General features: G+C 35.6%; 8 protein-coding genes and 1 pseudogene across 8 annotated transcripts in view; 4 read left to right on the top strand and 5 right to left on the bottom strand.

Annotated features, from left to right (window-relative positions):
• Positions 1 to 13,119: 13,119 nt before the first annotated feature.
• LOC113762914 lies at positions 13,120 to 14,061 on the top strand. Its single transcript, XM_027306548.1, has one exon. It carries the CDS (start codon positions 13,277 to 13,279, stop codon positions 13,952 to 13,954), a length of 678 nt encoding a protein of 225 aa, XP_027162349.1. The 5' UTR covers positions 13,120 to 13,276; the 3' UTR covers positions 13,955 to 14,061.
• Positions 14,062 to 14,349: 288 nt separating this feature from the next.
• Positions 14,350 to 19,237, bottom strand: LOC113763256 (alpha-crystallin domain-containing protein 22.3). The gene is made up of 4 exons (XM_027307012.1): positions 19,015 to 19,237; positions 16,239 to 16,642; positions 14,979 to 15,288; positions 14,350 to 14,630 (listed from the first exon to the last, which is right to left on the bottom strand). Exons 1-3 carry the CDS (start codon positions 19,029 to 19,031, stop codon positions 15,026 to 15,028), a joined length of 684 nt encoding a protein of 227 aa, XP_027162813.1. The 5' UTR covers positions 19,032 to 19,237; the 3' UTR covers positions 14,350 to 14,630; positions 14,979 to 15,025.
• Positions 19,238 to 21,287: 2,050 nt separating this feature from the next.
• On the top strand, positions 21,288 to 22,832 carry LOC113760216 (increased DNA methylation 2). Its single transcript, XM_027302780.1, is given in 3 exon segments — positions 21,288 to 22,239; positions 22,590 to 22,666; positions 22,668 to 22,832. Coding segments are annotated over 3 exon segments (1,194 nt in total).
• A 7,992-nt stretch (positions 22,833 to 30,824) lies between these two features.
• LOC113760215 (zinc finger BED domain-containing protein RICESLEEPER 2-like) lies at positions 30,825 to 34,442 on the bottom strand. The gene is made up of 2 exons (XM_027302779.1): positions 34,182 to 34,442; positions 30,825 to 32,426 (listed from the first exon to the last, which is right to left on the bottom strand). The coding sequence occupies exons 1-2, from the start codon at positions 34,440 to 34,442 to the stop codon at positions 30,825 to 30,827; spliced, it is 1,863 nt and encodes a 620-aa protein (XP_027158580.1).
• A 2,868-nt stretch (positions 34,443 to 37,310) lies between these two features.
• Positions 37,311 to 38,032, bottom strand: LOC113760214 (annotated as a pseudogene).
• Positions 38,033 to 46,132: 8,100 nt separating this feature from the next.
• Positions 46,133 to 49,452, bottom strand: LOC113761593 (nuclear transcription factor Y subunit C-3-like). Its single transcript, XM_027304661.1, has 2 exons — positions 49,145 to 49,452; positions 46,133 to 47,433 (listed from the first exon to the last, which is right to left on the bottom strand). The coding sequence occupies exon 2, from the start codon at positions 47,404 to 47,406 to the stop codon at positions 46,624 to 46,626; it is 783 nt and encodes a 260-aa protein (XP_027160462.1). The 5' UTR covers positions 47,407 to 47,433; positions 49,145 to 49,452; the 3' UTR covers positions 46,133 to 46,623.
• A 1,503-nt stretch (positions 49,453 to 50,955) lies between these two features.
• LOC113764160 (cation/calcium exchanger 5) lies at positions 50,956 to 59,296 on the bottom strand. The gene is made up of 2 exons (XM_027308236.1): positions 58,209 to 59,296; positions 50,956 to 52,133 (listed from the first exon to the last, which is right to left on the bottom strand). The coding sequence occupies exons 1-2, from the start codon at positions 59,145 to 59,147 to the stop codon at positions 51,369 to 51,371; spliced, it is 1,704 nt and encodes a 567-aa protein (XP_027164037.1). The 5' UTR covers positions 59,148 to 59,296; the 3' UTR covers positions 50,956 to 51,368.
• A 14,280-nt stretch (positions 59,297 to 73,576) lies between these two features.
• Positions 73,577 to 76,159, top strand: LOC113760684 (subtilisin-like protease SBT1.4). Its single transcript, XM_027303362.1, has one exon. The coding sequence runs from the start codon at positions 73,593 to 73,595 to the stop codon at positions 76,020 to 76,022; it is 2,430 nt and encodes an 809-aa protein (XP_027159163.1). The 5' UTR covers positions 73,577 to 73,592; the 3' UTR covers positions 76,023 to 76,159.
• Positions 76,160 to 120,112: 43,953 nt separating this feature from the next.
• LOC113760213 (subtilisin-like protease SBT1.4) overlaps positions 120,113 to 121,896 on the top strand; it is a 2,434-nt gene continuing 650 nt past the window's right edge. The window contains exon 1 of the mRNA XM_027302778.1: positions 120,113 to 121,896. This exon is cut by the window's right edge and continues 650 nt beyond it. Within this exon, the coding sequence (XP_027158579.1) occupies positions 120,198 to 121,896 (1,699 nt within the window). The 5' untranslated portion in view covers positions 120,113 to 120,197.

Here is a 121,896-nt window from a genome sequence, read left to right as displayed (position 1 = left end):
AGTCAACAAAGCATCTCCCCAATAGGAGATTGACAAATTGTTTGTGTCATCATCGACCTAACCATGTCTAACAAAAGTCATATTCCTCCTTCCAGCAACACCATTTTGTTACAGAGTACAAGGAATGGTTAATTGCCTATTTATTCCTTTTTCATCACATAGATCTTTAAATTGATCTGACAGATATTCACATCCATGATCTGTTCTCAATGCTTTAATTGTTTGGTCTAATTGATTCTCAACCAAATTCAAATACTGTCTGACGCAATCTAATGCTTCTGACTTATGAAAAATCAAATAAATATGATCAAAACGAGTAAAATCATCAATAAAAGTGATGAAATAATAGACTCCATGTTTTGCCTTGACGTTCATTGAATCACATATATCAAAATGGACTAATTGCAGTGGAAGTTCTGTTCTAGTTCCTTTACCAAATGATTTTCTTGTTGCTTTTTCGGCCAAACAATACGTACATATTGACAAGTTTACTTTTGAGATATCACCCAAAAGTCCATCTTTGGCTAGCATATTCATTCTTTCTTGTCCAATATGGCTAAGTCTAGCATGCTATGTATTTGCATCCACATTATGGCTATCAGAAGATGCAATCAAAGAAAAGCAGTGGTCATAATTTAGATTTTCTTGTACCACATCTAGCACAAGAAAGTTATCCAAAAGGTGCACGAAACCAACATATTGAGTACCAAGATATATATTTACATCATGACCATGAAAACTCATGCAAAAACCCAAATGCATAAGGACAGTAACTGAAATCAAGTTTCGCCGAATATCTGGTGCGTACAACACATCATGTAGGAATAAGATTTGACCATTTGTCAAAAATAATTTACAAGTGCCAATGCCCTTAACTGCAACTTTGGCATTATTTCTTACGTATACCCATTTTGTGTTTGATGGGATTCGGCGATACTCGACAAAAGGTCCTCTGTCTCTAGCTACATGGTCTGTGGCTCCTGAGTCTAGAATCCAAGGAGGATTCGTTTCAGCGAGCATTACAGTGCTAGAAACAAAACTATAGTTAAGAGGAGAATTGAGCAATACCTTTTTAGGCTCAGTGCATTCACGAGCATTGTGACCTAATTTGTCACAATTATAACAAGATTGATTGCTCTTGCCATTTTTCTTACCACCGCGCTTACTTCTCTTACGGTTGCCAGTTTGAGTTTTCTTATATTTTGGGATAGCCTTCTTGGACGACTTCCTTTTCTTGTTACGTTTGGAGTCAGACGACTTACTTTTGTTTGACTCAGCAACATAAGCCTGTCTAAAAGATCTAGCTGCCTCTAGGCGCTCATCTTCCAACTCAACATGATGCCTTGCATCTTCAAATGCTTTGATGCTAATGTTGTGGGTCATGTTGACTTTCATATGCTCCCAACTCTGGGGAAGCGATCTAATGACAGCTTGTACTTGTTGCTCATTAGTCAACATATGTCCAGCAGATTTCAACTCAGTAATCATGTTTGATATTTCTCTCAGATGTTGCTTCATTGAGTGATGTTGTTTTTTCACATAAATGTCAAACTTGATTGTAAGCTGTCTGACTTTAGTACATGAAGTCACTCCAAACTTTGCCTTCAAAGCGGTCCACAATTCATGAGCTGTTGGATACTTTTCATACTCAACCATCAGATCATCTTGCATACTGCTCAGCAGCGTGATGCGAGCATTACTATTTTTCCTTTTCCAGGCTTGATAAGCCTCTAGATTCTGCTGATGGTGAGGAGTATCCCCATACTCTGGTTCACTCATGGTATGATGGAGAGCCTCCAAATATTCTTGCTCTTCAAGAGTATACTGAACCCTTCGATGCCAAACATCGAAATTGTCTCCGTTCAGTTTCTCTCATTTGTTTAATTCAGCCACAATATTTTTTGTCGCAATAGCCATTTCTTAATCAAGCTACACATAGACAAAGGCGCAAAAAAGAAAAATAAGTAGCACTGAAAACATATTATTCATTTGCAGCCAATATTACTGAAATAATATTTACTAGAGGTAATTAGTACAAGATCGAAAGTTCGCATAGCGTCCAATCATCTCTTGTAAACTAAAACTTCTAAAGTAGTATTATTCCAATATTCATGCTAATTTTGGGTGGGAATTTTAACTCGACCAACCCATGCCTCCCACTTGAATAAAACATATATAGCAATGACATAAAATGCATACATCGACATACATTTAGTATGCATCAATATTCATGAAAATAAATAATGCAAAAAAATGCTTTTTCTTAAATGATAGCATGATTCAACATTTATTCTCAATTATTCATAAACAAAATTGAACTAGGCATTCCTAATTAAAACATTCCAAATAGAATGTACACATGATTTAAATATAAATCATACCAAGGAAAAATTAGGGACTTAAATTCAAGCCTTTATTCCAATTTTCTTTAATTTCATGAATATGCAAAAAAAAAATTTTGAAAGATTTTCAAGTGGTAACAAATAGTTCAAATTATCATATATTCCAAGAGAGCAAAACATAAAAAAAAAATTGGCGCAAGAATCACATTTTTCTGATTCATAGATGATTTTCTGCGAATTTCCAAAAAAAAAACTCATTTTGTTGCATTTTTCTGGTTTTTATCAGCTAGTGCAGCCCCAGCCACACAACATGGTGTGTGTCTTCACGTGCCTGTCATCTTCTGCATTAGTTCACATAAGTCGATGAAGACAGCTATAGGCTATGCGACTAGGGACTCTAGAACTCAGATTTCTCATTGTTTGAGCATACGTTTTGCACACATGATATAACATTGGAAAGCTCTTTCAGAGTACTACATAAATATGTAATAAAACATATTCAATTCTGCACACACAATTCACAAAAATTCTTCGAAAACAGCTCCATAATACATATGTAAACTTCAAAAAACTCAACAACAAGAGAGAATTAAACCATGAAATTTTGCAGGTATATTCTGACCCACATGAGGAACATATTCCATGAATTTCATGGCCTGAAATTATGTGTGCCAAAATCAGCCATTAAAACTCATGCTCTAAGATTTAACCAAAAAAACAGCGCAAAACACTTCTCAGAGCATGGCTAAGCATAAATTCAACCTTAGAAGCTCTGATACCAATATTGGAAATCAAAGACAAGAGCAAATTTTTCTGAGCCAGTGAATTTTACCTCGCTCCGAAGCTTTGGTCGTAGTGAATTTTTCTGAGCCAATATTACAACTGAATCACATGCTCTTAGTCGGGTGTGAATCGCAGTGGAAATCACACACTTGCCACCACCCAAATCCTAGGCTGTATTTGTTCTTCTTTTAGAGGAGGAGAAAACTGAAAGAAAGACTAGAAAGCTCTCTGTTCTTCTAGCTTCTTCTATCGGTTCTTATAGAGACATTTGTCAGTCTCTATTATTTCTTGAAACAGTGGGACGGTGGGGCAGTGGAACAAGTTTACCCATTCTCCCCTTTTCCTTCCCTTTTGTTTTGTTTGAAAGTATTGTTTTGTTTTTACTTTCAAGTAGAAACCAGGTCGGACAACCCATCATGGGCACCCACCCATTTCTCTCACAGATTCACAACTTTTCAAAATCTGAAATATGTCTTTCCAGGATGAAAGAATCATGTAACTCACAAAGGATTATGTTTCAAACATGACTTTTCCTTGTTGATGATCATCAGTCATTTCCAAGAAATGTGCAGCATAGTATAAAGGAGAAATATTAGGTGCTATAAAACTGATTTTTCAACCATAAGAAAATTTTACCACTAATTAAAATACTTTAGCAACTCTAGGAAGATTATCTATACAGACAATTGGATTATTTCCACTACTACTCTATATTGCTAATCTCTTTATATGTCTACTTCTTGGGACCATAGGAACCTGAAAGAATTTGATCATCATAATGAAGTTTTAACTCATTTAGAATTAAATCCACAAGTATATTGACATGAATTATTAGACATCATTTAAGTTTCAAAAATCACCTTATATAAGTGAAATGTTTCTTCTCCAACTTGTATTATCAAATCACTTGCTACTTTGGCCTTGATCAACCTGTGATGACCAGATGGAGAATAATCAACTAACACAGTCAATTATGATAAATAAGTAGCAATATTGTACAATTTACCAGCTTTTTGTTTCTTTTTTTCCAAAGATTCTTCTACAATACTTGACTTAACAGGAAAAATTACGAAACGATTATACTTTTCAACCAATTTTGATCCACAAGATATAATTTCTTTCTTTAAACTTTTAATTCACATAGAAGCCATCCGAGAACTGAGGATGAAAAATTATACTAACTAGTTATTTCTTGAAGAACATAGCATCTAGGCACACTGTCTGATCCTTTAATAAAAAGCAAAAGGAATGCTCACGAACCACAAGTAAAGTTTCTTAGCAGAAGGTCACTTTCATACCCTGTTCCAATGATTGTGTATCATCTAACAATGAATTAGACCTGTTAAATTATGTTGTAGCATTCTTCAATGTTTTTACTGATTGAATTTCAAGATCCTATTGTCAATGCGGATAAATATTAGCCTCACATTAAAGCATAGTTAATTTTATATTAACAACTAAATTAGTTGGAGCATGATTGAAAAATTTGATGAAGGCAGTATTTCTCTACAGGTCCCCATGTTACATCAGGTAATGGAATAGAACTAGTCTCTTCATAGATATACCTGGACTGAAAATGATGGAAAAAGGTCCGCAATTTCCACAGCCAGTTGGATTGATGAGGCTAGTAGAGCAAATAGCTTTACGTTTATTGATTCCTGTTATCCAAATAGCAAAAAATAACCACATCCCTTAATTGCCTTTTAGTCAGCATCTATTATAATATTTAGCATTTATGCAGAAAGATTTGGGTTAATAAAATTGATCTTTCTGCTAATATCCCATAAGTTATTTTATTAGAAATACACCTAAATTCATATAGTTTGTACTAAACTTTAGTTTCTAGTAAAATGATTTCCATTTTTGGAATAACACTTACATTTTATTATGTTTCAATGATGGGATTGCGAGTGGATTTAAAATATAATTTTCCAATCAGTATATTTAATCATGGGACATAGGGAGGACATAACCAGGATCATTTACATGGCAGACGCAAGCAAAGTACAATGAAAAGGAAAACCTACAGACTTCACATTCCTAAGCCTTCTTGCCATTGAACTTTTTATCACAACTATTGCAAGAAGATTTGTATTTACTTTCACGGCCATACTTGGGGTGCTTATGACTGCTAACTTGAATAGTGCTATCAAATTTCAAGCTACTATTCTTGCCAAGTCTAGGAATGCATTTAGGATGAAAAGACTGATCACACTCTCGACAATGATATATCCAAGTCTTCGAATATAGTTCATCTTCGCAAACCTCACAATAAAGTTTATCTGGATGATCACTGAAACGGCAGATACATCAAGAGAAGAGGTGTTTGTCCCATCTATGCTTGACTAAACATGGTAAAGTAGTACCGCGTCCATATAAAGAGAAACCACAACGACAGCTATAGTAATGAGTCATCTTTGTACTTATCTCTTCTCTGCAGGCATCGCAATGCAAAGATGAGTTTTTTCAATAACTTGAATCGGACAAAATGTGTTGTTAATGAAGTTTGTAAACCATATCGCCACAAGATTAAAAGATGGTCCATTTAAGATGAATTTGGAGATGACGCTCTTCACAGCTGAAGAAAAAGCCATTACCTATAGTATCACACCACGGGCAACAAAAATACTCCAGCTCATTTTTAAATTTTTTTCAGAGTAAAATCATAATAACCTAGATGGTGCAATTTCTGAGGCATATTGGCATAGGTTAAGTGCAGCACGTACTTACATTGGGCACAAGTGTGGTATGGAGTTGAAATTGGTTCAATGTATCTATCGAATAGCATTTTCTGGTCAGTATCTTTTTCATTCTCCATTGACAGAGTTGAAAAAAGAATTAGCGGGTACTCATGACTAAAATAGTGAATCTCTGGCAACAATTTTAAATCATCTTGTACTATTTTCTCCATCAAAGGTTTGATCGCTTTAGTGAACATATTATTGTAGGAAAGTCTTAGCTTATTAGGATCAGCTTCATCATCTCTATGATCATAATGTATGCCACTCCTAAATCCTAATAAATATTAGTCAATGCAGAAAAGAAGTCTAATGAATATCATAAAATGTCACTGAAGGAAATTAAAATGTAGTAATTCAATACATAGATCAAAAGATGGATCCTTAGGCAATAGACATGGGCGAAGTATCTACAACGATCACAAAAATAAGTTTATTCGATTGGTTTCAATACTTCGCTGCAAAATTCATACTCAAAATCATAGCTTCGAAATTCAATTGGAAGCTCGTAAGCTAGGTTGAGGGGCTGATCATGGTCATGAGACTCACATCCTTTGGTAGTCGGTAATGAAGCGCAATCTTTGTGTATCCAAAATAAGTAGTTTTACATGTAAGACAGGGTATTAATGCTACTAAATAGAACAAACATCAAGAGATCCCAAGCATAGCACCTGCTTGACTCATTTTTTTTGACAAGTGTCAACGGATGTTGGTGAAAATCGTGTCTGATCATTCGTCGATTTTAAACTTTCAGAGCATATTCTATGTTATATACAGATTACATTTAGGACAATTGTAATTGAAATCCGAGAAATCTTTCCAACAAGCATCATATCGATGCTGAGATTGAGCCAAAGTGATGAATTTAAGTAGATGGACTGAGTGCATTAGATGCAGAATCTCCTGAGGCAACTTTGCACATACCTCGTGGAGACAGGCGCAATCACAATGGTTACAAAAGTAGGTCAAAAATGAAATTAATTTTTGACACATATTACAATTATAACTAGGCAATTTTTTTTTCTTCTTCAAATGTTCCCTCAGTCTTGAACACAAGTTGATGCTTATGGCTGAAATGTTTCACCTCCATTCCTCTTTTGCCTTATCATGTACGTCTTCTGAATTTATTCAAACTTTCTACAAAGCTTTGATGAATATGAAATTGAAAGTTCAGGGTTAACCAGTTGAACTTATAACTATGTAGATAATACTCCAATATTTAACCAGTAGTGAAGGGCATATTCCTTGCTTGCTCTTAAAATTAACTAGTTTAATTCATCATGTTAAATCCCTTTTTCATTCTTTAACAATATATTTGTTTGTATTAAAGATTTTGTTGTTCACAATATTTGATTCAGTTGATCCTTTTTCCATTTAATAGTATTGATCATGTACTCCAAAGTGTAGATTCTTTTTTTTTTAATTTAAAAGAATGTCCCCTCTTTTCCCAGTTGTTATGCAATTGTTTTTTGGCACTATATTTTGAGTAAAGTAAAGCGGATTTATGAGTCCAATGTTCTATTTCACTAGTTTAAGAAAATAGCGAATTATATCTTACTATAGATGCGGATCATTTTTGCAACAATTTAGACATCTGACATGAGCAAATTATCTGTTCATCTACATCTATAGGAAAAGGTATTGCAAGTTTTATATGCATGACATAATAAAATTATACTAATTACTAATTATCAATAATATTTTATTGTCAAAAAAATAAAGTATATTTCACTATCATTAAATGGTGATAGCTTACTAGTTCTTGTAATTGTCATATCTAATATTCTCCCATGCCAACCGCAATAGTAACATATTATTGTAACATTCAAAATTGTAGTCTGTGGAGTGGGATGGTCATATTTTCATCATTACTAATAAAGTTGAACAACTTTCATGAATATGCACAGTTAATACACATAACAAAGGCTTGATGCATAGCATAGATTGCCTTGGATTAGGTGATTTAATTACAAAATAGTGTTCCTCACTCGCATTAATTGGCACCATTTTTTATTGAACATAGTACCTTCCTCTATCTTTACTATCAATTTTATCCATGCCTAATCCTCTTTTCCTTTTCTTCAAGATATCATTATCATTATTGTTTGAATTGTGACCCTACTTTAAGTGGAATCAATAAGCCCACAAGGAAAAAGGAAACGAAATGTCTCAATTCCTCCATTAGGATAGGCAGTGAGACTGATTCTTGGACATTTGTTACTTTTGATAAAAACAGAATTGGCTTATAATTTTTCTCCAGATTGGACTAAGAATACCAGTGAATGCTCATGGTCGAAATGTTTCATGAATGTCTTAATCTATTTGAAAACACTGCCTATTTTCTTCTGGAATAGACAACACATTAGTTGTTACATGTATATCTTTTATATTCAACTTGTCAAACTATTTACATTGCACATGAAAATCCTAAAGCTCATCAATAATTATTCAAGAAAGTAAAGAGTAAACAAAAGGAGAAAATAGGCAAAGATTATATGGATAGAAATACAAGTAAATTGCAATCTCTAACTGATACAATTAGTTTCGTTACTCGGATCGATCGTCTAGACTAAACATTCAAATAACTTTCCAGCAAATTGTGTTAAACTTTGAGAAGAAATGATCAATTAAGATGAACCAATAAATTCCTATCAATAATGAAACTATCTTATTAGGCATGGCTTTTATAGCTCCATTATTGTAGTTAGCACATATATGTAAATGGAGAACAAACTATTTATAGTGGTCTTTGAGTGTTCAAGCTAAGGTGCAAGCTACTGTGTCCACTTCACATTATGGCACATAGTCCTCCTGTGTATCCTAAATCTGCTTTCTCACCCAAGTATTCTTGTTGTCTATGAAGGATTCTTTTCTTATGTGGCCTAGCAGGAATATTGCTACAAGCCCATTTATAGTGTTGTGAAAATTTACAAGTTCTACATTCATAAGCCTTATAACCGCTCAAATTCATAACACAATGAGCACATCTGGATTTATATTTACCTTCTTAAACAAATTTCAGAAGGTGTTGGCAATTGTCAACTCGAAAAGTGTAACCAAACTTAATATGATGGTCCTTGCCCAATTGAGGAATGCAAAAAAAATGAAATGATTAATCACAATCGCGACAATGATACAACCAATGCTTAGGATGCATCTTTTCCTCGCATATCTCACAATATAATTTTGCTGGATGGTCAGTGAAAAGTGGAAACCTCAAGTTTAGTTGGTATTTGTCCCATCTATGATTGATGGCTCAAGGCAGAATAGCGCATTGATAATGCAGATAGAAATTGGAGCAAAGCCTATCACAGTGGTACATTAAGCCAGAAATATGTTTCCCACAAGCATTGCACAACATGTATGGATCCCTTTTGTGTAAAACTCTTTTCTAATCCAGAAGATACTTTTATGAGCTTAATGTGCAATAGTTGTTGGCAAAATAACACACCTGAGATCAAGTTGGAAGTGACAAGCTTTGTATTCATGGAAAAATCCGTTGCTTCTTGCATGACAAATTCTGCAATAGAAGTACCCATAATCTTGTTTGAGTTTTCTCAACAAAAGATTATGCTCTGGGTGACTCTGGTGCTACAATTCTGTTGGCAGATGGGCATAATTCACATGAAGCAAGTATTTGTACTTAGAGCAATAGTAATATGAAGAGGAGATTGGCTCAACACACTCATCATATAGTATTTCTTTGTTGGTCTTTTCTTGGTTAATTTGTATATTTTGTAGAAGAATTGGTGGATGCTCATGGGTTGAATGCTCTCTCTTCCAATGGTTGTATCTCAATTAGCCTTTTTTTCTTCAGGAGAGGTCTTATCACATCCATAGATATATCACTCTATGGTAGTTTGATCATATCATGCTTAATACTTCTATCAGTTCAGAGAAAAAATTAGCAAGTGTTAAAAATACTTAAAGTGATCAACTTTCACATGAAATTCATCAAAACTATGAATTCAAGAATCACATGTATATGGAATGATGAAAGACATGTAGATAATTTAAACTGTGAATGTTAAAGATGCTAAATTAAAAACTAGATCTTACATACATAGAAGATTCGTTGCCATTACTAGTAATAGTGCGTGTCTTCCAATGGCATTTGACATGGATAAAGAAGTGACATGGTCCATAATAGTAAATCCACATCAATGGCTCGAAAGCCTTGCAGTAGATATCACATTGGAGGTTGTAATGATGAAATTCTACCGAAAAACAAAATGCCAAGGAGAGGAGGTGATCATGAAGTTCGGTATCCTTGGTAGCAGGTAAGAAGGCACAAATATTGTGGATCCAAAATGAACAAATAGTACAAACATAAGAGGAAAAATTGGATCCTTCTACATCACAAATATTGCAATAGAATTCTGTTTTTCTCGGCACAAACATTAAGGGATACGGGTGATCATCGTGTTTGAATATGCCCTCTTTCAAAATACGCAAAGTACATTCAATACATATCTCGAATATACAAGGTAAGAACTTGTAAATATAACATTCATCGGACATATAACCATGACAATTGCTACAATATCTTGATGGTTCCATTAGTTTTCGATGACCTTTATATACAAGGGAAAGACGGTGCTCAAACTGCATGGGATGTGCAACTTGCGGAGGCAATTTTGCACACTTTCTATGGAGGAAGATATCACACTCACTGCAGAAATATGTAGGTAACTCAAACACTCCCTTTCTGCATGCAAAACAACTTCGTAGTGATTTTTCGCTATCTTTCCTCTGATTCTTCATATTGTCATCTTTGAGTATCAGCAGATGCTCATGGCTATGAAGCAAATCTTTAGTTTCCATCTTTGTATCTGATAAGATAAATTATAATAATACCTTTGGGATTTCTCTAGATGCCTTGAAATTTTTCTAGAGACAGATAAGAGAGGTACTTAAATATAGTAAGTTGGTTCATGATTTTAAGCATATTATATTTCAATGAGGAAAACTCCTTTCTTAAGTATACTATTTTGCTTCCATAGATCTTCATTTTCTAGTCTTTTTCTTTACACCATCTTCTGGTCTTCAATGTTTTATGGTTTTGATAATACTTTTGGCTCACGACCTTTAATAAAAATTAGTATTTGTACTGCCTTATTAGTATAAACTATATGGAACTCCTCCTTTTGCCTGGATTATAAAAATATCCAAGACATGAACCAAGGTTGCATCTAGCCACGAACTAGCCTTGATGATTAAGGTTGAGATATTCCAACTTGAAAACTGTAAATGAACAAAATTTAACTAAAATTCTATTAAAAGACTAGACCACGAACGTGCCCTTAGGTTTTACATATGTAAGATATCTAGTTGCCATGATAATTGTTAGATGCCAGACACTGTTGAATTTTTAGACTTTTCATACAATAGAATAATTAGTCAAGCTGACTTTTATTTTCAGTTTCTTTCCATACAACAAAATTTTCATGAATTATTGGCCTAGTCAAAATGTGGATTGAAAACTACCTAGCCATAATAGCCAATTGGAAATAGACATCATTTAAAAGAAGCCCATTAAAAAAAATAAAGCAAAGTTTTCATTGTCACGCCCCGAGCCCACATGCCTATAAAGCAATCAAAGTCTTAGCAGCCAAATCCAACTATTTGGGTTCCATTCTCGCTAGCCAAAAAAAGATATCCCAAGTTAGACTTGAGTTTTTAGACCTTTTATACAACAGAATAATTAGTCAACTAATTTTTAATTTCAGTTTCTTTCCATACAACAAAATTTTCATGAATTATTGGCCTAGTCAAAACGTAGATTGAAAACTACATAGCCATAATAGCCAACAGGCAATAGACGTCATTTAAAAGAAACCCGTTAAAAAATAAATCAAAGTTTTTATTGTCACGCAGGCTCGCAAGCCCATGATCCAACCAAAGTCTCAACAGCCAAGTTCAACTATTTAGGCTCTATCCTCTCTAGCCCAAAATGGATATTCCAAGTTAGATTTGAATGTTTAGGCTCTATATAAATAGAGGTTTATAACATATCACTATTCCGATGTGTGACGGGGAATCACATTCACCCTTCCTTTTTTTGGCTTTGTTTGGATGCAAATCCCAATCCAAGACAGTTGAATCTTTAGACTTTTCATACAACAGAATAATTAGTGAAGCCAACTTTTATTTTCAATTTCTTTCCCTACAGCAAAATTTTCATGAATTATTGGCATGGTCAGTATGTGGATTGAAAACTGCATAGCCATAATAGCCAATAGGCAATAGACACAATTTAAAAGAAGCCCATTAAAAAAATAAATAAAGCAAAGTTTTCATTGTCACACCCAGAGCCCATGACACAATCAAAGTCTCAGCAGTTAAGTCCAACTATTTAGGCTCCATGCTCATTAGTCCAAAATGGAACCAAAGTTTCAATAGTCAAGTCCAACTATTTGAACTTTGTTCTTACTAGTCCAAAATGAATATCCCAAGTTGGACTTGAGCGCCTAGATTCTAATTAAGTATTGGTTTACAACACTTCACTATTTTGATGTGGGACAGGGTATCACATTCATAATCCGCAGGAAAGAGTTTTTTTCCTTAGTTTATGACTTCATTTTCCTTAGTTTGTATTTGTTCAAAACCAAATCAAATGGAGGTACTTTACGCTGAGCAGAGGTGGAAAATAACAATGAAAAATTTAAATATGATTTATTCATACTATCCATGAACATAAACGTAAACGAATACTACAATTTAACAAGTGAAATCTAAAGATAATTATACTTGAACCAAGATGTTCAAGCAAAAACAGTACTTGTGCTTATTCCATTAGTAATTGAACAATCCAAATTTAAATACAATGATATCATAACGAATTTTCTATCATACTCTCTATACCACTTTCTGCCATAGAAAAAGAGTATATTGCTATATAACGAATCTTCTGTCCTCTTCTTATGCCGCTCTCTATCACAAGGAGGGAGTGTACGTCTATCTTTCCTTCGCAGTTACACTCGCTTTGTTCGTGAAAGAATTTCATTGCTTCAACAATTCTGAAAGTGGCTTGGCAACGTTAAGCGTATTCGGCCAAGTAAAAGCCCCATGTATATCAGTATGAAATTAGCATTTCTTTTTAAATTAATCTCTGGACTGGACTAATGAAATCCACTGCCAAGCCAATACAAGGCATTCATTTAAGTGATCTTGGCTTTGGCCCAAGAGAAACGAGGTCCATGTATTAAACCCTACTGCTGATTTTGGTCCACCTCCAACATTTCACAAAATGTAAATCAAAATTTTCAAAATCCACAAGTCTGAGAAAAGCATAAACCTGCAACGGTCTCTTTTATTTTCTCTGGTATCTCTCTCCACCTTTTGCTTCGAACATAGATCCTGTTACCTTCTCATCTCAAAGCCTTCTTTTCAGTCTCCCAATTCTATTGCAATATGGAAATTTTTCTACCCCAAAGCCTCGGTTCAACGAACCCCTGTCCAATTTTTGTCCCCAGTAGCCATTTTTTACTCGATCAATACACATTTGTCTCACATTCTCCTTGCCATTGTCGCTCATTTTCCCAAGAAACCCGGATCCAGAAATCGATTATATGTGCAAGAAACAAGAAAAGGCAGCATTTGTCTGCAAGATCAAGAAAGTTGGTGATTGAATCAGCCTATCTGATTGCATCAAGACTCAAGATTTTACCAGAGCCGTTGGATTATTTGATCAGGGAATTTGGGATTGGCGGTGCAAATGGAGGTGGTGGGTTTCGGGCCTTCTGGAAAGGGTCCGGATGGGGAGGTTTTGATGGGTGGGGAAGGGGAAGAGGAAGGAGGAAGAAAAGGAGTTTGGAATTCTTGGCCATTTTGGTAATTTCAGGTATTGGGTTTTGGTTGGTTTTGGGCAAACAATTGGATGCTGATCTTTTCTTGGGGTTTTTGGGTTTGGTATTGTTTGGACTTTCAGTGGATGGTTGGAGGAATGGGATCAAGGATTGGGCTTTGGGCTTTTGTTGCTGTGCTTTTCTGGTAGGTTTGGTTTTGAGGAGAGAAGATTTTCCAGGAGGGGCCAAGAGTTTTGGGACTATGATTCTGAGTAAAAGAAGAAGAAAAGGAAGAGTTTTCTGAGGATGGGAGCTGTGCAGTTTAGAGCTTTTATTTTGTGGAAATTTTGTTTTGATGAGATGTAGTTTTAGTGGAATATGAGAGTTCCAATTTGAGAAAACTATGTGTTATTTGGATTGTATTTTTCTGAATTTTTTATACAAAAATTATTATAACGATTTGATGTATATGCAGTAAAAAGGTGATTGGAAATTTTATGTTCATTGAAAACGTAACAACTTTTCTTTGAAAGATTGCTTTTCATTCTTTCTTCTTCTTTTCCCTATGACAACTCGTTTTCTTTCATTTTGTTCCTTTTTTTTTCCTCAATTCAAGTGTACCTTTTAGATTATTCATTCTGCAATGGTGTAAAGTGGCAGAAAGCATGGTGGAGAAAGCAATTACCAGATTGTGCTAACTGCAAGAACATAGATAGGTCTGGACTAGTTTATATCTAAAAGATAATCTACAAATGAGAGGGTCTAAAGTACAATGGTAGTTAACAATGTTTTAAGAAGCTAAAGTACAACAGCATTTAACAATGTTTCAAGAAGCTAAGAGGCTTTGCTGTCTAATGTAGAGTATTTAAAATGTAGAACAACAAAAACAGATGTGAGCTTGCAGTAATCAATTGCCTGTTTATAACCTTAATCGCTTCTATCAACCATGTTGTTATCCATCAGTAAAGCAGGTTCATTTTCTTGCAAAGTGAAAAAGGTAAAATGAAACGGAAAGTTGTCAAGAGACAGAACAATAATCGGTGTTTCAGAAAAAGAATCCAGAACTCTAGTCCTCAAGGCAGAAAGATGGAGGCTAATGACAGATCCCAAACAATTAGAATACAGAGGTGAAGATATCACGGACAACTACAAATCTGCAGGATCGAATTCAGAGAAAAAAAAAAGCCACGAGGGCTCACTCTTAATGAACTTGAGCTGCAAACAGTACGACTTAGATGATTGAAAAGCATTAAAACACGCCCATTAACTAAATCGTAGTTCAAGAACAAAAGATGCTAAGAAGCTTAGAACAACATAAATTAATCGAACCTGAGATGCCAAACTAGATAGTACGTTGGCCAAGATTTGGAAGGATTCATATCACTCTTCGTCCTTTTGATGGCCTTTTCTTAACAGTTGCTTCAAAAATTCCATCAGATCCAAAGACACCTTTAATTGGTTTCTCATAATCAATTGGCCCTGGTAGCTGGAACGAGATGGAAAATTCCCCGGGTGGAGATAGATTTTGTGTTTGCATCTCAAAAACCATGGAGTCCCTCCGAACCATTTTTCCTCCAGTTGATGTCAGTCCTGTTATTGTTATTTCCCCATCATGTTGAACATCACATGTGAAATTTTCTGCATCCCAGTGACAAACATACACAAATTACCAATAGAGCAAAAATATTCTAAATTAGTCAAACAGACAGCTCATAAACTAAAGCAAAATATTCTTAAGATTTTCCAGTTACCAAGGCTGGAATTCTTTTCATGTCAGCACAAGCATATCCTTCAAATTATAAACTGGTACCACTTTGATGTCCAGGACATAATGGCATTAGCTATTTCAGTCTTTGCAACAACTAGTCAAATTCAGAAATTCAATTCAAAAAAAGGGTGGAAAGCTGCTAGCAGCAGCTCAAGAACTAACACAGACCATACAACCGGTAGACAATTTCTAGCTAGGAACTGGTCAGAGTAAAGTTCTACCGACTGAATATTCAAAGATTAAAAAAATAAAAAAAGAAGAGAAAAAGGCACAGTGTTTGAATGATAATGATTAAATGAGGACAAAGCAAAAACATAGTATTATGGTGATTTCTGGAGAATAGGTAACTTAATAGATGTGATCTTAAAATATAAGGAAGTACATTATAAATAATAAATAATGGAATCGCACTCTGCCAAAGTAGCATGGCTGTAAGATAAAGTAAATCAAACCAACAATGCCGTAAAAGTCAAACTACAAACTCAATTGAATGATGCCAGTTATTAATGAACATGAAACGATGAATAGCTGTTCATTGTTTGGATAACCTGATAAACAAATAATAATTTGATCCATGCCAAATATTGGTTTGAGAGAAACAATCACTTGCATATGAATAAATATGTTACTATTTTAAGTTTCCTGTGTAGCAAATGAATCTAGATGATTAACATTCCCCAAAAAAAAAAAAAACTCAATGGAGCGCAACATTCTCTAAGACTTTCATCTCTGAGAAAATATAATGAACATATAATGACAAAGACATGATTAATGCAACTTTAATGAACATATAACGACAAAGTCCAATAATGCAACTTACTTTCATCTCTAACAACACCAGGGAGGGAAACACGAAATAAATATTCATCCTCAGATTCACCAATGTCCACTGATCCTATGGCTGGTCCAACTTTTCCCATTGCAGCACTTCCAGTAAGTGCCACTCCACTTTTAGTGGCAGTTATGATGTTATTCCACTCTTCATTGGTTGGAAGGGAAGAAAGAAATACCATAGCAGGAAGTTCTCCAAAGGAAGGGCCAGGATTGATTTCAACTGATGATGAAGAATCATCACTTTTGGTGGTTGAAGTAGCATTCATATTTGGAGGAGGTCCAGATGGAGCTAAACATTGAAGGGGGAGGACATCAAGAACAGGCTGTACAGGATCCGATGGCCTAGAGCCATTATTTTCACTAAAATGACTCCAAGGTGGGTAACAAGCTCTGAAGTCCACTGATTGGAAACAAGTTAGATTCCATGAGAATAGAAACACTATATACGAAAATCTTGTCCTGTACAAGCATTTTAGTCTACTATAAAAAGTAAAAAAAATTTGAAACAAAACAAGCATGCTAACGCACATGAATATATTGCAGGCTTTTCTCTAGTAGGATCATACTTAACTAGTCAGTGCACAACGTTAACAAGCAGCATTGAACATCATTACATAGCCTATTAGAGCAAAACCACCATAAAGCACTATCCTGAGGTTGAAAGAATTTAATTCCTTCTTTGTGTTAGTCACAAAGCCATGTAGATGCGATACTACTAAATTAAAGAAAACTTACGCTGCTATTTATGCTTATAGAGTCTTTGAACAAAATACGTATTACTAATGTAAATGGGAGCCCCAAAGCACTTGGAATTTGTTATTCTGTTGGAAGAACTATATTTTCTTCAGCGTGATTTCATTCGAATCTCTGTTTCTCTAGGCTAGCAGATATCATGAATGTATTGCGTTTCACCACCTTAGCAACACAACAGCATTCTTTAACTGAAATAACCAAGAAGCACTCCCAAAAAAATAAAAATAAAAATAAAAACTCTTGATAGCAGCCAGGATCATTACTTTTTTCCTATTTGAGCCTCAAGTCTTGCTTCTTTCTATGAATTGAATCATAGCAACTAACCCTGACAGCAACCAGTTACCATAAATATTGAATCATACAGCACTAAAATGGCTACAAACTAATTTCGATTAGAAAATACTAAATTCATTATGACTACACTTCTCTGGTACATTGCAGAATGAAAGAAGAATATGAAGAAAACCAGATGCAACACAAGGCACTAAGTGTGTGCGTGTGTGTGTGTGTGTGTGTGTGAGAGAGAGAGAGAGAGAGAGAGAAGCATCACTGCCCTAAAACTCTCCTTCCCTCTCTCTAATGGCTCATCCTTGTTGAAAATGTAAAAAGTAATGACTAACTAAAATAGAAACATTGAATTTACTGGTAGAAAAGGGAAAGGCAAAGAAGTCAAACAGAGAACTCCTTGTCCCACACTTTCACAGCAGAACCAGAACAAAATGTCTATCATAGGCAAATATCAACACTGATGAAGGAAACAGTCTCAATCTTCCTATGCATTTTCGTCTAAAATGTTTTTCTGTTCGTTTCCTATTTTGATTTTCCTTCTGCTCACCATGGCTGCTGCCACTTTATGTACAACCATGTTTTCAGACTGAAAATGTATAAATTGCTATAGTCTTCAATCAGAAGACATTTCTGTGTGAATTAAGAAAAGCATTGCATATGCAAGCTTAAGAAAGAATAGATGTGTATATACATGTAACGAAAGCTGCAAACAAGTTAATCTATGTAAAACCCCAACATAAGCTTAGACATGAACGGTGAACTTGGGACAAGCTTTATCTCCTAGTAATCCTTCAAGAGAACAATATGGGTATCCTATTCCCAGCAGCATACGCAGTTATATACATGCTGTGGCCCTATCCATAATAGAAGACTTGTGAATAATCATTATTAGACTGGGATTACAAACCAACGAGACAATTGAGATGAGTTATTTTTCTTTGAGCATCTTATATCTGCACAAATACCAGGCATCCTACATCTGATACAAAGCCAAAATTCAGGAAAACTGGATTTTCTAAAAAACAGGTTATTCTGCAAAGTTAAATAAACCCCCAATTTTCCTCACAGGATTAATGATTTTATGTACTACAAAAGAATAAGAGTTACATGCTAGCTTGAAGGAAAATGCTAAAGGAAAGGAAGATATTCATTTGCAGATATTCTTCTGTGGTGAATTACAAGCCTAATTAGACAGACCATGATGACTCTGCAATACATCTTGACCCTTGACAGATGAACTCATGCCTAAATGCCAAAAGCTGATGTCATTTATAGTCAAGCTGCAATAGTAGAACAATCATATTGCTTGAGACGCCAGATAGTTTCTTGAAGTAAACTCTAGAATGAAGGGTATAGCATTAAAAAAATAAATAAATGAATAGACATAACCAAATAAAATAAGAAGACACCACTCACAAAATAAGCCACAGACTTGATCATTGCATAATCTGTGATTGAATAAAAATTGAATCTTTAACAATAATGTTCCAGTACAATAATAGAGGAAAAACAACATATGTAATGGGCTGCAAAACCAAGCATACACAAATGAAAATGTTAACATATGGACACAAATAAGCTCATTCAAACATGATAAAGTAAATAGAATGAGAACCCAGATAAATTAATCCTCTAATCTTGTCATCAATCTTAAGAGTAACCAAGATATACAGACACAAAGAGGAAATATCCGGGCGGAATGAAAGGGTGAAGACAAGTACCTATTATTTGAAGCCATCAAAGTCTGAGAGCTAAAAACAGGAATTGGGACAAGGATTCTTGTTCTGGTCCTTCTGGACTTGGAGAGGTGGAGAGAGAAGAGGGCAGATTTTGTTCAGAAGTACTACTAGACTACTAGTAGACAGAATCTTGCAGAAGTACAGTGTCTGCAGGCAATGAACTGATGGATGTGATATGTATATACAAGGAAAGAACTTCAAAAAGGAGCGGTAAACTCGTCATGATTGTCAATTAATGCTACCCTAAACATCAAGATCCATTTAAATGGATCCTACTAATATACCTAAATTACACATAAGTAATAGTAACGGTCGCACTTGTTAAGAAAAGCGTACAACCTCTGTTGATTATAAGAATATTAAAAGATGTATAAATGCAAGATGATCAATTATGAAAAGTGTATAAATTTAAAGAAAATTAATAATTATTAGTCTATATATATATATACACGATAGGTTGTAAGAAGTATATGTATATTAACGAATGTCGATTGGCACATGTTACAAAATTTCAATATATAAATTTACATGCTTGTAATTTTTGGATTCTTTCCTAAATTAATTACACTTTTTCAGAAAATGACATCTAAGACCTCTTTTAATGACTGTCATTGGACAAATAGGCACCAATAGCCAAATCGAAAAATCAATAAGTTTTTAGATTAAATTAGGAGTAATAGGCCCAAAAAAGCAGAGCTTCTGCATTTTCATTACCAACCAATTCCCTAATTGGCACAAACTTCACAGTAGCACATGGGACAGTGATAAATTCTTTGGTGCTCATTACCGCTACTTGGGATGGCAACACATGGCTGTAACCCAAAGCTGAAACTGAAGGCCCAATGCCATTTTGCTAAAATCCCAACAAAATAAATTCAGTTGCCTGTCGTGGCAGTGCAACGCACTGCATGGTCAACGTCTCAGCAGTTTTTTTTTATTTTAATTTTTTGTAGAAATCAATGTCTCAGACTCTCAGCAGTGGAATCTGAGCTGAACACAAAAGCCAGAATGTATTTTGTATTTGTCAATTACTACTACTTACCATCTTCCTTCCTTTTACCATGCGCTCTTTCCTGTTTTCTCAAAGCTGATGAGCCATCTTTGAGGTACGCATTACTGATTGTATCCTTTTTTTTTTTTGCAGTTAAGTCGGTGGTTAGATACTTAGATTAATCAAGTGATTATACATTGCTTTTTAGCTTGTTAAGTGTTTTTTTTAATCTATACTCTTTATATGGTATTCATATGTCCTTGTTACCATAAAAGCTGCCCAAAAGAGAGAATTAATGCCTCTTAGTTGTGGAGAGTTGAAAGTTGAATGTTTTGTTTTGCTTTTGATTGAAACTCTAAGTTCAAAAGGCTGTGCTGTTTGGAAACTTGATGCTCTAGTGTCTTCTTTGGTACGTGTGGATACTTGAAAACATAAAAGAGTAATTTTAAGGAGTTAATGGAAAAAATTCTGCATTGACTAGTTGAACTAAATTGGGGAACATATAGGTAATTTTTCTCTTCGGTTGTGTATCAAATATTTGGAGAATGAGAACTTAGCAGTTCGAAGTTTCCATTCAAAGGAAAAGTGAACATTCTTTTATAATGGACTATATTTGGTTTAAGACAGAGGGAGTATCCGCATTTGTGTTCACAGATTGCTACTGTAGTTTTCTCTGTGTAGTAAAATATATGTATATCGTCCCCATGAATCAGTGCTGCAGAGTATCAAACTTACTTACCAACAGACAGGTGACATCTTTTGATTTACTTTGCTCAAAAGTTAGAACTTTAAAGCAGACAATTGCTAATCTTCTTAGTCCACCTAAAACTTCTTGATTCAACATAAACCAGGGTGAATTTCTCTTTTACTAATCTGGAAATTTCGATTTGGGGTGACAATATGTGAGGATACAAGCATATTACAAATGTAAAGGGTAATTCCCATGCTCTAATTCTAGATGCTAGATTCTCTGGAAAGTCTCAAGCTTTATATTTTCACATATCTGGTGAAATGACCAGTTGTACATTATGGATAAGTTCTTTCTAGGTCCTCTAAGCTTTCCAGAGTAACTAATGTGCTTTGATCTCAAACATAATATATCTTATAATTAAATTTTGCAGGCCCCGATGCTTATATCTGTTTAAGCTGAATAGTTCAGTGGAAGGTTTACTGCAGTCTGTGCAATGCACAAATGCAGTGAGATCTAGAGTAGAGAAGTTGCTTTAAGAAAGAGCCTCCTGTTGCGGTTGAACCGGGACTAGATATGGATAATCTATCTACTGATCTGATACCAACGGCAGATCAGTATTTCCTCTTGTACTTTATCATAGGGATTTACTTTGCACCTGATCTCAAGGAAGAAAAAATCCGCAAGCCTGTATTACAAAGATATGTTGAAGGTCTTCCACCATACATTTCCAATCAATTGGCTGGTTCATTTATGAGTATGGTAGAAATGGAAAGGGTGTACTACTGTGTAGTAAGAAAGGCAAGTAGATCTGTCATCATGAAACCCCCAATGTTGCGCCTGTTCTTTCAAGGAAATCTTCCTCCCCCGGTTGAAGACCCCAGCTTGGCTTACCCACAATTTGATGATCTCTTCCCTCCTAAGTTGCATCCCCGTACACAAAGTGGAAACCAGTATGATATGGTTCAGAATATTGTTTTCATCAACGAGCCAGACATCTCATACATAAAGCCAGAGGATATTGACAGGTTTAAGAGGCTGACAGGACTAGAAGAGTTCCATCTGGACGGAGAGAGTGCAATGTTGCACAATGCTGTAGGGGGTGAGATGGTATATGATCTGGTAGAGCAAGAAGAAGATCAGTCTGAAGATTTTCTACACTCTGGTTCTGCGCAAAATTTTAGTGCTGTACCATATCCTGGTACACCAACTGAACATAATATGCCATCTAATGGTACGCTACCTTTAGGCAATAACTTTGCTAATCCTCTAATGGATGGTGCCACAATTCCATCACCCACAAAAACTAGTTCTGCAGATGACTATGAGCCAAGAAAGATATTCCTTCCTTCTTTTCCATCAAGGGAGGTTTGGAGTAACATCATTGCAGCCACTAAGAATGGATTTTCTGTGACTGGGAGTGCAGCAAGGGGACAAGTAGGGCCTGTTATAGGACTCATAGATATCGGCAAGAGCGATGATTCGTACCTATTCCGAGTGTCACTTCCTGGAGTGAAGAGGGATGAAAGTAAGTTGTACAATTTACTGGAAAATCCCACGTTATGACTTGCTTGATATGTTCAACATTTTGTTTCAATGCAGACAACCATTCCATGGACTTTATACAGACACTTCAAGACTTAATGTAGGATACATGCTAATATACAGATATCAAGGGGTAGTTATCTGTCATATCAGTATCCACCATCTGTTTTATATATGTTTGGCCTTGATTGCTTCCTTTAACAGCTGTGCTGGTTCTTTTCTTTATTTTCTTATCAGTCAAGGAGGTTAATTAATTTCTGTCTCAATACCATTTATTTGTTTATTTAGTTTTTTGGTAAGAAAATTTTCACTTTCACTATCTCATGCCTGCAGGAGAGTTCAGCTGTGAAGTGGAGAATGACGGTAAAGTGTTAATCAAAGGAGTTGCAACAACTGGTGAGAAAACAGTCCACAAAATACTCTCAAGTGTTTGAGATGCAATCTCAGAATCTTTGTCCTTCAGGAAATTTCTCCATCTCTTTCAATCTCCCTGGTCCAGTTGACCCTCGTCAATTTTCTGGTAATTTTGGTACTGATGGGATCCTTGAGGGAATTGCAATGAAAACTGGAAAATGATGACAATAGCACGAAAAAGCTCACTCATTGGCTTTGCCATTTTCCGTGAGTGTGCATCTCTGAGATATCCTTGCCTTGTACATGTGATAGAAAATGTGACTTTTGGACATAAAAATTCCTGTTAATTGTTGCCCAATTCGTTGCATAGTTTGTACTCAGGATGATATCATCCCTCACCTTTGTTCTTTTTTTTTTTTTTTTAGAGAAATTTAGCAGAGTTTTGAGTTTGTTTAGGTTCTTGATTCTTTTGAGGTCTAATGGGTTGAATATGAAATAGCTGCTAATGCAAGCCAAATTGAGCTCTTTTCTTGTTCCAAGTCTTTTTTATTGCGAATTCTCCATTTATTTTTCAGCTTGCATTAGCTGTTGTCAAAAATCAATCAAAAGACTCAAGTGAGTCTTTGCTAGGCAATCAGCACTTTGCATGGCGGACTGAATCTAAATTTCAAGCAGGAGGCTCAGCATTATTGATCTCACCTGTTTTTCAGCAGGTGACAACTCTATGCTAGGGATTGCTAGCAGGCTTGATGGACCCATATAGAACTTGGTGGGGAACCCCTTCGTCTAGTGACTAAATGGACTCAAGAAAAGGCCACATATTATCAAAGTTATTTGTCATTAGATGGTTATTGTGCAGCCAATGGGGGTAGTGTCACGTGGGATCCTCAGTGCCACTTTTATATTTATATCAACTGTCCTGTTTATTTAACTTGTTATGTGCTATTTATTTAAATTCCTTCTACCATCACGTGATAAGTAGAATTGGCATTGGATTTGATATCCAGTAGTAGCATAGAGGATCCCAACTAGCGTAGTATATATACTTGTAAATGCTATATAGTTCACAAGCTGCTCAGAGATGAAGTCAATTTTGGAAAATTGACCTTCAGTGCTAAGGTTATACTCTTTTAGGAAACTTTGAACTATATGCAAAGGTTACGTATTTCTAGCCATATCAATCACATTATTCTGTACTTAGACCTTGTTTGTTAATCCAATTCATAAATTTAATGAATTTAGATTTAAATATGTTTTGATAACTAAAAATTGAACATCTGAATTAATTAAGTGGCACTGAATTTTTTAGATAAAACTTGCTCCCAAAAATAAGTAATAAACTATTCACTTATCACTGAATGTGATATATACTCAAATGTATTTGATTCAATATTCAACAATTCAATAATTTAATAGATTCAGACTTTAGATTTCAGATTTCATATTTCAATTGTCAGATTTCAGTTTTATCAAACGCACCCTTAGACAGTGATTAACTAATTTACTATATCCTACAAAGGATTTATGCTCTTAACTAATCACTAGTTACGTCTATAGCAATTAAAAGAAAGATACTAATACACACTATTTCCTGAAAAAGTATTTACCCTCTTAGCTAGCCATAAGTTAAATATGTTGACATTAAGAGAAAGGTAATCACTGATAGCCGAACATCTGAATACCTTCAATTTATGGTTCATGAGTTCCATTAGGCCAAGAATGGAAAGGAGATTAACCAAACTAGTCAACTGAATAGCTTTTCCAACCTGGTTTAAAAACTATGCTTTTTTTTTTTTCTGGTACTTCAAAAAAGAAAAAAATATAACCTATTATATCGTCCAAAGCAAACTTGCGATACATAGTCCAAGTGAATCAATACTTAATTAAGGTTGGTATATTTTTACATTTTTAACAGAACTCACACCTTTGGTGTTAAAAGTTTCTGTTGCTCAATATATTGTCTAATATATCTTTCTTCTTTTAGACATTTACAACCCACCTCCCATTTTTCCTCTTACCCGCTTTCCTTTCTTTCTATCAATGATCTAACATAAACCTGTGACACTCACATAATATTTTAAAAAATGATAACGATAAGTCGCACAAAATTTTCTCACCCTTTGTTCTTCTAATTAATTTGGTATTCTTTGTCTTTTTAAAATTTATTTTCATTATTTTTTTCTACAATATGCATGCCTAACCCACTACTTCTATCCCTATTTTTTTTAGGAACTCTCTCATCTGCTGCATCTTATGTTTCTCTTCTTCTTTTTTTCATGATTGTTGGCAGTTGAACCATCTTCCTATTCCTTTTCGGTGTTTAATCAATGCTTTGGATTTTTTTTTTTTTTTTTTTGCAGTCGATTCTACGTAATCTGGTTGAATATTTACATCTCCTGAGCATTCAGCTATTGTTCATTATTGATCCCAACTCAATCATAGTAACTTATAACTTTATAATTTATATGCGATACAAATATTTTTTTTTATTGATATAGTTATCACATTGCCTCTTATGCAAGGGTGTAATTCATATCATAATTTTCCTACCATTGTACATCTCTTATTGAATCGTTGCATATAAAATTTTTTTTTCGAAATAAGTTTTTACCTTCTTGCCTAAGTTTAAAGATTTGTTAATTTATTATACTTTCTTCGTCGATTTCCAAAAGAAATACCAATGCATTTCTAAAACCCTTCCCAAACAATTTTCTTCCGATTCAAAGTTGAAATTCACAAGAAAGTTAAAATACTTTACTTGAATCTAATTAATATCTCCAAACTAAAAGCTCCATGTCGGTATTATATATATAAATATCTGTAGCAAGTAAGAAAAGAAAACTTAATTTTGGGACAAAAACTTTCTCATGAACTTGCAATGAGATAATTATGGTAACCGTGCAGCCAATGCAGTATATACTTCATAAGCTGCTTAAAAATGACGTCTAACTTTGGAAATTTGGCCTACAATGCAAAAAGGTTATACCCATTTAGCAAACGTTTATATACTTATAGCCACGAATCATATTCTATACTTAGATAATAATTAACAAGTGTAGGTTTCACGACATACTGTGTAAGTAATTAATTGTGTGAAGATGTGATTGCATCTCCATCATTAACTGTTCAAAACGATTGAGGCCTAAGTGTTGATATCTCAAATCCCTGAATGGCATATTAGCATTTCCTAGCTGGTTTAAAAACTTTGCTCAAAGCAATTTTGTATGTAAAATTTGGACACGTGGCCCGAAAGGTTGTCAGTAAAATCGTTCGGACCAATTTAGTGCAAAATGCACAAGATGTAACTTTGTATGCATATGATGTAACTCACACTCAATAACATGTAACTATAGAATAAAATTTTACAAACCCCACATATAGTGTGAAAAACTATGTACAAGATGCAATCTGAATTTTACATTTTTTTTTGGCCAAATCTTGACCATGAACCTTTAGGAACGGTTGCATCTTGTACAGGCACACAATATCAGAGTTAGCCCAGAACAAATTTCTCTTTCTCCAAGTACCAGTTAAAATAGAAACAAATCAAATCACCAAATAATAATGCCAGCAGTGATAATAAAATGCAAGAAAAATAAAAAACACAGGACACCAAAATTTTTACGTGCAAGACCCAAATTAGGAAAAATCACGGGATCTAGTCCAGTCAAAAAATCTCCACTATCACAATAGTGGGAATACACAGGTCTATTCGAAATATTCGGATGACAATAATAGCACCAATATCAACCAAGCAAATCTGCTATAAAATCACCCCCAAAAATTACAGCTGTCAAAGAAGTGGGTTTGGAAAGGTGTTACCAAACGAAGAGGAAATTCGAAATCTGAACCGGTAAATGAGTAGAGTCTGACGAGAGGATCGCGTGGGTAAAGTTTCATCTCAATCGAGTTTCGATTCACCCTTCAATCAAGACCTTGAAATTTCTCTCTCACTAGCTCTTTCTCTCTCTTCGTATTTCTCTCAAAAGTGGCGGCTGACTTTTTGTTCTCTCGCTGCTTTTCTTGTGCGGCGACTTCTCATATTTTAAGTTTGAGAAACTCTCAAGCTTTGTATACTTGCACAGATGGGTTGGCCTACAAATGGGCTGGCCCACACCCAACAATCTCCCTCTCCATCTCATTTGGGGGGTTCCGCCAACCCTGCTTCTTGTCTGCAAAATAAAAGTTTCTCATTAAGCAATGCCTTGGTAAACATGTCAGCACCATTATCATTTGTATACACCTTCTCAAGTGTCAATAATTTGGAATCAAATACTTCCCGAATCCAATGATATCTCACATCAATATGTCTGGATCGAGAGTGAAATGTAGAGTTCTTACACAAATGAATAGCACTCTGACTGTCACAATAAAGACTATACTTCTCTTGTTTCATAGCCAACTCCTGAAGGAATTTCTGCAACCAAAGAGTTTCCTTGCATGCTTCAGTGGTTGCAATGTACTCTGCCTCCGTACTAGAAAGGGCGCTACACTTCTGTAACTTACTTTACCATGACACTGCTCCCCCTGCAAAGATCATCAAGTACCCAGATGTGGACTTCCTATTATCAAGATCACCTGCCATATCTGCATCAGTGTATCCATCTAGTATAGTTTTACCATTGCCGAAACATAGACATAATCTAGAAGTTCCCTTGAGATACCTGAGAACCCACTTGACAGCATTCCAATACTCCTTACTAGGATTAGAGAGATACCGACTGACTATTCCAACTGCATGAGCAATATCTGGTATGGTGCAAATCATAGCATACATCAAGCTACTAACAGCCGAAGCATAAGGAACCTTCTTCATGTCTTCTTTATCTTTCTCACTTGTAAGACACTATTTGATATTCAATTTAAAGTGACCTGCAAGTGGAGTTGAGACTTCCTTAGCATTGCTCATGTTAAACCTGTTGAGCACTTTCTCAATATATTTTTCTTGAGACAACCAGAGCTTCCCATTTTGCCTGTCACGTGAGATTTTCATCCCTAGTATCTGTCTAGTCGGGTCTAAATCTTTCATTGCAAAGGATTTACTTAACTCATTTTTCAACCTATCAATTTTTATAGTATTACGGCTAACAATCAACATGTCATCAACATATAGCAAGAGAATAACAAAATCACCATCTGAAAAATTTTTCACATAAACACAGTGATCAGATGTAGTCCTGTGGTACTCATGGTCTGTCATGAAGGAGTCAAACTTCTTATATCACTGTCTCGGTACTTGTTTCAACCCATACAAACTCTTTTTGAGACGGCATACAAGATTTTTCTTACCACTTTCTTTGAACCCCTCCGGTTACTCCATGTAGATCTCCTCTTTCAAGTCGTCATGCAGGAAGGCTGTCTTCACATCAAGTTGTTCGATCTCTAAACTCAAATTGGCTCAATACCAAGAACAACTCGAATTGATGACATTTTTACCACAGGAGAGAAGATTTCTTCAAAATCTACACCCTTCTTTTGACTAAATCCCTTCACAACCAATTTTGCTTTGTACTTTGGTTGTGAGCTGTGCTCCTGAGCCTTCAACCTGTAGACCCATTTATTCTTCAGAGCTCTCTTACCCTTAGGCAGTTTCACTAAGTCATAAGTATGATTCTCATGCAGGGACACCATCTCCTCTTGCATGGCTTGCAATCAATCTTCTTTGTTCTCATGCTCTAAAGCCTCACTGTAGGATTCTGGCTCTCCTCCATCTGTTAACAACAAATATTCATGAGGATTATATCTGTTAGAAGGTTTCCTCTCTCTGGTAGATCTCCTAATCTCATCTTGTGGTGGCGGTGGTGGAGTAGGTGGTGCTTCATGCTCAGGTTCATCAGTAGTAGGATTATCACCATCATTAACATCCTCTCTCTGCTCTATCTCAACTCCCCATTGATTAAAATCAACAGGTACTAGAATTGGATCTGAATCTGAATTTGAACTAGCAGGAATGTCATCTGAGAATTTTGAATTATCACCTTTATCAATGTCTTCAATGGTTTGATCTTCAAAGAAGACAACATCTCTACTCCTGATCACCTTCTTCTTGATAGGATCATACAACCTATAACCAAAATCTTCATGTCCATAACCCAAGAAAATGCATTGTTTTGATTTTACATCAAATTTTGACCTCTCATCCTTGGGAATATGAACAAATGTCCGGCAACCAAAAACTCTCAAATGCTTAAAGGACACATCTTTTCCCGTTCATACTCTCTCTGGGATATCACCATCTAGAGGAACTGATGAAGAAATATTTATCAAATCAGCTGCAGTCCTCATTGCCTCACCCCAAAAGGGTTTTGGTAGTTTAGCATTAGAGAGCATACATCTGACCCGCTCAGTGATAGGCATGTTCATCCTCTCTGCTACTCCATTCTCTTGAGGAGTTTTTGGTACAGTTTTCTCCAATCTGATTCCATGGGACTTGCAATAGATTTCAAATGGTCCTCTGTACTCACCACCATTATCAGCACGAATACACTTTAACCACTTGCCAGTCTCTCTTTCAACTTTGCTGTGAAAATCTTTAAATACATCCAAAACCTGATCTTTGGATTTCAAAGCAAAACACCAAACCTTTCTAGCAAAATCATCAATAAAAGTTACAAAATAAATAGCACCACCAAGAGACTTATCTTTCATATAGCAAATATTAGTGTGCACCAATTCTAATGGATTCAATTTTCTAGATGGAAGAAAATTTTTGAATGCAACTCTGTGTTGTTTCCCATAAATGCAGTCAACACAAGATTTAAGTGCATTATCTTTAACTTCAGGTAGAAACTGTTTGCGAACAAGTGTCTGAATCCCTTTTTCACCCATGTGCCCAAGTCGCCTATACCACAGGTCAATTGATGAATCACGAACTGCATTGACTTCTCCCTTCCCCAACTTGGCTTGCATCAAGTAGAGGGTACTCTGTTTCTTTCCTCTAGCAACAACGAGATTTCCTTTGCTGAGTTTTCATTTGCTTCCACCTTGCAAGTTATGGTAACCCTCATCGTCAAATTTTCCTGTAGAGATAAGATTAAGGCGAATATCAGGGACATGTCGAGCATTTTTTAATATCAGCTGGCACCCGGTATTAGTGGTGGGCACGGGTCGGGTACCCGCCCCGAACGTCAAATGGCTGACCCGACCCTAACATGTCGGGTCACTACTTTTTTGACCCTAATCCGCTCCGCTTGCTCTCGGGTACCCGATCTTCGGATACCCGAAAAATAGGGGCGGGTCATAGGGTACCCGCCCCTATTAAAGAATGCAAATTCCTGTATGAATGCAAAGACAAAGACAATAGCAAAAACAAACAAATTTGCAATTTCATCTTAGAAGATGAACCTGCCGTACGTCCAGCCCAAGACAGAGACAAAGACAATAGCAGTATTCAAACTATTTAGTTCCACACCAAGCCATAAAGTTAGAAATACAACACCAAGCCATAAAGTTAGAAATACAACAAAATTTCCCAATTCCAGCTACAATCACCTTAACCTTCTACAACACATTAAGGAGTACAATCTTCAAGAATCATCAATCTTCAATATTCATAATAGAATGCTCCTCTGTCAAACCTAAAAAAAAAATTTCAAAAAATAAAAACAACCAAGAAACATATTAGCACAAGTTGAAGCTCAAATGAATAAGAAAATTTTGAATGCAATGATAACAAGATATGAATAGTATTACCCGATTCCATTTCCTCAAGCTCAGTTATACTTTCTTTCAAATCAATTGGTTGAATACCCTTGCGAAGCCAATCTTGTCCACAAATTATAGCCTCCACCATTCTTGGAGTTAAAGAGCTTCGGAAAGAATCCAACACACGGCCTCCCGTACTAAAAGCAGACTCCGAGGCAACAGTAGACACTGGAATAACTAATACATCTCTAGCAATTACAACAAGAACTTGGAACCTATGAGCATTATTTTTCCACCAATCCAATATATGAAAGTTTGGACAGTGAAAATCTTCCTTCATTTCCATCAAATAGATGTCCAATTCCGTTTTATTGTGAGTGCTATCCAATGTATCAGCTTTTTGAGAATACTTTGCATGCATGTAATCTGATGCCCCTTTAACTGTAATTGTATCAACATCCATTTTATCCATTTCCCTAAACTGATTTTGACTTATCACTTCCCTATAAGGTGATTTTTCAGCAGAATAAAAGTCAAATAGAGAATGTAACACCTTTTCCACCTTAACTTTTAAAATTTCAGCATTCTTAGGATCATATCCTCATCAATAGCCCATTGAACATAACTTAGTTTATGCCGGGGATCAAGAACAACAGCAATCAGAATCAATATGTTAATCCTTTCAACATTACCCCAATATTTGTCATATTTTTTCTTCATATTTCCAGCCATAGTTGACAAACCAAAGTCATCACTTTCTTGAAATGAATTAAGAAGACCACCAATGCCAAAAATTTCATTCATATATACATTTCCTGTCACATAACGTGAACCCGACATTTTCACAGTAGAATCATAAAAAATTTGAAGAAAAGGCAACAAATCTTTTGCATACTCCCAATCCATCTCAGTTGGCACACCCCTCATCTTAGAACTCTTACGAGTATCATTCTCACTTTGGGGAGTCAACTCTTCGACATATTTGCTATCCACAGTTTCTAGCAACTCAAATGCCTTTTGAAATTTTAGAGCAGCCTCTAACATTAAAAATGTGGAATTCCACCTAGTTTCAACATCAAGGCATACAAGGTTTTTACTTTCGATTCTTTCTTTTTCTATGCAAGATTTGAATCTTTGAGCTCTAGCAGGTGAAGACCTAACATATCTCACAGCTGATCGAATCCTAACAATAGAGTCTTCCAAGTCTTTCAATCCCTCCCTAACCGTCAAATTCAAAACATGGGCAGCACATCTCATATGCAAGTATTCTCCATTTAAGACAATACATTTCCAATTAATAAGCCTTCTTCTCAAATATTGCAAACAAGTGTCATTTGAGCTAGCATTGTCTACCGTAACAGTCAAAACTTTACTAATTTTCCAATCAAGCAAGCATTTTTCTACTGTCCGACCAATAACTTCACCCGCATGACTTGTAATAGGACAGAAACTTAAAATCTTTTTGTGCAATTTCCATTTATCATCAATGAAGTGAGCTGTCAAACACAAATAATTCAGATTTTGAATGGATGTCCAAGCATCAGTGGTGAGACAAATGCGGGAGGATAAAGTTTCAAAGTATGCTTTCAAACTTTTCTTCTCATCTAAAAAAAGCTTATGGCAGTCTGTAGTTATAGTTCTACGTGATGGCATTTCAAACCGTGGCTGCATAACTAGACAAAAATCCAGAAATCCCTCCCTTTCCACAAATTTAAAAGGCAGTTCATCTATAATCACCATCCTAGCCAACATTCTCCTACATGCTTCTTGATCAAACATATGGGTTGTTAATGCTTTTCCCCCTCCCTCTTTTGGTTTAAACTCCAGCGTCTTTTGCCTCTTATCCGTGCTATTATACGGATATTTTTTACACCTATGAAGGTGATTACTCAAAGAAGTAGTACCATTTTTGCTTGCACAAGCAATCAGTTGTTCACAATATTTACAAGTAGCTTTCTTGTCTTTTGTTTCCGTACCTGTAACAACTACGTAATGCTCCCAAACCCAAGACCTATTACTCTTGCTAGACACTTTTGTCTCGGATGTTGGAAGAGGTGGTACTTGACATGTATCAGTTTCAGAGGCTTTAGCAACAATTTTTGGATCTGATGATGAATGATCAACACTTGGGCTTGTAGCTGTTGTAGCTGTATTATCCCCTGTACTTGACATCTGAAAAATTCAAGCAAAGCAAGCAGAAGTCAAAGTCTCAAATAATGGCTTGAGAAGCTAAAGCAAGATTGGTCAATGCCATGCATCCACCCCTGATTCTTGAACTAAAATTGCAAGCCCATTTTTTCAAAGCAAATTAAAAGCAATCCAATCAAATCCCAACTAAAAAGATTTTCTAGTGAGTTGCAGAGCTATGCATAATAATAATACTCCTACATTTGTTTAGTGCATATCAGCACTGATGCTCCATTAAATTGTAGCCATTCAACGCAAAAACCAATTCCAATTCGGCACTAGGTTGATTCTTAAATGTACAAAAACTAAAACATGAATTGAGCTGAATATCCTTTTCCCTCCATTATTTTATTTTTATTTTTTTTCCACAAGGACACAACTACCAATTGATTCCCGGCATACCAAATGGCAAATGGAACTGGACGCATACCTTCAACGTATAATAATAGTACTCATCATCATACTAATAATGCCAGTTAATTATTTTTAAAAAAAAAAAAGAGAAGAGGAATAAAATCAATGAAAGAGAATAGGAAGAACATATTTTCTTGTGCTAGTTCTAAAGAATTAAGAAAGCATAACAGTAGAGAATCAAGTAAAAATGATATCACTACTCCATAAAGAATGGCATTTTGAAGGCAGTAATTTACTCCCTATTTGAGTGCAGGGATCCTTTCTTTTCGCTCCCAATCAAATACAGAGGAGGCACTGATACATATATTAGATGTCCATCGGCTGCTTTAGCTTTTAACCAAACAAATTTATTCAAAATAAAAGTTGTTCCTAATCAATATCCACACATTCCTCAAGAAAAATTCCAACTCCACATCGTTGCCAAAATCAGAAACCTATCAAAACATGAGTTAACAGCTCCAGATCACTTCCTCAGAGCCATCGCATGAGTTGCAGAAAGGGCAATCGTGAAATTCAAAGCATGAGAATCAAGCAACATTTTCACTTTTAAGTATCTGAGTCTTAATTTTTGTTTTGCATTTCCAGTGTCTGTTTTTTGGTAGCTCTTTAACACTAGTTTCCTTTTATTAGTGAATGTAAATTATGTAATAGTGATGATATGAAGCTTTTCTGTGACAAATGTAGGTGCAATCATGTTAACACTTCCCAAATTCACTTTAGAAAACTTTTACCAAGTTGGAAGGACCGGTAAAAGAAAACATTTTATCATCTGGGTTCATCAAATCATCGACACAAAAAAACTAATTTGGGACTGAGAAATTACCTTTATGTGAAGATCGGCGTTGGCGTTGCACTTGTCCAACTTGAGTGTTTAGGACTTGAGAAATTGAAGGTCCAGAAGCCTGAAAGCTGAAGAGTGTTTGGAACTAGGATTGAAGAGTGAAGTCTGAAGACTGAAGGTGAAGAAGTTGCGGCGGCGCTGAAGTGAAGACTGAAGGCTGGAGTGTCGACTGAGATATGTTAGGAACTTAGGGTTAATAACTTTAAAATATTATAAATTTGCCCCTATATTTTTTAATATTTGTAAAATATACCCCCGGGTCGGGTACCTGCGGGTTTTAGATTTTGTGATCCGTATCCGTATCCGAATTTTACGGGTACCCGACCCTATCTGCTCCGCTGATAAAAATAGGGTTGGATACCCTAATTTTCGGGGCGGGTCGGAGTTGGTTGATCGGTTTTCGGATTTTCGGATTTTTTTGCCCACCCCTACCCGGTATTTGTATCCAAATATATGTCTCCCATGCCAACAACTTTACATGAGACCTCATTTCCCATCCTAACATATCCAAAATCTCCTTCGATGTAGGTTGAGAAGAAATGCCTGTGAGAAGTAACATGGTAGGATGCACCCAAATCAACTACCCAATCATTGTCATAATAAATAATATTCACCTGACCAGTATCACAGAACACAAACATATCATCATGAGCTGCCGCAACTGCTGTAGTCTCTTCATCACCTTTTTCTTTCGTCTTACCCTTTTTTTCAGTTTGTTCCCGTTTTAGGATTCTACACTCCTTCATATAATGTCCATTCTTTTTACAATAATAGCATACAACATTTTTTCGCGACTCAAACCTGCCTCTGGATTTGTCATTCCTGTTGTGGGGTCCTCTACTTTTGCTTCTCCCTCTTCTTTCTTTCTTTTCTGTCCCAGGGCCTAGAACTCATAGACAATTCCTTGTTCCTTCCTCCTGAACTCTTCATTCATCACAGCCTCTTTTGCAATAGTCATGATCAACACACCATTTGGAGCTGAATTACTGACTGAGACCCCCATAGTTTCCCAACTATCCGGTAGTGAACTGAATAATAATAAAGCGTGCACTTCATCATCCAATTTCAAATTTAACGTAGTTGCCTGGTTTATCAATCCCTGAAAATTATTCAGGTGTTCAGTCATATCTTCCCCATCCTTATATTTCATCCGAGTAATCTGCTTCAGACAACTACCTTTGTTCAAACCGATCTTCCTTTCATACATACTCTCAAGCTTTTTTCATAATATATTAGCTCTGGTGTCATTAGCAAAATATTGAAAAATAGTTTGACCAATCCATTTTCTAATATTACCAACAATTTTTCTGTGCATAACAGCCCATTTTTCATCACTCATATCACTTGGTCTGCCTATATCCCCTAGAACAGGTTCAAACAAATCTCTACTATACAAGTAGTCTTCCATTCTAGGTTTCCAAATTGAATAATTAGTGGCATTCAATTTTATCATGCAACCACTATCCGAATCATTCATTTTTAACCAGTACAAATGAGTAGCCTAATATAACTGCTCTGATACCACTTGTTGGGAAAGGAGTACCAGTACAGACACACAATATCAGAGTTAGCTCAGGATAAATTTCTCTTTCCCCAAGTACTAGTTAAAACAGGAACAAATCAAATCACCAAGTAATAATGCCAGCAATGATAATAAAATGCAAGAAAAATAGAAAGCACAGGACACCAAAATTTTTACGTGAAAAATCCAAATTGGGAAAAATCACGGGACCTAATCCAGTCAAAAAATCTCCACTATTACAATAATGGGAATACACAAGTCTATCTGAAATATTCAAATGACAATAATAGCACCAATATCAACCAAGCAAATCTGCTATAAAATCACCCCCAAAAACTACAACTGTTAAAGAAGTGGGTTTGGAAAGGTGTTACCAAACGAAGAGAAAATTCGAAATCTGAACCGGTAGATGAGTAGAGTCTGACGAGAGGATCGCGTGGGTAAAATTTCGTCTCAATCGGGTTTCGAATCGCCCTTCAATCAAGACCTTGAAGTTTCTCTCTCACTAGCTCTTTCTCTCTCTTCGTATTTCTCTCAAAAGTGGCGGCTGGCTTTTTGTTCTCTCGCTGCTTTTCTTGTGGGACGACTTCTCATATTTTAAGCTTGAGAAACTCTCAAGTTTTGTTTACTTGCACAAATGGGCTGGCCCACACCCAACATCCTCTGTGAAATTTTGACCTAGGGTGAATGGATTACACTCTTTTAGACATTTATGCGGTTTTTTGTCTTAGGAAATGAGTCTACATGTCAAGACACAATGTAAATGAAAATAATTACGTTAGACTCTTCAAATGTTGTAAAGATGCAAGGATCGATGTGAATCATTGCAGCCAACTATTCAAGAAAATTGAAACCTCAACCATTGAGACCTCAGATCCGTTTCAAAATTCTTATGAACTCTATTAAGTTGTTACTGTTTATAAAGGAGATTTCCCCTAATTAGCTACCCCTACACGGTTGGTTGCCAAACAACTCAACAATTACAATAGCATCGGCAATTGTTGCATTTGGATGAGGCAAAAGAACTGAAAGTCATTATCTCGAATGCTTCATTGGCAACAATCTAATTATACACTGCTACTGTCCCATTCATTTCTCTTTCCCTCCTTAATCACTAGAAAAGATACTGCAATTAGAACTGAATTAACTTTTGTGGACAATTGGTCCTGGTCTAAAGCAAAACTTCACTAATTTCAAAAGGGATACCTTAAAGGGTGTAGGAAGTTCAAAATTTTTATAAAAAAAAAAAAATTCTATCTACTTGAAAATTGTTATTCCCCCTCCACCCTGGAAGGGAGAAGAGAAAGGGCAAGCTTTAATGAGGTATCTTAGAAAGGAATGCATATACGACCTCTACAACCTTTTAGTAGTATACACCATGTTGTGTATGGAAAATGGAATGTAGGCATTCAGCATAAGAAAGAGTATATTTGGCAAGATTTGAAGTGTTCAAAAATCTTGTATGATTAAATTAAACTATTTCTTATTGAAGATAATTGATGCCTCAATGGTGATTTCCTAGTATTACCAGGACACCAGATACAACTTTGGTATTACTGCAAAGGTAATTCCCGAACACCACAAGAAATGCAATTCCATCATAAGACGTTGTAGTAAACAGGCAAAAGAACATGCTTTCATTGGTAGCATCTACATAACCAGCCTTGGGTGTTAAAACGGTACGTTTAAAGTTTATATATGGTTATCACATACATAAAATATTTCACATCAGGATAGACGAGCATTATGGTATTTAAGTTCACATAAGAAAAAACAAATCCACAAGTTCTACATTACATCATCCACTTAATAAACTTAAAGATCCTAAGTTGCTGTTCTGACCACCCTCTGATCTTTCTTTTTTGACAAGTTTTTCCCCAATGATTGTGGTAAATCTGCATATCAAATCCAGGTCCTTTGGGGAACAACCAGGAGCCAAAATCTGCAAGAGAATACAGTATTGGAATGCAAGACTTTATATTCAGCTAGCAACATGTGTAATTAAGATGGAAACAAAGCTTTGAGTTGTAAGTAGACAAGCCATAATTAATAAAATATACAAGCATTAGTCCATGATAGTTCTCTTTACCGACTAAGAATCGAAAGGTGATTGAGGCTGCTGTGGTGCGGGTGCCTCTGACCATAAGTGTGGAGCTATGTAGGGGTGAGGCTGCTGTGCATACAGAGGAGGATCTATCACAGGCCTGTTCGCGGCCAGTCCAGCAGCAGGAGCCCTAGGAAGTGCCATCGGCTGCGGTTGCATATAATATTAATTAGGCACAGAACCAGACGATTCACCTGATGGCATTGCATTTCTAGGGACTGATAATAGTCCTTCATCTTCTTCATCTTTCACTACATCACCCAAAAAGTCAAGACGTCAGTTCTTGCGATTGCTGCAGCAATATCATTCTTCTGAATCATCCTCCTTTTGGTTTCCTCAGCCTGATTCCAAGCTCACAAAGTTACGTTCGAGATGAACATCTCACACGCCTTGGCAAACACAATTGGTGCCTCAGCCGATGCCATTTTCACATCTTCATCAACCTTCATAATCTTCTTAATCCTTGCGTAGGGAAGACTATGACTCTTGAAGTCGGCAAGCCTCTCAATCCCTTGGCGCTGGTTTGCCCAGAACGACTGAAGTTGTTGCTCCAATTCTGGTTGCTGCTGGTACTAGTGCGCATGCTGCTGGTCTCCAAGCTGAACTCCTACTGCTTGACCACTAGCCTGGTCGGCAACAACTGATGTCACCAATGATCCCTGAACAGGAATTCCAGCATATAGGTTTGGAGCATATTCAAGCTGAGGCATGCTACCAACAATGCCACTGACCTGCGACTGGCTGTGATCTTGCTGATCCACTCTATTTGCTTGACGTAAAATAGTTTTGTGGCAAAAAGAAAGACACAAAGTCCTTTGACAGGACGTCAAAAAAAAAAATCTAGCATAGTATCTAATAATGATCCATTTTACAAGCAAAAGACATAGTACACTAGTTTCTTTCTATTGCCTTTGTCAATCACACCAGTTTTCTCCCTTGTGGCTAATCCACCATGCCAGATTTTGGTTATGATCATGAATATGCCAATAATATTACGTTTGCCATTAGCGCACCTCTTACACTGCTATATAACTTCCAATCCAACCAAGAAATCACTTCCTGATTTTCTAGAAGCACCATCTATTGATTGTAAAGTGATACTCTCCCACAACAGAAATTCAGGCAGTACTAGTGATTCTTCTTCATTACAGCATCTTAAAATATAAATAAATAGAATTCTATAAATGGCGAAAGCTATACAAACAATCCTAAAAACTGAGAAAAAAAAACTGAAACAGCATTTTTTAACCATATTTTACCCCATTTTATTTCTTCCAGGCTTCTGTTAAGTCTAAAAATCACTTGAGGATCAGAGATATTTATGGTACTGAGGCTAAAGTCCTTATCTTTTTGGTCTTAGAATAAATGTCCAATTATTCAATTTTCAGTCATCTCATTCCCACTCCAGCTTCTTCCTTGCCACCTTCTCAAATTCATTTTTGTTCTTTTCATTACTAGAAACCAATTGTCTAAAAAGTTACCTTGCCCAATAGTCCGACAAAAGCCTTCAATCAAATTCAAGTATTGTAGCCATTCCCTCATTTCCATCCCCAAGTATCTTTAATTTCCCATTTATCAAAAAATTCTCACTATTAGTTCATCGCAGATGTCACATCCAAACTCCCCCCCCCCCCTAACAAGGCTTTATCTTTTTTTTTTGTCAAAACGGCAAGAGAATTTCATTATCTTAAGGAAAGTTACATGTGTGAGCAACGGCTCGAGAGAACTATACAAAAAGTGTTCACAGACACTGAGGAAAAAGTCTTTCCTCATCAACAATAACACCTAAGGCATCATCACTCAGTGGTGGATTATCTAACTCTCGCCCAGGGCTCATTTAACTAACACAATAATCTATTTATTAAAACACAAATCATTTTATTGAATTTTACAATGGAAAAGTTACAACAAGTTGTAGCCGAAAAAACCAAGCACTCTTCACTCCTAGTCCCTTTACACGAGATTCAACAAAAGTTCAATCTATTGATTGCTAGGGCACTTGTATGGCATCTCAACATCCAAGCTAGCATTTGCAAATTTTGTTAATATTGGAGTGAGCTAACATGACTCCATGAGACGCATGTGCTTAAATTTTAGCTACGTAGATAGATTTGATATAAACAATACTCGACAAGTAAAGAAAAGCCAAATAAATCACAACACAGTAGAGGATACGGCATTGATTATCAGCGATGACCCTGTGCCACCTTATACCACTATCACGAGTTCAACCTTCTACTCCCAATCAATAGGTCAGCTTTTGTAGTGTCTTTCACTCTTGACTCAATAAGTGGACAATCTCCTATCCAAATACAACGCTGCAAACCAACATGTGCAATGACATTCGACGGAGCCCTTATTTGCTTGACAAATCAAGGCATAACACTAGCATAACTATTAAGTGTGTATTTTTATGTGTTTCAAGTGTGTTTTATAGCTTAATTTTTGGTGTGTTTTAATTATTTTGATAACTAAATAACTAGCTTTCTAGTGAATTTTATATTTTGTGGTTTAAGTAAGAAAAATTGCATTTCTATGGATTAAAATAGTTTAAACTTCATGTTTTTATAGGTTTTAATGATTCAATCATCAAATGAAACAAAGTGAGAAGATATTTGGATGATTCTTGATGATTTGAGGTGATTTAAGATGAACATGAAGTGTAAAATGATCAAAGTATGAAATGCAATAAAGTTCAAAAGAAGAAAAGTTCGAAAGTTCTAACACCTCTGGTATTTTGGCTATAATTTGAGTTACAAACATTTGATTGAGATGATTCTTGAATCACTTTGAAGTTAAGACAAAGAGATACATTTATTATGAGATATCGAGATCCAAGTGATAAGTTTTCATGGTCAAAAAGTTAAAATACAGTCATGAATTCCTACTGTCAAAAATTGAAATAGGGGTCTGAATAATTAAGGGTATTTTTGACATTTATCAATCTACAAAGCTCCAATGAGATGATTCTTGATACATTGGAAAGTCAAGTCAATATCAACAACTTTTATGTGTTGTCCAAGAGATAGTTCAACTTCTATCATCGAGAAATTTGCAGCTCAAGTTGATGCAAAAATAGAACAATTTCCAGAAATTGTCAAAATGTGCCAAACCTATAGGGGAGTAGTTATGTAGAGGTCTTACATGACCTACCCCGCATAACTATTCTGTGGAACCTAATTTTGGCTTTGCAACTTACTCTGTAACTTACAGTTTGCTCACATAGCATTTTTGAACAATTTTTTGATCAAATTTCAGCGGGAATTGCCCAAGAAATCATGGAGGCTTGTAGAATCAACTTTTAGTGATTTCAAGAAACATTTCACATCAACTTTAATAACTTATTTGGAGTTTGAATTCATCTATAAATAGAGGGATTGAGGACATATTTTTATAACTTTGGAGTCTAGAGAAACTACACAAAACGTAGTCTTTCACTAGATTTTTTTAGTTCATTAGTATAGTATAACTTAATATAGTTAGTTTCATCCAATCATTGTATGTAGTTGGACATATATGAAGTTAAGGATGAAGTAGGAGAGATTGGAACTCAAGTGACATAGGTGACATCTCTTCTATCACTTTATTTCTTATATGGGTTAAATACCAAAAACCCCCATGTGGTTTGACTAATGTTCACTTTACCTCCCTATGGTTTGGAAACCTACAATTTAACTCCTTGTCGTTTCAACTAAAGTGAAAGTCTAACAGAAAACATCTACAATAACGGTATTTCTGTCAGACTTTCACTTTAGGTGAAACGACAGGGAGTTAAATTCTAAATTTCTAAACCATAGGGAGGTAAAATGTACATTTGGCAAACCACAGGGGGGTTTTTGGTATTTTACCCATTCTCAAATGCACGAAACATTCTTCCAAGGGTTTGACTTATAGAGGGCCAATTTTGACATTTTCATTTCAGATGTTAGTTTAAATGTTTTCCGTCAGACTTTTACTTTAGTTGAAACGACGGAGAGTCAAATTGTAGGTTTCCAAATCATAGGGAGGTAAAGTGAACATTAGTCAAACCACAGGGGGGTTTTTGGTATTTAACCCTTCTTATATTTAGTTATAAAACAAGTTTGGTTTTTGTTTTCTTAACTTTTATGTTTTAGTAGTTTGTAAACCTAGTGAGTGAATGAACTTCTATGATTGTTAAGTGAAGTTTTTATGGTTATTTGAACTTATTCTTTGAGCAAGTTATTTGGCATTGTTGACGCTTTTGTTATTACAATCATGATTAATTTGGTACCATTAATAGTGATTATCTAAAGGTGTTTTATCAATAACCATTGTGACTCTATAATAGTTCATAAAAGTGTTAAAACTAAGGGGTTAACTCACTAATGTAGGGTTACACCTTTGTGACTTTAGTGATTTGTTTATGCAATTTCATAGAATTTAATGCATCTATAGCTAGTTTCATACTATGTTAGTAGATGTAAGATAGTTATAAGTATGGTTGGTACATCGGTGAAAGCATATATCACGTATATTTGAAAATTATGCTATAACTAACCAAGATGGTAACACTCAATTAACCAATAACTTTCAATTGCAAGAGTAGTTAGAAATTTCATAATCCTAGAAAGGTCTTTATTGTCATTTTCACTATTTTTATTGCATGATTGTAGTATATATTTACTGGTTTCACTTGTGATGGTCTAAATAATAAAGGAGTTCAAAAATCATCCGTAATTAACAATCTTCCCTGTGGGATCAACACCTAATTTCTCTTATACTTGATAAATGATTTGTATATTTGCAGAAATTGGGATATTTAAATTTTTAAAATTTGGAGCGAAAGAAAAAACCTTGTCAATAATTACTTATATCAGTGCGATAAACTACACAACTGATATGGTCAAATACATGCAATCATGATTCATGATTTCATTCTTTGGAAAGACAAGTTTATGAACATTTTTCAGTGTAATAAAGTGCACAAACGGTCAAATGATTCAATTCACTTGCAGACCGATTCAATGATCAAGTGCAATCACATGTACTGAATATGACAATCGCATATTAATCCTATATGGTCATTCATCTCTTAAACAAAGTAGGAGCATGTAGTATGTTAGTATTTAGACACGCAAGAGTAGTAATCTTAAATTGTACTTGGTCCGACTTAGCATGGATCTATCATAATAACTATATGCAGTGTAGATCTATAACTATACACTTATAATATAATAATATTTGAGCATTATAACATTTATATGAACATAACATATATCTACATGAAGGTAAATGGAATATAATCACTTGGATATTCTTGCTTTGAAACTGTGTACCAGCAAATGTGACACAGATCTCAATTTGAGAGCGGTAAGGAAAAATGATATAGAGAAAGGTATGAAAGGAAGATAACAAACAAGCCTTAAGAAGGTTTCGTTGCAGGGAATGCATACTCAACAATTAGCTAGCAACATATTTCTAATGAATTGAAAGCCAATAACTTTGTCATTAAAAACTGCAAAAAAAAAAAAGAACATCTCTTAAAGACTTGAAAAAAATAAACTTTGTATATGGAATTTACACCTACACATGCATGGATTAGCAAGCTTTCATCAATATTTGCAGTTTGTTTGTCTTGGGAAATGAGTCCACATGTCAAGACACAGTGTCGATGAGTATATCTGAACAATGTAACATATATGTTGTTTTGGAAAATATGTACCGCAAGTCTGCAACTTCAACATCAACAGTATGTATAAAGCATTGGCAGAGCCAAAACTTGACTTGGGCAGGGGGTAGGGGGACAAGACTAGTAAAGAAGGGATTTGGGGCACAAAAGGTTTGTCGGATTCCACAAGATGTAATTCATTTTTGTCATGATGTGACTCACTTTTAACAGAAAATAACTATGGAACAAATTTTTTTGGACTCCACACATGCATTGAAAATGATGTACATGCATCTGAGTCTTACATTTTTTTTTCGGCTAATCTTAGCTAATCTTGACCGTTAACTGCTTAGGGCCGCAAAAAAGTACAATTTAGATGGCATCTGTACATTTTTTTTAAAAAAAAATTTTAGGGGGCAAAGTTTAATATTTTCAAAGATATAATTGAAAATTTATAAGATTTTAATGGGGTATAAAAGAATTATTAAAATCTTGGGGGCAAGTACAATTTTTAGAAAAATATAAACAAAAGCTTTAATATTGTAAGGAGCTATTGAAGAATTTTCGAATTCTTTGGTGGTGCATCCTAGGGGTGTGCATTCGGTGCAAAATCGGTAATTCGGTGCAATGAATTTGGTTATTCGACCTATAGAAATCTAAACCGTTTTTAATTTCGAATTGGCCATAACCGATCATTCTGCAACCGATTTTAAATTCGAAAACGGTAACGAATTCGGTCTAACTGAATTCATCTATTAAAAAAAAGGTTTAAAAATTATGCTCCTAAATTATAATACATTCATTATGCTCCTCAATGATTTAAAAATTATTCTTGATTTGATCCCCAAATTTATTCATAATTTAACACATTACTTATGTTCTAATCATTTTGTGGTTTAATTGGCATTTATTTGATCACTTATACCTAGAATCCTTAGTCTATGATTTAAGGAACACATAAAAAGTGATTAATTTAAACTAGCATAAACCTTAGACTGTACAATGATTAGTGATAATTTATGAATTTATAATTTACAATGATTAATAATAAGTAATATTAGTTAGTAGTTACAATGAATTTATAATTTACAATGATTAATAATAAATAATATTAGTTAGTAGTTACAATGAATTTATAATTTACAATGATTAATAATAAATAATATTAGTTACAAACTTACAAATTACAATAATTAGTGATAAGTTATATTAGTTACAAACTTATAATTTATTTCAAATCAAAATAAAACTTATTTACTTACATATGTTATTGTGAAAGTCAATACACTAATACAGTGATTTGCAATTCATATGCATTCACTTACACTGCTTAGTTGTCTTATCTATACTTAAAGCCTTAAGATTAGTTAATAGATAATATGAATTTTTATGTTAAATATGTAATGTAAATTTAGAGCACACTAATACTTGCAAGTTACAGATTACACATTCAAATATTCAATAATTCAAACATGAATGATGTATCAAATTACCAATATCTAAATTCTAATTACTAATTATGTTTATTGTTTAATATTTAGTATTTTACATATATGTATTAATTATTATCTAATTCTAGTCATGTTACTCATGTATAAAATAATAAGTATTATAGTTATCTTATATTGTTATGTATTACTATATATTTGTATTATTATAGTCATATAACAATTAACAAATACTAAAATAATATATTGTACATTATTATATATTATTATTATTATAAGTACATGATATAATGATAATACCATATACTAATTATTATTAATAGCATTTACCTATATAATATAATAATATATTAGTAGTATATACTAATACTAAATAGCATTTATCTATATATTTTATAATTTTATATACCAATTTGGTATTCGAATGCGGTAATGCGGTACCCTATTTCAATTACCGAATTTGAATGCGAAATCGGTTATTACCAAATTCATAAGCTCATTACCTATTTCATACCATATTAGAATTCGGTAAATTCGGTATGTACCGAATTTGTACCAAATTACCAAATACCCAATTTCAAATTACTGAATTGAATTTGAATTCGGTTATGAATTTGGTATGAACCGAATTTGCTCACCCCTAGTGCATCCGCCAGTATCCGTTTCAAAATATTTCTATTAAGTTTTTACTGTTTTAAAGGAGAATTTGAAAGAACCGAGAGCCCAACCAAACTGATCCTCCTTTGGTATTGTCCCATTCCTTTCTCTTTTCTTTCCCTACCAATGGTTACTCTGGTGTATGCTAGTTTAAGATGGCGCATGTTAATGGTGGTTCAAAGATGTTTGAATCATTTTTTTAATTGATTTCATTGCTGAATTAGATGGTTCACAAATGAGAAATATGCCATCCTGTGCCTCTGAGCAATCAGCATAAGCCTGCAATGCTCTAGTTCATACCCATCTTCCTAAAGAATTAAGGAAGGAATGTGTTCTTGAGCTTAGTTTCATAATTCCAACTAGTCTTGCCATGCATAGAGGTTTCTCAAGCAGCTTTCATACCTTTTCCATTTCTTCCCTCATCTAGTAGACTTTTGATGTTCATTATCAAATCCTTATCAAGAAAGATGTGGATATATACGTTCGTAGCTTTAAACAACAGTCAAGCTATAAGAATGTTCATTTCTATCTCAAAAATATTGCCAAAAAAGTGAATGGTTTGTTTAAGACGATAATCACTTTTGTGGACAACTGGCCTTGGACTAAAGCAAAACACCACTAATTTCAAATGGTATCCCTCAAAGGTGACTGGGAATTTCAAGAATATTTATCATGAAAATTCTAAGTCCGCTTGTAAACTAGAAAAATTTATGTAGACATGCAAAATTTATCATTCCCCTCAACCCTAGAAGGGAGAAGAGAAAACAGGTACAGATGCAAAGAAGAGCAAGAGCAAGCATATAAGAGGTATTGGAGAAGGGAATGCATAAACGACCTCTGCAACCTTTGAGAGCATATACAATGTTGCATATAAAAAAAACAGACCACAGGCACCTAGAACAAGATAAACAGTGGCTAGATCTGAAGCGTTACACCATCGCTTATTCAGGACAACTGATGCCTCGGGCTCTAAATCGTCTCACAATACTTGGCTATCTGTTTACCTTCCTGTTCCCAAATGAGGATTTCCTAGTATTAACTGCAAACCAGGCACAACTTTGGTATTACTACAATAATAATTCCCAAACACCTCAAGAAATGCAATATCATCATTACACTTTGTATCATAGCATCTACGCAACAAGCGCTGGATGTTCAAAAAACGCATCTAAATTTTATATATAGTTATTACATACATAAAATAATGCACATCAGGAAAAACAAGCTATATGGTAGTAAAGTTCAAATGGGATAAACAAAATACATAAGCTCCCCAACATCATATGCACATAACAAATTTAGACATCCCAAGTTGCTTTTCTGACCACCCTCAGAATTCTGATCCTTCTTGTTTGACAAGGTTTGCCTCGGTGATTGCTCTAAAGCAGAATATAAGGCCTAATGGGGAATAAGCAGGAGCCAAAATCTGAAGCAAACCATGAATACAGAGTGCGAGACCCATTTTCAGCTGGCAGTGCAAGTTGGAAACAGAGCTTTAGATTGTAAGTAGAGAACCTATAAGTAACAAATCGTACTTCCATCAATCCATGATAATTCTATTTACTGACTAAGAGTCAGAAGGTGATTGAGGCTGCTGTGGTGCGGTCGCCTCTGACCATAAATGTGGAGCCATGTAGGGGTGAGGCTGCTGTCCATACAGAGTAGGATCAATAGCAGGCGTGTTCATGGGCAGTCCAGGAGCAGGAGGCCTTGCCGGTGCCATCTGCTGTGGTTGCATATAATAATAAGGCAGAGAACCAGAAGATTCCCCTAACGGCATTGCATTTCTAGGCACTGCTAGGAGCGCTTCATCTTTCAGATCTTCCCTTGGTATTATATCAACCAAAAAGTCAAATACATCAGTTCTTGCAATTGCTGCAGCAATATCATTCTTTTGAAGCGTCCTCCTTTTGTTTTCTTCAGTGTGATTCCAAGCACGCAAAGTCAGTTCCAAGATGAACATCTCACAGGCCCTGGCAAAGACAATTGGTGCCTCAGCAGATATCATTCTTACATCTTCATCAGCCTTCATGATCTTCTTAATCCTTGCCAAGGGAAGACTATGATTCTTAAATTCAGTAAGCCTATCAATCTCTTGGCGCTGATTTACCCAGAAGGACTGAAGTTGTTGCTCCAATTCCTGTTGCTGCTGCTGGTGTATCTGCTGGTATGCACGTTGTTCTCCAATCTGAACTCCTGTTGTTTGACCAGTAGGCTGGCTGGCTACAACTGATGTCACCAATGATCCCTGACCAGGATTTCCAGTGTACACATTCGTGGCATACGAAAGCTGAGGCATGCCACCAACTATGCCACTGACCTGCGGCTGGCTATGATCTTGCTTATCCATTCTGTTTGCTTATCATAGAATAGTTCACTGACAAAAAGATAAACACAAAGTCATTTAATAGTTCATAAAAAAGAAATTTCTTGAAAGACAAAAAAGCAATGCATTTTATGTCAGCAATGACCATTATTTCACTTCTTTCCAAAGAAATTCCATCTATTATCAGAGGGCCTTTTAGAAACATATTCTGATATTTCCCAAAGTAAAATTCTGTTCACTGAAAACCACCTTCATAACATCCTAATTCGCACCACACCTGCATGTGGAAAGAACTTTTCAACTGACACAAAAAGAATAATACATTAAGCAAAAATGTTGCCTTATCAGAACCCTGAATGTAATAAATGCAGGAAACCCATGTAGGTTTTAACTGCAAATCCCATCCTACAATCTGCCACAACAATCGAAGCAAAACTCACAAACACATACAATGACAGAGTCATGTGCAACCAACCAGAGTGAGACACACATACACCGACAATCAATCCAGACGTCAACTGACTAGAAAATGAAAAAGAAACCATACAGCAATCAGAAGGGGAGTAAATCGACAAAATTGTCAAATAACCGTTGTATAAGAGACTTCTTAGTTTTTACAACCACTAACCTTGAACATAAAGCCATTCCAAATCAGGCAAGAAGCAAAGAAGTGGCTACCAACTGCAGATAATAATATTCCAGCATAGCACATCTAATAGTATTCAATTTTTGAAGCAAAAGACATAGTAGATTAGTTGCTTTAGATTGCATTAGTCAATCAAGCCACATTTCTCCCTTGTGGCTAATCCACCATGCCAGATTTGGGTTACGATCACGAACATTCCAATCATATATATATACCGTCAGCGCACCTCTTACACTGCCATCTAACTTCCAAATCCAACCAAGAAATCACTTCGTGATTTTCTAGAAGCACCATTTATTGATTGTAAAGTAAAACCTTTTGCGGCACATCTTTTACTTTTCGCAGCACAATCTCGGCCTGGTAAAAAGCCCTTTCTCTTGTAGTGATGCACAACAGAAATTCAGGCAGCACTAGTGATTCTTTTTCATTTCAGCATCATAAATAACTGGAATTCTATAAACGGCAAAAGCTATACAAACAGACCTAAAAACTGAATGAGAAAAAACTTAACCTGCATGTCATTTTCCTACCATCTTTTATTCCATTTTATTTCTTCTATGCTACCATTAAGTCTAAAAATCACCTGAGGATCATAGACACCTATTCTATGGTACTGTGGTTAAAGTCCTTTTTTTTTTGGGTCTTACAAGTTTTCGGTTCTTCAATTTCTTAGTCTTCTCTTCCCCATCCCTGCATCTTCCTTGCCCCTTCTCAAATTCTTCTTTTTCCCTTTTCCCTTTTAAACAAAAAACAAACAGCCAAAAGTTACCTTAACCCATCAACATCAAAGCCAGCATAAAAAGAATTGTACGGTGAGAGTCAGAAAATTAATCCTAACGGAACCACACAAATTCATAATCATGAATGGACAAAGGAAAACGTATTATACATACATCAGTCATGCACGTTGGAAACTACTAACGAAAACATAAAATCACACCCCAAATACAAGACAAGGACAATAAACAAAATTCAAACCCGAATTGTAAAAATCAATAAATCACAATCCCACAAGCACCAAGAAAATTTTCCAATACGGGCTTTCTCAGTTTTTTGTAATTTATCTTTTTTCTTTTCAAGAAAACATAAGAACACAGAGAAAGAACAAAAGGGTACCTGGTGAATCGGAAATTTTTTATGCGGGCTGCAGTGGTGTGAAAGGACAACGAGTAGAAGAAAATCTTCCGCAAAGATACGAGGTTAAGAGATGGTTCCGTACGTTACATAGAAAAATGCAAGAAAGTCAGTCCGCTTTTGAGGTTTCGATATGGTCTAGGTTCTGGTAACTGACAACAGGACAACAGAGGCGATCAAATGATTGTCTGGTTCTGCAACTGAAAGAGAGTTCCATCTCTCATGGATTCTGGAGGACCCCAATTTTTTCATTTTTTTTCCTACCCTTTCATTTCTTTTTGTTAGCCCCCTTTCTAGCTTTATGGCCTTTTTGGACCTTAACTTCACAAAAACTAGTTTCTTGGACCTTGGTGTGCGCTTAATGTAAAGAAAATAACGTAAGATGCAGAGGCTTAGATTACAACATCTCTCCCTCATCTTCTATAGATAAACGTACATCTAATGTGTGTGTAATTTATAAATTATTATTATTTTTTACTAATTTGTAAAATTTTATTTTTGCCCAAATAAATTTTATAAGAATTTTTCATTAGCAAACTTCAATTTATAAGTAATTTTTTCTTCAATTAAAAAATAGATAATTTGGTAATTGCAATATTTAGAGAAGTTATGAGACAAATGTGATCAGGTAATTAAGGTAAAAAAATTAATTTTTCTAAGGGTAAAATTAAAAACAAAAAATGTTTACACCAACTGTCAATTGTCAGCTGTCATTGCTTTCCTTATATAAGGCATAAATAGTAAGAAAAAAAATTGATTTTCAGTTCTTGCCCCATCTGATGTGGAAATATAGACGTAGAATTGCGTTTGTGGATTTCTTTGTTATTTATTCGCTCAAATCCAATGGTGTCAGAATGGAAGAGTACACATAGCAGAGATTCAGCCACTAAGCCAAGAGAAGTGGTACAAGGTATCAGTAGTGTAAATAACCTAAAATTGTCCATTTGGTTAAACTATATAAAAGAAAAGATTCATGGAGTCTCTACTCATATCGAGTTCCTCTCCCTCTAGATTAGGCTAGATTACGTTATAAGAATTCTATCGTTGCGATAAAAAAAAATTCAATCAAAATATTTTTCACATGGTTTCTTCCCCTCCAATGGTACACAAGGACATCTAGTTTTTTTTTCCATCGAGGGGTGAAATTTAAAAAGCGGGAAGGATAAGGGTAAAATCCATACATTATCCCTATACATGTAATGTAATCTATCAAAATTAGAAACACCACATGGAAAAAATTTTGTCTGATATTTTAAAGTAAACATAAATAGTACAATAGAACACATTATTTCTAGGTTGAACTACAATATATCTGAAATAGGATATTTCAATTAAGGCTTTGTTTGGATTGCATTTTTCTGGACTTTTTGTAAGAAAAATTACTGTAACAATTTGATATATGTAAGAAAAAAAGGTGATTGGAAAATGTGTCCACAGAAAATGTAACAATTTTTCTTTGAAAAGAGGCAATCCAAATCAAATTCAGTTGATTATCAACCAGTCGTATATTTATCTAATTCTGCAACTTTTATGTTTTCAAAACTTTAGTTTCAATATTCAGATTTCAGACTTCAACTTTGAGATTTAACAACAAATTTACCAACTGATACTAATACCAAGTGACTTGTAAAGGTCAAATGGAAAATTAGATGGGACCATTTCACCTCGGAAAAGGGTCAGAATAAAGAGCAAAGGCTGAGTGTTTCCAACCAAGAACAACTACAGATGGATATATTCATCATTTACTATAAGATTCCACCATTCACGTTCAATGTAAATAACAAAAGAAAGAAAGAAAGAAAGAATTTTCTTTGATAGGCATCTGCATAGGTGGCTGCTATACTTCTCGTTTACCTTTGATTACAGACGTGGCGCTAATAAGGTATGGTATTTTGATACAATCAAAGCTTTTCCTGTTAATCTTGCAAGAATGGAAGGTGACTAGCAGAAGTTATTAGTAAGGAAACATAAAATCAAAAGCTGTTTCTCTTCACAGGAAAAGGAACCCACGGTTCTGTAATACTTCGCACTCAATCTTTGGTTAGGCGTAATTCTTCAAAAATGATCAAACGTAAGTCTCTCAATTCTTGCTCGATCCTCCTTTATCTTCATGAGAACGTGTCCTGTAAGTGAGTTCTTTTTGACACATCTAACCTGTTCTGCAGATGGTATGTGCAGCAGCTTAGATTCTTCGCCATCATCAGAATCATACCCAGAACATTGCAATGATCAGGCTCAGTATCATGAAAATAACGTAAAGCCCCACAAGGCAGAACCCCCAGAATCTTGGAACACGGAATCGGTGCCAAGTTACCACCAAAATGGATCCCATCAAGCTCAAAAGCAAGAAAATAAACGCCATAACGATACTAACATGGAAATGGAGGGCATATGCGTCTGGATAGACGTTAGCTGCTTGCATCACCAAAGCTGTACCAAGCCCAAACAGCATGTTAAACATTGGACAAGCAAAGCACCCGGCCATAGCCATCGCTGGCTGGCCAGCTTTTGCAAGTGCTACATCAGCAACTAGATCACCAACAGAGTTTCCCCATGCAAGCACTGTCAACCCAAGGATTGCTGGGGGCAGTTTTAGAAGTGCCCCAAGAGCTGCAAGGCAATTCAGGAGCTCGCCAGCAACAGTTGAGATCCAGAATACACTCATCACAAATGCTACAAGTACTACAGGTATTTGCTCAGTTTTGGGGGGTTCCTTTTCGACTATGAAATGAAGAATAGCTAGAGAGCAGCTTCCGCAAAGCACTATAAGCCAAAGAGCAAAATGAACATTCGAAAAAAGAAAAAGAACAGGATGATCTAACGGCATAAATGATCTGCAAGAATACAGAAGAGCAAGAGGACAAAGTGCAATATTTGCAGATTGATAGAATCTGCTCCACTCAGAAGGTGAAGTTTGGGGAATGGTGAGTTTGAGAAGCACTGAGACCGGAAGCTCCCATACTTGCGAGATCTGTGAAGAACGAAGAAAATATCACACCATAACCCACATTAATGTCTATAAACTAAATATTTCATACTCTCATATGGATCTGAAGTACAAGAAAACTACAAGGAGTTATACACAACTTAGTACTTGCTCTACATCTACAACACATGGACATATTTTTTACAGAACATAATTGGAAACTATTTCCATATCCATGTTGAAACTATGTATTTGCTGACCGGGATGAAGCCGTGCAAATCCAGCTAATTATTTCTGAAAAGAAAAACAAAAATTTTCACTTAAAAGGACAATTTCCCCATAAAAGTTTGCCAATCCAAACCTCAAAAAGCCTTTAGATGAATAAAAGAGGGTTTCAAGCAACTGTTTATGTACTTCCCCGTATTATGTTTCAGCAAAAATGACAAATACATCACTAAGCATATAAATGCTGTTTTAAAATTAATAACTTCTTTTCTCAAGGAAGTAACGTATTCGACAAGATACTCTGGTATCTCAGTGTATTTATGTACCATATAAACCTGTTAAAAGCTAAAAATGTTTCAAATAAGCTAAATGGTCACTACTGAAATGGTAAAACCTTACACAATAGCAAACTACAATGTTGTGCTACTCTCTACTTCTTTTCCTACAATTTTTGCTTCACCTACAAACTGAAGGCAGGTGCAGTAGTTCTTAGGACTCAACCCTCAGAAAAGTAGCTCATTGCCTGGGTAGATAATGTTTTACCTGTATGCATCTCCTTTCATCCCTAAGCCCAAAAGAACTCAATCCATGCATTTCCCAATGGCTTCCTCCATGGTAGGGCTGGGCTTAGATTGGATTAAGCTAGATTCCCTGTTTTTGCTATTGTTTCCACTCTTCCACCCCTAGCTGAAACCTATGTTACATGGACTCTGGTGCAGGGGTTGGATATGGGTGCGTGTCGAAGTGTCAGAATTGCATATTTGAAAATTGTAGGATCCGGAGATATCTGTCCAATTTTGGGTACAGGTGGGGGTTCGGGGATTGCACTCCTTAAACTCATAGATGGATAACATTTTTAGAAATAAATCATTCTAAAATTTATGCACAATGATGTATAAAGAGTATTTTAATAAAAAATTTCAATTAAATGTGCAATTAGGTTGAAAAGAACCATAAGCTTGGTTAGAACGGTAAATTTTTCAAGTATGAGGGGCTGAAATTATATTAAAAAGTGCAAAATTGTAAAGAGATAAGTTACTTGTTGAAAATGATAATTACAGTCAAAATACAGGGATTTAGTTGCAAAATAAATATCATTGTCAATCCCTATATTCCTCATCCCTCATTCAGCTGTGCTGTCACCTCATTTACAGAGCATTTAAAATGAATGAGCACCTCTTCTCCGAAAACAAAGCCACTCTTACTCTTGGATGCCATTGTTACTACAATCCCATATCTGCCAATGAAAGAGAATCAACAGCTGGTATATATTAAGTGAAAATATAGCGGGTGTTGTGAGTATTTTTCTATTCAAATCTCTAGCAGCTTTCTGCTCCTTTCTTTCTCCCCCGCAGAGCCACCCTTCTTTTCCTTCCACTCTCTTACCACTTCTTGTCCATCTCTCCTCCTCCGCAATCAACATCACATCTTGCACATCTCACATTAGTCAACGTATCCAAAAAAATTTTACCATATCAGGTACGGATTCCGTACCTGTACCCATATCGTGTCGACACGGGTGCTTCTAGGGTGAATGGCGAGCCCGTGTAACATAGGTTGCAACTTGTATTGCTCATAAGCCTCCATAAACAGTTTCATGAACTATGCGGTTACAGCCATGTACTATACTCTTCTCTAAGATCCTATCAAACATTTCTCGTTTCTTAAGATTTCAATAAAAAATTTTTGTTCCCTTTACAATAATTTGCTTCCATTACCTTCATTCCTAAATCTAAAGGCCAACTTCTTTCATCTAAATATGCCCAAAGCTATCTGAATCCAATGATCCCCAGCCAAAATCTGTACCTTATCTTCAAGTTTCAACAGGGATTTCTGTTAATGGGAAATCCAACTTTGTATCTTTTTTTAAATCATGTATAGAGACTTCTAGTACCAGAAACCAATGCAAATCTTTTTCCTGTTTTTAATTAAACCAACCAACAGTTGTAGCACTATTGGTTTAGGCACTCAATCATCAGTTGATTTGTTATGAATCAAGCACAGTCAGACAAAGTACAATGATTAAATCAAGATAGTGCAAGGTAAAGATAGGGTCACAAACTACAGAATTTATAGGATGATTCCTGACTAGTCCTATCCTCTTCTGTTTCAATTCAACAACATCACTTGAAAATAAACTCCCCTTTATATTCAATTGAGATCAATACTCTCATAACAAAGAAAGAAACAACAAACAGATATTTTAGCAAACGGAAAAGAACTGGTAAAATCATTTCCAGTGATACTGGAAAGTTGAGCATGACAGCTCAACTATCGGCAGAACAAAAGAAAACATTAAGTCAATGAGTCAAAAATAGCTCGATAATTTAGATTGTGAAAAGAACCTTGAAAAGCTACTCACAAATATTCATAATTCAACACCAAGCACGTAATCCCTAGTAAGTCACCCAGGAACAACTACCTATTTGCTACCTGTTATTGTGAGAAAACTGAACACAATATGACACTGATCAGATGGAGATATACATGATATATATATGTATATATAAGTGTAATCTTTCTGCCGTTTGAACAGTGAAATTTGTTGCTATACCAAAATTACAAACCAAAGAAGGCATATACCTACAGCTATAGCTTCTCAAGAAGTTCAATGACAGACTATACAAAGTGACAATAGAATCAATGTGTCGCTCGATGAAATACAACAAAGAGGTTGTTATGTTTTCAAATCAAATTTCCCCCGTTGGTATTTCTCCTCCTATTGCTTTCCATCAATATAGTCGATACAAGTGCTAAAGGAGCAATATAAGGTGACAATCTTCTTCCTTAATTTGCATGTAAAGCATTCAGTTAATGGACTGTTCTCAATTTCCCCAGGTTCTCTTCAGAAATAACTGCATGCCCTATTGCTCACATTAAGCGGATGTAGTTCGAGATATAAGCACACAAACTAGAGACATACACTTTATACTAGACAGAACCCTTCAAAAGGCTATCTTTCTTCCAGAATTCACATTTTTGTCTACCCAAGCTAGACAGGATACCACAATCCATTTGCTCCAGTTATTACACAAATTCGGGTGCCCCCCTTGACAATCCCTATTCTCCCTCCAATTGGTGGAGTTCCAACTTCTTCATGCTATCCAGTGTACCTTTGACCGCACCTCAGTCTCCTCCAGAACTCATGGTCCAGGGCTTCTTTGTCACATCCCTCCACCCACTCTTAAGGAAAATGACTGTCATCAACTCCAACAGCTTGCCTCAAATAAACCACGTCCACTATCAACTGGACATCCCAGCGAAATTTCAAGAGACAAGGACTTAACACTTTGATATGGTATGCATTGATTTTACAAAATGCTGGCTAATTTTCCCCCTCAGACCCCCCTATCCGAAAGAAGTCACGCTCAACCGTGACTTTTACCAGATTGACTTCATCTTTTAAGGGCACATAATCTAAGTTTGTCCCATCAAGAACATTAAATGTATTTCCAAGATTTTCCTGCTGTCTTTAACCACTGTTCTTTTGTAAATGTTATTAAGCCTTAATCAGTGCTCTTCCTCGTCTACTATTACTACAAAAATGGAATCCCATGTCAACAGCTTACCTCTTAGATTCCTCTGCAAATAAATAGATTCCCCTGCATATAAGTAGTCAAACTAGCACCATCTATTTCCCCAAACTGACTTCTTTTCCTGTACATAAAATTCTACGGGTACTTGCCACTGACACATACTTTGCAGACTTTGAAGGTCCTACTACAGTCCCATGGCATTCTATGACCAAAAAGATAAACTTCCATTCGCCTCCTCCCCATCCCTAACCTATCTTCCTTCAATATTACCCTGCCTTCAACATGCAAAATAATGAAACATTAGTCTCCCCACAAAAAATTGCAGAATGGCAAGTTTTACGTTTACTTTAAGGTTACTGAATAAATTGAAGGAGTTTGCAATTGTTTTCCTCTCGATTTGGTAGCAATAATCTTAGGTCCCGTAAACACTATGAGCCCACCAATTAGTCATAACATCTTTTACCATAATTATAGATGTTGTTAGCTTTAATTGTTGACTTGCTATCCATATAATTTTCTGATAAGTGAGTTTTCAAATTCATGAATGAGAACAGTTTTTTCTCCATTTCTTTTGAAAGGGGTAATTGGGACTAACGAGAAATGTCCACGATTGTGAGTCCTGAAAGGTAGTAGTAACTTGTATACTTTTTGGCTGAGATTTTACCAGATGTTCGTGCTTTAACATTGATTAAGTTCTTTCTGTCAACAAGCCCCAAAAAAAGTCACACTCTTAACAAGAGAAGGTGATATACTATGCCTAAAACCAAAAACCATCCAAGGAGCATGGAAGTGGTAAGAAAACAGAAAGATTTCAACCTTGTACAGAAAAGGAACAAAGAGAATAACATTACAAGGCCTTTAAGATTATAGCTTCATAGCTTATAGGCATAGTAACTTGCATGAATTTTATTGGAGATTCCTTTGGCATTAGTGATACATTTTTTTGGCCATGAAATCTTTGCAAGTTCCTGATCTGTTAAACTCTAATTAAATGAGAATTCTTATTTTCACAATGTCATATTTCCCAGGATTGGTGAAATTTCAATATGGCATCTCAAAATACTTACCTATTCCAAAAGCAAAACTAAATTTATTCCATCTCATAACTTAACAACTAAAGTACACCACTTTTTGTCACCAGCATATATGTCATTTTTTTTACTCACTAAAACAAATACAACATTTTCTCTTAGGCAGCAATCAACATCAGAGTACAAGTAGTGGGTCTGACCAAAACAAAATAGGTAGTTCTCAGTGTCTGCATCCAATCGTTCTAATTTTTCTACTAACAAAACCCTACCAAACAATATCTCTATGCTTCCCCTTGCAGTTGACAATAAGAAGCAAATGTAAAGAAGATTAAAATCCAACTATTGGGCCACTACCTGACATCACTCCCTTGTCACAAAATGTTACTCAAATTTCACCTTTTTTTCTTTTTTGTAAGCTCTGTTTTCATTGATCAAGAGATTTGAGTGTACAAAGTGTGAGGGATCCCCAATACACATCAGCAAAGTGCTGAGCATACATCACTGAGCAGGCTATGATCTATCTTGAATTTACAAGGTTCATTCCTAATGCAGCACATGTCCCTATCTAGCTGAATTCCACTGTTTATTACATGACAAATTTCAGATAGTTCCGTTAATGCAATATGATAATACAATTTCAGAAATGTAACTAAAACTTGTAACACCCATGGAGAGCTATGACCATTTTTTTCTACTTAGATGTCGCTTGCTTTTTTGGATTGTAGGAATACTATTTTCACAGGAAAACCATTTTGCCTGCCTATTCTCCCAGCCCCCCCAAAACTGCTTATTTATCTCTTCATCATTGTTTATGAATGATATATTTGTAACAGCCTTTGAACCGTTTCATTCCTATGCTGCTGTTAGCTCTCTCTTTGCAAATAAATGATGCTGTTTAGCTATTGATTGTGCTCTTTCCACCTTTGTATCCTCTGCATTTCATAGTCGGACTAAAGCCCTGAACTAAGCATAAGTTAGGCAAACTAGTGCCACTTCATCTAGATCCCATAAGTAAATTTCAGAAGCAATCCGATCTCTTACTACATTTGTCATCTTTTTCATTACCGCTATACATTAAAAAAACAGCACCTTATACGTCCTTCTAATCACCAAATCAATCAAGAACCAGATTTCATACTCATGCGACAGTAATGACGGAAGAAAAGCATCTAAAATAGAAAGCACAACATCAACGTCCATCAATTATACAAATTTCACTGGTAAATGATAACAAATATCTTTCTTAAAACAGGACTCACAACTTTCTATCATTATCAACAAAATGGAAAAGTAACAAAAATCTATCCAACTAGAAACTGAAAACATACCTTTCCGAGAACTCGCCAAAACCCATAATTCTGCTTCTTGCTATCTTCAGATTTCATTAGAACTTCCCCACTTTCATAATCCATCTCTATCAACCCCTTCTGCTCCTCCCCATTCCCAATCAGCTCCACCTCACTCCCATCGCCGCCGCCACCCCCGCCACCAATCCCCCTCCTCTTCCCCTTCTCGCTACTCGTTCCCAAATCCATCCAAAACACAATCCCAACAAAAAACAAGTAAAATCCAACAAACCCAAGCGCCTGCCACAAAAAAATCTCAGCACTCAAGTAAACATAGAACAGAAACAATGCAGCAATCAAGTAAAACAACACATCCCTTACAAAAGGCCCAGGATCAACCGCGAATGGCGCGGCGTAAATGGCCACAAAACCAACAACAAAAGCAGAAACAAAAGTCCCAGCTGAGAGAATTGCGCCAAAACCAGTCCTAGCTTGTCCTCCCCTCACTGCAGCCACTGAAGCAAAAACATCAGGGGCACCATTACCTAAAGCCAAAAGGGTCACAGCACCCATCGAAGGAGAGAGCTTCAAATGAGTACAAAGCTTTGTGACCACCACAGAGAACCGGTCTTGGGCGGTTTTGACAAGGATATAGAACTGGAGAAGGACAGAGAGAGCAAGAAATGGGATGGAAAGAAAATGGTTTTCTTGGAAGAGGCAAAAATGGAAGGAGAAGTAGTTGAATAGGCCATTGGTGGATGTCAGATTGGAAATTGAGCATGATGGGATAGTGGGACTGGTGTAAAGTGATCTATGGGGAAAAGGTGGGATTTTGAAGGGGTTCTCTGGAGGATTTAGGAGTTGGGTTGGTGGTGAAGGGATGTAGAGGAGGTAGAACAAGAGGGTTGTGAGGATTGTCAATGAAATTGCTGTGGGTTTGAAGAAATTTGATTGTGAAGATGGTGAGAAGAGAAAGGCCATGCCATTCCAGAAAAAAAATGGAAGCTTTCTTTTTTATTTTGTTTGGGAGCTGCTGAATTGGGAATTTTCAGTTAAATCTGTTGGATTTAGAGAGTAAAAGTTCAGTTCAGTGGCTTTTGGAGTTCAGAGAATCTGTGGGTCTTTGATTAGCAAAATGCAAATCTTCTTTTCGTTTCTGTTTTTGTGCTTTACGCGTTTTTGAGGCCTTTTGGCTTATGATCGGTTGCAGGATGTTGTTTGATTTGTTTCATGGAACCTTCTTTATTTAATTTAATCTTTGCGATAAGGAGTGAAACTTCTTTTGGTTGTGCAAAATTAGCTATTCAACCTTGAGATTAAAATCCGAAACTTCATTGTTTAGTTCGAAAAAATGAGATAAATTTGAAAAGCATCTAAACGCGTGCAAGGAAAAGAATATACATGATTATGTGTATCCGTATGGTAAATTTGATATAGCCATTAAGAAAAAACACAAACACGTAGATTTTGTGTGCGTATTTGCCATAAAAACTAGCAACTTGGATCGTTAGAATTTTTTTTTTTTTTTGCTTGTTTATTGGTTAGTTTGCTTTTCCAATTAGCTTAAGCAAATATGAAACTAGTTTATAGTTTTTTTTTCTATACTATGGGGAGGTACTGGATATTAGAATATAGGTCAAGAAATTCGATCTCTTGACCTACAACCAACTCGAGTCTTAAAACTTTTTTGATGACCAATTACTCTAGAAGTATTAACTAATTTATCGTTCAACATACTCAAAATGTCATGTTGGTACAAGGACTGCTAGCTTGTTTAGCCATTTGCAAGTAGCTCGTGAGCAGTTTAGTCATATGCTTAGTTCGAGTTCAATTAGCTCGATGTATCAAGTCTCAATTTGTGCTACTCAAGTGCTCGTCAAGTAGTTTGATTATTAGTATATTATTTATATTAGATTTTTATTTTAATTATAAAATGACTAATAAGGGTTTATATTTTAATTAATTTACCATAAGTGTTGCCTACTCAATAAAATTCATAAATGCAAAAAATGCAATATTGTAAAAACAAAAAAAATGAAGATTTTAGATAATTTATCATAAATTTTTGAGCCTTTATTTCGAACCTTAAAACTTGTTAGTTTAGAGTTTTTAACGAGTTGAATTCGAATTTGGAATATTGTCGAACGAGAATCAAGTCAAGTTACATAATTTTCTGCTCGTTCAAATTCAAACTCGAACTCGAGTAGGCTTATATAACATCAAGTTCCAGTTCAAACATAGTACTATTCGATCTCGACATGACTCATTAACATCCTAGTTGGTACGTTTAGAAATGAAAAAGACAAAAAAACAAAAACAAAAACCAGAAAAAGCATAATCAATAAAAGTTTCCAGTTGGGCATGAGATCAGCAATGTCGCTTTTTCCATGCAGAATGGACCATACGTTCTTCCCTGTGAAGTGTGAAGTTTCAGGAGTGAAGGCAAATTGACCAGCGATTTGAAAGTTAACTGGGCCAACACATTCTTGCTCCAGGCTTTTCATTAGGGATAGACAATCAGGCCATCATTTTCTTTCGGTGTCTGATTGGGTTAAATCGAGTGGACTGGGTGCTGCCCAAAAATAATAGACTATGGGCTTACAGGCTTAGGAGCCCAATTCTCAACTTTGCTTGACATTTCTCCATTCTTTTTTATTTTTTTTTTTTATAATGACATTTCTCCATTCTTTGCCATCAGAAGTTCAGAACTAGCAAACTGGATCATAAGCATTTTCTTTGTTTATTAGGTAGGCCATTTTTCCATAGGGATAATTTTGGAAACCTCCCCTGAGGTTTCTTCTAATATCATTTAATATCTCTAAAGTTTTTGAAATCTCACTTACCTTCTTTATCAGTTTCACAAGGATAGATATCCCTTTCAATGGTCAAAAATCGATGGCACTACCTTTGCATTCTATTAGGTTGCATTTTTGTTATTAAAATTATGATTGTTTTCCCCTTGATTTTTACCAAATATTATGTTAATTGCTAGATTCTACTCATATATTGATAATTGGTATTGGTTGTAGGAATTCAGAACAAATAAGAATTAAAGATGTGATTTTCACTGGACTTTTATGTTGTTTAGCGTGGCCACATAAATGTCCATGACTCCATGTATTATCCTGCATGTCTGGGAAGCTCGGGATTTGGCACGTGAAAAGATCTCCAATTCTAAATCAAAGTCGTGAGGATCAGATTCTCTTCACCGAATGGATAGTCTTTCACTTTTAATAAGATATTAGTCTAATCTATCTATCTTGACCTTTTGGAAATAATCATTGGCCAATCGGGAATCTGATTTCGTTTAGGAAAGTAATTAGAGCAGGAGATAAAACGAAGCAAGAAACAATTCAGTTCGTATATTTTGGCTGGGAGCAATGTTTTGAAAACCGGACCGGACCGGCCGGTTCGACCGGTTGAACCGCGAACCGGCCATAGCACCGGTCCGATTCAATGACATTGTTGACTTTGCTAGAAAACCGGTCAAAGACCGGTTGAACCGTGAAAACCGTCAAACCGGATTAAACCGGCGGTTTTCCGGTTTTCAGCTTTCCCCTCTTTTTTTTTTTTTTTTTTTTAAGTTGTGCAAAATGCAGCTATCAAGATTCGAACCCAAGACTAGGGCTGTCAACGGGGCGGGTCCGGGCCGGAATTCATTATTCCGGACCCGGACCCGAATTACTGTACCGGACCCGGATCCGACCCGTTTACCCGACGGGTCTTTTATTCTATGTTCCGGATCCGGATCCGGCGGGTCCCGGATCCGGGTCGGGTCTACCCGAACAAATTTAGCAAAATTTATAATTTCTAATAAAAATGAGAAAAAAATATATTTGTAAACTAATTTCTAACTAATGCAAAGAAAAAACCAAATAAGAAAAGAAATCAAATTGACTTTACTCAAATACATCACCCTAGTCAAATTATATTGATAAATATATATATTTTAAATTATTAATTCATTTATATCCGGATCCGGGTCTAATACGGGTCGGAATACTATATTCCGTATCCGACCCGTTTTTTTGTTTGACAAAACGGATCCGGATCCGGATCCGGATCCGGGAAACGGAATTAAATCCCTATCCATACCCGCAATAATTTCACGGATCCGATCCGGATCCGGGTCTAGACCCGACCCGTTGACAGGCTGACCCAAGACCTTTGTAATAAAAGACCAATGTATTAACCGTTGCACCATCACATCTTATTAGTTTTTTTTGATAACTTATTTATATAAAGCAAACACTCATATTTCTTTTTTCCATTTTTCTTACAAAATCTCATCCCCTCATGACTCTTTCTTTTTAATTTTCAACTCTCTCTCTCTCTCTATCCTCTTTTCTTTTGTCACTCCCTTTTTAATCAAACCTCTTTATTTTTAATTTATTGATATTTTCTTCCATCTTTTAATTTTATTTTTGTCCATTAAATTGAAAAAAGTTAAAAAAGAATTTTTTTAACCCAAATTATTTAATGCCACAACCACTCACTTTTATCTTATTTTTTGTTTCTTATCAAATTTACATTTCTTTTTTCGATTTTCTTGACTTCCTTCGAACTCCAAATTTTTTTTTTAAATTGCAATCTCTAAATCCCAAAACATAAATTAAAATTTAAGTTCATAATATCTAAATTCTCAGAGACATGAATTTTGTATAATTTCAAAATATTGTGATATTTTGGGGTTGGATTTAGATATAATTGAAATTGAGATGAAATTTATTTGTTTTAACTTATAATTTAAAAAATTTATTTTTAAAAATCCAAGTTATTAAAAAATAGTAAACTTTTCATCATATAAAATATTAAATTAGTCCATTACATGTCTTATTTTGTACATATATATATTTATATAAATTATTTTTAAAAAAATTTATTGAACCGAGGTTGAACCGGTCCGACCGGTTGAACCTCGACCCTTTCACTTCACCGGTTCAATTAACGGTCCGATTTTTAAAACATTGGTTGGGAGAGGAACGAGGAACAACGTTTTCTTTTTCCTTTTTCCTCTTGACACTTTATTTGATAATCGAAGAATGGCTTGGTGATCAACTCAACTATTTTGCATGTGATTTCTTGAATGAAGATGAATTAAGCTTTTCATTCTAGTCAAGGAACAACGGAAGATTTGATTTAGCTAAAATTGTGAAATCGAATTGACTATATTTATTTCTTTTGTTTATTGGTATTCATATGTTCCCTGATTTAATTTCTTATTACATTATTTGATATCTAGAGCCCGGTATTTGAATTAATCAAATAACCTAGAACCAATTAGAGCAATTAAATCCATAATTATTTAATTGCTTGAAAATAATGGTAACTGATATGATTGGGTTTGTGTCAGGGGGACATATGGATTAATTTAAAATAACCCTCATAGCGTGTTATTTGGTTAGAATAGGATTTCTCTAATTCTTAAGGCAATTGAGAAATTGAATTCTAAAATCGTACTTAGAGTTATTTCTTGATTAGGATAGTGGTTAACGGTCATGCCTTAATCACCAATACGGCAAGAAGAAATTGACTGTCATCGCTTGTTTAGCAGTTATAACTTGTTTATCACTGAATAAATGGAATTATTATTGCATCAGTGATCAATTGAGTAAACCATTTTCGAAGTTATTTCTTAACTAGAGTTTATTTATTATTGATTTAATTGTAATAAATTGTCATTTAGTCTTTTTATTTGAGTTATTTAATTATTCTCATTTTTATAAAAATCGCCCTTACTCTATGCTCCAGAATAAACGAATTTTCCCCAATCCCTGTAGATTCAATCCTGTTTACCACTATATGCAAAATTTATATATTTTTTTAGTAGGTATTTACTATTACACAGGATCGACATTTGTCATACTTTTAATAATTATTTAACAAAAAAATCCAAAACTAAAATAGAATTTTTAACCCACAAAATATAAACAAAAATAACCAAATGACTATCCAATATTAGTCCATATATCTCTATGTTGAGATTGTAGTAAGGCAGCAAAGGTGGTGGTTAAGTTAAAATTAGTAACGTCAATCGCTTCAAAGGATTTTGGTAAGTAATTTACACCTTAAAAAATTTTCCAAGATAGATTTAAGGAAGTGAAGCAATGTTTTTAGGAAATATGTTTTAATACATAATGTAATTCAAGTTGTATTTCAAATTAAAATTATACTTTTTACACAAGCGATTGCATGTAAAGCATACTTACAGAAAAAAAATTATAAATAAGTCAGCATTGAAAAAATTAATAAAAAATGATCTCATGACCAAATATCGAAACATTGCCTATGCTATTTTTCTTTTTCTCCCTCTGAAAAGAACATATGCAATTCTAGATATTTTCAACTTTATTTTTTAGCCTTATTTTAATTTTTATTGTTGATGTAAGTTTCATAAATAGGATAACATGAGGCTAGTATTGGAAGGAAATTTTTATCTCTCTTGCTTTTCCCCAGAAGAGGCTGAAATGTTACAAAAAATTTTAATAAAAGAGAGGTAAGTTAAATTTTAGAAACCTTAGAGGTGCTAAGTGATATTATGAGAAATTTCAAGGGAGGCTTCTAAAATTGCCCCTTTTCCATATGCACATCAAGTCCCTAATATGCCATTGGCGACATTTTACCTGTAACAATTCAATGATACATTATTCTCACATAATTAGCAAATTATTTCAAATTTGGAAGCATTTTTCTCATCCAAAATTAACTAAACTATAATACAAAACCATCTTCTTTGTCATGGGTTGAAACAGAGGTTGGGAAAAAATGTGTATAGGAGTTGGTTTTGAGCCAAAAACAAAAAAGGATTGGAGCTAGTGTATTTAATTGTAAGTACAATTCTTTTAATTTTATTTGTAGAAGCTGTAGTTTTATATTCGTGGTGACAGTATGAAAGATGGTTTTGAAAGTAGTGGTAGTTCTTCAAGTAAACAAAGTGGTATGGGAGTAATTTTTTTTCTTTTTGGACAAAAGAGTAGTTTAGGGTTTCCATTCAAAATTTTGATGTTTTTAAGGTTTTGTTACACTGTAATAAAAGTAAGAAAGGTATATGATAATTCTAAACTTCAAGGGTGTAAGTTATACGATGAGAAATCTCACGGTATGTCTTTGATATTATCCCTAATTTGAGGGCTTGGGTCATGGGTAAAAAGAGGTTGGACAAAAGAAGGTGTACTAGAAGTTGGTTTTGAGTAGATAAAATTGTTTTGGTACTAGTATATTTCTTTATAAGTATTTTTTTTATTTTTAAAAGGTATATTTCTGTAGTTGTGGTGGCAGTACTAGAGATGGTTATATAGGTAGTACTAATAGTTTTGCTAGTGAAATATGTGACATACGAGTATTTTTTTTTTTTTCCTTTGAGCAAAAGAGTGGTTTATAGTTTTCATTCAAAACTTATCTGTTTGGATTACCTGTTTTTAGGAGTGTTTTAGAAATATTTTACTGTAACAGTGTATATGAAAAACTTTCACTGTAAATGTTTTTTTATGGTGTTTAGGGAGGGATTTTTGGAATATATTTTGGATATATTTTGGGGTACCTTTTGAAATAAAAAATTTTTTTAGGGTACTTTTTAAAAATTAACACTACCATCAACAACCACCACCCCTTCCCTCCTCTGTTCTCCTCCCTCTTCTCTTCCTCCTCCTCCTCTCCTCTCTTCTTTCTCTCTCTTCTTCCCTCTTCCTTCTCCCCTCCCCTTTCCCAAGACTCTCCACCCCCCCTCCCTCCTTACCCCTGATTTGGCCTCGACCAGGTTGCTGCCTTCTTGTCGCGATCAATTTGGTCGAGACTATATCGGATGAGAGGGATGGGGATTGGCGGGGAAGGGGAGGAAAGGAGAAGAGGGGAGGGGGAAGGAGAGGACAGAGGAAGAGGAAAGAAGAGGGAGAAGGAAGAGAGGGGAGGAAGAGGAGGGAAGGAGGAAGAGTTGGTGGCAGTGGCGGGTGGTGGTGGTGGTGATAAGTGGAAGATATTGTAAAATTTATTTTTTAATTATTTTTGTATATTTGTGAGTTGATTTTGATATGTTGTATGGATGGAGTGTTTTTGAAATTATTTTTATTTATGTATTACTGTAACATTGTATTTGAAAAATTAGCTTTTGAAAAATAGGCCAATCCTCTCTATTGGATTTCTCTTTATTGATTTCTCCATTTGTTTATATTTAAAAATTTAAAAATCCATAAATTTATCCGATTATGTCATTACTTTTTTTTATCTTTAAATCTCATATTAAAAAATGATATTCTTTTGCAGATACTTTGGCATTCAAATTTTACGAAACATTTAAATGGTAAAAAAAGAGTCAAAATTGTAACAAAATTTGTAATGATTAATTATAGGGCAAATTTTATTTAATTTCATATGAAATTTTATGTATGGACGGTGTTAATTTTCAAAAATAATTTTAAAATTAATTTTATTGAAGTACAATAGAGATAAATTCTCTTCAATGCAATGGAGAGGAGTTTAGTCCAACTCTCTGGTATTATCCCTAAAAGGAAAATCTCTCGTCAAATATCATTAGCACATGATTTGGCATGTTTTTAAAGACAAGTTAGCGCATGAGTGAATTATTAGCGCATGAATGAATTAACCAATCTTAGCACTGTTTATCTGAATTAGTTTTTAGCTATTTCTAGATGTTATATGCATCAACGGGACAGAAAATGATCAATTTCTGGAATGTTTGGTTTCAAGCATGACCATTGTATAAATTACAAAATTCCGCCGAATTAATACAATTGCCAAAATTGGATGCTAGAGTTGACTCGACTGCTAATATTTGATTTGCCATATGTTCTATATGATTAGATTTCACTTGTGATCTGTCCATTACTCAGTTAATCAGATGAATAATGGAAATTTGAATTCCAACTAGATTAGGGCCAAAGTTCTTGCAGAAATGAGGCTTGAGATGGGTGCTTTTCCAAAATGCCAAGTGAGGATGACCTATTGACCTGCCTATTATGTGCATATTTCCAATTTTTAGCTTGAATGCTGTAAAAGATATGGCATTGGTTGACTAATACTACTCAGCAAAATGTTGGGATCCATCAATTAACCATCCTTATCCTGAGATGTTGGAGCTCGTAAATGGATCCGAACTCCGGTGCAGCTGTTGCATATTGAAAATGCAACATTTGAGTCCCAACACTTATTTAGGACTTTTTTTGGCCCCAATGTTTATGTGCTTTACGATTGAGTTTTGTTCTTTTTTTTTTTTTTCAAAGAACAAAAATTAACAGAATACCCTATTTAACTAACAAAAAAAGGGTTTGTCAATCAAATGTCAATTCTCACCTTTCTACGTATTAACAAATTCCTGTATCACATTGGAAGTGCCACAAATTATCTAATACTACAATCTAAGCAACAACTTTCCCTTTCTCACTCCCCTACCCATGGATATAAGTAAAAGACTTAGGCGTCAAGAATGGCATGTTCTATGTTTTCTACCATTGAAATTAGCATCATAAGATGCATGTGATTTACGTAGACTAAAAAGTGGTCAAAAATAAGAATTGGGATCACAATGATGTGCTTTTTAATATTTAAGGGATTAAAACGCATTAATTCGGAGGTGGGAACTTCCACAATGTAAGGAGTCAATATGCAATTAATTCGTTTATTAAATACCAAATTGCATTTATTAATTCGTTTAATTAGGATGTCGTGATTTTTCAATTGGACTCTTTCTAATAGAAAAATTCTTTATTAAGTAACATATGATTTAAGTGACAGAAACAAATTAAAAAACTGTCCACCTTCTTGATTTTAGAGATTCTCATATATTTGTATATTTCTATCTATCACTTCGTTTTTTGAGGTGGACTCTTTCTAAAATAAAGCAAAAGAAGTACCGCTTAAGTGTCCAACAATTTAGAGGGCTCACTTTTATGGAACTGGTCCTGTCTAGTTTAGATGGCTAGTGTGGCTGTGCTCGGCTTGGTCCTATTGTTGTATTTATTATAGTATTTGTTATCAAATGACTCAATAGTATCATATTGATTGAACATGTTTGGATCGCATCTTTTAGGAATTCTTGATCGAATGAAGTGCGTTTTTCAGATGGAATGTATTTGAGATTAAAAGATGATTTAAAAATGTGTCTAAGAAAATATTGTTGAAAAACTTAAAAAAAAATTTCTCCAAAACTGGCAATCCATACATTGATAGCAACGTCACTAGCCTAACGTAAGACCATTTTTCTTCTTTCCCTATCTAGTATGTCCCTGTCCATGTGTTACACGTTTTGGTTTCAATTTCCACTAGGTGGGCTCCGTGGTGTGCAAAATCCACAGAGTAAAGACAGCAGAAGCAAAATGTGAGACTTTTGATCTGGTCCAAACCATAAAAAATGCTGTTCTAGTCATAGTTTTTTGTTCCCTGTGGGGTTTCTATCCCACATCGCTTGGGGGGGGTTTGGGTGTTGGGTTTATAAGTCTCCTCAGTACCCTCACTAGTTACCATGGCTTTTGAGGTGTACTGTGGACTTAGGTTTGTAAAGTCAATAGTCAGGTTTCTTGAAGTTGACAAAAAAGACAGAAACTCCGTTACGGGGGGCTTGGGGTCTAGTTAGGTCTTAGCAGCGGGGCACCCTGTGGGGTTTCTATCCCACATCGCTTGGGGGGGGTTTGGGTGTTGGGTTTATAAGTCTCCTCAGTACCCTCACTAGTTACCATGGCTTTTGAGGTGTACTGTGGACTTAGGTTTGTAAAGTCAATAGTCAGGTTTCTTGAAGTTGACAAAAAAAAAAAAAGTCATAGTTTTTTGTTTTTGTTTTTTTTTTAGCAATCAATGAGATTTTCATATATCAGGAACGATACAGTTTACAATTACACATGAAAATCTTTTAGCCTTTTATATTGTAGTGTTTTAGTGCCAATAGATAAATTAGTATACCAAGTTTACCCACCCATCGGAGGGAAATTTGGGTTGCCATTTGAGGTTTCTCAAATAGGGGAGGTAGTTATCTTTTCTTCAGCTGGGAATGATATGTATCCTTTTGTGCGTAGAATTAGTTTTGTTATGCTAAGAAATTTGGTGAATTGTTTGCTTAACTATTAGATTGTGGTTCAATCTGAAATGAGTGCCATGGTTTGCTTGGTAATAGGACTGATGTGTACCATCTCATGTTTGGAGGTGTCTTATTTCCTAATAATAGAAATATTAATTATTTGCTTCTCTAGCTCTATCTTGGGTGTGAAATGTTCTGGCTGTAATTTACTTTTACTGCATTAATTTTGAAATAGCTAAAGTTTTTCTTGGAGCAGTTGTATTTTCGGTTAAGAAATGAGGAACAAGAAGCTGTTTCTTTCATATAATGCTCCCTCCGTCCCATTTTATTTGTCTCGATTTCTATTGTTTTGTCCCAAATTATTTGTCATGGTCTTAAAAGGGAAATGAAAAAGCATTTACCTCCTATTTTACCCGTCATTCAATTTACAAAAAGAACATTAAAGTTATGTTTCAACATTAAATGTTCTAACTAACTAATGTAAAATTCAAAAATTCAGAAACAACTAACAAAATTTGAATTTAAACTAAGGTGCAATGATGGAAAAAGTTATCTAATTGTTGGTCAAAATTTAAGTTTTTTAAATTATGTATAAAGTTGACCATGACAAGTAAAATAAGACGAAGGGAGTATATAATTAATAAGCACAAGCAACTGCTTAAAATAAAGTCATTGTCCACCTCCAATTATAAGGGCAAATTTGTCTTTAGATTTTAATTGTTAAAATTTGATGTCAGTTAGTTTAAGTCCGTTAAAAGGCGAATAGGAATTGTCCTTCAAGGGGTATTTTGTTTATCTCATGAATACGGGGATGAACTGAAGCCAATCTCTAATAACAGGGGACAATATGTTTTAAGCCTAATAATTAAGAGTTCAAAATTTGTACAATTCCTTTGGACCAGTCAGCCGTTAACCGCTAAGGGCAGACGGAAAAAGACCGAACAAATTAAAACACTTTGGGGAAATGTTGGAATAAGAGTATAACAAATTAAACAATTCAACCTCTTTCCTCTCTCCTCTCCATGTACCAGAGTGTGATCTTCCTCTTCCATCCAATCTTGCCATCCTGATAAAAAGCTTTATTCTCCACCACAGGCTATATAATTTGCAATTTTTTGAAATGCAAATTGGGTTTCTCTAGATAAATTTGGAATTTTTTTTTATGGATAAATACAATCTCCTAAGAATTTGAAATCAATATCTTGGGGAATACGAAGGGAATAGCTTCTTGAGGCTCCGCTTGGATTAGCTGTTTTTGGAGGTGTTTTTTAAAAACTTTACTGTAGCTTTGTAGATGAAAAACTTTTATTGTAGATGTTTTTGGATTGTTTTTAGAGGTATTTTTAAAATATATTTTTGAATATTTTTATAATTTAGAATTTTGTTAAGATTCTTTTTAAATATATACTGGCTCTGTTTCTATATATTAATGTTTATTTATTTTTATATATAATATTTTAATTTCAATTTTGTTTTTTAATATGTATATTATTATATATTTAATATACATATACAAATATATATATTAATCTACATATTATAAAGCAAATTGATATGTATATATGTATATATTTATATAAATATATATAAATATATTTTAAACAAATATTTATATTTATATATAAATACATATATTTATTTCAATTGATATAATATATATAATATACATATTAATATGCATAATTTAAATTACATATTAATATTAATATAATTTATATATATAATAAAATATACATAATTGAAATATACATATTAATATATATTAATATACATATTATAAAACAAAGTTGAAATAAATATATTTACATATTTATATAAATATATATAGATATATATTTATATTTAAATAAATAAATATATATAAATATATTTTAAACAAAATATTTATATTTATATATAAAAATATAATATTTATTTCAATTGATATAATATAATATATTATTATACATAATTGATATAATATATATATTATACATATTAATTTACATATTATAAAAATATTTGAAACAAAAATATTTATAAATTTATATAAATATATATAAAGTATATTATTTATATAAATATATATAATTAAATATATTTATATATTTAAATAAATAAATATAAATATATTTATAAATCTATGTAAATATATTTAATTAGATATATTTATATTTTGCATTAATATTTATATATAAATATATATTTATTAAACAAAATATATTTTTTGTATATAATATTTATATAAATATTTTTGTATATTAATTTTTGTATTAATATTATATATGTATTTATATATTTATTAAACAAAATATATTTTTTTGTATATAATATTTATATATTAATATATATTAATATATTTTTTGTATATTTGGAGTTGTTTTTAAAATATTTGTTTGGATATGGTGTTTTTGAAGTTGTTTTTGTAAAATTTTTACTATAGCATTGTAGATGAAAAACAAGTTTTTGAAAAACTATCAAATCCAAACGGAAGTTAATTTCTTCTTCAACTCTTTTTTTTTTGCAACTCAAACAATATACTTTTTTTTTTTGGGATTGGATGCAGAAAACTCCTAAAAACTGTTACAGTAGTTGCACTTTACACTCTAAAGTATTTCAATATGCATTTTGCACCCTTGGTCAACTAAAAAATAACATGAAAATTAATTTCATTTAAGTAATTGATGAAATGACCAATTTATCCTTCATTAAAAACTTAAGAGGCAGAAATACCATTTTGATGGGAAAGATTACTACTTTAAAGAGACTAATACTCATTTTATAAAAAAGGTCTAATTGTTAACACATAAAAAATATATTGCATCACTTTGAATGAGATTTAAGATTAGTGGGTCAAAATGGGAATGATTACTGTTGTAATTTTTAAAATATCATATATTTTTTTTCCAACACATTATAATGCTATAACTTCATATAATCAGCAAAATTTCACTTAACATCTTCACAAGAATAAAACTAGCGTAGAACCCAAAATTTATCATATGAATTTAACACAATAATTGCAATAAAGATTCAATACCAAACCAAAATTAAAACCCACATATTAGTAAACAAAATATTGGACTTAGAAGTTTCAATAAAACACCTCAATTATTTACTTTTCCTTAATCACAATCTTTTCTTACCTAGGCTAACTTGACTTATGTATTAAAATAGGGTTGTTGAGATTATTGAATTGAATTTATTCCCTTTTTTCTTTTTTCCCCTATTTTGTTTGTTTTAATTAGAATTTTAGTATGAAGTGATCATATATTTTATTGTTATATGTTTTCAATTAGAATTTTATTATGAAGTGAAAATTAATTCATTTAAAATGAAAGGGTATTTTTGTCTTTTACAAACTTTTAATGGAGAATAGATTGGTTGTTTTATCAATTATTTCAGATGAAGTTAATTTTCTTATTGACTAAGGGTGTAAAGTACCTATTAAAATAGTTTAGGATGCAAAATGTAATAGTTCATAGAATCTTTGACATTTAACACCTTTTTTGGGAATATACACATAAACTAGTTGATTAAGGCACTGTTTGTCTTGAGGGAATGGCAAGGAAGGGAAAGGAAATGAAGGGATAAAGTTTTTGACATTTGGATTGGTTTTTGAGGAGGGAAAGGCAAGGATTGGGAGGAAAAAGGAGGAATAAGATTTAATTATTTTTTGTCAATCTCCTTTTCCTCCAAAAGTGGGCGAAAATAGAGAGAGATCACCCCAAAATTAATGAAAAAAATTAATATTTTTAAAAAAACCTACTATGTATTTACAAATTAAACTTTTAAATTATGAATAAAATCATAATTTATGCGTGATAGTTTACTTTCCTTTTCTTTCATAATCCAAACAAAATGGAAGGATTCAGATTCCCTCTACTCTCGTTTCTTTCTTTTTCCATGAGGGTCTTCTCCTTTCCTTTCCTTCGCTTTCCTGTAATCCAAACGGTGCATAATGTTCTATTGCTCCTCCATTATAGTTATTCATAATTTGGATGACAGTAATATTAAGCATCAAATATCGAGATCTTCTTTGGTAATATGTGGAGTTTTAAAACTAGTTATCAACTCTTTCTGTATTCTACTGATATATGATATGACAGCTTCAAAACGATTAAATAGTAGTACTATGCACCAAGCCATCATTAATGGTCTCTGAAAGCTGCTCAACCTTTGAAATAATTTTCCCATCGCAAAAGTTTCACTCGTTTCTTGGCCTGTCTAAGCTTTGTTAAATGTGAAAAAGACTCAGAAGACCAGCATAACCAGCAAAATTTTACGACGTGTCCCAGCAAGACCAACCAATAATACAGATACCGAGTACAGATCATCATCATCTCATAATTTCTTATATGTTCAATCAGGAGCCTGATTAATTTGCACGCATTTTCTTACTCTCCTCAACCCCGCGGTCTCCAATGGCTGCCGTGTCTTCTCTAGCTTTCTTATCTCTCCTTATCTTCCTCTTTTGCATCCATGCAAGGATAGTTGCTGCCTCTTCCGACTACGGTTATAAAACCTACATTGTTTACGTCTCCGAGTCCGTAAAGCCACCCGTTAACACCTCCCACCATGACTGGTACTCCTCTATTCTCCAGTCCCTCTCTCCTCTATCCACTGATCTTGACACATATTACTCCTACTCTTTAGTTTGCCCTGCTGAACCATTGTCCACGGTACTTCCATACCAGAGTCCAAGTAACGTGTATTATGACCTTCCCAAGACCAAACTCCTCTATTCCTACGAGCACGCTATCCATGGCTTTGCCGCCCGCCTTAGCGCCTCCCAGGCTGAAGAGCTCCGTCATCAACCCGGAATTCTGTCTGTCATCCCAGACAGCATCTCCCAGCTTCAAACCACCCGCAGCCTTCAATTCCTCGGCCTAGCTGACTCCTGGGGCATCTGGCCCAACACCAACTATGGTGAGGACATCATCATCGGCATCCTTGACTCCGGCATTCGGCCTGACCATCCTAGCTTCTCCGATGCAGGCCTTTCTCCTGTTCCATCAAGCTGGAGAGGAGGATGCGAAACAGCGTTGGACTTTCCCTCAGGTTCATGCAACAGAAAACTCATTGGTGCCAGGGCTTATTACGGAGGATACGAGGAAAACATGAGAAGGTCCTTAGAGGAGATGGGAGAATCTAAGTCGCCTACGGATTACGACGGTCACGGAACGCATACGGCGTCTACAGCAGCTGGGTCGGTGGTCAGCAGTGCAGGTTTCTATGCATATGCTACAGGCGAAGCCAAAGGAGTGGCGATTAAGGCCAGGATTGCAGCATACAAAGTCTGTTGGAGAGGTGGATGTTTCGATTCTGATATATTAGCAGCCTTGAATCAAGCTATATCAGATGGAGTTCATGTGCTTTCGTTGTCCCTCGGCAGAAGCCCAGCTATGCCGTATGACGAGGATCCAATTGCAATTGCTGCATTTCATGCTGCAGAGCGCGGAATTCTTACTTCTGCTTCAGCGGGAAATTCGGGTCCTAGCTACCGGACTGCCGTCAATATTGCACCTTGGATTCTTTCTGTTGGTGCATCCACCATCGATCGGGAGTTTCCAACGGATGTTGTTCTTGGCGATGGAAGCATTTTACAAGGTGTATCTTTGTACTACGGCAAGCCTCTAGTGAATGCTCTGCTTCCCCTTGTTTACGCCTCAGGTGCTGGAAGCAGATTCTGTCACCAAGGAGAACTCGTTCCTTCCATGGTCACGGGAAAGATTGTGGTGTGCGACGTTGGGGGTGATACTGGGGGAGTTGCCAAAGGATATGCAGTCCACCTCGCCGGTGGCGTGGGGATGATACTCGCCAACACTGAGGAACAAGTGGAGGGACTCAAGTCGGAAGCCCATCTAATTCCAGCCACCATGGTGGGGGTAACAAACGGCAACATAATTAAGAACTACGTCAGGTCCCAATTAGCACCGACGGCTATAATTATCTTCAGAGGAACGGTGGTGTGGATCACACCATCGGCGCCACGGGTGGGGGTATTCTCCAGCCGTGGTCCAAATGTTATTACACAGGAGATTTTAAAACCGGATGTTATTGCTCCTGGAGTGAATATCTTAGCCGCCTGGTCCAAGTTTGCTAATCCATCCGGTTTTGACGGCAACATAGATCAGAGACGAGTGGATTTCAATATTATATCCGGCACCTCCATGGCGTGCCCTCACGTCAGTGGAATAGCAGCTCTGCTTCGCAAAGCTCGTCCCTACTGGTCTCCGGCAGCGATAAAATCAGCTATTATGACCACTGCTTATAATGTCGACAACAATGGGAGGAACATTGTGGACCTTGCCACTGGCGTAGCATCCACCCCATTTGCTCACGGCTCGGGTCATGTGGATCCTAACAAGGCCCTTAATCCGGGCTTGGTTTACGACATGGGAACTAGCGATTACGTGCAGTTCTTGTGTTCTATTGGGTATACTCAGTCTAGAATTGCAGTCTTTGTTTCGAATCCTGAGAGCTGCCGTCCAGGGATGACACCTGGAGACGTCAACTATCCCTCTTTCTCTGTGGTTTTCAGTCGTCAGAGAACCGTAGTTACGCATACAAGAAGGGTTAGAAAAGTCGAGAGCACAGCAGCCGCAGTGTATAATGTCACAGGGATTGCACCTGAGTTTGTGGAGGTCAAAGTGACGCCAGATAAGCTGACGTTCGACCAATACAGCGACACCTTGACCTACCAAGTCACCTTTACGAGTGCTGCAATTGAGACAATAGGCGACACTACTTCTACTTTTGGGTATCTGGAATGGATTGATGGGCAGCAGCATATTGTGAGAAGCCCTATTGCAGTCCTGTGGAATCGTGATTCTTGGGTGGATGCAATGTAAGGTTTCAAGGGAAAAAATAGTAATGCAACCTTCTGGCTGTTATATGGTTGCAAATCTAGTATGCAACTTTCTGGCTGTTATATGATTATCGTTGTGTGCATCTATCTGAGATATATTTGCATACTTATATGCGAGTATCTCATTCGATAAGAAAAAATTACTATGTTAGTTTATTATCTTTGTGGTTAAGATTACTATATATAGTTGTAGTTTGTTCATTTATGATAACTTATTCACTTATAGTTCTCATCGGAACGAAGTGGAGATCAAGATCCTCAACCTGTGTGCTTTTTTTTGGTTGTCATGATAGACCAACACCTTATCCAAATAAGCCAAATATTTCCACATTTTCATAGCTAGGTAATACATATGTTCATAGCTAGGTAATCGTAAAGACTTCATTGGCACAATTATGAAAAGGAAAAAATCTAATAATACCACAAAGCACAAAACAAGAACCACAAAGAGAAACAAATAGGGTCGTATATCCATGGCAAAATGATCAAATCATTCTGGTCGTTATCCAACTTATGGCGTAGGATCGAATTTGAACTTGTCACTGGTAGTGGAATCAGCCTTTAGGGTCAACCTTAAACCCAACCGAGACCTAGACAGATCATACTCCAATATCTGATCCTTCAACTGATATGCACCCAAGACTATTGGAGCTTTGGGCTCGTACGCTCCCGCTTGGACAATGGAATTTGAACAGTAAACGCTCCCGGTAGTGTCGCGGTTTTGCTTCACAAGAGTAGCTGTACTGACTTTGGGAACTGAAGGAGGCAACTAGAGCTCTTAAAAGGAACGAAACTATTTGCAAGTTCAGCTGTAATTGTTTATAATTAACAACGATTCTAGATTTATTTCTTACCATTTCAGCATGGTTTCTTACCATAAATGCAGGTGAAGAATGGAGAGAAACCTCACTGGAGCTTGGTTTATTTGTTTAATTAAATGAGTCAAGTTTGAACATAAAATTAAGCTCGTTTAGCAAATGAAACAGGCTTGACTCAGCTCTCGTTTACACGTGTGATGGACTTAGTATATCTAATTTACTTTGGTTATTATGTATACTTAGATTATCGTTGTTTAGAAAATATATTGTATTAAGCATGTAAGTACCTTCTTTTATTTGGTGTTTTACCTATTCAGTAGGTTCATTAAATTGGACTTGTTAAGTTGAAATTTTGTGTAGAACTTTCAGGTTTATTTGAGCTTTTTCAAGCTCGAGTTTGGACTTGAACCCAGAAATTTTTTTTTATCAGTCAAACTCAAACACAATTTCAGACTCATTTGACTTATTGGTCAAGCTCAAGTTGGGCTCATTAAATAATCAAATCGAGCTCAAAACCCAAGTACTCAGCTCCTTTTAGCTCGTGCATGGCTCTACAAGCAACATATTGAAGCATATTCCAAAAGATGGAACAGGATTCACTTGAGATGCGCCAGTGACAGTGAATTCATCATTCGTCAAACACTGAGTGAAGTTCTTGAAAATTGAGTGCCCTATAACAGTACATGGATCATTGTTCCGTCAAAGCTTATGGCTCTTGAAAGCAAAGCAAAGGTGCGTTAAACTGGACAAGCTTGTAATTTATCCGGATTAGCATTTTAAAATGCATTATTGGGGTGAGCCCTGGAGTGGGGCATTCTTCAAATGGCCCAAGGCAATTGCTTGTGCTATAAGTCTTGTTGGGTGTTCTTCCTTGAGTGTAGAGTAAACGCCTGGACATTTGGGGCATTTTGGCCTTTTTCTTTTTTAAGTCTTAATTGAGACCTAATTTTCTTTCAAACATATATTTCTTCCTTTTCCATTGATATCAAGATATGATTATTCTCTGCTAATATGATTAGATGACTAATGTACGGGTTAGACATTAGACCTTGATCCTTTTTTTTATTTTGTTTTGAACGGAACATAAGCTGCAGGTTTTAGCAATTGAGCATTAGTCTTATAATTTGGACACTTCAATGGTCATAATTCCTAGTAAAAATAGAATAAAATTCAGGATATTAAGTTTATTGTCTAAGTTTGTCGTCCATGATTTTATTGCGTAAGTTTGTTATATTTTATTTGATTGTGAGTTTAAATTACTATTCCATATTGATACTTGTTGTGATTTGTATTTGTTTGAAACATTTACGGTTGTGCTGATTCTGATAAGATTGTACTCGTTAGAGAATAATATTTAGTTATATTTTATTTCTTAGTTTTATCAAATTTTTTGTATTTATTAGTAGTGTATAGTAGTGCATGTGTGCGTGTACATAATACGTGTGTACGCATATTTGTGTACACGTATATAATATATTGACTGTAATTTTTTTAAAATTAACACATTTTGATGCTTTTTAATATTTAAAAACTCAAAATTGGTGAGTCTTATGCCCTATGCTGTGAAGGTTTCGCCCACCTAAGCAGATATTAAACACCCGTACAAGTCTAACAAGTGACATGGTTCGGATTAACTGTTTTTGGGGATGTTTTTGAAATATTTTACTATAGCATTGTATATTAAAAGTTTTTTTGTTTATATTTATGAGTTGTTTTTGATGTTTTGTATGTATAAAATACTTTTAAATTATTTTTTATTTATGTATTACTGTAACATTGTATTTGAAAAATTTATTTTTGAAAAATAAGTTAATCCAAACGGAGCAGTTACAGATTATCACTTCCGAAGAGATTACCCCCCAAACGACAATGATAGAATTACCCCCCACGACAACGACCAGTGTCCAAAAACCTTATCAATTTCCATCTGCCGCTTCAACAAACATATTTGGAAACGTAAAATAAGAGCATTTGCAATTGAAGCTAATGGAGGAAGTTTGGTTGTACACAAAAACGTTATCGAGAAAACATCCTCCAGTAGAAGCAAAAAACTTCAGCTGCATATGTTGTTTCTAACAGGCAACGTAAAACATGCTTGCGATGCCAAGATCCAAATGCCTGATAACTGACTTGACTAGTCAGTTTCCCAGCAATAGATGCCATTCATACATTTTACATCTCATTCTTGTCTTTGAACTTATTCAATGAACAGGGATCGAGAGAGCTTCCCAATTCAGTGAGGAAAGGAAACTGGAATTGTAAAGTGCATATGTGAAAGGAAACCTCTGAAATCTAACATAATGGGTTTTGGGTGTCTTCGGCCTACTTTGAAGCTTCGACTACATTCCTTCTGTTTTAATCTTTCGATATTAATGCATGCTCGCTGTTTATCCAAAAAAAAAAAAGAAAAGAAATTAAGCTATTGGCCCTATTTGATTTCATTGATATATGCTACTCTCATTGTGATCTAATGGTAATGGGCTATATTGCAAACCTTGAGAAAAATCTTTTTTGAATTCTAGAAGACGTGTTCCCCAAAAAAGATGAATCCACTTGAATTGTTTTTGAAGGAAAACACAAAGCAAATTCATGTGGAAATCCAAAGTGATTAGCTAGTTGCACTGGTAAATATTCTGGATTTTGACAAAGTCTAACCATTCCTTGTACTTTTTGGGGATATTTTAATTTTTATGGCTTGTCTTGGCAAGTCCACGTTGGCACCAACTGTCCACCTAAGGGGTTTCTGCTGTTACCAATGATGACAATAGGGTTTATAGCGTAATCACATACATAACAGATGTAGGCACTAAAATAATAAATATAGATACTAACACAATAACATATAAAAACACAACAAATTTTCAGGCATAAATTTCAGTGGGAGAAATTTTTTCATCTTATTATATTAATGTCTACATTAACTATAATAGTGTCTGCATCTATTCGTCTATGATGTTCTGATCCCAATTGCCCCAATGCCATTATTAAGCTTTTGCCACATTAAATATGAATTCACACGCCATGTCAATAAATGAGTCATCAATACATCTGCCATGTCATCGAACATGTATGCATGGCCCTTTTTATTTTGAGGGTGCATGGCCTTGTTCAAATACGCATGAGCAACATTATTCTTAAAGGGCATTTATGTAACTTAATTCAGCTTAAATACTAGGGATAAGATCAGAAACCTTCCCTGAAATTTCTCCTAATAAGCACTTTTGAGGTTTTTAAAATATCACTTGCCTCTCATTGTAATTGTAAACTGACTATATTAACCCTCATTGGATACATAATTTATAAATTAAATAAATGAAACTCAAAACAATTAAAGAAAAAGAAATAAAATTCACTTTCTTATCTTTCCCCTTTTTCCAACATTTTCTCTTATTCATTTTTAAGATAATATGCAATTTTTAATTCATAAATATTGTAAATATAGTAAATTAAATTTTATTTATGCTTTTTCTTATGATTATGATAGAGTGGGGTATGGTTTCTTTGTTTATGTTGAATAAATTTGTATAATGATTTAGTACAACTTAAAGGTTTATACCTCCAGTTGAGAAGAGGTTGGAAAAAATATCTTGTTGTTTTCCAAATTAATATTTTTATGGACTATACCTTTGTGATATGATGATACTACCAGAGATTGTTTTTTAGATTACTATTTTTCTTGGAGTAACAAAGTGGTTTAGGAGTATTTTTATTTAGTAAAATGAGCAAAAGGGTAGCTTAGGATCTTTAAAATTTTGTTACACAAATAGCAAAAGTAAGGGAGAGAAGTAATGTTTTTAAAACCCTAGGGGTGCTAAATGATATTGAGAGTTGTCTGATGTTATCCCTAAATACTATACGTGTTTGCAATAGTAAGCAATTTCTCTCCAACAATTATGGATATTTCAGGTACTCAATACGATAATATATACCCTGATTGTACACATCCATATATCAAATGTAATATCGGGACAGAATCACAGAGCAACATTACTAGCCTAAGGACCTAAGCTAAGTTTGTTGTTTATTTATTCGTTTTATTTTGAAAAATAGTACATGAGAGAGGCTAGACCTCTTATCACACTATCTTTTAATAGCTCTTGGGTCCTATGTTACATTTTCCTGAAGGATTTGTTTTCTCTGTGTAGTTTGGTCCTATGTTGCATGCTCCTGGAGTCCATTTCCACGAGCTGGACTTTACTCTGCAAACTACACGGAGAAAGAACTACGAGACTTGTGTAAAGTGATCGGTCTTACTGTCTTAGTCGAAACCATGCATGAGAACTACCTCTTTAATTGACAAGCTTCCCACAAAATAATGCTTAAGAGTCCAAAATTTGTTTACTTCAAAATGAAATAAGAATCACCTCAATTCAATGCTTGTAACTCAAGATATAATCGAAATACCATAAGGTGTTAAAGCTGGAAAACTCCCTTAATTGCATTTCGTCTCTCGCACTTCATATTATTTTTAAAGCCTCTTCAAATCATCAAAAATCATCCAATTATCTTCTCAACTCACTCCATTTGATGATTGAATAATTAAACCTATAAAAACATGAAATTTTTACCATTAAAATCCATAGAAATTCAATTTTTACCACTTAAACCATAAAATACATATTTTCACTAGAAATTTAGTTCATAAGCTATAAAACTAATGAAAACACACCAAAACTAATTAATAAAACACACTTAAAATGCACAAAATATGCACTTATCAGTAGACACACTAAATTAAAATAAAGTTATATCAATGATGTTATTTTCTTTTTCTCATACTTTGCTATACAATTGGATTTTGGATTACTTACCCATGAATACAAAATAAAAGTTTATTTATTGTTGTTAGGAAATTTCCAATCCATTGCCATCAAGGGTGGGCACGGATCGAGTACCCACCTCGTGCACCATTTGGCTGAGCCGACCCACACTTTGCTGATCTGCCATTTTCTAACCCTTATCTATCTGGCATATCAACGAGTAACTGATAATCGGGTATTTGTTGAGATAGGTTTGGTTCAACGGGTACCTGCCCCACTTATCATTTAATTTTAAAAAAAGATTTATACAAATTTAGTTTTGTATATTAAAGGTTTTGCAATACTTGTCTGTTGATACATGCCAGAGAGTTAAATTATTTAAAAGTAACAGTGCTTATTCCCGGAAGTTTAAACACGTGTCTATTCCTTTCCTTCCAAATCTAGTACACAGTTTCTCCAATAGCTAACTCATGAAATTGATTAGAGAAAGGTTTTGATCTTAAAGCTATTCTTTCTGGTTATTGGTAAAATTTGGGATTTCATATCTGTCCAAACTTAATGAACCGTAAGAACTTAAGTTTTGCCTTGTTTATGTTTGTTAATATGCCTCAATAACCTCTGTTTCAGCTAATCTTCTCACTAACAACACTAACCTTCAGCCATAACACTCAAACCATTCACCCAAAAACAATTTCATTCTATCTCCAAAAGACCAGCCGAGAAAGAGAGAGTTTTGAGAGCAAAAGTAATCCCATTTCCTCCTATCCCTGGTCAGCCGAGAGAGTGACTCTATTTCAGCCAAAACTTCTCCAAATCCTATTTAATCCATAAAGCAAAAATCGAGAGAGGAGAACTAACAAGCTGGGGAGACAGCCTGCTACTCATTTCACCAATTCCAGCTAGTATTGAACTAAGAACAATCTGGAAATCCAGCTTTGAAGCCGAGAGAGGAACAAGTGCATCAATTCTTCATTTTCCAGTTTTCTTTGGTCAAAAATAGGGCTTGCCCGTGAGTTATGGCTGCCCTTCAGCCTTCGGCTGAGGGGCAAGGGCTGTCTCCATCAGCGCGAAAGTCCTTTTCCCAATTGTTTACTGAACTTGCCTCTTCTCCCATCCGTGTGAAACTTGTGACGACTTACAAAGGAGAAGCAGCGGTGGTCTTCTCCAAACAAGATGCTGAAAAACTGGCAGCACCATATCGATGGGTATTGGTGAGAAAGTTCTCTCATGGAAGGCCTTCATTGATGAAAATTCGCAAGTTTTTTACTACGCTGAATCCAAAAGACCAAATCTCTGTTGGCTTGTTAGATTATCGCCATGTTCTCCTCAGGTGTGCGTCGGAAGTGGATTTCAACAGAATTTGGACGCGAGGTATATGGCAGTTGGGGAAGTTTCCTATTCGTGTCTTCCACTAGACAAAAGATTTTCACGTCCATAAGGAGTCGTCGCTAGTTCCGGTCTGGGTTTCTTTACCTGCGTTGCCCATTCACTTCTTTGATAAGCACTCGCTATTTTCAATCACTTCACCGGTAGGGAAACCTCTGTTCCTAGATTCGACGACGGCAGCTACATCGCGTTCGAGTGTAGCACGAGTGTGCGTGGAGATAGACTTGCTGGAGCTTATCTGCACCAGGGTGTGGGTAGCAGTGGAAAGGGAGATGGATTTCTGGCAGAAAATTGTTCCTGAGGGGCTACCTTCCTATTGCTCCTCTTGTTGGAGGTTGGGCCATGCAGTGGAGGAGTGCAGAAAGAACTCGGTGGAGCAGCTTGTAAATGTGGAAACCCGACGAAATTGGAGGGTGCGTGCCGAACAAAACCCAGTTGCAGGGCCTGAAGTGGTGCTTGAACGTACAGGTGGGGAGGATCCAGTTCCATGCATTGGGGCTAAGATAAGCTGCATGGGCAGCCTGGATGGGAATATGGCAGCAGGGGCAGCTATATAGAGCGAGGCAGTGAATATGGAGGTGAGGGAACATGGAGGTGTGGCTAAGCAGCTCGGTGCAGGTGATCTTGAAATTGCAGAGCAGGAGACATTGAAGGAGGTTGCTGATGCGGCTTCACAGGAGCAATGCTGTCCGGTTCAGCAACCTGCGGAAGAGCAACCTGGTACCTCGAATGGGATAACTGGTTCAGTGGAGGAGGAGTGGAGACAACCAGCTAGCAGACTGGAGCGGGGTGGTGATGAAAGGGCTTAGGAGTGCATGAGGCGAGAGCAATGGAGCTAAACAAGGAGGGCAGTGATGTTAGCGTCGATGAGATAGTGATTGAATTGCCCCTGGTGGCGGGTAATTTATCGCCAAGGTTGGTGGTCATGCGAGAGGAGAATTTGGATAACTCACTTATGGGGTTAAACATCAATTCGGTTGGTGGGAATGCCAAGAATGGTAGGAAGGCAAGGGGAAAGGGATTACGTGCTCAGCTTCAAGCTGACAGACAGTTTCGGTCCACAACTTCTCTCAATAACTCTTTCCAGGTATTACGTTATGATTAATACACTGTTATGGAATATTAGAGGGGTGTTGAAAGCGTCCAATTTAAGAAGATTGAAAAAAATAATTCGCTTGCATGGTGTCTAGTTTGTAGCAATATCTGAGCCAAAATTAGATGTATCTCGAGTCGAGTATATTCGCATGAGGCTATCATTTGATTATGCCATTGTTAACATATCGGAGGATCTTTGGATTTTCTATAGTTGTCCGTTTATTTGTTCGGTAGTCGGTAACTCTAATCAGCATATTTCACTGTCTATCCAACACCCATGGTTGCCAGGGCCCTTGATCTTATCATTTTGTCCATGCTATGTGTTCGGTAGAGGGACGGCGGGATTTATGGCAAAATTTATTATCTGATAAACCCCGCTTTCTGCCTTGGTGTGTTAGGGGAGACTTCAATGTCATTGTAGATGCTAATGAAAAATAAGGGGGGCGACCATTCTTTATGGACGAAGGAATTGAGCTTTTGGCATTCATGGAAGAGGTCGAGATATTCGATGTTGGTTTTTCAGGATCGAGATTTATATGGTGCAATAATCGGAGGGGACGGGTTAGGATTTGGAAGAGGCTAGATAGATGCCTAATTAACGGAGAGTGCACAGATTTGGCCTCGATGATTTCTGTTGTCCATTTAGCGAGACATCCGTCTGATCATACCCCGATGAAACTTTCTTTTGTTTCGAGAATGGATAATGGGCTGCAACTTTTCAGGTTCTTGAATATATGGGCATTCAAATTAGATCTCTTAGACGTCATTTGGGTTACTTGGGACCAAGTGGTACAGGGATCACCTCTACGAGTTTTGTGTGCTAAGTTGTTGGCAACTCGGAGGGTGATTCAGCAATGGAATAAGCATCACTTTGGCAACGTTTTTAATGCCGTCAAAGAGGCGGAGGCCAAGCTTCTGAGGATAGAGAACGGCATAGCAAACTCTGAGTCTGAGAAGGAACATGATGAGCTTCAAAGGGCACGGACGGAGCTTAATAGGGCACTGGCAGTTGAACAACAATTTTGGAGGCAGAAAACCAGGGTTAAATGGCTTAGTAGTGGGGATAGCAATACAAGGTACTTTCATGCGGTTGTCAAGCAAAAGAGAGTACAAGGAGCTATACATAGGGTGAAAAATTCAAATGGGATTTGGCTAGAGAAGGATGATGACATAGCAAAGGAGGCAATCGAGTATTTCTCGAATCTTTTTTCAGGGTCTATGAAGTCCAGTCCGGGGGAGCTATTGCAGTTAATCCCAACAATGGTCACATGAGAAGAAAATTCATTGTTGGAGGAGACTCCTGACATAGTGGCCATTCGGCTTCTGGTGTTCACTATGGATGGGGAGAGTGCGGCTGGTCCTGATGGGTTTACAGGTAGATTCTTTACCTTTACATGGGATATCATTACGCAAGACTTGCATAAGGCGGTGGTGAGTTTCTTCTGTGGAAGTGAACTGCCTAGATTCATTACCTCCACTTCAATTGTTTTGATACCTAAAAGTTCGAATCCCCAGGATTTCTCCAAATACAGACCAGTTAGCCTGTACAATTTTTTCAATAAATTATTATCCAGAATTTTGGTGGAATGTATGGCCTCGGTACTACCGAAAATTATTTCTCTCCAGCAGACGGATTTTGTCAAAGGTCGAAACAAAACGGATAACTATTTGTTAGCTTAGGAGCTGATCTCGCTTATAGGCAAGAAATCAAGAGGAGGGAATGTCGCCTTAAAGCTGGATATAGCTAAAGCATATGATCGAATGTCTTGGTGGCATATTATTTCTGTCTTGCGCAAATTTGGATTTGGGGAGCGATTCATAGACATGGTCTGGAGGTTAATTTCTAACGTCTGATTTTCAATTATCATTAATGAAACATCCCACGGTTACTTCAAATCTAGCAGGGGTCTCCGGCAGGGAGATCCATTGCCCCCAGTGTTGTTCATTATTGGTTCGGAGATACTCTCGCGAGACCTCAATAATCTAGTAGTGCAGCAGGGCTTCGTAGTGTTCAGAGTCCCTATGGGATGTCCGGAAGTCATGCACCTAGCATTTGCTGATGACGTGCTAATTCTCGAATGGGGCTACTGCTGCTTTAAAACGGCTAGTGCAGGTGCTTGATGCTTACCAGCATTCATCAGGACAACTGGTAAACACACAAAAGAGTGGATACTTGGTTCATAAGACCCTACCAACAGCTCAGAGAAGGGTGATTGAGCGGCTTACGCAATTTACTAGATAGGAGTTTCCAATTCGTTATCTTGGATTTCCCTTGTATTTGGGCCGAAGCAAATCTGTGTACTTTGATGAGGTATGTCAGACTGTGCTTGCTAGAATTATGTCTTGGAAGTCAAGGTTGATTTTCCTGAGGGGAAAAATAGTTTTGATAAAGCATGTATTCTCATCCATTCCAGTACATTTATTATCAGCTGCCGTGTGTCATGCCTCGGTGTTTAAAAGAATAGAGCAGGCTTGTGCAAATTTTCTATGGGGATCATCAGGAGAAGGAATGAAGTTTCATTGGATCAGATGGTCTCAATTATGCCTTCCGGTTCAGGAGGGGGTGTGGGGTTCAAAAAGCTCCGGGATCTTTACTCGGCCTTCTCTTGCAAATTGTGATGGAACTTTCGGATAGGTGTGTCGCTTTTTATGCGGGGAAAAATACTGCAGGGAGCTTCATCCTTGCCAGGTGGAATGGAAACGATTTGACTCGGGGACGTGGAGAAGAATGTTAAATACAAGCCGACTGGCAGAACTATCCATGCTATGGCTGGTTAATGTAGGGTTTTGTAACTTTTGGTATGACAACTGGTTGGGCAGTGGGGCTCTATGCCTCAAAACTTCGGTATATCCGGCCCTCACCTTCAAGGACTTCTGAACGAATGGGGAATGGAAGTTTAATTTGCTCACCCAGTATATTCTGTAAGAGTTTATCCACCCAATATTATAATATCCGGTCCCGGAGGGAGATGGGAGCGATGAGGTTATATGGAGGCTGACCGCATCGGGGAGGTTCACTTTGGCATCAGCCATTCAGGAGGTTCGACAGTCTCGAAACTATTCTTTAATACAATCTCAGGTATGGCATTCGTGAATTCCATTGAAAATCTCTTTCTTCATGATGCATCTGCTATTGGGGAGATTGCCACTAACTGGTACTTTGTGGAGGGTGGGAGTACAACTGACCTCAAAATGTTTGTGCTGCCAAGAGGGATCGATTGAGACCTTGGAGCATCTTTTCTCGAAGGGTAAGATTGAAAGGGAGTATGGGATTATTTTGATAGGTTGTGTAGGATGGCATAGCTAGGCTCCTCACTACGGACACGGATAACGGGATGGTGGATGTCTGCGCCACGCACAGAAAAAAGACGATTCCTTTTCTTAGTTCTTCCAAACTATATATGCTGGCATATTTGGAAGGTTCGGAATCAAGCGTATTATGAGGGGATCCGGATGCGAATATTGAGGATTTGTCAGGACATTTTTTTGGACGTGAAAGCAGTGATAGAAGTCCAGTTCAATCAGAGGGTTGCGGTGCAGACATTTCCTCAGCTATATGAGTGGACAGCGCAAACGCCAACTCGCTATGGCTACCAGCTAGTGGGATGGAAGGCGAAGGAGGCAGGGATGTTAACATTAAATACGCATGGATGCTCCAAGGGCAGCCCAGGAGTGAGTGGTGGTGGAGGAATTCTACGTGATTCTTCTGGATTGCCATTATTTGCTTTTTCGGCGTATTTTTGGGAAACTACTAGTTTGCGGGCAGAGGCTTTGGCCCTATTAACGGGTCTCCACCTGTGCAAGCACAAGGAGTTCACCAATGTCAGTATACAAGTGGATTCACTTACCCTAGTTGGGATTCTTCAAAGACGGTTGCAGTGCCTGTGAGTGATATGAAGGGAGATAGAACAGATTTGGGGCTTGGCTGAGGATGCGTCGGGGTTTGATCATTGTTATCGAAAAGGTAACAGGGTGGCAGACAGACTAGCAAATGTAGGCGCTTCTGCTCACAATCGCACTATGAGCATCTATGACCAGTTCAGTGCAATTCCTAGTTTGGCGCACGGGAAAATTCGCTTAGATAGGTTAGGCATGCCTTCGATCAGGAGGAGGAGAGTAGGATAACTTTGCGGGTTGATGGAGCCGAGAATGTTGCAAAATTGTGCAACCATGTTGATTTCCTCTTGAGTTTATAAAACAATAATTCATTCTAAAAAAAAATTGAGAAGGTTTTACTGAATGAGAATGAGGTAAACTTAGTTACACCCAATACCAGTGAGGGAATGACCTTTGTGAGAATGAACCCTCATTCAAGAAATTTTGGCCATCCTTAAACGATGTATAATTGTAAACTAGTGCACTAGGTTGAACTTTTGTGTACGAAGATATTTAGTAATCTATAACTAAAAAAAAAAAAGTTTTGTCTATTACATATTCATAAGATTTTTTCTCAAAAAAAAATTTCACATCAAGAAACAAACATGTGAAGAAAATACAAGAAAAAAGGAAAAAAATAAAAAGAATTCAAAATCAATGAATATTTGAAATAAGTAGTACCTTTTTTTAAAATATATATTACACATTAATTAAACTCTTTTCTAGAAAAACATAAGATCGTGACTTCTACAAATGAATCTTATAAACAAATTACAGTCTTCCATATTTGTAATGCAATTTGTTCAATGAAATTGCTTATTTAACTCTAAAACTATTATTTTGTAGTATATGTATAAAAATAAAAAAATAAAAAATATATATGTAGGTTGGATTGGGTATCCACGGATTTTTAATTATGTGAGTCTAACTCATTCCTAATATAAGTGGGTACCCGACCATCTTTTGATTTAGTCAAATAATACGGATCAGATATCCAAGTTTTTGGATCAGATCAGATATTTGAATTACCGAATATTTTTGTCCACGTCTAATTGCCATATTAATATCCACTCATAAAGTTAATGACCCTAGAATCCTGTTTGGATTGATATTTTTAAAAATTTTTGTAGAACATAGCTGTTTATGAAATACAGTAAATAGTGTGAGATCAATATACTATAAAATACGACAATAAGAAACTCTCTTGCATTGATCAAAGGTGAGTTTTCGTGCTTGATCAACAGTCTCTCTATGTGCTTTAGAACCTTATGTTTCTAAACATATATTTGTTGTTTCTTCCAGATTTTGTTGTTGCCATTGTTCTCTTTGCACATATATCCTCTGAGTTTCACTAATTGTTTCCATCTCTTAATATTTTTCATTCTTTTACTAATACTACCTCATAAGAGGCAAAAAGGGTACAAATGAAACAAAATTATTCTCTCACTTTCCAAAAGACTTTTTTAATGGCACTTTTTTTAACATAGGCTGAAGTTGCTATCAAAATCTTAAGTTCAGGGGAGGTTAGTGCTATTTTTCAAACCTCAGGGGAGGTGAGTGCAACTGTCAAAAACCTTAGGGGAGGTTTTTGCAATTATCCCTACTTTAAACTATCACAGATTTAAGAGTTTCAAAGAAAATTTCCTCATAAACAACCTTCTTTTGTCCTGTATATTTTTCTTCTACCAAATCCCTTTTTCTAACATTGTGTATAACTGATTTCTAGTCATTGTTAAGTTCTATCAATCACAAAATAGCACTATTTGATATATCAATTGGCATTATTTTGTAATTGCAAGTCATTGTTCATCATTACAGAAATTTTCAACAATTATTTTCATAAATTAGTTACTAATAATTAATTAGTGCTCTAATTACTCCATTATTAGATATTAGTTTCAAATAAGACATAATGTCTTAGGATATATGAATAATTTTTTCCCTTGTGATGTAAGTAACTGGGCTTACAATTTTGTCAAGGGAGGTAAGTGTAATTTTACAAATCTAAAAGAAGGCCATTGAAATTGTTAGAAACCTCAGGGGAGGTTTTCGAAATTATCCCTAAAAATTTTTAGGACCTTGTGATGTTGATATGCTAGCAAGAGTTCAATGGTTGAACTTATCTATTGTGGGACCAATCTTTGTGTGCTTAAGCTTAACTTTTTGTTATTATTACCTAGTTTGTTTGATGTATAGGCTCCTTGGGAAGATTGATTATTTCTACATGTGTTAACAATATTATCCTATCCGCATATTTGTATATTCGATAGCAAGAATTAGTCTTTCTTGGTTTTATTATTCAGAAGAAGAACAATGACATAATCAAAGCTAGAAAAGAGATGGTAAAATATCCTATGGCCAATAAATGTAAATGGCTGATAGATTGAGCCATTAAACTAATGCACTAATTTTGGTTGCAGAGCTACTATGTATCTGGTTTGGTAGGTTGCGTTGCTTATCTTCCTCTATTTTGCACAATGAAAACTGAACAACTCAATTTTAAACTATACTACAAATGATTTAAACTCTATTTTTTGAATGATCAGGACAGGATAAATAAATTTATTCCTAGAGACAAGCTTGTCTAAAATATGCCAAGTGCTTTGTATCTTGGTTGATAACAGCTTTAGTAACTTTAAAGAGCAAAAATAATGTACAAATGGAGTGACTAGCCCGACTAAAAAAATAGTCATTTGTAAGCATGAATAAATGAATCATTTATTCGAAATTTTGCAAATGTAATGCACCCATGTATACTGTCCTTGAAATGGAAATATTTTTTTCTTAGAGGCGTGCTTTAGAACATAGGAGTATCTTTTTCCTAACTTTATACATTTTCTCTTGGCCTTCTATGGGCAAAGTTGATCAATATGAAATTACACATAATTGAAAAGAAAAGCGTGTTTGTTGTCTATATAATTGTTTTTACCTCTGCTATGGAGGCGCCGATATTTGATTTTTAGGTGCATAGATTTCAATTTGTGATAAGTGTTTATTATGTGTGTTTTTAAGTAGTATTTTATGTTTATTTTTGGTATAAAATAGGTTTTTTTATGGTGTAACTTGCTCTCCAAACTTCTAAATTTTGCAAGTTTCATTTAAGCAATTTAACGTGCAAACTTGGTTATATTTGCAGGATTTGAGGAGAATTATCAACGGTGGATTAAGATGGATTTAATTTGAACTCATCAGTACTTCATTCAACGGTAATTTGGAAAGTATAAGGGCATCAAACGCAAGAATTATTGGTGAAATGCATGACCAAACACTTGGATATCTTGCTTATGATATTAATGATCGATTGAAGCAGAAAAGAAGTAAGAACACGTCTCAGAAGCGAATACGCGACCTTGGATATGCGGGCTTAGGTCTCGTATTTAGAGGTCGCGTATTGTGCTCTGTTTTTCTACAACTTGCTCTATTTTCACATTACTTTCCAACTCTATTCCAATCAAAATTTCGGCTGCACATGCTCAAGATTCTTTAGGGAAGAGAAAAGGAGCTTTATGTCATATCAATTGTTACTTTTTCGACTCTCTAAACGTTGTATATGTAAGAATCAGTGAGGAAAAAGGGGGATCTTAGAAAAGTTCTTGCAAGTTCTTGATAGTTCTTAGTCACAGTCTTTCCTTATTTTCTTTAGCTAGAAATTTTTAAGAAAAACTTAGAGAATTCATTGTACACTCATTTTGTTGAAGAAATAGAAGATTTGGGAGCTTGTTCATCACCTTGCCTAAGCTTTTTTTTATCTTTCTCTTTACTCGTGATTCAATATGTGTTCATGCAATGAAGTTATGTTCTTTCTTGCTTTATATCCCATGAGTAGCTAAATTTCTAAATCTAGAGAGTAGATGAAAACTACTTAATGTGAGTTGAATATGATTTACACTTGCTACCTCTTACATTAACTTGTCCATTTATGCATGCGTATCACTTGTTATTGCTTGATCACCAATAGCAAGTTTTCAGTTATTGTTATTCAATGAAAATTGATAATAATGATGGAACAACATAAATGGAACTTAAGTAGTAGCCTCATGAGAATAGAGGTGCACTTGAGTGGATTATCTTGCATTTTATAAATGACAAATAGATATTTTACGTATTTTTAGTGTGTTTTATTATTTAGTTTTGGTGTGTTTTAGTTAGTTTTATAGCTAATTAACTAAGATTCTAGTGAAAATATGCATTTTGTGGTTTAAGTGGCAAAGATTGCATTTCTATGGATTTTTATGGTGAAAACTTCATGTTTTTGTAGGTTTAATGATTCAATCGTCAAATGGAGTGATTGGAGAAGATAATTGGATGATTGATGATGATTTGAAGTAGTTTAAAGAAGACATGAAGTGCAAGATAGGAAATGCAATCAAGAACAAAAGAAGAAAGGTTTTCCAGCTTTGACACCTTGTGGTATTTTGACTATATATTGAGCTACAATGATCGTATTGAGGTGATTCTTATATCATTTTGAAGCTAAGAGACATATTTACATTTGGTATGAAGACATCGAAGTCCAGTTCAGTTGTCCTCCTTGTCAAAAAGCCAAAATACAGAAGTGCTTGTTCATGGTCGAAAGCTGAAACAAGGTTCTGACTAGTTAAGGGTAGTTTGGTCATTTCTTGGTCCAAAGAGCTCCAAATTGGATGATTCTTATGCAATGGAAAGCTAACTCAATGGGCTACAACTTTCATGTTTTACACAAGAGCTAGTTCAACCTCTAACATTGAGCAATTATCAGTTGAAGTTGGACTAAAAACAAAGCAAGGATGAATTCTGCCCAGAAAAGTGCAAAACTGCAAAGATCAAAACGGGGGCTAAAACGCGGGCACAGGCCGCGTTTTCTACCCGCGTTTTAGTAGATTTCGACTGCAACTTCCTCTGCAACTTGTGCTATTTTCACACAACCTTTTTAACCACTTTTTCTGCAAAGATTCCAACTGGAAATGATCAAATGAGTATGGAAACTTTGAGAAGCAAACTTAGAGAGTTTTAAGAGTAAAAAATGACAACTAGAAACAACTCATTTGGCTCTTGAATCCTCTATATATAGAAGCCTTTGGAGGATATTTTGACAACTTTGGAAGGCTAGAGAAACTCACAAAAAATGTAACTTTCACTAGAGTTTCCTTAGTTCATTAGTTAGGTTAGTATAGATTAGTTAGTGTAGTGTTTCCTTCTTGTATTTGTAGTTAGATTTGGATGAAGATTGGAGGAGTAAAGATGGAGAGTTTGAATCTCATGTGACAAGGGTGATTTCTCTCCTATCACTTTCTCTTTTGTATTTGATTTCGTGCTAAACTATAATACAAGTTTGGATCTTATTTTCATGTTTAGTTAAAATTTATGCCTAGAGTTATGGTTGAACTTGCTATATCTTGTTAGTGATGTGTATTTGGTTATGTGATGATATTATTTTAAGCAAGTTATTTATCACTTTTGCTCTTCTAACCATGATTAACCGGCCATTAATTGTGATTATCTAAAGGTGTTAAATTTGCAATGAGAATTGAAATTTAACATTAGTTTAAGAAAGTGATAAACCTAGGGAGTACACTCACGAGAGTAGAGGTGCACCTTTGTGGCTTAAGTGACTTGTTTCATGTAATTTCATAGAAGAAATGACCTTGTAGTTAATTTCATAACCACGAGAGTAGGTATGACTTAGCTACAAGTATAATTGATTCACTACGAGAGTAGGTTTCACATACATTAGGAAATTACGCCATAACTAGCCAAGATAATAGGATTCACTTAACCGGTAATCTCATTTGCAAGTATAGTAAGGAATTCCATATCTCTAGGAGCTTTCTAGTGTTATTTTCATTAATTTTATGTTTATGGTAGTCTAGATAATAAAGGAATTCGAAAAACACCGGTAGTTGCCTCTTCCCTGTGGGATCGACCTTTAATACCCTATACTCGCTCACGATTCGTATACTTGCGATGCGTGTGGGGGTATTTAAGAGTTTATAAATGTAAAAATTGATTGTGGATGAGCTAAATGTTATATGTATACCCCGCGCATGTCAATAAAAAACACAAGAGTAGATCTAGTTATTCACCATGAAAATAGGAAAAACTAAACTAGTCTAACCCATTACATCATGAGAATGAGTTTTGGTAAATATGAAAATGAATCCCTAGTTAAACAAGAGTAGTAATAAGAGGTAAATCTATTCATTTGTATCTTTTGTGCCATAAGTAGACTCTACATATAGTTAAGATAGTTGATTAGTAAGTATTGTGATTTCTATTGCTTTATTTGATAGTTAGTCCAAATAATAGAGCAAGTAAAGCTCTAGTATTTGCATTTGTTGTTCCTCGTGGAATTGACCTGATATATTCCCTAAACTACTATTTGACCTGTATACTTGCAGTCAAATAGGTGTATTTTAGATATAAACCTGTACTTATAACAAGAACCCGTCAATTTTCAATGATGGATTATATTATTAGCTTAGCATGCTATGTTTGCTAGGGGTATATACACTTTAGCTAAATTGACAATTAAAAATTTCTTTCTCCTATACCCTTTATTTCGTTGAATTTCATTATCTTGTATTCTTTTCCAATTGAAGATTTTCTTTTTCAAGAAATGCAGTTTGATTTTAGAAAATCCACTTATACTAACTACGACATGATAAGGATGCGATTAGATGCAATGGAAGGGAAGCCATTGCTGAATCTGTCCTAAACATATACAAAGGAGAGTAATTTCGGATTGCAATGTTAACTTTTCACAGTTGTTTTTCTTGTACTTATGCCTGATTTGGATTTCTTAATTACTTAGACTAATATTAATGAGTGCATTATTGTAAAGTTTGGCTTTGTAAACATAAACAACTGATTCTCCCTCTATCCTTCCCCTGATTTTCCTTTTGATTTCTTACTTTGATATATCATAGCATCATTTTGATGCTATTAAGAGTTTTATGTGGTCATTATAAATACCTATAGAGATTACCAACTTATTCTTTCGATTTAACTCCTACAACTTTTCATTTTGAAGCCCTAGAATTATAAACTAATAATATCTACTTCATATTTTGCAATTTCTAAAGAGTACTTGGGCACTGCCACGCATTTTTAATTATGTGACCCTTACCCGCTTCGCATCTAAGTGGGTACCCGACCATCTTTTGATTTGGTCAAATAGTACGGATCGGATATCCTAATTTTCAAATCGGATTAGATCTTCGAATTAGCGAATATTTTTGTCCACCCCTAATTGCCATATTAATATCCACTCATAAAGTTAATGGCCTTAGAATCCCGTTTGGATTGCTATTTTTAAAAAATTTTGTAGCAAAATATACTATAGCGATTTAATGTGTATAAGGTAAAAAACTGATTTAGAAATGTGTTCATTAAAAACGTAAAAATTTTCTACAAAAAATTGCAATGACCTTGTTTGGATTGCTACTTTTAGGAGTTTTATAGAAAATGTACCGTAGCGATTTAATGTATGTAAGGTAAAAATATGATTGGGAAATGTGTTCAACAAAAATGTAAAAGTTTTTCAGCGAAAAATTACAATCCTTGTTTGCATAAAAATTTGAAATATTTTCATAAACCTCTCTTAAGGTTTCTGACAATTTTACTAGCCTCTCTTGAAATTTGCAAAATTACACAAACCTCCCATGCGATTAAGGTTTTTACAACAAAATTAGTCTAAGTTAGAAAAAGTAACATTAAAAAAGTACTTTAAGGAGAAAGATGAAACTTTCATACCATAAATACCCTTTATGTATGTATATAGGTTGTATTAGTAAAAGAATCAAAATAATTAAAAGTTAGAAACAATTAATATACACATTTTACTACTCAAAAAGTTCACATTAAATACATTAAACAACACAAATAAGCAACAAACCTATACTAATGATCACAAGACTCAGCAAAATAGGCTAGTAATCTCTTTTAATATAATGTTTGCTATGATTTTTGTAATTTTGAATAAAACAGAATTCAAACTTTGTCTTTCTTTCCCTCCTTTTTCCTTTACTTACATGAAATTACTTTTAAGGGATAATTGCATAAACCTCCCCTGAGATTTTTGATAGTTGCATTCACCTCCTTTTGAGATTTGGAAAATAGCACTAATCTCCCTTAGCATGAATTTAGGGTCTATAGTTGACATAAGCTAGGAAAAATTCACTTCTATACCCTAAGAGTTTAAGGTTGTTAGTAAACAAATTTGGGCCAAAAAAATTAGGGCAATAAACAAGTCTAAGATAACTGATTAAACAAAATTAACAGTTATTTTTTGTTTGATTAGGCACTGTAAGTGCACTTACAAAATAGTGCCATTTTGATGCTCCAACATGGTACTATTTTGTGATTGACAACAGTTGAGAGGACAATACAAATCATATATTTACTACATAGAAGAGAAGCAGAAGCAAGAAAATGTGGGAGAAAGAAACCTCCAATAAGGTTTCATAAAAGAATAAGTTTTGGTGATTTTGGTTGAGTTTATTTCATCTTATGCATTCATGAAACAAAAGGAGAAAGAAAGCAGAAATGAAGGCAAAAATTTGAGAATTTTTCTGTTAAAAATCTATGACAATCAAAAGATGATAGATTAACAATCCTTTATTATCTCAATTTAATACACAAAGTTGTGGTGTTAGTTATCGTATGATGAAATTGTTGTGTCGATCATAAGAGAACATAGCTGTTTATGAAATACAGTAAATAGTGTGAGATCAATATACTATAAAATATGATAATAAGAAACTCTGTTGCATTGATCAAAGGTGAATTTTGTGACTGATAGAACTTAACAATGAATAGAAATCAGTTATACACAATGTTAGAAGAAGGGATTTGGTAGAAGAAAAATATACAGGACAAAAGAAGGTTGTTTATGACTTGCTATGTGGTATATCAATTGGCATTATTTTGTAATTGCAAGTCATTGTTCATCATTAAAGAAATTTTCAAAAGTTATTTTCATAAATCAATTACTAATAATTAATCAGTGCTCTAATTACATCATTGTTAGATATTAGTTTCTAATAAGACATAATGTCTTAGGGTATACGAGTAATTTTTTCCCTTGTGATGTAAGTAACTGGGCCCACAATTTTGCCAACGGAGGTAAGTCTAATTTTATAAACCTCAAGAAAGACCATTGAAATTGTTAGAAACCTCAAGGGAGGATTCCGAAATTATCCCTAAAAATTTTCAGGACCTTGTGATGTTGATATGCTAGCAAGAGTTCAATGGTTGAACTTATCTATTGTGGGACCAATCTTTGTGTGCTTAAGCTTAACTTTTTGTTATTATTACCTAGTTTGTTTGATGTATAGGCTCCTTGGGAAGATTGATTATTCCTGCGCGTGTTAACAATATTATCCTATCTGCTTATTTGTATATTCGATAGCAAGATTTTGTCTTTCTTCGCTTTATTATTCAGAAGAAGAACAATGACATAATCAAAGCTAGGAAACAGATGGTAAAAATATCCTATGGCCAATAAATGTAAATGGCCGATAAATTGAGCCTCTAAGCTAATGCACTGATTTTGTTGCAGAGCTACTATGTATCTGGTTTGGTAGGTTGAGTTGCTTATCTCCCTCTGTTTTGCAATGAAAACTGAACAACTCAATTTTAAACTATACACCAAATGATTTAAACTCTATTTTTTGAATGATCAGGATAGGACAAATAAATTTATTCCTAGAGACTAGCTTGTCTAAAATCTGCTAAGCACTTTGTATCTTGGTTGATAACAACTTTAATAACTTTAAAGAGCAAAAATAATGTACAAATGGAGTAACTAGCCCGACTGAAAAAATAGTCATTTGTAAGCATGAATAAATGAATCATTAATTCGAAATTTTGCAAATGTAATGCACCCATGTATACCGTCCTTGAAATGGAAATGTTTTTTTCTTAGAGGCATGCTTTAGAACATAGGAGTATCTTTTTCCTGACTTTATACATTTTCTCTTTGCCTTCTATGGGCTAAGTTGATCAATATAAGATTACACATAATTGAAAAGAAAAGCGTGTTTGTTGTCTATATTTTTGTTTTTACCTCTGATATGGAGGTGCCGATATTTGATTTTTAGGTGCATAGATTTCGATTTGCAATGATGGATTATCTTATTAGCTTAGCATGCTATGTTTGCTAGGGGTATATATATTGTGGTTATAGTGATAGTTAAAAATTTCTTTCTCCTGTACTCTTTATTTGTTGAATTTCATTATCTTGTATTCTTTTCCAATTGAAGATTTTCTTTTTCAAGAAATGCAGTTTGATATTAGGAAATCCACTTATATTAACTAGGGCATGATAAGGATGCTATTAGATGCAATGGAAGGAAAGCCGTTGCTGAATTTGTCCCAAACATATACAAAGGAGAGTTAATTTCAGACTGCAATGTTGACTTTTCACAGTTGTTTTTCTTGTACTTATGCCTGATTTGAATTTCTTAATTACTTAGACTAATATCAATGAGTGCATTATTATAAAGTTTGGCTTTGTAAACATAAACAACTGATTCTCCCTCCATCCTTCCCATGATTTTCCTTTTGATTTCTTACTTTAAGGATATATCATAACATCATTCTGATGCTATTAAGAATTTTATGTGGTCATTATAAATAACTATGGAGATTACCAACTTATTATTTCGATTTAACTCTTACAACTTTTCATTTTGAAGCACTAGAATTATAAACTAATAACATCTACTTCATATTTTGCAATTGCTAAACTGTACTTGGGCACCGCCATGCGTTTGCGTGGCTGGCAAAAACTAGCCAAGTTAAAGATGTAGCTTAGTGGCAAAACTTCGCTTTGCGCAAAAAAGCTAGTTACAGAGATAAAAATCCCTCTTACATTTCCAGTTTTCATGATTGATGAATGCACATGTAAATTTCTGACATAACATAAAAACTTTTGAAAATTTCTGGAGGGTCGAATAGCTAAATATATAGAGGAAATTTATGCTTAGAAAAAAGAAAAATTAAAAGATTCTTAAAATTCTTTAATGAAGAAAGTATGAAATTCTAGAACTTGAGGATGGTTTTCCGTGATCCTAGTTCGGTCCTTGCACAATAGGTGGCTGCTTAACTCCATGTTGCCGGCCAATGACCTTTCATTCATGATTGACCACCGGATAAACTTCACTCCGTGCAATAGCCCGTCAACCACAAGGAAGATTAAGACGCACTAGGCAAGTCTTGTGCAATGGACAGATGTTCCAGGAGAGGTTTGAATCTAGATTGGCAGGAAAGTATGACACCAGCTCTACCATCTCGACCAACTGGGTTATTATCACTTTACTCCCTTAACGTTTGGTGCTACTATCAATTTTCCCCTTAACGTTATCTTTTAGTCACTTTACCCCCAAAACTAATAGTCAAACTTAACAGAATTTGTTAATTAAGTGAAAAGTTATGTTTAATCCTTAAAATTATTATCACTTTACCCCCATAAAATATAGTTTCATTATCAATTTACCCCTTAGAGTTATTTTCTAGGCAATTTATCCTACCATTAAACCAACTTAGCAAGTTAAAAAACTATAGAAGAAAATACCCTCCTCTTTGCATAATAAAAATAATAAAAAATTTAGAGTGACTTTTCTCATTTTTAGTATCAAGAAAAAAAGTCAAAGTATTAATTTCTTTCTTCTTGGCAATCTTATTAATATTGAAAAAAAATAGAAAGATGGAGAGGGGGAGGGGGAGGGGGAGGGGGAGAGGGAGAGAGAGAGCTCAATTCTTTTTTTAAAAATTATAAGTAAGAAAGAATTAAATACTTTTATTATTTTAAAATTATTTCACTTTTTTTGTTTACCACCAAATTCCAATCCTAATTTCGACAATCTTAAAATAATACGATAATGTTAGACTTTTCTTTATTTTCTTTTTTTGCAAAATCTAATTTTTTTTGTCTCCTTCTTTCCTATCTCTTTTTCTTTTCCTAGTATTAATAAGTGTGAAAAAAAGAAATTTGAAAAAACCCTTTTATTTTTATGTTTTTCGATCTCTTAAAGTGAAAAAAAGGAAGAATAACCATTCCAACTTTTTTATTTTTAATTATATATAAAAATGGTAAATATATTTAAAATATTTTGACCATACTAGTTAGATTAACGATGAGGTAAAATGCCAAGAAAATAATGTTAAGAACTAAAGTGATTGTATCACTATAATCTAAACGAATAAAGTAATAATAACAATATAGTAATGCTATAAAATAAAAGGATATTTTTGTCCAAAATTTCTTAACATGTTAGTTGAATTACTTATGTAGGTAAATTTACTAAAAGAAAACGTTATGGGGTAAACTGATAGTAGTGATATAGTTTAAGGGAGTAAAGTGATAATAACCCCGACCAACTCAAGGTACTCTACAAACAAATTTTAATAAAATTATACTCATGCACTGCATTTTTTGCTTTCATTTCAAACTTAGACAATATTTTCTATGAATCTTACTTGATAAGAGTGGGAAAAAATGCCAGTGGATTTAAAAATAGGTGGTAATAAGTGCTACATTTGACTTTAGATCTAGTATTACATAACAAGATTCGCTAAAAGCTGAAGTTAAATTTGAAATTTACATGAGAAATGGAGTTAAGAGCTTAGTATCACCAACATTTGACAATGGAACAGCAATGATGGATCGTTCATCGGTGGTGGTGGTCAAAGGTGATTGACTGGTGGTTGGGGCTTAGGAGTTACAGCACCCACCAGACATGGTTAGAGGAAGAAGATAATGACCACGTCATTTTAATTAGTATATTTGATTAAGGTTAACAGTTTAAAATGACAGAAATACTTGGTCATCCATTTGTTAGGGTGGTTATCTAAATTTAACCATTGGTGAAAACCATCACCTATTGAACCCAAGATCTATATGGCGATTATTAAGAAATAAATTAACAAGAAAATTGCGGAAGCGTACCTGAATCCATATTGATAAACTTGATACTTGAATCCCTAGAGATTTGGGGTGGCCTTCCAGGTCAACAGGTATTCACCGATCCTTTGAGAGAGGCCTTTAGTTTCTCTCTGGTATCTTTCCTGACGATGGGATATCAGGGAAGGGTATTTTGTGGTATTACGAAATACGACAACTAAAACGATACCTGTGACCTGGGGACCATAACCCTATTTATAGGTAACATTCCTGTTACCTTTGGAGCCCTATTTCAGCCCATCATTGAAATAGGAGCCCATAAGTTTCTACACATAAAAGGGCCCACATCCTATTAGATACATTAAACCCAAACTATATTTGATCACTTTAATTGGGTTTAACCTTAATTGACAGTTTGCAATACATAATTATTCACATATAAGTCCAATGTTGGATTAAGGATCCAACAAATTTAAGGCCTATTTAGGTTGTTTACCCTAGTTAGGGACATAAGTATACAAATTTAAAAGTTCTAGGCCTATTTAGGTTGTTTACCCTAGTTAGTATAATAAGGGATAGGAATACTATGAAAAGCTATGTTATACAAAATTTTCTTATATACTTATAATTTGGTGTAAGAAGTATGAGTTTGACAAGATTATGAACATAAATACGTATCAGAAAAGTATGTAGACATCAACTAAAAGTGCGGGTAAACTTACTATAATTTTAAGATATTATACTGTGTTAATATAAAAGCATTATCCTTCTGTGTGAGGCACTATTTTAACTGAAGTTTTATCATCTTATTGGTTTTATGGCTTTAGCAATCAAACGTCTTGGGTCTAATACTACTTGACGGGTATTTTACATACGTACAAGCTAAAAAATACCGAATTACACCCGTTCACTGCAAGTATACAGATCAACTAGTAGTTTAGGGTATATATCGGGTCGATCCCACAGGGAAGAGTGAACAATTACCGGTATTACTAAAGCTTCTCTATTATTTAGACTATCAATGAATTATAACAAATTTAACCTACTGAAATTATGCAAGAAAATAGCAAATGAAAGCTCCTTAGGTTGTGGTATCCCTAACTACTCATGCAAGTGCTATATTTGGATCATTAAGTACTACATCTAGGCTAGTTATGGTGTAATTTCCTTAAACATATGAAACCTACTTTCGTAGTGAATCAACTATACTCATAACTAATCCATACCTATTTTCATGGTTATGAAATTAGCTACAAGTTCATTTCTTCAATGAAATTACATGAAATGAATCACTAAAAACCACATAAGTGCACCTCTACTTTCGTGAGTGTACTCCCTATGTTTAGCACTTCTTGAACTAGTGTTAAATCTCAATTTTCATTGCAGAAACAACACCTTAGATAATCACAATTAATGGTACCAGATTAATCATGATTTAAAGAGTCAAAGTGCTAAATAACTTGCTCAAATCGTAGCAATCAAATAACCAAACAATTAACACTAACAATCATAGAAAGTTCAACCAAACCCAAGGTATAAACTTTAGAAACACATAATGAACACAAAATCCAGAACTTGTATATTAACTAAACTTGGAATCAAATACAAAAGATAAAGAGTTTGGAAGGAATACAACCCTTGTCACATGAGCTTTCTTCCTTGCCTTCTTCATCCTCCATCTTCATCCTAATCTAGATAATAAACAAGAATGGAAAAGCTACACTACTCTATACTAAGCTAAACTAACACTAGGAAGATGAAAGAGCTACATTTCTGCAGCTTCAAGCTTTCTCCCGTAGCTCACTCTCTATTTTCTTGTTGGATCCCCCCATTCCATTCTTCTTGCAATGAATTTGGCTCTTTAATGATGAAAGGTGGTCAAGAAATGAGGATTACATCTCCCTTTTACAGCTGGGAATGTTTCTCACATGTATAGCATCACATGTGAGTTGGTGGGAGTGAAATTGAGTTTTACGCGTACAGAGCAGCCTTTTCTGACCGCAATCCGGCCAGAAATCCGGCCTTAAATCCGGCCAAATTCCGGCCGGATTGATACAGTGACCATTTGGTCACTTCTGGTTCAATTTCCAGCTCTGCTCCGATTTTGACTCAATTTCAACTGCATTTTTCTTGATGATAAAAGCTGATTTAGCTCTTGACCAAAACATGAAACTTGTAGCCCTTTGCGTTAGCTTTCCAATGCATCAATAATCACCTCATTTGGATCTGTGTAGGCTGATAAATGACCGAAATACCCTTACCTGCTCATTGCCCTGTTCCAGCTTCGACCAGTAGAAATTTTCTATTGTAATTCGGCATTTTGACCTAGAAAACCTTCAAACTGGATTTAGATGTCTTCACCAAAGTTGTAGATCTATCTCTTATCTTCAAATGGGTTCAAGAATCATCCCAATCCGATCATTGTAACTCAAGTTATAGCCGAAATACGAAAATGTGTCAAAACTGTCAAAATACACAAAATCCAAGTAAAAAGTGATAAAAACCTCATTTAATCACTTAAAAACATTTATTCACCAATTATAGCCAGAATGATTCATATTCTTTCAATAATATAACCAAAGTGACTAAAAATAATATAAAATGTCATACAATTATTACGTAAATTAGTCACTTATCACTACTTTTCCCATTTTCACTCCTTAAATCTCATCATTCCCCGGCTAAAAAGAAAAAAAAAACTTATCCATTTTATATCTATAAATATATAGAAATATGAATTCCATCCAATTCGCTTATAACTCAGAAGATCCTTTTACAAACTTCAAGTTTGTTTGAAATTGAAGTATTGTTCTTAAGTATAATTTGACAAAAGTTGATTACGTCTTTGATATGATTAGTTGAAAAGTTAGATTTTTCAGTGTGTTTGTGACAGGCATGTAATACCAAAATTTTTTCAAATCATACATAGGAACATAGTAGAATGCGAACTTTTACTAACTAGGGTTGTAATGCATGCCTTGATTAGGAGTTCACAAGAGGGAAAGTAGAAAAAATTTAGAAGTTCCCCCAAGTTTTTGTTTTTTATAATTAACGTAGTTTCTTTTATTTATAGTCACTTGTCTATTTAATCCTTATCATCAAACAAGTAACCAATTCAAAGACCTTAACCAGTGTGGAATTCTAGTGTTTTAACTTCTAAAGATTTAGCTAATGTGGTTGTTTAGTAAAACAAATTCGGAGTTGCTAATAAAATTGAGCGATTATTTCAGTTTTCATATCATAAGACTGAGCAAAGAATATCAAAGATTACAATGTTTTCAAATCATTATATTATATTATACTATTAGAAAAGTATGGATGTGTTTTCAGATTCGTGTTTTTTCCTTTTTGTACGCATGTGCCCAGTTTGCCGTGACTAATCAAATCCTACACAAGAATATAATAAAATGTACCAATATGTAAATCACAAACCGTACCAGTTTAACTTAAATTTCGATCTCCTATTCAAATATGAACTCTCAGTCTCATTCACCAATCTTTTCAAATATGCTTAGTAGTAAATGTGTTCCTTTGGTTGCAGGAAGTTGGATTGATGAATATGTACATTGCTTCACTCTATCGTCTGAGTGAAATAATGTTTTGAGTACGTTGATATAGAATCTAAACACTAGACAGTCCCAATTTTACTCTTAACATTTACAAGTTTTCTTGAAAAAAAATTGTAACATTACATGCGTATTTGGTGTGAGAAGATTGCATGTGAGCAATGTCTCGATGGGATAATGAGTTTAATGTCAAAAAGTTTTGGTGCTGCGCAGTTACCTATTTTCTGTATCTATACATGCATGCCGATAGTTTTTCTTGCATGCTTCTCTGTCATTGGAATTTCTTCAATCATCTCTTTTCTGGTAATTGTTTCACGCCCTTTCACATAATCTTTGCCGTATTATTTGGATTCTTCATGTTTATTCCACTTAAGCCACTTTACTCATAGTCAAATCCTCCATTCAATGTTCAAAGATTGACAGAGTTTTGACTCTTTAAGTTAAATTAGAATATAAGTTCTGGAAATTTGCAAGGAAGGGTGGTTTTGACTTTAAAAGCAACAATGAGTTCTTTGGATTTGGTAAAAAGTTTGTAGGCATTTTCTTTCCCTTTTTTTTTTGTTTCAATTGTATTTAACATGAAAAGTCTTTAATATACTATAATACGAGTTTGTTCTAAACCAGGTGTTCCTTTTTGGGTGAATTACATAATTCGCATGACAACAAAACTGAGTAGTTACTCTTTGGATACGTGTAACATATGGTATGAATGTATGTATTTATATATATATATATATATATATATATATATATATATGGTTCTTCAATCCTGTATGCACAGAATAAGAAGTAGGCAAGATGTTTGGTTTTATATTAAAGTTTAGGTGAATGGTATTGTTTGAATTGTATGTTGATCCACTCCCTCTATTTTGCATGCTTATTCTGTGCCGACACACATAACAAACATAAAAACCTTATATGGGTTATTTGTATATATTTTAGGAAAATTTGAAGTGAGGGCATTTGGAAGCATTTTAAGCCCTATTTAAATTTGAATTTTAATTCTATACATTTGACATGCACCTAACTAGGCTTGCTATGTAAATAAAAAATAAAAAAAAAGTTCTACTCACAAGTATATATTTTAAGAAAATTTGAAGTGCGGCAATCGGAAGCAATTTAACTCTATGTAAATTTGAAATTTGAAATCTGTATATTTGACATGCAACTAACTACTCTTGTTGTGCAAATTAAAAAATTAAAGTTTTACTTACATGTTCATTTACATGCAAAAACTCTTAAAAACAAAACCCTGAAGCCCTCAAGACCTAATTTAGTTGGTAGGGACACTAGTCAGATAACTGTAAGATATAACTTTCACGCCCTCTCCTAACCCCTCTCCCCTTGGGTCAAAAGAATAAGGAAAAGATAACTAATAGAGAATACCATTGAAGTAATAACTAGAAGTCCTTAAGAGTGATGCTCGTGTAAATAGTAGCCAAATCCGCCATAGCCAAATTACTGAGTAATAGAAGCTCACGTTCTGTTTCACATTTTGCATGAATGCAGAAACACATCCGGAGGGCTGTTATTGGTCACGCACTTATGGTGGAAGAGTTGAGTCCCCGGAATGTTTCTACTTTTATCATTATTATTGTTGAATGTTTCTACTTTTATCATTATTATTGTTGAATGTTTCTACTTTATCATTATTATTGTTTCGTCATCGTAATTAGTGCACTTTGGGAGTTCCTTTAAAACCAACTTAGCACATTGATTAAATTAGTGGACTTTGGCCTTTGCGAGTTCCTTTATATCCAATTTTTGGCAGTTCCTCATGATTATTGTTGTTTCCTCATCATAATTTGTGTAGGCCTGTCAATCAAGCCATTTGAGTCGGATTTTAACAAGTATAGGTTCGACTCATAATTATTACCACTTTCAGATTTTGAATTATGAGTTTCGAATTAAATAAAGTAAAATTTATACTTGACTCACAAAATATTCGGACTATAAGTCTAATTCAAGTTTAGCCAAAATTCACTTATTACTCCTTAATTTTTTTAACATAATTAGTATAACTATTAAGTTCTAAAACTAATTTAACATCCACAGGACCACAACATTAAAACTATACATGAACCAATAACAGTTCATTAAATAGTATATAAATCAAGAATTTTCCAACAATAATATATCCAATTAGTTTAAATTACAAGAAAAATAGTAATAAACATGATCGACAATCAATATATTTTCAAAGATCCTCAATTTGCTCGTACTAAGATTTGTACTTCTGTATCTTTTGACATTATTTTGTATATTTAATATTTCTTATGTATATTAATATATTTTGACACATAACTCATAAGTATAAACTATTAATATTATATATAATTATATTTAATATATATCCAATATGAATACATTATATATATATATATATATATATGCAGATTAAAGGATCGAACCTATATCAGGTTTCAGCCTAATAAGTCCCAAGTTCGGCTCACATTTAATTCGGACATAATGTTTAGACTCAAACTCGGTCCAATTTAATAAAAGGTTAGGTTTATTGGGCTTTTTTCTCGGGCTGAACTCAGGTTGGCCCGGCACCATTGATAGTCCTAAATTTGTGGTGCTGTAATTATAATATATATATATATAGATGCAGATTAAACGGTCGGATCTATATAGGGTTTGAGCCTAATAAGACCCAAACTTGACTCACACTTAATTCAGACATATTGTTTAGGCCCAAATTTAATTCAGGGCCGAACTCGGGTTGGTTCGGCCCCATTGACAGACATAAATTTGTGGTGCTGTAAATATCTCATTTGCCTATCCTCATAATTATCTCGGTTTCCGGATTGCTCTGCTATTTTTCCATTCACTAATTGAGTTAGTCTTTTGGTTAAATGCAGATTTGGCCATAGTGAAAAGTTACCTTTTCTTTCCACAATAGGTAGAAGCAATGGCATATGAACATCAGGGCACGACCTAAATCCATCAGTTTTCAAACTTACGAGCTGTATTACAATTCACATTTTGCAGGCACCCAGTCCTCATTTGCCTCAATAAAAAAGTGCAATCCACTTACCTTTATTTTTTTTTTTGTAATTTTTTCTAACAGGAGAAAAGTGAAATTTAAAAAACAAAATAAGGGTAAAGGGATTATCATTTAGGACTTCTCATTCTTGAAATCTCAACCTTAATCATCCAACCAAGACTTTCTCGGCTTAAATTCAAAAGCAAATGGAACGAGTGTCGCGGATAAGCAGATTTTTTTGGTACACCCCCAGAGCACAATACTAGCCAAAGGTCCACCAGGAACACTCGTCCCTTGGCGGAGGGTGCAGCCTTGCAGATAAGACTTTTTTCCTGTCTATCATGTTCTTGATCAGACATACTTTCGGACATCTTTGGTTTCCATGCCCAAAGCAAAATATACGAGTAAGACAGGCATAAACAAGATATTTCCAAATGATTGACACCAGAATGATAAGTAGCCGGCCCCCGCCCATCCACACGAATAATTAAAGTAATCGAACTTAAGAAGAACGTGTTTGTAATCATAGTTTTTGTTTTTAGCAAATAATGAGGGTTTAAAAAGATCGAGGACTATACAGTTTACACAGGAGATTACTATCTCAAATAAATCAGGAGATCGATCCCTAACACGATGTAGAATTATGAACTGTGACTAACTATAACATTTGGGAAAACAATATAATATACGAATTAAGTGATAAAAATAAAGAAAAAAATGTTCTACACTGCTATTGGTTTTAGAATCTTGTATTGATGTTTCGTTTAGTATAATAATATGGATTAATCTTTCCTACACTGACAATGTATACACTGTCAGCGTTAGATGGATGATAACTATGCAAAATTTGAATATGAAATTTAACTTTTGCACACATGTTATAAATTAAACGATGATAGTGTCTCATCGTATATACACTATCGATGTATATAAGATTTACTCTAATAATATACTTATCTCCGACACCACTCAGTATAGCAAAAACTACTCCGTAAGAAAGTGGAAAATGCTCAAACAAAGCCAGATTTCAAGCTTTCTAAACCTAAACAGCCCTCAAACTTCAATGTTTGAATATATACTATCGGTAGTATTAATTTTATGACACTGGCCTCTCTCTAAACCTACAAAAAGTGTATACTTTTAACATTTTCATCAATTTAAACTGCTAACACTGAGGAAACACCAAAAGACTGATGCAGTTTTGATCGTTTTATTTCTCCAACCATATTAGGTGGCTGTTGCAACTCCAGGTGGCTGGTCAATGACCTTTCTTCGGTGAATGACCACTAATATTCGATTCTGAAGTTTTGATGCAATCACACTCTAGATAGATGAGATCTAAAAAAGATTTTAAAAAGGGTGAAATAAATTGTACCTTTGACTTCAATTCTAGTGTTATTTTGAAAGATTCACTAAAAACTGAAGCTCAATTTGGAATCTACGCCAAAGATGGAGTATAAGAGCATACTTTTGTCAATAGTCGACAAATAGAATGGTGATGGTCAATTGTAGGTCAAATGGTGGTCAATGGTCATTGATCGGCAGTTAGAATTTGCAGCAGCCACCGGACATGGTTGGAGTAAGAAGAAGATCAAAATTACATCACTTTATTACATTCTATATAAGTGTTAACAGCTTAAATTGACAAAAGGATTAAATCATCCATTTAATAGCCAAAATATACAAATTTAAAAAGTCCAAGACTATTTAGGTTCTTTGCCTTAGTTAATTAGTATAATAAGTATAATACAGGATAAGAATGCTAATATGGAAGATCATATGTATATATATACTATACAATTTTTTTACGTTTAATTATAATTTGGTGAAACTCCGAGAATGAGAACACATCTAAAAGGTATGAAACTAAAAATGCAAGTGAATTGACCATAATTTTAAGATGTTAAGCTGCATTAACATCAACTTTTATTCTCATGCTTTTCCATAGGAGACAGTAAATTAACGAAAGCTTTAGTCATCTTATTGGTTTTATATCTATGAATATACTATTTCGTACTATAACAGGAAAGACATGATAAATCCTTATACAAATATTAAAATTTTGCCTCAAAATGAAGTATGATTAGTGAAGTACTATACTATAAAAGTTTATGACATTTTTTTATAGGATTAGTTCAAAGTATAAGATTTTTTAAAGCATTCATAATTTGTATACAATACCAAAATTTTTTTTCAAATTATACATATGACCATATATTTTATGGGAATGATGCAAATTTTTACTTACTAGAGTTGTATGGCTTGTTTAGGAATTCACAAAGGGAAAAGAAGAAATAGAGGAAAAGTAATGAAAAATAAAAGCTCTGCCACATTTTTTTTTAAAAAAAAACTTTGGTAAAAAAGGGAATAGTTTCTTTTTTAGCTTTTCTTTTTTCGCTCAAACTCAATCACTATACATTGAACAAATTGACTAATTTTCTTCTGCTCCTCCGCTATGGTTCTTGTTAATTTGGATAACAGGAATTTTTTCAGGCACATACAAAGATATAAAATCTCTAGTACCTCCTTTACCAAAGAATTTTTATTCCTATTCTATGATATATGATAAAGATAATTTAAAGTTGATTATCAATGGCACTCCATCTTTTGATATGATAATTGCATAATTTAAAGATGATTATCAAGGGAGAATTGTAATTTTGGTCCCTAATCTATAGTGTATGCGTGGAATTATCCCCAATCTATTTCGAAAATCAATTTTGGTCCCCAATCTATTCAATTTTGTGCTAAAGTGGACAATTGACGGAATCTCTTCAATTTCAATTAGAACTAAGTCACGTGAGATCACGTGCCGGCACCTAAAACCCCTTTTTCAATTTTTTATTTCTAAAACACGTTTTTTCTAGTGGCTTGGCTTTTGGCATGGACACTCCTGTCCCTTCAGCCAGATCAATTTCCTCCTCGCCAATTCTTTTCCAATCAAAACTCTGAATTAGAGATCCCAAGGCCAAACCCACCACCCGCTGTGCTAGGCCAGAACCAGGGCAAGATCTCCTTCCCATCCCAAATGGAATCAGCTTTGATGGCTAAACCTGCAAGCCTTCGAATCTCTCTAGCTTGAAGCTTGTTGGATCATCCCATACGTTTGGGTCCCTGTGAACTGCCCATGCATTAACTAGCAAAATTGTGCCTCGCAGAATATTGTATCCCCCAATTTTATAGTCATCGGACGACTCATGTGGCACTAACATTGGTACTGCAGGGTACAACTGAAGTGTTTCTAAAATAATGTTATGAAGATAAGGAAGATTTGATAGATCATGTTCGTCGACCAATCGATCAATCCCTATTTGAGCATCCAATTCAGCTCGAGCTTTCTCTAGCACCTCGGGATGGTTGAGCAAAAGAGACAAGGACCATTCTATAGTCACCGATGAAGTGTTTGTTCTAGCCGTAAGCATGACCTACCAATAATATACTACTAATGCTCATTCCAGTTCAACGGTGAAGAATGGCTAATAGGGAAAGAATATACTTACCAGTATAATCCCTTTGATCATTTGGTCCGTATAATCCCATTGATTTCCAATTATTATCATCCGCTCTTCTCTCTCGACTGCTTGCTTGCTTGCTTATGAAGTAGTACTGCTGTTGCTGCTCCTGTTGTTTGTGCAGGAGAGTTAAACTAGGTCCGTCTCTGGCATTAATTGCAGATTATCTCCATTACTAATGGAGGCAGGAACGAGACTTGGACTTGGAGGCCAAGCTGAGCTTCTTACTCGTGCTGTGGGTTTTGGGGGTTTGAAGGCAGCGGCCAACAAGAGGAGTAATTTGGATTGTGAGATTAACCTTTGCATGTCTTTGTTTAACAAAGCTGAAAATATTAAAAAACGTGTTTTAGAAATTAAAAAATTCAAAAAGGGGTTTTAGGTGCCGACACGTGATCTCACGTGACTTAGTTCTGATTGAAATTGGAGAGATTCCGTCAATTGTCCACTTTAGCGTAAAATTGAATAGATTGGGGACCAAAATTGATTTTCAAAATAGATTGGGGATAATTCCGCACATACACTATAGATTGGTGACAGGTTGTCGAAGCCTGTGCAATAATAAAACCTGCTCAAACTAAAAGTAAATTTCTGTAGATAGTGTTAAGCAGGGTCGAATCCACAGGGACTGGGAGTACTTGTTCGTTTCCAAATTCACAGTGACAAGAGAGTGTTTTTGTGCAGAATGTGACAATCAAATAAATTCAAATAAAATCTAAGAAACTACTAAAAATTAAATAACAAATTACTAAAATCAAATGAGTGATAATTAAGGATCTAGCCAAGGAATAATTTCAACAATGGTTCACCTAATTGATCCTTGAAACAAAGACAATTCCAATTATTTATCAATAAATAGGTTATAACTACCAAACAAGCGATGGCAGTCCACCTCTCCTTACTGTGTCGGTGATCAAGGTACGCCCGTTAATCACTGCTCTAATTGAGAAATAATCCTAGGTACGCCCGTAGAATTTAATTCCCCAGTTGCCTTACGTATTAGAGGAGCCCTATTCTAACCAAATAACGCACTACCAGGGTTATTTTAGATTAGCCCGCGTATTCCCCTGACACAAACTTAATCATGCCAGTTGTCACTATTTTAGAGCAATTAAACAATTACGGATTTAATGCCCTAATTGACAATAGGTTACCCAATCAACTAATTATCTGGATCCAAGACAATCAATTAATTAAATAATCACAATTACTGCAAATAAGGAATATGCGAATACTAATAAATAAAAGAAAAAGATAAAATTAAATCGATCTCACAATTTTAGGCGACCCAAAGCATTCGTTGTTCCTTAGCTAGAGTGGTGAAATTAGTTCATGTTTGATGAACTATGTCCACAGGAAGTTGAAACAAGAGTCGCGGCCATTGTCACAAAAATTGGGAAACGCAATTCGCTCCAATCCAGAAAAGATAGCAAAGTTACAAGAGGTAGCCCTCTATTTCACTTCGAATGACATACGAAGAAAGAAACGTAAATACTAAAAGTTCAAAGATGAAGAAAAGTCAAAAGCCAAGAATGGCTTAGGGGTCCTGACATTCGTAAGTCCCCAAAGCCAAAAAGTAAGTCCAAGGGAAAAGTCAATAAAATTTAGCCTAAGCTAAAGACGAAAAACTAAGAAGAAAGGCCAGATCCCCCTAGTCCTCTGCTGCTCTCTTTGTTTTTATCCTCTGCCTCCCTTTTGATGTGCGGCGGCTCACTCCAAAAAGAAGACTTCGGCCCAATTTGCCCAACAAGGGCTCGCGTTTTGTTGTTCCAAAAATGCCCCTAGAACAAGCTCTATCATCTGGACTCTTTTTCTGCCAAATTAGTACCTGTTATTATATTTTCGTTCTACTCCCTGAAATAAATGTAAAATACTAAAAGTGAGTAGAATCCCGCAATTAATCCACATCAAGTCAGGTAATAGGAGGAATTAATAATAAAATAAATGATAAAATTGCAACCTATCAATTCCCTCCACACCAAAACTATGCTTGTCCTCAAGCATAAGAACAATAAACAAACACCAATATTTGACAATGGCTATTGCTCTATCTACCATATTGCCACGATATCAAGAAAAATATATATCAAGCATCAGTTATCAAAATCCAAAAAACATCACTCCGGTTAGCTTCTAAACCACAAACTCCTCCAATTTCAGATTAACTAATCTAAGAAAAAGAAATGACGCACTACATTTATCAGCAAATGGTCCAACTATTAACCAAAATCTCAACATTAAAGCTAACTATTATTATACACTAACACAACCTTAACTTTTTTATCACATTTTTTCTACTATTCTCTTTTTTTTTTTTTTTTTTGCTTTTCTCAATAGTAACAAAAGACTTAGTCGCTAGCCATTGGAGCCTTTTGACGCAAACTCTGACATTTGTTAGATGAAAGAGCCCGGTTACTCAGTTTCTATCGTCACGTGACCACGTACTCATAGCAATTACAAATTTTTGACGTGAGAATCGACACTTTTGATGAAGATCCCCAGTTACTCGGTAGTAAAGACTAGCGGAGTACATTCAACTCTTATTCATAGCCAAATAACACAAAAACTCAAAATAACACAAAAACCCAAAAGAAAATTGCATTAGCAAGTCTCATTTTCAAACATGGAAAACTAAGGTTAATTACCGGACCAATTCACATGAAAATGCTAACAATCATTCCCTATGCCTAGGAAAGTTAACCAAAAATTATATGAGTAAAACAATCACTGATATTCACCAAAGAGATATTTTTGGACTCAACCACATTGACTTGATACACTTTTATTATTAAAGTTTGGCAATAGCAGAAATAGAGGCAACAATTCAACATCAAACTTGGCAGTCATAGGAGAGCTAGACAGATAAATGACAAAAAGTAAACGAAAACTAGACAAATAACAGACTAAAAATAAAAGAAAAATATCTGAAAACTAAGAACTAGAAAAACTAATACCATAACTGCTCCCCCCCACACCTAAATCCTACATTGTCCTCAATGGAGGTAATAAAGTAATTAAAGTGAAGAGAACAATGAAACTTCCCTCTCGAGTGACGAAGGGATAGGCGGGAACGGTGGAGGAAAACCGATGTGGCGGAAGTATGCACCCAAGTGCTGAGACATCTTAACTCAATTCAACCAACAAATGCAAAACTCTGTCCACCCAAAATCTCAACAAATGGCTCCAGTTGGCCAGTTACCGTTTGAACTCAAAATCAGCAATAGCAGTGCAGAAATTAGACAGTAACAAATCAATAAAAACACTTAGCTCTCACTCAAACAGTCACCCAAATAGCAACCTAAGTCAGCAGCCAATTTGGCACCGACTAATCACTTAAATTGGACCGATGTCAACGAGTAGATTCAAGTGCCCTCGTGCCACCCAAAACGTCAACCAAGTGAAACAAACGGGCAGAATATTCTTCAAACTATTAACTTAAATCCAGTCAACAACCAAGGCAGCAAAACAACCCCCAAAACAGTGCAATTAGCAACCCCAGCAATTCATCAGATGCACCCAACTGGAATAAGCAATGTAAATGGCATAGAAACCTCCCAATTTAACAAATAAGTGCGGTATTTCAGCTCACCCAAAGTCCCAACAAATGGCCCCAGTTGGCCAATTAATTGCACAATTTTACCCAACCCAAAAGAAATAGTAATTCCAAGCGAAAATAGTCTAACCAATACCACTGGTGGAATTCACCAATTGAGAAAATAAACTCCAACTGTCAACAACATTAACTATTGAGCAACCCAGGCAGCACCAATTAGTTATTAAGAGATTGGGGGACAAGTTCCAATTACCTCCACCTTGGACGACAACCAAATGAAAGGGGACAGTAGTGGGTGACGTGCGCAGGCGAGGTGGGTTGCGCGCGACTGTGGAGACCAAGCTGGAGGCAAAAGTGGAGCCCTGGTGGACTGGGCTGCGGTGGAAGAAAGTAGCCGCGACGACAATCGCGGCGAGCTTAACCTGGGCTTCGTGAGCTAATGGAGGCGGCGCGCTGAGATGGGGCTGTGGATGAGCTGGAGGTGAGTGGGTGGCGGCGGAGCTCAGAGAGAGAGGGACGGCGGCACTGTTGCGGCTTCCGCGCGGACAGCGGGTGAGGTGGAGTAAGCGACGGCGGCGTGCGCGAGAGAGGCGAGCATGAGCTGGTGGTGGCGGGGCTGGAGCTAGGATGGAGGTGATGGGCCGCGGCGTGCGTGGTGGACGGCTGATGGCGCGGGTGGAGATGGAGCTCAAAGTGCGCAGCGGCGACGAGGTGCAACGGGCCGCGTGCGCGTGGCCTTCGTGCAGAGTCGTGGACAGCCGTGCGTCGCGGCGGGCGGGAGTGGGAAGCGGTGGCGTGCGCAGAGGAAAAGAAAGAAAGGGCGAACAGGGGCAGCGGGGAAGAAAGAAAGAAGAAAGAAAGAAAGAAAGAAAAAGAAAGAAAAGAAGGAAAAAGAAAGAGATTTTTTTTTTTTTTTTTGGAAATTTAAGCTACGGTGAAAAGGAAATTTTTTTTTTAATTTTAAATTAAATTTTTTTAATTAAATTTTTTTCCTATAACAATTGCAAAACTCAACCTTTAACTCTCTGACGAAGGCATGGAATGAGAACGGGGGAGCTCTCTGACCTTGAGCTCTTCATGGGTCATGATGCGGGCACGTCATGAGGGCAGGAACCCCTTCTGACGATTCTGACCGTGAGCTCTCCAGACGTCATGACGCGGGCACGTCATGACAGAAAAACACCTACAAATGATCAAAAACGAAAATTGAAACCCGAAATCAGTCAAATTCAAGGAAAACATATTTAAACTATCACACGAAATCGAAACAAACAATTAAAAGAAATAATTGGGTTGCCTCCCAATGAGCGCCTTTCTTTAACGTTTTTGGCTTGACATTGAACACCACTCTTCAATCTGGGTGTAACTCAGTTTTTCTGGAAATCGGTGGTCCTCCTCCAGGATCCAAATAGCCTTTGAGGGCAGCCTCCTTTCTTAATTTTCTACTGTTTTTCACCTCATACAGTGCTTCCATCCCCTTATACTTGTTCTCAGTAAATTTGAATTTATTCCTACAAGCAAACTCAGAAAATTCTTGCACAGAGGGATTAATAGCATGAATAGCAAATACAGGGTGAGAGTTAACAGGATGTTCCATTGTATCGAAAATATTAAAGTGGACTAGTTCTCCATCAAATTCCATGGACAATGTACCCTTATTAACGTCAATTTTTGTCTGTGCTGTGCTCAAAAAGGGTCTACCTAGTAGCAAAGGTAAGGGGTCAGAGGAATGATCATCATCCATGTCAAGTACATAAAAGTCATCCGGGAATATCAATTCATTAACTTTAACCAGCACATCTTCTATCAACCCATCAGGGTATGCATTTGTTCGGTCAGCTAATTGAATTATTATTTCGATTTCTTTTAATGGACCGAAGTTCAGAGAAGTATACATAGATTTAGGCATTACGTTGATCGATGTTCCTAAGTCTAGCAGGGTATTCCTAATTAGAGTATTACCTATCTTACATGGGACAGTAAACCTACCTGGATCCCCGCACTTTGGTGGAAGCTTCCTTTGGAGAACTGCTGACACATTCTCCCCAACAATGATCCTTTCGTCTCCCCTCAGCCGCTTTCGGTTGACACATAGATCCCTCAAAAATTTTGCATACTTCGACACTTGTTTGATGGCATCTAATAAGGGGATATTGACCTCTACCTTGCGGAACACCTCTAGGATCTCCTTCTCTTTGTCCTGCTTCTTCGGTTTCTCCAACCTGCAAGGAAATGGAGGGGGATTAGTTTTAACATCTATAATCGGGTCAGGGAGTACCGTTGAATTTTTGGTTCTTGTATTCTCTGCCTCAAGTTCTTTCTCAATCTTCTCTTCGTCCTTATCCTTTGGAGTCACGAGTTCGGGCCCCTAAATTTCTTTCCCGCTCCTTAAAGTCATTGCACTTACGTTCTTCAGGTTCAGTTCAGGTTGGGATGACAATCTTCCATTTACTTGGGACTCCAAACGGTTGATTTTTGGGGCCATTTGACTTATCTGATTTCTTATGTCCTGCATTTCGGAGTCCGTCCTTTGCTGATTTTGCGAGATGATTGCTATCAGTTGTTTCATCATCTCCTCCAAAGATAGACTAGAGCTCGGTAGCGGAGGTGGTCGGGGTTTGTACTGCTGCTGGTACCCTTGTTGTCTATTAGGCACGAAATTAGACTGCCTGTTCCCTCCATAACTGAGGTTAGGGTGGTCCCTCCAATCAGGATTGTAGGTACTTGAATAGGGGTCATAGTGCCTTCATGGCGCGGGCACGTGACCTGTCATGTTCACTTGCTCTGCACCCTCCTCTTGCATCATTGGACACATGTCTGTAGAATGAATCATATCAGTGCAAATCCCGCACACCTTGGCCTGAAATGCATTTCCTACAGCCAGTTGCCTAACAAACGAGGTCAACTAAGTTAGCTGCTGCTAGATAGAGGATGTCTCTACCTCATTCACCTTGCGTAGTGGAACATCTTCTCTCGTACCGAATTGTTGTGAATTCTCTGTCATCCCCTCTATTAACTCCCTTGCTTCCCGAGGGATTTTGTTCTCCAGTGCCCCTCCACTTGTAGCATCAATTATGCTCCTGTCTCTGAAAAGAAGCCCATCATAAAAATATTGTATGAGCAACTGCTCACTTATTTGGTGCTGGGAGCACTTGTTGCACAACTTCTTGTACCGTTCCCAATACTCATAGAGTGACTCGCCTGGGTGTTGCTTGATCCCGCAAATTTCTTTCCTTAGACTCGCAGCTCTGGACGCAGAAAAATATTTATCTAAAAATTTTTTCTTCAACTGGTTCCACATGGTGATGCTATCTGGTGGTAGGTAGTACAGCCAGTCCTTTGCAGAATCCTTCAAGGAAAAGGGAAATGCCCTCATTTTTATTTGCTCTTCTGTGATTCTTGGGGGTTTCATACTATTGCACACGACGTCAAACTCCTGCAGATGTTTATACGGCTCTTCACCTGGTAAACCATGAAAAGATGGTAAAAGATGAATCAGTCCAGATTTTAGTTCAAATGGAGTGTTATCATTTAGGGTGGGGAAGGTAATGCATAAAGGCTGCTGATTTAAATCAGGAGCAGCCAACTCCCTCAATGTTCGTGCATTAGCCATGGTTCCTTCCTCCTGGTCAGAGTCACTCGAAGTGTCTCCAAACGAATCTGTTGGTTCAACTTCTTGCTCAGGTCTCTGAGATGTAGCACTGGAGTGCTCCTCTAGGAGCTGTCTGGTCTCTTTTCTTGTCCTACTCTCAGTCTTCTCTACCTCGGGGTCGAAAATTAATTCACCTGTACGAGAAGAACGAGGCATACACTTGAAAAGCACCAGAAAGTTAGATCAAAAATGAATTTAAAAAGAAACAAATAATAACGCCAGTCCCCGGTAACGGCGCCAAAAATTGACAGGTTGTCGAAACCTGTGCAATAATAAAACCTGTTCAAACTAAAAGTAAATTTCTGTAGATAGTGGTAAGCAGGGTCGAATCCACAGGGATTGGGAGTACTTGTTCCTTTCCAAATTCACAGTGACAAGAGGGTGTTTTTGTGCAGAAGGTGACAATCAAATAAATTCAAATAAAATCTAAGAAACTACTAAAAATTAAATAACAAATTACTAAAATCAAATGAGTGATAATTAAGGATCTAGCCAAGGAATAATTTCAGCAATGGTTCACCTAATTGATCCTTGAAACAAAGGCAATTTCAATTATTTATCAATAAATAGGTTATAACTGCCAAACAAGCGATGACAGTCAACCCCTCCTTACTGCGTCGGTGATCAAGGTACGCCCGTTAATCACTGCTCTAATTGAGAAATAATCCTAGGTACGCCCGTAGAATTTAATTCCCCAATTGCCTTACGTATTAGAGGAGCCCTATTCTAACCAAATAACGCACTACCAGGGTTATTTTAGATTACCTCGCGTATTCCCCTGACACAAACCTAATCATGCCAGTTGTCACTATTTTAGAGCAATTAAACAATTACGGATTTAATGCCCTAATTGACAATAGGTTACCCAATCAACTAATTATCTGGATCCAAGACAATCAATTAATTAAATAATCACAAGCACTGCAAATAAGGAATATGCGAATACTAATAAATAAAAGAAAAAGATAAAATTAAATCGATCTCACAATTTTAAGCGACCCAAAGCATCCGTTATTCCTTAGCTAGACTGGTGAAATTAGTTCATGTTTGATGAACTAAGTCCACAGGAAGTTGAAACAAGAGTCGCGGCCATTGTCACAAAAATTGGGAAACGCAATTCGCTCCAATCCAGAAAAGATAGCAAAGTTACAAGAGGTAGCCCTCTGTTTCACTTCCAATGACATACGAAGAAAGAAACGTAAATACTAAAAGTTCAAAGATGAAGAAAAGTCAAAAGCCAAGAATGGCTTAGGGGTCCTGACATTCGTAAGTCCCCGAAGCCAAAAAGTAAGTCCAAGGGAAAAGTCAATAAAATTTAGCCTAAACTAAAGACGAAAAACTAAGAAGAAAGGCCAGATCCCCCTAGTCCTCTGCTGCTCTCTTTGTGTTTATCCTCTGCCTCCCTTTTGATGTGCGGCGGCTCACTCCGAAAAGAAGACTTCGGCCCAATTTGCCCAACAAGGGCTCTCATTTTGTTGTTTAAAAAATGCGACAAACTCTATCATCTGGACTCTTTTCCTGCCAAATTAGTACCTGTTATTATATTTTCGTTCTACTTCCTGAAATAAATGTAAAATACTAAAAGTGAGTAGAATCCCGCAATTAATCCACATCAAGTCAGGTAATAGGAGGAATTAATAATAAAATAAATTCTGTCCATGTTTCTAAACACAAATTCGTCCATGTTTCTAAACACAAATTCGTAGAGTGATTTTTATTGTTAAATTTGAGTATAATTTTAACTTAAAAACATATTTTACATTGGAAAAAAAATATGTTTATTGTATAAACTTTCATTTAATTTAATTCATTATTACTGCATTCTATATGCTGTCGGAGATTGACCCTGACCTTAGCGTTTTAGCTCCATTGCTGACCAGTAAGGTTTTAGGACGTGCCCCAACAACACAAAGGCCAATCTATCACAAAGATACGCAGCCATCTGCTCCAACCGTCCAAGCTTCTTGTGTATATATCATCATCATCATCATCCCCATCCCCAGAATTATGTTCAACAACCAAACCCCCTTTGCATGCAATATTTTCTTACCCTGCATCTTGTCTCCAATTAATGGCTGCCTTCTCTTCTCTAACTTCCTTATTTCTCCTTATCTTCTTCCTCTTTTGCCTCCATGCATGCATGATTGCTGCCTCATCCGATGACAGTCATGAAACCTACATCGTCCACCTCTCCAAGTCTCAAAAGCCATCCCTTTTCACCACCCACCACGACTGGTACTCCTCCATGCTCAGCTCCCTCTCTCCTCTCTCCACCGATCGTCAACAGCCCACAACTAAACTCCTGTATACCTATGAACACGCTATCCATGGCTTTGCTGCCCGCCTTAACATCTCCCAGGCCGCAGAGCTCCGCCGTCACCATGGCATTCTATCTGTCGTCCCAGACAGCATCCGCCAGCTTCAAACTACCCGCACCCCCTACTTCATGGGCCTCGCTGACTTCTTTGGCCTCTGGCCAGTCTCCAATTACGCCAAGGACGTCGTCATCGGTGTCCTCGACACTGGCAGTTGGCCTGATCATCCGAGCTTCTCTGACGAAAACCTTCCTCCTGTTCCTTCATACTGGAAAGGAGAATGTGAAACGACTTCGGACTTTCCCTCAACTTCATGTAACAAAAAGCTTATTGGCGCCAGAGCTTATTACAGAGAATATGAGGAACAAATGAAAAAGTCCATAGAACAAATGGGAGAATCGAAGTTGCCTTGGGACTTCAAAGGTCATGGAACGCATACTGCTTCTACGGCAGCTGGTTCGGCCGTTAAAAATGCTGGCCTCTATGAATATGCTAAAGGGGAAGCGAGAGGAATGGCGATTAAAGCCAGGATTGCCGCCTACAAAGTCTGTTGGAGAGGTGGATGCTTTGACTCCGATATATTAGCAGGCATCAATCAAGCCATTTCCGATGGAGTTCACGTGATTTCACTGTCAGTGGGTGGCAAACAAGCTAGGGAGTACGACCTTGATCCCATTGCAATCGGTGCATTTAGCGCTATGGAGCAAGGGATTGTGACTTCTTGCTCAGCGGGAAATTCTGGCCCGCTCCCCTACACTGCCGACAATATTGCACCCTGGATTCTTACTGTCGGTGCATCCACCATCGACCGGGAGTTTCCAGCTGACGTTGTTCTCGGAGATGGAAGAATTTTCAGTGGCGTGTCGCTGTACTCCGGTCTCCCTCTGTCGGATGCTCAGATCCCACTTGTTTACGCCGCAAATTGCGGAAGCAAATTCTGTTTCCAAGGAAAACTCGATCCTTCCAAAGTCAAGGGAAAGATTGTGGTATGTGACCGTGGAGGTAATATTACCGGAGCTGCCAAAGGATGGGCAGTCAAACACGACGGTGGTGTTGGCATGATACATGCAGACACTGAGGAATATGCCATTTCCGGCGAAGACCTCAGGGCGGAAGCCCATCTAATTCCAGCTACGATGGTGGGGATAACAGCCGGCGACAAAATTAAGAGCTACCTCAAGTCCCATCCCTCCTCTGCGACAGCTACAATTATCTTTAGAGGAACGGTGACTGGGAACTCAATATCAGCGCCACGGGTGGCGGCATTCTCGAGCCGTGGTCCAAATCTTATTACACCGGAGATCTTAAAACCAGATGTTATCGCTCCCGGCGTGAATATCTTAGCCGGTTGGACCAGGCTGGCCGGACCATCCAGTTTGGAAAACATTGATAAGAGAAGAGTGAATTTCAACATTATGTCCGGTACGTCCATGGCTTGTCCTCATGTAAGTGGAT

Source organism: Coffea eugenioides, chromosome 2 (genome assembly GCF_003713205.1).
Source record: "Coffea eugenioides isolate CCC68of chromosome 2, Ceug_1.0, whole genome shotgun sequence".
Taxonomy (NCBI): Eukaryota; Viridiplantae; Streptophyta; class Magnoliopsida; order Gentianales; family Rubiaceae; genus Coffea; species Coffea eugenioides.
Note: the sequence above shows the minus strand (reverse complement) of the source record. Positions and strands in the feature narration are given on the sequence as shown.

Bases quoted from the DNA above. Each gene is read 5' to 3' on its own strand.
- LOC113764160 (XM_027308236.1), bottom strand. From the start codon at position 59,147: ATGGCCTTTCTCTTCTCACCATCTTCACAATCAAATTTCTTCAAACCC. The intron at 52,134-58,208 runs GTATGTTTTCAG...CGTTCTTCACAG, and splicing joins TTTGGCGAGTTCTCGGAAAG to ATCTCGCAAGTATGGGAGCT.
- LOC113760684 (XM_027303362.1), top strand. From the start codon at position 73,593: ATGGCTGCCGTGTCTTCTCTAGCTTTCTTATCTCTCCTTATCTTCCTC.
- LOC113760215 (XM_027302779.1), bottom strand. From the start codon at position 34,442: ATGAAGGAGTGTAGAATCCTAAAACGGGAACAAACTGAAAAAAAGGGT. The intron at 32,427-34,181 runs GTCTCATGTAAA...TGAATTTTTCAG, and splicing joins ATGTTAGGATGGGAAATGAG to ATGTCAAGTACAGGGGATAA.
- LOC113762914 (XM_027306548.1), top strand. From the start codon at position 13,277: ATGGAAATTTTTCTACCCCAAAGCCTCGGTTCAACGAACCCCTGTCCA.
- LOC113763256 (XM_027307012.1), bottom strand. The intron at 15,289-16,238 runs GTAAGTTGCATT...ACTGGGATGCAG, and splicing joins TGGTGTTGTTAGAGATGAAA to AAAATTTCACATGTGATGTT.
- LOC113761593 (XM_027304661.1), bottom strand. From the start codon at position 47,406: ATGGATAAGCAAGATCATAGCCAGCCGCAGGTCAGTGGCATAGTTGGT.